The following is a 121,896-nucleotide window of genomic DNA, read 5'->3' on the forward strand; positions in this document are numbered from 1 at the left end:
ACATAGCTAACACTTGGTTCAAGAATCATGAAAGCAGGTTGTATGCATGGAAGAATCCTGGAGATAGTGGAAGGTTTCAGACAGATTATATAATTGTAGGACAGAGATTTAGGAACCAGGTTTTAAATTGTAAGATATTTCCAGCGGCAGATGTGGACTCTGAACACAATCTATTGGTTATGAACTGTAGATTAAAACTGAAGAAACTGCAAAAAGGTGGGAATTTAAGGAGATGGGACCTGGATAAACTGACTAAACCAGACGTTGTAGAGAGTATCAGAGAGAGCATTAGGGAACGATTGACAGGAATAGGGGAAAGAAATACAGGAGAAGAAGAATGGGTAGCTTTGAGGGATGAAATAGTGAAGGTAGCAGAGGATCAAGTAGGTAAAAAGACGAAACCTAGTAGAAATCCTTGGGTAACAGAAAATATATTGAATTTAACTGATGAAAGGAGAAAATATAAAAATGCAGTAAATGAAGCAGGCAAAAAGGAATACAAACGTCTCAAAAATGAGATCGACAGGAAGTGAAAAATGGCTAATCAGGGATGGCTAGAGGACAAATGTAAGGATGTAGAGGCATATCTCACTAGGGGTAAGATAGATACTGCCCACAGGAAAATTAAAGAGACCTTTAGAGAAAAGAGAACCACTCTTGTGAATATCAAGAGCTCAGATGGAAACACAGTTTTAAGCAAAGAAGGGAAAGCGGAAAGGTAGAAGGAGTATGTAGAGGGTCCATACAAGGGCGATGTTCTTGAGTACAATATTATGAAAATGGAAGAGGATGTAGATGAAGATGAAATGGGAGATATGATACTGTGTGAAGAGTTTGACAGAGCACTGAAAGACCTAAGTCGAAACAAGGCCCTGGGAATAGAAAACATTCCGTTAGAGCTACCGACAGCCTTGGGAGAGCCAGCCCTGACAAATCTCTACCATCTGGTAAGCAAGATGTACGAGATGGACGAAATACCCTCAGACTTCATGAAGAATATAATAATTCCAATCCCAAAGAAAGCAGGTGTTGACAGATGTGAAAATTACCGAACTATCAGTTTAATAAGTCACAGCTGCAAAATACTAACGCGAATTCTTTACAGACGAATGGAAAAACTGGTAGAAGCCGAACTCGGCGAAGATCAGTTTGGATTCTGTAGAAATGTTGGAACACTTGAGGCAATACTAACCCTACGACTTATCTTAGAAGACAGATTAAGGAAAGGCAAACCTATATTTCTATTACGGTATATTAATAATTTTTACTTATGGACCGTCTGACAGCAACTGAATAAAACACAATTTTAGTGCCATACGCGTTTTGCCTTTATTTTCTACAAGGCATCATCAGTGGCCTGGAATATGTACATATGTTAGCTATTTTATTTACATTTTTGTCATTGTGCCTATAGGTTATAAACAGTTCTGGTGGTTGGTATTTCCTATTAAGTAGTAATGTTTTGGACTGTACTTACAGGTTGCGTGGACAATTTCCTACATATTACACTCCTGTTGCATTTTTGGTGTTGTTCTTCTTATGAACGCCAATTTGCGGCTTTTTTCGCCATCCCACAACACTATGCACAGAACGCTTGTTTTAAAGCAATGTTTCGGTTTCTGTTGACGACTGTCAAATGTTTTTGCCAAAGTTTGAATTTTATTGCCAAACTTATGAGTGTAACTATTGAAGTATCTGTGGTCTGTTCATGTATGCATTTGTGTGTGCGTTTGTGTGCGTGCGTGTGTGTGTGTGTGTGTGTGTGTGTGTGTGTATGTGTGTGTGTGTTTTTTGGTGTGATATATATTTTTTTGTGCTGTGTGTGTGTGTATGTATAAGGTTTTCTTTTTTTTTTTAAATCCTGTGTGAGTGTGAGTGTGTGTGTGTGTGTGTGTGTGTGTGTGTGTGTGTCCCCAGATGATGTGGGGAAGAGTTCTCTTTCTTTTTTTGGTTTTTTATTTTTTTTGTTTTATTTTCTATTTTTTTTAATTATTTTTTGTTTTATGTTATCATTTCCTTTACTAAGTGTAGTAGTGAGCCTGTGCTGATGTGTGTTTGTTCATTTATCACATGTTTGTTTTCTGCTATGGCTTTCTGGATGTGGAAGTTTTCTTGCATTTGTATAAGATGTTTGTCATGGTTGCTTATTCTCATTATTTTCATTTCTTGTTCCATGTTTGTAGGATGATGGTTGTAGTGTTTTAAATGCTCTGCAAATGTGGAATGGTTTGTTTCATGCTTCCAACATCTGATATGTTCTTTGTATCTTGTTTGAAAATTCCTGCATGTCATGCCTATGTATACTGCATCACAACTTTGACATTCAAGTTTATATATTCCTGATTGTTGGAATTTGTCTCTCTTGGTAGCTGGCTGGCTTAGGTGTGATTGAAGGGTTTGCCCAGGCTTATATGCTATTTTGAAGCCCTGTCTCTTTAGGATGTTGGCAACTCTGTGTGTTAGTTTATGTGTGTAGGTCATGGTGTACCATCTGGTTCTTTTCTGTGTGGTGTTGTCATTGTGTGTGTTTGTTGAGTGTGTTTGTAAGTTTTCAGCTTGTGAGTTCTTTTGTATTGTGGAACTGTTGTGTTTGTTTTTTATTTGTGTTTTTATTTTTTGATTGAGCTTGTGTACCACATGTGTGTCATACCCGTTTTTCCTAGCTATTTGTATGATTGTACTCATTTCTTGTTCATAGTTTCTCTTGCTGAGTGGGATTCTGTTTAGTCTATGTAACATGTGTCTTAGTGCTGCAAGTTTCTGGCTGTGGGGGTGGTTGGATGTGGAATGTATTATTGTGTCTGTGGCTGTTGGTTTTCTAAAGATGTTAAATGTATGTTTACCATTTTCGTTTTTAATTGTAATGTCAAGAAAATTTAATTGATTTTCTTTTTCTTTTTCAAGTGTGAATTTTATGTTCTGATGAGCTTTGTTTATTTCTGAATGGAGTTCATCTATTTTTTCACTTGGGTCATCTACCAGACAAATAATGTCATCCACGTATCTGTACCAAGATGTCAATGCAGCTATATTTCTATCATTTGTAGACTTAGAGAAAGCTTTTGACAATGTTGACTGGAATACTTACTTTCAAATTCTGAAGGTGGCAGGGGTAAAATAAAGGGAGCGAAAGGCTAATTACAATTTGTACAGAAACCAGATTGCAGTTATAAGAGTTGAGGGGGTATGAAAGGGAAGCAGTGGTTGGGAAGGGAGTGAGGCAGAGTTATGGCCTATCCCCAATGTTATTCAATCTGTATATTGAACAAGCAATAAAGGAAACAGAAGAAAAATTCGGAGTAGGTATTAAAATCCATGGAGAAGAAATGAAAACTTTGAGGTTCGCCAATGACATTGTAATTCTGTCAGAGACAGCAAAGGACCTGGAAGAGCAGCTGAACGGAATGGACAGTGTCTTGAAAGGAGGATACAAGATGAACATCAACAAAAGCAAAACGAGAATAATGGAATGTAGTCGATTTAAGTCAGGTGATGCTGAGGGAAATATATTAGTGAAATGAGACATTTAAAGTAGTAAATGAGTTTTGCTATTTGGGGAGAAAAATAACTGATGATAGTCGAAGTAGAGAGGATATAAAATGTAGACTGGCAATGGCAAGGAAAGCGTTTCTGAAGAAGAGACATTTGTTAACATCGAGTATAGATTTAAGTGTCAGGAAGTCGTTTCTGAAAGTATTTGTATGGAGTGTAGCCATGTATGGAAGTGAAACATGGACTATAAATAGTTTAGACAAGAAGAGAATAGAAGCTTTCGAAATGTGGTGCTACAAAAGAATGCTGAAGATCAGATGGGTAGATTACATAACTAATGAGGAGGTATTGAATAGAATTGGGAAGAAGAGAAATTTGTGGCACAACTTGACCAGAAGAAGGGATGGGTTGGTAGGAAATGTTCTGAGGCATCAAGGGATCACAAATTTAGTATTGGAGGGCAGTGTGGATGGTAAAAATCGTAGAAGGAGACCAAGAGATGAATACAGTAAGCAGGTTCAGAAGGATGTAGGTTGCGGTAGGTACTGGGAGATGAAGAGGCTTGCACAGGATAGAGTAGCATGGAGAGCTGCATCAAACCAGTCTCTGGACTGAAGACCACAACAACAACAACAACAGAAAAGATCCAACAAAGAGCAGCGCGTTTGGTCACGAGACCGTTTAGCTGGCGAGAGAGCATTATGGAGATGCTAAACAAACTCCACTGGTAGACGTTACAAGGCGTTGTGCATCACAGAGAGATTTACTATTGAAATTTCGGGACAGCACTTTTCAGAAGGGTCGGACAACATATTACTTCCCCCCACATTGGCTACATCTCGTGTATTGAACATGAGGAGAAAATTCGAGAAATTAGAGCCAATACAGAGGCTTACCGACAATCATTTTTCCCACGCACTAGTGGAACAGGGTTGGAGGTATCAGATAGTGGTGAAAGTAGCCTATGCCACACACCATTAGTTGGCTTGTGGAATATGATATATATGTAGTTGTGTTCCTTCAAACAGCACTGCTGTTTGAAGGAGATGCCACAGGCGATTCTAAAAAGTACCATTCTCCATCTGAGACATTGCTGGAGGTTTCTGTAGTGGAGAACATATTGCTCCCCATTTGCAAGCACTGTTAACATCTTTGGGACGTAGCCATTTTGTGGGATGAGACACTTCAAGCGCAGGGGCAAGTCGCTGTGTGCGCCATGCAAATGGGTAGGATATGCCAGTTGTACATCAACAGTATATCGCCCACAGCCATCTGCAACCATATCATGAATCTTTTCCTCCAGTCTGGCGATTTTCCCTTTGGACATCTATTGGAAACTTCCAAATGGTAGACTTTGTTGCATGGCGAACCTGTAGGTTTGTTTAGATCCAAGTAAATGATTTATTCCATCTGTGGGTTATTCACCTTGGTGTACCTATGCACACACTGGCAAATTTGCTCATGAATACCATATTCGAAGAAGAGCAGCAGGTCAAAATTGGTCAGCTGACACATGTTCTTCTTAACATTGTGTCCCATGAAAGTCTTGGTGCTGTGAAATAGAAGGCAGGGTCCAAAGAGTATGTGTCCAGGCACACACTCCAGAATCCCTCGAAAATATCTGTGTACAGTGTACATTGTAGTCCATGCATAGCTTGCACATTCTCCTAAATCATAGGTGCTGAACTCCTGTCAAACATTCACTGCATGCTCATACTCCACATCTGTTATGGCACTGCCTGTTAGTTTACTGGGCAATGCAATCATTTCAGACAATCCAGGTATTCGTATGGAAAGACACATTTCTTCATCACAAGCTGAAACTTTGTGACATCAAGATATGTGGCTCTGGTGATATGCACATTATCCTTTGTCTCAACAAGTTTCTGAAGACATATGTGCATGAAATGCAGCAGGTCCAGTATGTGGAGATTTGTTCTTCATGAAATTCTCTCGGAAAAAGAAAAGTACTTTTCAACAGTGTCAGGAATGATACTGACTTTATTATCTTTCAAGCCGAAATAATTCAAATGCTCAACAAGGAAGTGAGCATCATACACTTTCAAGAAAACGTGACAGAAGATGGGGATGTGCCGTGGCAGTTGCTACTTCAGGTTGCATGCATTGTGCGATGTGCCACACAAATTCCACATTAGATGACAATGGTCTGTAAGTGGAATTTCCGCTTTTCTATCCTATGGCAGCCTACAGATATGACAATCAATTGTTTGCTTGTATAATGCATCATTCTCTCTTGTTGTTGCGATAAATCTCATCAATTTCTCATACAAGTTTTTCGAGCTCAGATGGCAACCATCTCACAGGATTGTTGTGAGTGGAGTTGAGAGAGAACAAGTTACTCTCTCACCTATTCTTGTCATACAGAAAATTATTAAAGACCTGATGCACCTTGTGTAAGACTCTAGAAAGTTAATGGCATGAGCAGACATTAATGAGGCCTGGTAGGGCGCTAAAAGCATGGAGTATTTTCATGATTCTTGGCTCATAGAAACGGCTTGGGAGTTGAAAGCAATTGGCAGCAAGCCCATCCCTTAGTAAATCTTTCTGGACAAGCCCACAGCCATACAGGGCAGACAGGGTAGCCCCTCATCGAGACATGGCTCCAGCAGAACAATGCTGTGATACCTCCTGCGGCATCAGCAGAAGCCTGAGCAGGGGTGACGGTCTGAAGGAATGCATCTATCCAGTGGAGTCGTAAACCGGGCATTGCGTACAGAGCCACATGTAATAAAAATTCATATGTTTTCGTGTTTGCTGATAGTGCAAGTAGGCCAGTTCACCACTTCCCTCGGCCGCCTCTGTTGTAGAAGAAAATTCCGGCATCTGAGAAACGTTTCGAGATAGAATCTTTATTACACCTCATAGCTAGGACTAACAAGCTCCAAGGCACAGGCAATTTAGATAAAGATCTTTGAGATTGTATCTGTTCACTTGTTGCCTTGGGAAGAGACACAACTTCGGAAAAAAAAACATCTCTTCCCCCTCTGCGAAAACTTAAAAAAGCCAGTAATTGGTGGTTTCTTATTTTTCAGAGATGCAGGTTTCTTAACTCTTGCCCTGGTTCAACATGAGTTTGTGATGTCGAGTGGGAAAGGAGATTTAATGCCTCTAGAGCCTTGTGATTGGCTCAAGGTGGGGTGAATGCTGTGTCGTTTGTGCACTTTGCGGGAAAACGCAATTTTTTTTTTTTTTTCCTGGAGAGGTGCGAAGCACTCAGGTGTGGGACTTTAATCTGGTAAGCACTTCTAGTCGAAGCTCTGGCATGTGTGGTTGGTTCTTGGGACCTGTCCTGAGACTGACTTTAGTTGCGAGTAGTTTAGACTGGGGAGCCTGTGGTTAAGTTCTTACTGTACTGACAGTGTCACTTCAAACGTCTTGGACTACCCATTTGCCGAGGGCACAATTATTCGTTTTTGGTTTACCAGTCTTGACGTTTGGTATCCTTGTGCGCTCTGTCGTATAAGTGAGCCAAATTGGTCCTTGGTACGACCAGCGAATGGGTGTGTCACACACTGAAATCTACTGTGATTTCAGAGCTCTGGTAGAGAGTAAATTACGATCTGTCTGCCTGATCGCTAGACCGTGAGATTTTTGCATTTATTTCGTGGCCGCGATCGATTCACAGGTGCCGCCTCAACGTCTCACCTCCTCCGCCGCACACATCGCGCCAGCTGCCAGTCACGTGACCGCACGATGTAAACAGGGTAATGTACTGCGGCATTGTCAGGGCGTACAGATCTCAATCGCCACTTGCTCTCACTTCAGTAGATTTGATGAATCAAAGCCTACTCAGCGTCAGATCAAGTCAGCTTGCATTATCAACATTTTAAGGGCCAGAGTACGTGACACACTGATCACCTAGTTAAACTGTCATTGCCAACCAGGATCCACCCAGTGAAGTAATGAAGCATCTGTTAGTTGTTTAGGGAATTCAATCTATAAATTGTTTAGGATAATTTATGTCTGGTTTAGAAAAATAAATGTTGTTAGTACACTAAAGTTTACCAGCATTCTCAATCAATTAAATAGTCCAAACAAGTTACCTTTCATTGTGGCATCCCATGCCAGGAGCTCGGATTGATGGCACCTTCTGTAACTGTCAGATCGCGTTGCCTAGCGTAGTCATTCAATTTGATGTCCCTTGCGCAGAATTTTGAATTTATGGCAGCTTCTGTGACCGTCAGATCATAGATAGTGTTGCCTAGTGAAGTTTCTGTTTCCCATGTTTAATGTGGTGTGCTGGGTAGAGTTGATTCGCGTTGCTGGCGCCTTATAATTAATTATCGTATGTGTGTCTTTTCATGTTGTGGTTGTGACTTGTGTGTCACTTGATTGTTTCTGACGGCGAACGGCGTTGTGCTGATTTGTTAGGATAGTTGAGATTTTCGTTTGTTAGCGTAGACAAGCGTGCTGTTATTTGAATTCGTTGTCAGGAACTAGGAATCGGTAGCTCACAGGAGCGTAATTTAGGGTAGAATCTGTGTGGCAAAGGAATGTGTGGGGTTTAAATTCGATTGGGTCAGAATTAGAGTGCATGCTTACAAGAAGCAAGGCACATTTGCTACAGAGTAGCGGAAGTAATTGTGTTTTGTTAACCATGGATCCACGTCAGATTATTAGCGGTGACCAGGAAGATATTACAAAGGATTCTCAGGTAAATGCAGTTGCAGACCGGGCGGAACTGTCGAACGTAGAACCTGCAGCCGAACGAAATGTACACGCTGCCGGAACGAGACGCACCATCACTGAGACTGGCAGACCAGAATCACGAACGAAACGTCACAGAATGATGGAATCTCGTTGATTTAGTCCGGGAGATGTTAGCGGTGGATCTCAGATTGAGGCTCTCATGCAATTCATGCAAGAGGCAGAAAGGAAGAGGCGAGAGGCAGAAAGGAAGAGACAAGAGGCAGAGAAAAAGAGACGGGAGGAAGAGGAGGAAAGCCACAAATTAGTCATAAGAACAGTCACAGAAGGTATAGATTGAGTCAAGAAAGAGATCGTAGGAATCCAAGAAGAGCTAGAGAATGTCAAGAAAACGACTGCAGAAACGCGTGAGGTCGCGGACCAGTCGAAGCGCGACGTTAAAACAGCGCGATTGGTACCGCAAGTAGCACGAAAGGACGGATCAGTGGCCAAAGAACAAGTTAAACTTGGCAAGAACTGAGGTGTGTAAGACAAAAAAGGCACTTGTTCAAGAAACGCAAGAAAAAATGAGTGAGGCTGCGAAGCGAATCGAACAGACAAAAATCAAACAGGACGAAATCTCGGAAGTGAAAGATCAGCAGAGCCGAGTCGCCGCCCAACAAAACGTGTTGGCTGAGGACGTTCGGCAGACACATAAGCGGGTCGCGCAATTGCAGACACAATCTCGTCAGGTAGGACGCCATCGAGAGCAACACAGAAGCGAAGAAAATGTTTTGCGACTCTCCGACCGCTATATGAGGACACACCCCCTGCACATGCCAAATGCAGCAAGAATATGCTTCTGCCGCGGCGAAACGGGTAGTAGAACACGCTCCGTCGGTAACATGCAGCATGTCAGAGGCCGAGCTGGAAAATAACTGTACACGTCTACGGAGGTCAGAAACGTTATTACGTGAATCTGACAACGCGAGGGGTACCATAATAGTGCACGAGGATCGTTCGGGCACGGATACATGGAGTCACGCGCTACAGACAAGAGGGAAATTCGTACGGCGGATACCTCGAACCTTTTCGCCACAAACTTTTCTTGACCATCCAGAATTTTCAACTCTACAAGGAGGCAAACACATTACGTCCAAAGGCCTGGATGGCACAGTACGATCACGTGCTGCCAGAATCTTGACCACTGAAGTACATGCTCCAGTTTATCTGTGGTTTCTTAAAAGGGTCGATAGCAGAACATATGCGCGGAGTTGCGGAGAGTTGTCGCTCCTACCAAGAATTTAAGGACGTATTCCTTAGCACATACTGGTCGCAAGACATGCAGGAAAGGATAAAACAGGAGATCATGTTAGGAAAGGACTTAGGAGCGTCAGGATTACGCAGTCCTGTCAAATTCTTCGAATCCCTGGTCAAGAAGAACCGATTCTTGCATCAACCGTACAGTCCCAAGGAAATTATAAGGCACTGCTACATTAAATTACCTTTACGTTACCGGCAACTGCTCATCAATAGATGCAGCGATTCAATCGAAGCTTTCAAGAGTGCGCTGAGCGAACTCGATTACGTCAATGAAATTCACAACTCGCGGGAAAGAAGTAGAAATAATGACCGTAACTGCCCAGATTCCCCAGAGAGGAATGACGATGGATGAATCGAAAACGAAATTCAAACTTCAATGGGAATAACCAGCCATCATGGGAAAATTGAAGAAGAGAAGGAAATCATAATCATAACAACAACAACAACAACGACCGACGAAACGGAAACTGGAGAGAGCAACAGAACTCTAACCATGGCCAACAGGATTCTAGGGGAAAAAAAAAGGATGTGTGTGAAATCTTATGAGACTTAACTGCTAAGGTCATCAGTCCCTAAGTTTACACACTACTTAACTTAAATTATCCTAAGGACAAACACACACAACCAAGCCCGAAGGAGGACTCGAACCTCTGCCGGGACCTAGGGACCAACAGCAAAGCAATAGACAGACATATGACGGTCAAGGTCAATGGAATGACCAATGTAGCGAATACGTGGAATTGAGGCCACCTAACCCTCACAGGTGTCACACAGAGAAAATTCAAACAGGAATTGATAAACAGCCGCTTCGGACTCGGCTCAAAGCAATGCCGCAGGAACTATAGGAATGAGCGATATTAACCTGTTAGAGTACGAAGATACAAGAGAACTGCTACGGGAAGAGAAGGTGCAGTATGTAAATAGTCTCCATGGATGAACTGTTTAACTTAATTTACTGTTGATACTGTGTTGCTTAGCATAATTTTACATTTGTTCTATTTCAGTGTTATTTTGTTTGGTTGTCATTTCCATTAGTTTTCTGGATGTGTCCTTGTTGAATGTGGTCAAATGAGTTGCATATTTGTGACATCTTCACTCCAAAATTCACTGGCAGGTGGCAGATTGAATTAAAGTTCCGTTGCAAGTTATATGTCATCAACAACTGGCGCTTTTTGTGGCATACCAAACCAGGCACGTTGCAATACTGAGTACTGCTATTATTTCTTTGGACCTCAAAACTGTTGTCCGATTCCGCTCCCAGGAGAGCAAGGAGATCTGTCGATATTTGACCGCAACTGAGCATCGTACTCTGTCATAGCATTCTCGTACAAGAGCCTTCACAAGTATCACCATGGCCAATGAAATAGTTTCTGTTTACTTTCCGTGGTTTCTTCACTGCCCAAGGGACGTGTGTACGTCACTTTATGTTTTTCGTGGTGTCAAGACGGTAAATCGTGCCACTGAGCAAGTGCGTCTCGATCTTCCTATGTGTTTCGTACGATGTTAGCAGTCCACGCTTTGGGCGCCTGTCGACGCTAAGACTCGGTGTGTCATGAGCCACCGCCTATCGTGCGGTTTAGCACGTCTCGTGGTGGAATTTTGCCAGCGCCATGTTAGCGCCGTCGGAGAAATATTGTGAATGGGGAATTAGCACAGACAACTGCAAGTCACTGGAGAGTGGCGAACCCCACACCCGAAAATAGGAAGCAAAAAATGTTCAAACGTGTGTGAAATCTTATGGGACTTAACTGCTAAGGTCATCAGTCCCTAAGCTTACACATTACTTAACCTAATTTATCCTAAGGACAAACACACACACACCCATGCCCGAGGGAGGGCTTGAATCTCCACCGGTATCAGCCACGCAGAATAGGAAGCAGAAACGAAATGATGGACCATGGATGAGACTTAGCAGCGATCCTGACAGAGGAGACAGGAGGCATCTTTGTACTATGTAAAATTACGTGTACACAATCATAAAATGCCGCTACAAAGATTTCAGGCAAATCACCAGCACCTGAATGACCACTTCAGCGTCAGCAGACAATACCGCCGGACATCGAAAAATAGAAGAGGAGTGCACAAGGAATAAAATGCATGAAATTTCACTTTGGTAGTATTAGCGAAGTCATACAGTAGTACAATAAGTTAGTATTCTGTATTGGGAGAAGTCTGCACGTTTGGTGGAGGTATAGAGGTAGCGCCAGCGTCAAATTAGGGTACATGACAGGAGTAGAACTAGCCAAAAACTAACAAAAGCATGTGCACACACAAACAAAGACACCTCACACAACATAATTTACGTCCATACAACATTAACAGGGCCCTGCAGTCATTAAATTTATTTTTGGATGGGTCGTCCTTAGTAATATTACAAAAAAATTAAGAAAAAATTTTTTTACTCTTCATTATTTTTTTCTGTAAATTGATTATATCGATGTAATGACAGTTGTGAGAGAATGTGGCACTTGACGACACTAGAGGACTGTGGAGACTCTGGAACCAACATGGCAGACTGGACGTCACGGCCCATGCCAGCAAGCGAAAGGCGAGTGAAGTGGGCAGCCATAATGAGTCAGCTGTAGCAGGCCAGGTACGGGGGACCACCCGCAATGACAGAACCAGCCGCTGCCAGCTGACGTGCATGTCACCAGCACAAACAGCGGGATGCCACCACGCGCCGGCAACAACAACCCCTAGCGGCCAATGACCCACCATGCCGCTAATCGAGAGTCAAGCGAGTCACAGGGCACCACAGTCTATGTGCGCGCCAAGCCTAACCGACTCAGCGGGGTGCCTAGAGTGACGTGTCCTGTTAACAAAAGGTGAGAAAATCCAATGTCCTGCGCCGGCAGGTGCGTGTTCTGATGCATAGATAAATGGGAAGAGTAGGGCTGTGCCGTGTCCCACTAATGCTTAATGGACTTCTATGGACGTCAAATGCAGTGCTGTCATGCCAGTCTCTGATTGCTGACTGCAGCCTGACGAGGATGAGGCCAAGGGTCCAGTTGCAGTCTGGAAGCTACAAAAAATGCCAGACACTGCCAAGACGCCATATGCTGCCAGAGACGAGAGGGAACGCCAGAGATGTCTGCTACCACTTCTGCCACATCATGCACTGAGTGAGAGGAGTAGTAGTAGTAGTAGTAGTAGTAGCAGCTTTATTCATCCGCAGATCTCTTTTTACAAGGATATAGGACACATCAAAGTATTTACAAATTTAGATCAATTTAAAATAAGTTAATTCGTATGCACATATATTTACAGACTTCTAGTTAGAGACAATCATTAGATTTACTCCTGGTATACAATACTTTTTTTTACAAATAACTTATTAAACAATATAATGCCACATTGTTCACTTTTATCTTACCATCAGTCAATGCACGCATTGTATTGTATTGTATTGTATTTTTATTGATCCAGGCAATCATAGTATTGTACAGCTGTACATATGATATCGTTTCATAATACTTCACTCACTACACACACACACACACACACACACACACACTGGTGATCTCTGGGCCATTTTCTGTACTGCAACTTCCCATTTGCTATCCTGAAAAGCTGTGTCAGCATCTCTCCATAATGAGTAAGATGCTGAGCTCAGAAAGCTTGGGGGGTAAGTATTTCTAGAAAGGAAAAAAAAAGGAAAAAAACATAAAGTGAAGGTGTTATGTGGAATGTTGGATATATAATAATCATTATTATTTTTAATTTGTTCAGCATTTTTTATCAAATCCCTACTCTGTTTTAGCTAAGTAATCCTTCAATGTATAAAATGTATTGCATAACAGGTACTTTTAGCTGCCTTTTTAAATAAGTGTATTTTTGCAACTTCTTTAATCTCTTTTGTTATTTTTTCTTGGTAAATGTAACTTGAGTCTATCTCTTGTTGCATGGTCATGGACAGAGTTGTTTGTGCAGTAATTACCAATGTTATTTTTGATGTGTATAACGGACTGGTAAATGTATTCACATGGAGCAGTTAAAATCCCCAGTGTTCTGAACAGATCTTTACAATGAGCTTGACTGGTATTTTTGGTTATTATTCTTATGGCTCTTTTCTGGAGTTTGAAAACTGTGTTCATATTTTGTGCATTTGTTCCCCAAAAAAGAATGCCATAGCTAAAAATTGAGTGTACACATGAATAATATGTAACTAAAAGACACTGCATGTTACACTAATGGCCTTTAAAATTGCTACACCACGAAAATGACCTGCTACAGACACGAAATTTAACCGACAGGAAGAAGATGCTGTGATATGCAACTGATTAGCTTTTCAGAGCATTCACACAAGGTTGGCACCAGTGGCGACACCTACAACATGCTGACATGAGGGAAGTTTCCAACCGATTTCTCATACACAAACAGCAGTTGACAGGCGTTGCCTGGTGAAACATTGTTGTGATGCCTTGTGTGAGGAGGAGAAATGCATACCATCACGTTTCCGACTTTGATAAAGGTCAGACTGTAGCCTATTGTGATTGTGGTTTATCGTATCGCAACATTGCTGCTCACGTTGGTCAAGATCAAATGACTGTCGGTGGGTTCAGGAGGGTAATACAGAACGCTGTGCTGGATCCCAACAGCCTCGTATCACTCGCAGTCGAAATGACAGGCATCTTATCTGCATGACTGTAACGGATAGTGCAGCCATGTATCGATCCCTGAGTCAACAGATGGGGACATTTACAAGACAACAACCATCTGCACGAACAGTTCGACGACATTTGCAGCAGCATGGACTATCAGCTTGGAGACCATGGCTCCGGTTACCCTTGACGCTGCATCACAGACAGGAGCGCCTGCGATGGTATACTCAACGACGAACCTGGGTGCACAAATGGCAAAATGTCATTTTTTCGGATGAATTCAGTTCTGTTTACAACATCCTGATGGTCGCATCTGTGTTTGGTGACATCACAGTGAACACACATTGGAAGCATGTATCCATCATTGTCATACTGGTGTATCATCTGGCGTGATGGTATGGGGTGCCATTGGTTACACGTCTCGGTCACCTCTAGTTTGCATTGACGGCACTTTGAATAGTGGACGTTACATCTCAGATGTGTTACAACCCGTGGCTCTACCTTTCATTCGATCCCTGTGAAACCCTACATTTCAGAAGGATAATGCAGGTCCTGTATGGGTCTTTCTGGATACAGTAAATGTTTGACTGATGCCTGGCGAGCACATTCTCCAGATCTCTCACCAATTGAAAATGGTCAATGGTGGCCGAACAACTGGCCTGTCACAATACGCCAGTCACTACTCATGATGAACTGTGGTATCGTGTTGAAGCTGCATGGGCAGCTGTACCTGTACACACCATCCAAGCTCTATTTAATTCAATGCCCAGGCGTACAAGGCTGTTATTACGGCCAGAGGTGGTTGTTCTGGGTACTGATTTCTCAGGATCTATGCACCCAAATTGTGTGAATATGTAATCACATATCAGTTCTAGTATAATATATTTGTCCAATGAATACCTGTTTATCATTTGCATTTCTTCTTGGTGTAGCAATTTTAATGGCCCGTAGTGTACACACTGATGATAGGATACTAAGGGCGTAACATGATGATGACATTCTGTTTGCAAGTACCTTTGTGTGTTCACACCACTTCAGCTGAGAATCAATATTTATTCCTAGAAATTTTGCATTTGTTAAACAGTCTATAGAGGTGCCATCTACATATAATTTAACATTTGTCATATAGTTTAACATTTGTCATTTTTCCTCTTCAAACTGAAATTCATGGCATTAGTTTTCTTTATGTTCAATGTCACTTTATTACTTATTGACCAATCATAAACTTCCTTGAGAGTTTCATTTGCTTTCTCAGCAGGGAGTTCTCTTGTTTTCTCAGTGACTATAATATTGCTATCATCAGTGAAGAGGATTTTTTCACCATGAGTAACACTACTGGGCCATTCCACTTTTGCACAAATTGTTACTCTTCAGTCCGGCCAGACACGGTTTGTGTGTGTATCTAAGTGCCATGTTCTCAATTCGTATGACATTTTCAACTGTAAAATTTGTCTCTTCAGGGACCCTTGTGGAGGAAATGATAGGATACCTTTCAGTAATATAATTAAGTATTTTTGTGTTTTTGTATGTATCAACTGAACTGTATTGATTGTGAGGTCCACGTTTTTTCTGCACATTTATTAGTGCTCTCAACACTGATTATGTGCCTGTATTTGTTTTCATGTTGTAGAAAATAATACACACATTTATGCAACTTAGGTAATAAGACAAATAGATTACACATGTTGTTTCCTTATTCTTTGAGAATCTGAGAATGTATGTGTTTGATGATTGAGACCAAATGAGTAAATCAATGAGCAGAGATCAGTTCATACTGCAGGATATTATAGATGATTAGGGACATTAGACATCTCTGACTTCAGGATATGGTGTGAATAGGTACATTTCTTTATCCAAGGCCTTTTAACCACATATTAAATGTTTAACGGAAGTCTGTGATGTAGCAATGACCCCTGGGTCTGACTTAATTCATACTACTCGCAGCACTGTTTACGTGTACTCTTGCTGACTTGCAGCTTCATGTGAGTGAATGACCCCTGGAATGAATGAGGTCAAGCTAGGATGTGTTTTAGTCATGGCTACTGCTGATTGGCAAAGTTACCTTTTTCACACATATATCGGTTATCAGGATGAGATTCTCCTACTATTTTCAATTATTTCCTCTGGTTCATGTCACACTAAACAATATTGAAGTGAGACACTACCTATGCGGAAATCAACAGCAGGTAGGGGGCAGTGGGAGAGGACAAGTTACTCTCTCACCTATTTTTGGCATACGGAAAATTATTAAAGATTTCATTACAACCTAACACGCCTTGAGCGAGACTCTAGGAAAGTTAATGGCTGTGCAGACATAAATGGAGCCTGGTAAGACACTAAAAGCATGAGGTATTTTTATTATTCTTAGCACGTAGAAACTGCTTGTTGGGAGTTGAAAGCAATTGGTGGCGAGCCCGTTGCTTAGTAAAACTTGCCGGACAGGCCCACAGCTGTACAGGACAGACCTCATTGAGACAGGGCTCCAGCAGAACAATGCTGTGATACCTGCCAGGGTACCAGCAAAAGCTTGGACTCAGGTGATGGTATAAAGGACTGTGTCTACCCAGTCGAGTCGTAAACCGGGCATTGTGTGCAGAGCCAGACGTAATAAAAATTCACATGTTTTTGTGTTCACTGATAGTGCAAGTAGGCCAGTTAACCACTTCCCTCAGCCACCTCTGTTGTAGAAGAAAACTCTGACATCTGAGAAACATTTAGAGATAGAATCTTTATTACATCTCATTTTTAGTTTCATGCTCGCTTGTTAGCTGTGGCAATCAATATTGTTCAAATATTTAAAAACTCCACTGAAGCTTTTATGTTTGGCAAACATTGCACAGTGTAACTTCTGTGTGTAAAATAAGAGTAATTTTCAGAGCATTTCAGAGACAAAAGTAGAGAAAGACATGTTTAATTTCGTAATCAGTTACAGTAATGATGCAGTGTTCCATTTCTAACAAGCCAGATCAGAATTATGAGAACATAGTCGTGCAAATTAAAGATAATACATTCACAGCAGGAAATCTTTTTAGTGTTGTGCGTATCCCCACATAATAGATCAGAGGGCACGAAGTTAAAATTTCCAACTACAGAAACCAGTAGTGAGAACCGCATTTTATCTTTTGTGTTCGCTACAATAATCAACATATAGTTTACTTGAAGTGCCAAGCAACATAAATGGTATATAAAATCAACGTGCACAGGGAGACGCAACAGTTAACAGAAGGAAAAACTTTCCAGTAAATTTGGGTCCTCGAATAAGCCGTTTGTGAGATAACTGCAAATTTGTAGTTACAAGCCACCTATGACTTCAGTATTAAATACTGTTAGTATAAATGTATTGGAAATGAAAACTTTTCAATTGTGACATCATATAACTGGACTCGAATTTCATCTGTTGCCCCAAAGTTGATGACTGTGGTACATGCATGATGGGGCACAGGAACATTTTGCTGCTGCTACCAGATGACATCTCATGTGCTAAGGTAGATAGCTCAAACACAGCCTGTACCTTGGCCTCCAAAGTCACCTGACCTCAGTCCTTTAGGTTTTTTTGTCTGGGGTTGTCTCAAAAATGAAATTTACAGCACTCCCACTGATAAAGTTGAAAACTGGAGTTGTGCATTGTACACTCGTCTTATTTTCACCAGTGTCAGTTTTCACCACTAATTATTTTTCAGTTGGTGAGGTGCCTCTCTGCCTCTTGTGCCTTAAACCAGACCTGTGCGTTACACAGACTATATTGGATAAATGTTAACCCTTAAATAGTCTCATGATGTTTTGATAGGCAAACTAGGAGTGTTTGACCTACAACTAAAACACAAGGAAGAACACATTACTCCATTATTCCAAGAGATAAATTATTTTTTGAAATAATTATTATTCAAAATATTTAAAAACTACTTAAGAATTTTTTATACCCTTTTACACATAGAGGAAATATTTCAGTGAAATTTTGATCATCTTTATTTCCAAATAACTGATTTTTGGACGTTAAATTTCAGTAACATTTTAAAACAGAGACATAATATTTTACATGTTATGTGCCATAAAATGTTCATCCTTGTAATCTTCGCAAGATATGCAGATTACCATAGTATGCTTTCTACATACATGTTTGGCACAAATCATATGTACTGTGGAATGCTTCATGTCATTTGTACTTAGTTGTATGTGACTCCTTCTTCTTGTGCTAAGCAGTGGTAAGCTGGTCCTGTTCCTCATATCCACACATGCTGGCACCATTTCTTTTATGTGCTAGATAAAACTTTACTTGCCATAGGTTCTGAGGCTGTTAATCCTTTGGACAACATAATCAATTAGAGTGTCCTTAGCCACATTATCCAGAAATTCACATCTTGTAACTTTGTTACCAGAGCTTAACTTGTAAATGGTACATGAATTTCACACCAGAACCCTCCCCCCTACTTTTTTTTAACTTGCTAATTGATAGTGGCCATCTTGTTTGACTTTTCCTGAGAGCTTAAAATTTCATGGAAATGGGTACAACATTATTGTGATTTGGTTGGAACATGTCAGCATTGTTACATCTTTTGTAAAACTGAACAGACTTAAGGCTAGAGTTTTTCATTTATTAGGTAAAAGATCACAGGGGAATATCTAGTTTGTTCTTTCATAATGTTCTGGCTAAATTAAATCTTTATTCAAATAGGTCCATCTGACTGTGCTGCATACAATTCAAAGTCCATAAGATAAAATGCTCTGGACTATCAAAGTAAAAACCTTTGTGGTTTATTTCTTTTTTTGACAGATATTGTCGCCAGAAACACCTCCTTGAAATGGAATGAGTTGCTTGGCAATTGACACATATTTTTCAGGAGTATACAATTTCAAATGTTTATCTTGCAGTGATATGATAAGCTCACACTCAGGAACTATCTGTACAGTCTCTTTCCACTTATTACTAGAGGTTTTTTTTTATCACTGAAGTGAATACAGCAAAATAAAAACAGGAATCTTCTACATGACATAGTAACTACAAATACAGGAGGCTCATCAGTTTACAGCAGTTCTTTGAAATGGACATGGGAAATTTTGTAAATTCATGCATACAACAAGAGACCCAGAAATGCATTCATCTCCATTCTGGATCTTTTGCATCCTGAGATTTGTTAAAGAGTTTGATTGTTTATCATGTGCATAATAATGTCACTCATCAATTTATCATGAAAATGAAAAGATTTTTTCTGGAGTCTTTGCTGCTGTAGCCAGCACTAAAGTGTTTTGCTTATGAGAAAAGATGTAATAGCTCTTGGATCTTTCTCTATGACTAACTGGCTTCATCTGCTATTTAGTTGGCACACATTTACCTATATAGTAATCTTTAGCAACAAATGAATTCGAAGATTCATCACTTGAAGGGACAGCCATGTCTGAATCTGTATAATGCTCACTTATTTCAACACTGCCCACCCCACATTCTGAGCTTTCCTCAGACAAAGACTGTTTTTTCATCAGCTCATAGTACATCTGACAACTTCCTAATCTGTGAGAAATGTGGACTTTTCTGAAACCACATGAGAAACAATGTTGGAACCTTGTATGTATACAATGAACCCTTCCTAAAATATGTAACTGGTCAGAAAAGTATTAATGGTGAATACATTTACAAGTTGAAGTGCATGAAAGACAGTGATAGTGATCACACATAAACTGTCACATTGGGATACTTTACTGAAACAAGGACTGACACAGTTAGTTGTGTTGGGTCAAAATACACAGTACAAGAAAACAAGGGGAGAGAAAATGATTTTAAACACAGCTCAAGGGACAGCCACTCAACAGATGAATTTGCATGTGAACAGTTACCTTCATTTCTCTGGGTATCAAAGCTCAGCAAGAGAAGAAAAAAATCTTGGGTTATATTGACCTGATGCTATCAGTTGAAGGTTAACAATAAAATATGCTGAGCAGTTAGATTCTGTTCACAGAAGACAACTATTGTATGACAGAGCTATAAAAAGTGACTTGATCAACACCTTTATGGAGAAAATGCATGAAGAAAACTGAGAAGAGACTTAGAAGGTGTGAATAGAAAATTTAGTTCTTCCTTAAACATCTTCCTGCATTTCTTTGAGTCTTGTTTCCCCTTAAAACAAAGTAGAGTAATATTTAATGGAACCGGGAACAAGAGATGGATAGCTCTTGGGACTAACCCATGACTTACTAATATTTTTCCCCACAGTCGACCCTATATTTAATATTTACCTTTATTAAAAATCAGCATATTTTGTCTTACATAATTTTCTACTTCCTTGCTTTGCACACTACACAATTTATGGAGGGTTTATTTATTTATTTTTTTTATTTTTTATTTTTTTTTTATGGGTGGGAGGGAGGGGGGGGGGAGATAAACCTAACAGTGTTATACACCACTAAACAGATCGATTTCTCAGCTTTCCAGTGGTATACAACATGTCATGCCATCTATTACCAAAGAAGAAGAAATATAGATTGCTCAGCCTGTTTTACTATAGGCAGTGTAATAATGGACTTGAAACCTGTGAGCTGGCTGTATAAAACATTGGGTTAATGTATCTTGTTCTTGGAAGAGAGCTCTACTTAGTACAGAGGACAAGCTTACCCAAAAACTGAAACTCCATTACCACTAGCACTGTAAAATCTTCTGGTATGGCATTAAAAAAACATTTAATTAAAACATACAAAAAATGAACACCCGGGAATAAAACAGTATGGAACATTATTAATCGAGAAACAAATAAAAATAGTGATGTGAGTGAAGTTAAGTGCTCAAAACATAACTGGCAAAAATGATCACACACTGAAATCACTGTCCACCAGAGTCAGTGATTACTTCCTCATTGTTGTCGCAAATCTCTCAGTTTGACTTTTGCAAAAGATTCTCAATAGAGAAAGTCATGCAAGAGCTCAGAAACCAAGTCCTAGCAGAAACAAACATGAAAAAATTACCATCTACATATATTCTGTGACCTGTAAATACCTTTTATTGTGAGAATCATTAAATCTACTAGACAAACTAAAATGTAATGGGATCCCTCTTGCATAAAAGTCTTACCTAACAGAAAGCAGAAGTTTATAGTGATAGATTATGTCACAGGAATAAAAGTAAACTCCAAATGGGGAACAAAACATATGATGACTACAAAGACTGGTACTGGGTCCGTTCTTGTTCTTAACCAATAGGCTACAAATGATCTTTAAACAATGGTTCCACAACTGCAATGTCTGCTGCTGGTACAAGTATGCTAACAAGGCCCCATAGTGAATCTTATCAGACATAAACCAAATGATAGTTGAACAGGCATATAACTGGTTCACTGAAGTCAATGTCATAATTTCATAAAGAGTCATATTATGCAATTTCAAAGAAGCAAAAAAGACCCAGTAGTACTAGAAATATCCATTGTTGACCGTACCCAAATTGGAACATAGCATGCATGCAAAGTTCCTTGGGATTCAGCTGGGTAACAAATTAAAATAGGGTGATGGGGAATGGTGCAAAAGACCTTTGAGAAGCTTTGCACCTAAAGTTGCTGATCTAAACCAAGTGTGTCAACTTGCTCATTTTACATACCTTCACTTTCTGTGGTCTTATGGAATTATGGAGAAATGCACCTAAAGTAAATAAATATTTATTGACCAAAAGCAGGCAATAATAATATTGTGTAAAAGAGATGATTGTACATCTTATGGAGACCTCTTAAACACGTTGACTGCCATGAGGCCATCACTGGTCAGAGCAGAGTGTTATGCTTGATTGCTGGCCTGATGGTGAAACATCCAGTGTTAAATGTGCAGCAGTCAATGTGTTAAGGGTCTTGGAGTTATTATGCTCACTTCCTTGAGCATTTACTTCTTAATGGTATCTGTTGCCGATCATAAAAATCAGTTTCTGCTGAATTATGAATTCCATAATCACACTACAAAACACAAAATAATTATTATGCAGACTCTGCCTCTGTATATGGGTTCAAATAGGAGTTCCATACTCTGTCACTAAGGTATTCAACAACCCCCCATCTAATATAAACCACGTAGTTGGGAATCCCTACAAACTCGAAAGAGAATTATAAATAAATCTCCATCAGCCACTACACCTAAAAATTACCGGATTGCCTAGATTCAGGAGTGAAAATTTCTAATTATGTAGCAAACAGCAATGTTTAGAATAAACTGCATCATAAGTAGTAGTGTAACACAAACAGACCTTTATTGTAACAGATATACATAACTATTTTCTTTGAAAAATACCATTTACGTATATATTAAGCTACCAGTTTCAAATGAACAGTAGCTATTTAATATAACTAGAAAGCATCAGCTTCCCATATATTTCATTCGAATACATTTAGCTGGTGTAGGCACAAATATTATTAATCATATATGCAATGTACTGCTATTCCAACATGAGTACAGAAGTACTGACATGTGGGCAGGAGATGAATTTGGCAATCATGTGCGAGGCAAATGCGGGAACATGAACTACGGAGACGTTATTACCAATTGCTTCCAAACAGGACCAATGTGCAATTGTTCTTTTGTTGACTGCTAGAGGGCATCTGTGATAGGCATCAGTTTGAGAATGAAGAATGCATATGGGACATCATATCTGTTGAAAACAAATGTGACAAAGGGTGCTGCTGCTTCATAACAACACATGTCCTCATATTGCAAATGTTATAATGCAGAAGTTACACCAACTCAAGTGCAACACTACTGAGCAACTGACCTATATCCATATCTCCCCATGTGATTATCATGCCTCTGATCCCTGCAAAAAGACCTTGAAGGGCTGAAGACTCTTGTCAGATGAGAATGTACAGGAGGAAGTTATGGATTTCTTCACTTAGAAGGATACAGTGTTTTACCAAATGAGTATCTTCAACATGGTGCATTGATGGGACAATTGCCTCAATGCTCATGGCAATTTTGCCTGATCGGCATACTGACTCTGGATGGAAACTTTTTGATCACCCTTTATAAGTAATTTTTGAACCAGGCAATGTTAATATATAGGAACTGAATTTCTCTTATTCCTTTATTTTTGAACCCTTGTAATTTTCTTAAGTAGGAACTGCTATGTGACTTTCTCTAGTGAAGCAATTTTAGAGAAGAAAATTCTGTGTTCTAGACTTAATTATCTGAACTTTAATTTTCCATCATGCAACATCCGGTAAAAATTTTTATGTACTGTATGCATAGAGAGAGATCTCTGGCCCTACTACTACATATAATATACTGTAAGGGGATCAAAAATTTACACACAACTTGTACATCAAATAAGATGCTGTGTACTACATACAATGTACTGTAAGGGGATCAAAACTTTACACACAACTTGTAAACCACATAAGATGCTGTGTACTGTATTTTAGTGGGTTTTATGTGTACTGTTTTCACTGTTGAAAGTCATATTGTGCTCAGTTGGTTTTTGTATGTTATTCTGTGCACGTCAGTAACCAATATGTACATCAAACATAAAAGTTTTCAACCCCTTTGGTCGCATGTATACTAGTATTTCATAGTATTGTTCTAATAATCTACAAATGTACATAAATGTAAATTTCCTGATGATCCAGTCTATTTCAGAGAAAGCAACTTTTTGGTACCAAATATAAAAAAGTACTATTACTGAAGTGGAAATACCACTGATGTAGAAACAGATGGAGAAGTATCATAACTCATCAAAATTTAACTTAAATTATGACAAATATAATCACGTGGCTAGCCAACAGGCAGAAATCCAACAGCAAAATATATTATTTATTCAATCACATAATTGTTCAAGTGTACAAAAATACCCCCTTTAAAAATAGACAAATATAAAATTTTATTTCACCACATATAAAAAATATATTCTTATTAAAAATATAGCTTTGTACAAATCTTTCTATTGACCACTTTCTTTTTCAGTAGTAAGAATTAAACATTCAAGTGGCAGATATTATCAATCTTATTTCTGACTTCAAAATGTATCTTCAGAGTAAATGAATCACAACCATATTGGTTGCTGTACTAAAACATGAATTCCTTCTGTCTCTTTTTATTCACATGTAAGCAGTTTCATACACCTCCCATTATACGTCTAACACTGGGACTGCAGAAAGTGAGAGCTACTTGTTTCTTAAGCTCCGCATGACACTGGGACACATTTTGAAGTGATACTAAAAGTGTCTCTCTCATATAATCTCCAGTTCAAGTAACTGATTTAAGTTTCTTTTTGTAAAAGAATGTTTGTGAAAGGTTTTCTATAAAAAATATGAATATGTAAGTCCCAGTTTTAAGCCAACTTAATGTTTTATAAATAGGCAGTAGGGATACTGTTCTTTGTGCATGAGGAAACTAATTTATATACATAATTCCAATCACCTGAGAGTGAATTATTTTGTATATGAACATCAAATATGAAATTCAAGCCATTTCATAGAAAATTCTTCAGAGTTTTGAGTGCTGCCAAAACACAACATCTTTCCACCAAGCTGGCCGTTCAAAGGTCTGTGGATTGCTGAAGAATGAAGCTTGCATATTACGATATACATGTCCATCAGACTGTCCCAACACAGATGACAAAAGCCTATCTGGAGGGGCCAGAACATCCACCAGACTAATAGCTTCAGATTTCAGTTGTTCACAGAGTTGTAAGAGGCCTTCTTGTATGAAATGTGCTGGCTCACGGTCACTCATGTAGCCACCTGTTAAAAATAATTACTAGTCATAAACAGCAGAAGTGAGATAAGATGTAAGTAATTCTCATAGTGTCTGAGCAAAGGTATTAACTATAACTTTCTCATTGCAAATTATTGTAGTTCCGCTACTCAGTTTCTATTATAAGGTATAGTTTTAGTAACTTATTCATCACATTTCATTATCTTGTATGTACCTTGGTAGAGGAAGGGCAGGTGCTTTTCAAGAGACCATACACCATACAGGGAACACAGTTTACGAAGAACAACCTTCACAGAATGATTGTTTGCACTGTTTGCTTTTTCCACAAATTTCTGCAAGATAAAGTGCTGAAACAGAAGATTAATATTATTGACAGTGGCTTTACTAGGTACTGAAAACAAAGTAATCTATGAATTTCTTGAATCACTTTATATTCAACAAGCACAAGTGCATATACAGACTTCTGAAATTGAGTTTTGCCTTCAAGGTTTTTAACCACAAGCCATAAACTTTTTTTTCACTCAAAATAGTTCTTCAATAACTGATCGAATAGTGCTTATTTCTTTTTCCTCTGGCAAAGTGGCAGTTTAAGCATGTTTATTTTTGTGTATTTTTAACTTAAAAATGAGCACTATATTTTTTCACATTTCTGCCAATTAAATGCAATACAGTTAAGTTTGAGGAAAAAGAGGCAGTTACCAAAACAATATTAGAAGTATAGCAGAGGGTGATAAGTGGAAAATTTATTGAAATCTAAATAGAAAAGTCACTTGGAAGTCAAAGGCATAACAATAGTACAGAATGAAGAGGGGCAGAACAGTAAAAATTACAGTTAAAAATAAATTAACACAATAATAAGAGATAAGTTAAAAAAAACAAGAGGGTCAGTAAAAAGCCTGAGATATATGGTAGATTAGTCAAAGATGGGGCATAGTTATCAAAAGACTCATACAAATTTTCAAGATGAGTGGGGTGGTTTGGAAAAAATATGAATTCTGAAAGAAATACAGTAAAAGCCGTTATATGTTAATTAATGGCATGCATATAATGGAAACCATTTGTGTGTTGATCTGCCAGTCCAACTGTAGTGATTTGAAACAGTAGTAGTGGGAGAAAGTGTCTAAACTATCTGCAAACATTATGTTAACTTTCACATTGTCACAGAATGTGTATTGCAGCTCCACTTTGTGTGACATATATACAGTGAGGTAGTTAAAACAGGCCACCACAACTACACTCACATCAATGTGTGGTTTTCAAGAAGTTATAGTGGAACATGTTGCTAATTTCCTGACAGGCATTAATAAAATATCATAGCTGCTGAATTATAACAGTGGCGTATTTTGAACTTTTGTTATTTTTTATGGAACTGTGTACTTTATTGTGTACAATTGGAAAGAGCATTCGAAGAGAGCTTTAGTGATATAAGTTGTGTAGCTTGATCAAACAGTAACAATGTAACAGTGACACAAACAATTGCCCTACTGTACCAAATGTATGCAAACATATAACTCACTATATAATATAACTCAGTATAGTTGGTATGTTTGCTTGTGTACTTGAAACCTATCAGTCTTTGCTTTGCTGCTGGAGTGATCAAGCTATTCAGACTTTCACAATGTGCAGACAAAAAGTGAAGTTTAAGATGAATGTCACCAAACTGTTAGGGCAGTGATGTAGCTGTATGCTGAAAGGTAAGAATAAAATATGTCAACAAAAATGTATAGGAATCGATTAGAGGAATATAACATCCATTTTAGCAGCAGTAATGCACAATCCACATGTCACTCTGAAGCAGTGTGATGTGTGACTGAGATCAGCCAAGGAAATGTCCTGTGAATATTACAACCCAACACCCTTAATCCTGAAACTTGTTGGCAGGCTAAAATTGTGTGCTTGACTGGGAGTTGTACCTGGGACCTTTGCCTTTTGTGAGCAAGTGCTCCAGCAACTAATCATCCAAGGATGACTCATGACCTGCCCTCACAGCTTATCCTTTTTTCCAGGCATTCTAGTCCCACAAGGTTGCAGGAGAATTTCTGTCAACTTTAGAAGATAAGAGATATGAGGTATTGGCAAAAGTAAAGCTGTGAGGTGGGTTGTTCATCATGCTAGGATAATTCAGTCACGAAAGGCAAAGATGTCAGGTTTGAGTCCTGGTCTGGCACACAGTTTTAATCCATCAGGAAGTTTCAGGTTAGTGCACACTCTGTTGCAGAGTAAAAATTAATTATATGCACTTGACCCTTTCCACATTTTTCTCCATCAACAGCTTCAAATGAATGACTTTCAAAATTTGTTACAGTTCTGTAAATGGTGTCTATGAAAACTACAAAGAGATCTTCTGTTTCTGTGCGAAATTTTGTTTACAGATGAAGAATCCTTTACGAACTTTGGACAAATCAATGTTTGCAAAACACACTACTGTTACACTGGCTGAGAGAAATGAATAAATAACAGCCAGTCGATTGGGGTAGCTGCACGATCTACGGCGCCTTGCCATGGTTCACACGTCTCCTCCCATTGGAGGTTCGAGTCCTTAGTGTAACTTAGTTTAAGTCAGATTAAGTAGTGTGTAAGCCTAGGGATTGATAACCTCAGCAGTTTGGTCCCACAGGAACTGACCACAAATTTCCAAAAATAACAGCCTTGGCCTATCAACAAGTGGTGGGCACTTCTCAAGAATCACATAATTGGTGACTGTTTTACTGATGGGACTCAATGAAAATGAGTATCTACCATGCCCAACAGAAAAGGCACAATTGTTGCAAGACATTTCACAGGACAAAAGGGAATCTATATGGTACCAACATGATTGATATCCCACCCATTCTACACAGATAATCACAGACCCTCTTAACAGAACGTTTGGAGATTGTTGGGCCAGTCCTTCAGGAAAAACAAAATGACCTATACAGCTCTGCACTTTCATTTATGTGGAAAATTAAAATGTCTACAAGCAAACAATGACAACTGCCAAAGATATGAATTGCCTTATAGCTGGGGCCTGTGCAGGGACAAGTCCAGATGAAATTCTATACGTATATTGTCCGCTGAAATTGTTTTACAGCATGCATCACTGCTCAAGGCTAGCATTTAGATAAAAAACAGATGAACGATATATTTGTGGGATCTCTTTTCTTAACAACCTGACAGTGTCTTGCAGCGCTATTATCTTGTTATGATTTGGTCACATTACATACTTTCTGTAATCCTCTTTCCAGTGCCACGTAAAAACTATATATCTATATTTTTAAAAAGTGTCAATAATTCAACAACAATAAACATTAAAAATTACTTCCATATGTCAAAAAATTCACTGCCCGTACCCTTTAACTTAGCGGAAACCACATGCCGATGTAATTATGTGCTTTAAATATATCTGCGGTTTCCTTTCTTAGCTTCCTACCTTGTATATTGTTTATCTGTGCTCAATATTTTGTACATATGACAGCCAACAATGTTAAGTTTTTATATGATGAAGTTTGCCCATGAGTGATATCCCTTTTGAAGAAACTGGACTTTTCGATGATACAGATGCAGTAGCTATGAATGAGAGAGATATTTTAACAGGAAGCACCAAGGTAAGGTCCAGACAGCAACCAAAGTTATACTGTAGCTCAAGAATGTTATGAGAACTGTATTAATTACTCTGGGATGACTGGGAAAATTTTAAAAGAACTGACCTGGTCTCAAGATTTATGGATTAAAAGTTAGTCCTCTAGATTCACAAAGGTGTCCACAGTGGAAAGAACACTGTTTCTCCATTCTTTGAATCCCCTGTTAGTAGTATCTTATTGAAAACTTGGAAAATAAATAAAAAGCAATATGGAAAATTATAAAGAAGGAAATAAGTACTGACAAAATAAATTATAACATTTATATCATAAAAAAACTTGGAATGGGCATGTCAGTCCATGCAACTCAATATGTCAGTTTTATAAAATGGTATATCCTTGAAACTACAGTCTTTCATACAAACTATTATAATTAATGTACTATGCAATTATTTATAATAACAGAGTCAAAGCTATTAACTGTGGAATATAATCTAAAAATAAAAGGTTAACAGCAATACATGAAGTATTAATTTGTATGCTGAAAGACAGTTTACACAGTCTTGTATCAAAAGGGAAACTCACTCCAGAAAACTATAAAATTACGAAACAGAATTTCTGGCTAGGGGGCGAAATTTTTAATACTGCTAGACAGGCTGACTTCCTACTTTCCAGTAACTGATAATTCCTTCCATGGATAGGAGAGAGGTATAGTTTGGTAAATGTTAAAAAGGGAAGGCAGGTCACTCAGAGGGAAGACAGAGACCCCTCTCCCTCCCTCTGTTTTGGGGAGGGGGAGGCACGTCTCTCCTTGAGGTGAAACGTGAGTCCCTTTCATTCTTGAGTCTGAATGACAATTTTAAATAATCTCTTATGCATATTGTATCTTGTATGTATGTGCTGAAATTGTTGGCAGAGATGTGTCATTTTAAATATTCACATCTAGGGACACATTAATCAGTTTATGTATTATGACTTATGCAGAGTAAACAATGGCATTGCTAATAACATACAAATGCAGAAATAATGTTTATGGTATGGGAAGTTCTGACAGAATCTAAAGAATTTACGAGTAAAGACACCAAGGTAACAACTTACCAGATAGTAGAAGTTTTGAGTTATCGACAGACATAAAAACACAACTGAAAAACAAACAAACAAACAAACACACACACACACACACACACACACACACACACACACACACACATACCTGTACAATGTGTCAGCTGAATGCACACTGCCAGGACTGAAGTTCTATAGATTGCCTAGAGTGAGAGGAGGAATTGTGTGGAGTGGGAGAGGGGAGACAGGAGGCAGGAAGCAGTGGGAAGGCTGGTTGGTGAGTTGATGATTCAGAGGGAGACGGCAGACGTACAGGATGGGACTGAGACACACAGACACCAACACTAGTGAGTTCATGCAGCACATGATGATTATGATGATGATGATGATGTGGGGGAATGGACTGGGGAGTGGGTGGCAGAAAAGAGGAAAGGGAAGATCGTATGCATGTCAGGATGAGTGAAATTAGGGTCCTTAGGTAGGAGGCATGTGAGGGGCAGGGAGCTATCATGAGATTGAGTCCAAAAGGATTACAGGAATGAAGGGTGTGTTGCATCCATGCACTTCAGAAAAGCTGGTGCTGGAGGAAAGGAAGGAAGATTAGGGTTTTAACATCCTGTTAACTTTCACAGAAAGCAGCTTGGAAAGTTTCACGGATGGATAAGGTAATTGGCCATGCCTTTTTACTTTAACCATCTTGGCATTTGCCTGCAGCAATTTAAGGAAACCACAGAAAACCTAAAACTGGATGGCTGGATGAGACTTTTGAAATTGAGCATGGTGTGCTCAGCAGCATGTTCCACTTCTCGGGGATCAACTCTGCTCTAGGTTTCAGTTTGGCAGTGACCATTCATTGGAGTGGACAGTTGTCTGGAAGCCATACCCCCATAACATGCTGTGCAGAAATTGCAGCAGAGCTGGTATATCACATTATTGCTTTTGCAGGTGGCCCTGTCTCTAATGGGATATGAAAAGCCTGGAACAGGATGCACTGGGCGGTGAAATGTGACAGGTCTCACATTGGGTCTTCCATCAGGATATGACCTATGTGGCTGGGGGATAGGAGTAGGCGACATGTAAGGATGGACTAGGACTTTGTGAATTGGGTAGACACCAGAATTTGACTTTAGGAGGGGTGGGAAGGATTTTGGGTCAGATGTTACTAATTTCTGGGCATGGTGAAAGGATGTTGAAATCCTGATGAAGGCTGTGGTTCATTTATTCCACTCCAGGACAATACTGGCTGTTAAGACATCATGAAGTGGAACGAGTGAGGGCGATTGATATAGTACATTCAGTTCACCTTTGCATTACAGCACATCGAGCAGTATGCGGTGAACATAGCAGTGAAATACATCACCCATATACATGGTAAGAATTATTGAACTATGAAATAAAATCATAGCCTGCATTAGGATTTTCAAACTGCACGGTTGGTCATGGGGCATGAAGGGAGTTAGTATGGTTTGGTTTAATGACAAACCCCACTTTCATTTGGATGGGTTCATCAATAAGCAAAATTGGCACATTTGGGGGACTGAGAATCCACATTTCGTGATCATGAAGTCTTTTCACTCTCAAGGGGTGACTGTGTGGTGTGCAATGTCCAGTCACGGAATAACCAGTGCGATATCCCTTGATGGCACAGTGACCAGCAAACTGTACGTGAAGTTTTTGGAAGATGATTTCATCCACATTATCTGAAGTGACTCTCATTTCAACAAGATGTGGCTCATGCAAGACAGGGTTCAACCCCATCAAAGGAGGAGAGTGTTTGATGTCCCGGAGGAGCACTGGCGACCGCATTCTGGTTCTGTGGTACCCAGAGGCCATTGGCATGGGCCTTGATTCGCCACCCTATTCTCCAGATCTGAACATATGCAACTTCTTTTTGTAGGACTGTATTAAAGACAAGGTGTAAAGCAGTAACACCAAAACCATTTCTGAGCTGAAAACAGCCATTCAGGTCATCGACAGCATCGATGTTTCGACACTTCATTGGGTTATGCAGAATTTTGCTATTTGTCTGTGCCACATCATTGTCAATGACAGCAGGCAGATCAAACATCTGAATATCTGCAGTGATGTTTACATGTTGAATTAAGTGTGCTCACGCAGTAGTTTCTAGCTAATTTATGGTTTTTTTTTCCCACATAGTTCAATAACTGTGACCATGCATAATTAGAATGTCACAAATCAATAGTGCATCTCATAGTAAATATTCAAGCTGCCCCAGGTAAACAAAGGAAATTATTAAGTAACTTAATCAAACAATAACAAATTTTTTTAAAAAATCTTAATTCGGATATTAAAGTTGGTAAAAAATTACTGTGTTAATGCAAAAATTATGCTAAATTGAATTAACTACGTGATATGAAACACTTAAAAATTGTAACACAATTGTTGTTATTCCACTGTTTCAATGAAAAAGTATTTTGATCACAATAATGGTGAAATAATATTTTCATTTTTGTCAACAAATTTTAATTTAGTATGAATACTCACATTTTCATGCTACTGCTAATTAAAACCATGTTTTTTACTAAAAAAATTAAGGTTCAGTATTTGTATTTGAGAGTTAAATTTGATAATAATTATAGAATTCAAGTAAAAATTAACAGGTACCTAATGAGAATTAAGTCACACATGATGCTGAGGAAACATATTTCTAACTTCGTTTCTGTTTCATTGTGTGGTGGTACTTGACAAGTGGTGCATTTGTAGCCTTGTTGTTTTACAGACACAAATGACAAAACCTCTCAGGAGATCTGTGATTATATTGGCATTAAATGCATTTTTTAAATAATTTCTTGACCAACTAGTTGATGATTTTGAATTAATAGCTCAAAATTGTGGACATTCTGTATGCAACTTAATGATGACCTATCTGCCACACTGAACTTCTGGCACGACAGCACTCTTGCGCATTCTAAAACAAGTACTTTTCCTAATAAATATGTCAAAATAGTACCGTTACCTGACCTCCAGCATCTTGAGTTTTGTTTACAGGATTGGAATAACACACAGGTGTATATGAAATGCTGTACTGTAACCTCCTAGTTGCAGTGGTATGTCAGTCCCCCCCACCCCATTTCGTTAAGTAGGTGAGACACCAAGGGCTGCAGAAGCCTCTGCTCTTTGTTCTAGTACGAGCTCATCACGAACAACATATATGTAATTATGAAAAAGTTGTTTTTTGTTGCCTCTGGATTGCTTCCTGCCGGCCGCGGTGGTCTAGCGGTTCTGGCACTGCAGTCCGGAACCGCGGGACTGCTACGGTCGCAGGTTCGAATCCTGCCTCGGGCATGGGTGTGTGTGATGTCCTTAGGTTAGTTAGGTTTAAGTAGTTCTAAGTTCTAGGGGACTTATGACCTAAGATGTTGAGTCCCATAGTGCTCAGAGCCATTTGAACCATTTTTGATTGCTTCCTGAAGTTCGAATGTTGAAGTCAATAACGTTCAAGGCATTTTTGTACAGTTGCTCTACTGAATATAATTACAAAAATGTCAGAATTCCTGTTAGCCAAACATAATCATTATGCTTGGTGGCACAAAAAAGTATCCAGTCTGACCACAAGGTGATAATGGTGCTGATTGTGAGGGGAGCAATCCACACTACAAACCAAAGTCACATCATTGGCTGTTGCAGGATGTTTTGATCTTTGTAATTAAGCTCCAAATAATAAAGTAAAAGAATGAAAAATCCAGGATGGAATGTAACAATACTATGAAAAGGAAAGTTGCCACTCACCATAAAGCGGAGATGCTGAGTCGCACATAGGCATAACAAAAAGACTGTCACAAATAAAGCTTTTGGCCCGTAAGTCTTCATTAAAAACAGGTGCCCTCCTGCCTCCCCCACCCCCCACACACACAAACATAAACACAACTCACACACATGTGACTGCAGTCTCAGGCAACTGTAGTGTGGCTGCAATTGTCCCACATCCCAGACATCTCATCCTGCAAATTCGATGTGTTTGGTTGCAAAAGGAAGTGCTTCATCTCAGATAACAAAATTAAGGACTCAGTGGAGGACTGGGCACATGAATTCTTGGAACAGGGAATCCTTTGGCTCATGAAACAGTGGGATAATTGTGCTTAAGCCTCCGGTGATTACTTTTGAATAAATACTTCAATTATACTTGCAGTGTTGCTTTGCAATTTTCTTTTGAACACCCCTAATAGTTTGTGCTGATCGGACTATATCGAGGTTTATTGGCAACCTGGCATCTATAGACTGACATGTACTGAACCATCTCCCTGTTCTACTACCATTGTTGTTATTAATAAATATGTGAGGCCATACAGTGTTTACAAAGGTTGTGCAAGCCAAGGCTTCTACTGTGGTAGAGGGGAAGACAATTGTAAAAAGGGTAATCTGAAAAAGATTTGGACTCCATGTCTGCTACACCATTGATGCCATGACCTATCTTGCAAAACTGCATGGCATACGGAAGATAGTTGCAATGTGACTGAATTTCACAAGAATGTAAGGTTCAAGTAGTGCAGATGCTATTTCCATAACAAAGATTCAATTAGTCATACTTTTCCTCTCTAATACTGTTCTATCTTGTCTTCTTGCATAGCTATAATGACCATTAAGCAATTGGCATCTTGAGTCAACTGCATTCTATTGGTTCTCACATTATCACGTTGAACTGTTGGACCCAGGGTGATAATGGCAGATTTATTTTTGTGTGCTGATACTCATCTATGATTTGTTCAACTCACGTGTCACAGTCTTGGCTGTTCAGTGAACTGCTAAGGTCATTAGCATAAAAGTGCACAACAGTTTTTGCACCAAAGATGCTAATTCCTGACAGTTCATCTCACAGGCACTTCAGCAGGGTTCTTAAAGGTCTGGGGCATAGTCAGGCTGACAAAGGACAGCCCCTTCAGAGTTGGATATGGGCTGTGAAGATGTCAAATGATTTTGGTTCTAGCAGTGAGCATACATTTGTTTACAGTGGTAAATGCTCTGTCAAAACCTGGTTTATATGTGACATGGAAATGGGAGTTCTATTTGAGTCTGTTGTACACTTTTTGAAGGTCTGAAAAAGTGACCACCAGGAGTGTGTGAGCTTCTCAAGATCTCAATATTCCGCTACAGCGTCAGTCATTTTGCGTCTCGGATTGGCTGTCTTTTGATACAGTTCTATCATTTCCTGCAACACCATTTTTGACTAGACATTTGCCATTCTGTAAATAATTTAATCTCAGCCACCGGCTGTCAGTTCCTGCAAACTCATTCTGTGGAGCCATTTTTGAGGACACAGAGCAATTCTTCTTTTGAAAAGGATCTCATGAATTCTATATTTTTGTGTCTCTGTAATTGTTCTCAGGTTACCTATCTTCTCCAGCCATTCCTCAAAAACAGTGCAGCCATTAAGTTCAGCGGAGGACTGCTTGATGAAATGTTGCTTCATGGTTCACTTGCTTGCATTAAATGAAATGCAAGGTACAAATCTGTCATTTTACTGATAGTTCTCTATTAGATTCCTACATATTATTTGCAGCTCCTGTCATGGTGACGTGTTCCCACATGCATGTGATGCCCCTTGATCTAATTCTGAATCCAGCTGTGTTTCCTGGTTATATTAATGATTTTGGCTTTAATCTGCCAAGTAAATCAGCAAGGTCACTGTATAAGTGATGTAATGCTAAGAAATAAAATTCTTGTGTGTGATTTTGCCACTGTAAAACTAAGGTACTGTGTGGCATGTAACTAGCATCCTGTTCCAATTCTGTACTATCAAAGATGTCAACTAAGGATCTTGCAAGATAATGCATTTAGTTTGCCATGCTCCTCTTCCCGTAAAAACACTCTGTTGGATGTGATATGCTGGGTGGTCACGGAAGGCAGTCAGCTAGAACTCCATCAGCTAGAGATTGTGAGGTATAAATTGTATCAATCCAGCTGTACTTATAACAAATGAATATGTTACACTATCAGGGTTCTTCAGTTCTCTATTATTGTCAATTCTTGCACTAATTCTGCCCTTGGATCATCAAATCTTCAAAGTCAATTTTTTAGTGTTTTTTGGAAGTGTGCCATACTGCTTTAATGAAACTGATATCTTGGCACTGACTTTAAATCCTTTAAGCATGAAGAAAATCAAAGAGATCCAACACAACAGTTAGAATGGTATCACTATCTTTTAGTAATAACACATATGCTATTACAAGACTTTACAGCTACACAACAAACTTACTTCGATATATGCTCTTGCCAGTGGTGCTGCACAGAACACTTCACATTCAGAAAGCTGACGGCCTTGTTTCCTTAGTTTCTCTTCTGTTGCCTGCAGCAGCCAACATACTAGCCAACGATATGTTTGCAGCAATTCTGTAATGGAGATACACGCTTAGCAATAACTTCAGAGAGCTGAAAAAATGAAATGTGCAGTGACAGCAACATGTTAACATAATCGATTGAGGTCCTGCAACTAGCAGGCAGTGATTCTCTGCTTTTCTAAAGGTTTGATGGACACTCCAGGTGAGGTGGCACAGTGGTAAGGCTCAGTTTCCTGTGGTTCTTCCAAAAGTTGCTGAAGGAAAATGTCAGGTTGTTTCCCTTGAAAAGGAAACGACCAATTTCCTTTATCATCCTTTATGAGATCCAAGTTTGTGCTCAGTCTCTAATGAACTTGTCAAAGGGTCATTAAACCCCTTCCTTTCTTCAGTGGACATAGGCATGGCAAGAATTGTGTGCAGAAAGCTTGTGTGTGCAACATTGTTACATTATAAACAATAGTGCTTGATTTTAAGTTTGTTACTGATTAAGTACCATTTGTGATTTGCTTCCAAAAACACTATTTATGGATGAATCCAGTTTACACAGAATAGAATTAATTATGTATAATAACCACCAGTGATCACAAAAAACCCACAAGATACAGAGGAAACATTTTTCCAACTTATATTCTCTGTCATCGTGTGGTGTGACAGGATCTGTGTTATATTTGTAGGTCTTGTTATTATGAAGGCACAAATGACAAAACATTTTTACCAAGGAAATTCACCAAAGAGCCATATGTTTCAAGAAGTTATTTCATTTAGACAACCAGTCTCAGCATCTCAGCAAGTTGTTGTCAAGTCTTGGAAGTAAACACTCCAAAAATGAATTCACAGAATCCAGATATTGATGGCTACAGTTATCCAAATGTCGATATATCTGGTTGTCTATACACAGAGTGCATAGGAGCCTGAAGATGACATAACTGAGATGCTGAAACTGGTAGTCTAAATAAAATAACTTGTCAAAACATATGGCTGTTTGGCGATTTTCCTTTGTAAATATTTGACAGGTCGCTGTCCCATATTCACAGTGGATCATCACAGAATGACAAAACAGACTTAATTGCATTTTTAATACAGCAAATGCATACGTAAACTTTTTTGCTGGATATGACACTCACGAATACTGGAGATGCCCTGATAACCAGTAGATAGCAGCTATCTGTACAATTAATCTATATTTTTTTTTTAAAATGAATGCATGAGAGGTATGATGTGATAATAGATATTCAAGGCAAAAATAAATAAACAAATAAATAAAATAAAACAAAAAAGGGTGCTGGTTATGAGTGGTTGCCCAGGCAGACAGAAGTGTAGAAAACAAGAGGTAAAAAGGTGTGTGTGTGTGTGGGGGGGGGGGGGGTTATTTATGGTGGCAATAAAAAAATAGAAGGGGTAGAGCAATGTAAGGGTGGGCAGTACCGAGTCAAGGAAGGAACACAATAGAAGAGAAAATGATAGATAGAGGGAGGACAGAATGAAGATAAGAGAGTTTAAAAGCTGAGAGTGGGAACTAGTGAAAGTTGAAAGTTTAGAATATGGAGACTATAATAATGGAGTATGTTTTGGAGGGTGTTCTCATCTGGACAGTTCACAGAAACTGGTATAGTACTGGTACTGGCAAGATGGGGCGGGGAGGGGGGGGGGGGGGGGGCAGATCCAATTTGGTGGTGTACACCTTTGGATGGTTGAGTAAGCAGTTAACCATAAAGTTGTTCAACAGTGGGTTAGTTATCACACCACATGGAGAATTGCACAATAATTGCAGTACAGATGGAAGGATGTACCTGATTACACATATGGCCCTACCTTTGATTAGCCCCCCTGCGGGTCCGAGGATTAGAATAGGCCCGAGGTATTCCTGCCTGTCGTAAGAGGTGACTAAAAGGAGTCCATCCCCCTCACGGGGGTAGTTAGCGCCTGCGTCTGGAGACGGACGGTTCCACGACCTATAATTGTGGTCTTTTTGGTTTTTCACTTCTCGTTTCTTCCTTCCTTTTGTTGGTTCCTTTCTTTGCTCTTCTCCACCTCACTGTCTTCCTTACTCTTTCCCTTGACTTCTCCTTGCCTTCTCATTGCCTTCTTCTCCTTGCCTTCTCATTGCCTTCTTCTCCTTGCCTTCTCATTGCCTTCTTCTCCTTGCCTTCTCATTGCCTTCTTCTCCTTGCCTTCTCTGGTCTCCGCCTCGGCATTTGAGACAGTCTGTCCTCTTTCTCCCTCTCTCTCTTCTTTTTACTCTTCTTCCTTCCTCCCTGTGCGTGCCCAAAGGCCGACCCACGCGTTCGCACGCGTAGCCGGTGACGGGGTAACGCGTAATTCCCCGCCCTGGGTAGACATGTAAGGCACGCGCGTACCCCCTGGTAAAGGCCAGGCCCGGGGAGGGGTGATTGCCTGAGCTGATACCCTCTGACCATGCCGATTGGTCCCTCCGTCTGTTTCTCGGGAGGTGTGACCTGAGGTGTAAACATTCACCTAAGGCGGGAGTGCCCTCTGAGAGGGTCCCCACAAGGAAGGAGCGCGCCATTGGAGATGCTGGCAATCATGGGGGATTCCTCCGCAATGGATTCTACTCCATCTCTTTCGACTTCTGCCCAAAAACGGAAACGTGACCAGCCACCAGTGACAAAAGTACTACCGCCAGCCCCACAGTTCCTTGTTGTTTCTCGATCTGAGGACGGAAAGGATTTTTCCTCTGTCAACCCTTTCGTTATCCAGAAGGGCGTAGATGCCATAGCCGGATCTGTCAAATCTTGTACCAGGTTGCGTAACGGTACCTTATTACTAGAAACTGAGAGTGCCTTTCAGGCACAAAAACTGCTTCGGGCCACACTCCTGTACACGTTCCCTGTCCGGGTGGAGGCCCACTGAACTTTGAATTCGTCTCGTGGTGTAGTCTATACTAGCTTCCTCGACGGATTGACTGACGAGGAGATTCAATCTTTCCTCGCTGAGCAGGGTGTGACGGCTGTCCATAGGGTCATGAAAAAGGTCAACAATGACCTTGTACCGACCCGGACACTTTTCTTGACCTTCGATAGTGTTAAGCTGCCATCGCGCATCAAGGCGGGCTACGAGGTTATTTCTGTTCGCCCCTATGTCCCGACACCTAAGCGCTGCTACCAGTGTCAGCGTTTCAATCACACTCGCCAGTCTTGTTCCAATGCGGCTAAATGTGTCACTTGTGGCAGGGATGCCCATGAGGGTGACTGTCCACCTCCGTCTCCTCATTGTGTGAACTGTCAGGGTGACCATGCCGCATCCTCCCGCGACTGTCCTGTCTATAAGGAAGAACGCTGTATCCAAGAAATTCGGGTCAAAGAGAAAGTGTCCACCTCGGCTGCTCGCAAGCTATTGGCTAGTAGGAAGCCCGCGCTGCTCCCAGCGGGGAAATACAGTACTGTCCTCGCCTCTCCTCGGACTACCAGGGAGGTAGCAACCCAGACATGCGATCTGACTTTCAGCACCACGGTCGTCCGTTCGGCCAGTGCTAAGATCGCGCGGTCGACGTCTCCTCTTCCTCCCATCACCCCACAGACACCAGCCCCTTCATCAGCTTCTGCTAAGACGAAGACCCCGAAGTCAGATGCACGGGCCTTCAAGAAGGAACCATCCCGTGCAGACTTCCTACGTACCTCGACCTCCCAGCCTTCGACCGGTACTTCCACCAAACGTCCTTCCAAAAAGGCTCATAGGAAGCACAGTTCTCCTTCTCCGCCACGGCGCATTTCTTCTCCTGCGCCACCCAGCGGTTGCCGCCCCAGGCCGTCATCCGTTTCGCCTGGCCACACCGCTGGTAGCCGTACATCTGGCCGTTCACCGGCGGAGGAAGCTCCCCCTCCCGGCCATCCTCCCGAGATGGCCGATGAACCTATAGACCCAATGGACGATGACTGTCCGCCTACTGATAGTGGCGGCAGTGCTCGCTCGAAGCCAGGCCCTCAGCGGCCTTCGAGGTGACCCCTTCTTTCATCTTCCTTTTCTTACGATGGCACTTATTCACTGGAATATTCGCAGCATTCGCTCCAACCGAGAGGACTTGAAGTTGCTGCTCCGCTTGCACCGTCCGCTCGTCGTAGCCCTCCAGGAAACGAAGCTACGCCCATGCGATCAAATTGCCTTGGCACACTACACCTCTGTGCGTTTTGACCTACCCCCTGTGGTGGGTATCCCAGCTCATGGAGGGGTTATGTTGCTGGTCCGGGATGATATTTACTACGATCCCACCACGTTGCACACCAGCCTGCAGGCAGTTGCCATCCGCATTACTCTCCCCACTTTTACGTTTTCCTTTTGTACCGTTTACACTCCATCGTCATCTGCCGTTACCAGGGCAGACATGATGCAACTTATTGCTCAGCTACCTGCACCATTTTTGTTAACTGGAGACTTCAATGCCCACCATCCCCTTTGGGGGTCTCCAGCATCATGCCCGAGGGGCTCCTTGTTAGCAGACCTTTTCAACCAGCTCAATCTTGTCTGCCTCAATACTGGCGCCCCTACTTTTCTTTCGGACACATCTCACACCTATTCCCATTTAGACCTCTCTATATGTACTCCCCAACTTGCACGCCGGTTTGAGTGGTATGCGCTTTCTGATACATATTCGAGCGACCACTTCCCATGTGTTATCCATCTCCTGCAGCATACCCCCTCTCCGTGCTCCTCTAGTTGGACCACCTCCAAGGCAGACTGGGGGCTCTTCTCTTCTAGGGCGACCTTTCAGGATCAAACCTTCACAAGCTGCGATCGTCAGGTCGCACACCTCACGGAAGTCATTCTTGCTGCTGCTGAATATTCCATCCCTCACCCTACTTCTTCTCCACGTCGCGTACCGGTCCCCTGGTGGACCGCAGCATGTAGAGACGCTTTACGTGCTCGTCGACGTGCTTTACGCACATTTAAACGCCACCCTACAGTGGCGAATTGTATCAATTATAAACGATTACGTGCTCAGTGTCGTCGTATTATCAAAGAAAGCAAGAAAGCCAGCTGGGCTGCTTTCACAAGCACCTTCAACAGTTTTACTCCTTCTTCTGTTGTCTGGGGTAGCCTGCGCCGGCTATCTGGCACTAAGGTCCACTCACCAGTTTCTGGCTTGAAGGTCGCGAATGACGTCCTTGTGGCCCCTGTGGCTGTCTCCAATGCCTTCGGCCGCTTTTTCGCAGAGGTTTCGAGCTCCGCTCATTACCACCTTGCCTTCCTCCCCCGCAAACAGGCAGAGGAGGCTAGGCCACCTAACTTCCGCTCCTCGAATTGTGAAAGTTATAATGCCCCATTCACCATGCGGGAACTCGAAAACGCACTTGGCCGATCACGGTCCTCCGCTCCAGGGCCTGATTCTATTCATATTCAGATGCTGAAGAACCTTTCTCCTGCGGGTAAAGGTTTTCTTCTTCGTACATACAATCGCATCTGGATTGAGGGACATGTTCCCGCATGCTGGCGCGAGTCTATTGTTGCCCCGATTCCTAAGCCGGGGAAGGACAAGCACTTGCCTTCCAGTTATCGACCTATCTCGCTTACCAGCTGTGTCTGTAAAGTGATGGAGCGAATGGTTAACTCTCGATTGGTTTGGCTGCTCGAGTCTCGATGCCTACTTACCAATGTACAATGTGGATTTCGTAGGCGCCGCTCTGCTGTTGACCATCTGGTTACCTTGTCGACCTTCATTATGAATAACTTCTTGCGGAAGCGCCCAACCGCGGCTGTGTTCTTTGATTTGGAGAAGGCTTACGACACCTGTTGGCAGGCGGGCATCCTCCGCACCATGCATACATGGGGCCTTCGCGGTCGCCTCCCTCTTTTTATTCGTTCCTTTTTAATGGATCGACAGTTCAGGGTACGTGTGGGTTCTGTCCTGTCAGACACCTTTCGCCAGGAGAATGGGGTGCCACAGGGCTCAGTTTTGAGTGTCGCTCTCTTCGCCATCGCGATCAATCCAATAATGGATTGCCTCCCAGCTGATGTATCAGGCTCCCTTTTCGTGGACGATTTTACCATCTATTGCAGCGCGCAGTGTACACGTGTCCTGGAGCGCTGTCTTCAGCGTTCTCTTGACCGTCTTTCCTCCTGGAGTGTCGCCAATGGCTTCCGTTTTTCTGCCGAGAAGACGGTCTGTATTAACTTCTGGCGCTACAAAGAGTTCCTCCCACCGTCCTTACAACTCGGTCCCATTGCTCTCCCAATCGTGGAGACAACCAAATTTTTAGGCCTTACATTTGACAGGAAACTTAGCTGGTCTCCACATGTGTCATATTTGGCCGCCCGTTGTACCCGTTCTTTAAATGTCCTCCGTGTTCTCAGTGGTATGTCGTGGGGAGGTGATCGAACCGTCCTACTTCGTCTATATCGGTTGATCGTCCGCTCCAAGCTGGATTATGGGAGCTTCGTATACTCCTCTGCACGGCCATCCATCTTACGCCGCCTCAACTCCATACAACATCGGGGTTTACGACTTGCGATCGGAGCATTTTATACTAGTCCCGTAGAGAGTCTTCATGCTGACGCTGGCGAATTGCCACTCACCTACCGGCGCGATATACTGCTTTGTCGGTATGCCTGTCGGCTACTGTCAATGCCCAACCATCCGTCTTATCGTTCCTTTTTTGACGACTCTCTCGACCGTCAATACGGGTTGTATGTCTCTGCCCTGCTACCCCCTGGAGTTCGCTTTCGTCGCCTCCAACACCTTAATTTTTCACTCCCTGCAACCTTTCGAGTGGGCGAGAGCCACACGCCACCTTGGCTTCAGGCTCAGGTCCGCGTTCACCTTGACCTCAGCTCGCTCCCAAAAGAGGTTACCCCCGGTTCGGTCTACCACTCCCGTTTTTTGGAACTTCGTTCGAAGTTCATCAACATGACTTTCATTTATACAGATGGCTCTAAGACCAATGACGGGGTCGGGTGTTCCTTTATTGTCGGGGCACAAAGTTTCAAATACCGGCTCCATGGCCATTGTTCGGTCTTCACAGCTGAGCTCTTTGCCCTCTACCAGGCTGTTCTTTACATCTGCCGCCACCGACATTCTGCTTATGTCATCTGCTCCGACTCCCTGAGCGCCATCCAGAGCCTCAGTGATCCATACCCGGTTCACCCTTTCGTACACCGGATCCAACGCTCTCTTCAGCAGCTGGTGGACGTCGGTTCTCCGGTTAGCTTTATGTGGGTTCCTGGCCATGTCGGTATCCCTGGAAACGAAGCTGCAGATGCCGCGGCCAAGGCTGCGGTCCTCCAGCCTCGGACGGCTTCTTGTTGTGTCCCTTCGTCCGATTTTAGCAGGGTCATTTGTCGGTGCATTTTATCGCTGTGGCATGCCGATTGGGCTGCACTTACAGACAACAAGCTTCGGGCCTTAAAACCTCTTCCCGTGGCTTGGACGTCCTCCTCACGCCCTTCTCGGCGGGAGGAGGTAGTTTTGGCCCGGTTAAGAATTGGACACTGCCGGTTCAGCCATCGCCATCTGCTGACGGCTGCGCCGGCGCCGTTCTGCCCATGTGGGCACTTGCTGACGGTTCCACACATTTTAATGTCCTGTCCAGATTTTAACACACTGCGTCTAGATCTTAACCTGCCAAGTACTTTCGATGCCATTTTAGCGGATGACCCACGAGCAGCTGCTCGTGTTCTTCATTTTATCAATTTGACAAACCTCTATAAGGACATTTGATGATGCTGTTTTTTAATCCTATGCCTGTCAGTCTGTCTTATATCGTGTTTTCCCTTTTAGTTGTTGTTTTAAACTTGTGCCTCGCGGTGCATTCTTAACGTAGTCAGGGCGCTAATGACCATTGAAGTTGTGCGCCCTAAAAAAAAAAAAAAAAAACTTTGATTAGGTTGAAAATTCCTGTCAGTGAATTGCAGTAGTGTATGGTGGGTTAGTGTATGAGGCTGTTTTTCATATGGGTTGTGCACACAGAATGATCTGAGGGAATCAGAATTGGGAGCAGCAACAGCACAAAGATGGGGTAGGATACTGCATAAGCTAAGAGGGTAACATAGCACTATTTGGGGGAGGGGAATTAGGGTTGGATTTTGAGTAGGATATTCTACACCTCAGTGCACAATTAGAGATAACTGAACCACTAGCAACAGGTGTGATTAAGTTTTTCAATGTGCAGGAACTGCCAGTTGGTTGCTTGTTTCAGAATTTGTGAAGAGTTTGTTAGTGTCGAGCATTAATGTACTCTGTCTCTGGCTGTGCAGAATATTGTTTACCAATAAAGATTCTCACAAGGTCTGTTTGGAGAACTCTTACTTCCAACTGCAAATACGGTTCTAACAGGTACCAAGGCCACTCATTATTCTACATCCTAAGGATGTGTGTTTTGCCTACACTCTTATTGTAAATGCAGTCACTTACCTTCTGGAACAATTGTGTCATTCACTGACTTAGCTCTGAAATGTTTAGTCATTAGGTCAGTGTGCTCCCTTATGAATGCTAGTGATCCAAGTGCAGAACTAGAGAAAGGTAGCCCACCTTTCTTGTTCTTTGACCATATTTCCAGCAACCACTCACTACACTGGCGCAGTACAGTACTACTACAGTGAGCAGATACATGCTCTCCATCATTATCATTTCTTATGTCACCTATGCCAGCAACTGAAAAGAGAAGCAATGATTGAATGACTCTAGCAGTTTACACCACTTATGAAAAGTGAAAGAAACACATTATGTACAAAAGACAAAACATATCTGTTGAATCAGGAATCTATTACACTGATGAATACAAACCTGTCTTCTTAAAGTAAGTATTATTTGGTGGATTTAATATGGGGAGATGATTTTGTGGAGCTTCCAGGACTGTGATGATCGTATCAAAGTTGGGCAGGTGCAACAGATTCTTTGGTAGATAACGGTACTTCCAGGTGGGAGCAGAAAACAGGTATAGATGAAGTAATGACAGCTGCTGTTGAGCAATTAAGCCCCCACTTTAGCCAGTTACCAGTTTTTGTGATATTGGCACTGCTATTCATAAAATTATATTAAGAATATGAAATAGGATAGATTGCTACTTTCCACATAGAGGAGGTCTTGAGTGGCGAACAGGCACATTGATAAAAGACTGCTGGATATTATCAGTTATCAGACTAAATCCTTCATCAGATGTAGGCAAAACAAACATGCATTCACACATGATCGTTAATTCCTGACTGCCCCTAGATGGGCATGGCCGTGTCCGTCCGTCCGTCCGTGTGTGTGTGTGTGTGTGTGTGTGTGTGTGTGTGTGTGTGTGCATTTTGTCTACATCTGATGATGGATTTCGGCAGATAGCTGATAATATTTAGCACGCTTCATTCAATGTGCCTATTTCCACTCAACACCTATCCTATCCTATTTCATACTCTAGTTATTCCATCTTGTACATTCCACTGATAATATTTCTGTTACATAAACTAAATTGTTACAGTATTAATTACAAAATGTTCCCCTGCTCTCCTATTGTATAGCATAAATCAGATTCCATGTTGAAAATTTGACCCTCAGGTAGAAATTCATGACGAATCAAGTCACTGCTATTGAAAAAGGCAATTTTTTTTACGTGAGAAAGATGATGAACACCAAGCAATTCACTGTTGCTTGGTCTCTGGATTGTATTGATAGCATCAGGTCTCATCTCCTGTAATGATGATTCCCAAAAACTGTGGATTCCTTATCTTAATATGAGGGAATATTTGATTCATTTGTTGGTCTGATGTTAACATAAGTTTTTTTTTAATAATCACTCACTCTGTTGATAGGGTGTCTTCTTGTGGCGTCTTCCGTTACAGTCATTGCCATGGTTCCTTAAATCTTGTTAACCACTGTTCATAAACTTGCAAAGAAGACTTAAAATGTGTCAATACAATCACCTCTATTGTGCAGCAGAAATGAGATGGTGGTCTAAACAAAGTGTGTTTTGATTTAATTATTGTCATGTTGATTCTGGTGTTATTTGTCACTTGCTATATTTTTTGCACGCTTTAGTGATGCATCTTTGATGTTGGTTGACTAAATATGTTAAAATAAGAAAGATTGTGACAATTTGATATTAATAATGACAGCACAAAAATTATTTTTATGATTTCTATTGGAACACAGATTACTACAAGGTGTACAACTTTGCTTCCGCCATTTTTTCCCAAACATTTGATGCTTTAATGAAACTAATTGGTTACACATGTATTATTCAAAGTATCTTCCATCACTGGCCACTATTTTCTCCCACCTTTCAGGCAGTGTATGAATCCCATCTCGAAAGAATTGTTCATCTTTTGAAGGGAACCACGAATCGATCCAATTTGTGACTTCCTCATTAGTTCGGAAGTGTTGGGTCAGCCATGCCATGTGCCATTGATCTAAACAGGTGATAATCAGAGTGAGCAATGTCTGGAGAATGTGGTAGTGGGGTTGGACTTCCCATTTTAATGTTTCCAAGTACATTTTGACTTCTTTTGCAACATGGGGTCGAGCGTTGTCGTGCTGCAAAATCACTTTATCGTGCCTCTCGCTGTATTGCAGCCATTTGTCCTTTAATGCTCTGCTCAAACACATTAAATGCATTTGATAATAAGCACTGTGATTGTTTCACTTGGTTTTAACACCTCATAGTACACGACACCCAGCTGGTCCCACCAAATGCAGAGCATGATCTTGGAGCTGTCAATCTACATCTACATCTACATGATTATTCTGCTATTCACAATAAAGTGCCTGGCGGAGGGTTCAATGGACCACCTTCAAGCTGTCTCTCTACAGTTCCACTCTTGAGCGGCATGCGGGAAAAATGAGCATTAAATTTTTCTGTGCGAGCCCTGATTTCTCTTATTTTATCGTGATGATCATTTCTCCCTATGTGGGTGGGTGCCAACAGAATGTTTTCACAATCAGAGGAGAAAATTGAATATTTGGTTTGGCCGTCGACGTGGAAGCATGGCCAGAATATCCCCACGATTTTTTGCATTTAGGGTTATCATAATGAACCCATTTTTCATCCCCAATCACAATGAGATGCAGAAATCCCTTCTGTTTTTGCCCCTGAAGCAACTGTTCACAAACACACAAACGCCGTTCAACATCTCTTGGTTTCAGCTCACACAGGAAGCTGTATGGAGTGTTGTGTTGTCATGCAGGAGAACAATGGCTTTGCTTAATTTTCCATGCCTCTCATTTTTTAAAAGTTTTGGCAACAAAAATTAAGCTTTCCTGTACACTTCAAATTCACAGAAAGTTTCCAGCTGCCACACCATTTCACTCACACACTGTGATACACATATTATTTGCATCACAGCAGAACTGTGTCCGCAGGAACACCTTGCCCTCTTGTGGCAAGGCACCACTCTTGTTGCACAGTTGTCTTAGCACAGTGTGACATGTAACTTACTTTACTAAAGTCCCTATGTAATAACTGCTATGCAGTGTTCTGTGTAATATGACTACTGGCAGATGTCTATCCAAAATGTGACTAACCACATACTAAATCATTTCATCAACATGGTGCACTCCAGAACTGCAGTGGCTCAACAGCTGCATCAGTGTCCATGATATCACCAGAGAACCAACTACTCTGGATTTACTGCTGCAGAACCAACTATTCTGGATCGTGCTCGTAAAAACTGCCCATTCAACACATCCTCCAATATCACACTCCTGTTCGACTAATCCTTCAGTAGCCTTGCCCTCTGCTGGCCTCTTTCAACTCTTTGTTTTTCTTCAGTTTCAGGACTGATTGTCTCGTACAGGAGCTTGTATATTGTTAACAGCTTATTTTGGCCATTCAGAATGGAATGTCAAGTAGAGAAAAATGAACACCTCCAACACATTTTACTCTTTGAGTTTAATTGAGGATTTAGCACTGCAGAAGCCACTAAAATAATACAGGTTGTAAATGGGAGGGACGCATTTTCTGAGAGGACAGAACAGAAATGGTTTTCTCATTTCTGAGAAGGAAAATCTGACTTGTGTGATGAACCACATTCTGCAAGACCATCTCTTTTTGATGAAAATTGTCTAAATCAAAGTTCATATGACTAATTAGAGAGTGTGATGTCTTTTGTCTCTGAAGCTCAAGCAGTTTGTCCCAAATTTGATAGGACACAGATTTACAATGGTGACTACCCTTTACCTAAATTAGTTTTTATTTTATTCCTTACTGGCGCAGAATTACAAATGTATTTAGCTCCGCATATTAGCATCCTTAAATGCTGGAATCTTTGTGTCTTCTCCAAACTGCCTACCTTTAAGGTAACCGTGGCCACCACAAGCTTCTCGGCATTCTTGAGTTCCATCAACCGTTACACTAGTTACCAGATATTTTCCCACTGATGCTATCTGTTGTAGCTCCTTTGCTGCAATGATATCCTATATGAAAATGGATACAAGACACAATAAGATATTCCACAGTATGAATAGTTACCTAATAATTCTTGATACTTATGTAATGAATCTGACAGTTCTACGTTGATTTCTAGTGTGTAGAGAAAAGAGTATTGCAGTAAAAATTTACCTTTGGGTGCTGGTTGTCAAGAGCCTGTCCAAGAAAGTCTGCAAAAATCTTGAAAGCAAAGCTCGATGCTAAGTAGGGGAAAAGTCTCCATTGCTGAAAATATATGCCATTCATGAAAACTACTGCAATGTAGAAAAAAAATTAAAAGACAAAAGGAGTGTGAGGACAAGAAAAAAGAAAGGAGGAGAAATGGAGACAATGTCTATAACTTCTTAAGTGTTAGATAATTAAAGTGAATTCTGTTTTAAATTACTGCCATACTGTTACAGATCAATTCAAAATCTCTGTATTCCAGATAATAATGGTGCTGAGTCACAGACTATCAACAAGTCACATTTTAAATGTGCCACGTGACAACTGCACCATTCCTTGAAACATTGTAAGGTACCTGCTTCACATACCACTCCAAATGGACATCAATAACCATGTGCTAGAAGTGGTGGTGTTTGGGGTGAAAGGTAGGTGGAGGATACACTCAAGTCTAAAAGAAGTCACTCCTGTTCCAAAACATGTCTGATTACATGAAGGCTGCATTAGATATGCCAAGCAAAGCCTACGTGTTATGTAAGGGGTCTCGTAATAGCAGCAATATTTCTTCAATACCTTCTGGATGGTAATGCTCACCAAATCTGTGGTATCTTTGATAAAGCTACATGTGCCTCCTGCATCATTCTAAATGGTAGGAACCTCATGGACCTTGGCCTTCTTTGGTTGGGAACAGGTTTGGCAACTCCAGGTTTTCTAAGCAAGGTCTGGTGAGCACTGCCAGCCAACTGCACTGTAAGCTCTGGGCATTCCTCAGCGACCACTGTGAGGCGTGACAGTGGAATGATGAGCCCAGACAGCAAGGATGTTACAAACCTGTACTTAAAACACTCATTCTCAAGGCCAGCTGTGTGCTGACAATATGGATAGCTGCTGAGGTGGAACAGTTGCTAGCAGGTAACCCTGTGGAATCTACTGCACCTTAGTTGTTTAAGACTTTACCCAGGTAAGTGGGGACTCTGTCTGTGTGGACACATGTTTTTCTAGCTGCTACACTCCTAGTGGTTCAGGTTCTTGATTGGGCAGTATTAACCCCAAAGGACCTCATCTGGCAAGTCCATATCAGACGCCTGCCAATACAAGAAAAAGCAGTGGTAGTAACAGTCTATATCCTGTGGTAGATAATCTTTTTGTTGTAATGAAACATGGGGAATATACTTCTGCAACATTGTAGCCTTCCTACATACGTACTGACAGCCTTTGAGAAACTCACCGCACAACTTTAATCCATCAAGAGTCTGTGTAACAGGACACTGGTTGAAACTATGAGGGCTAGCCGAGTAAATTTTTAAATGCCAAATCACTTGGTGAGTGTTCCATCATCAGTGAGTTGCACACTGGATTATATTTCTGTGAGTGCGTTACAACATGTGATATCGTGGATACATATGTCAAAGAACAGCAACAGGAATGAGAAAGTGAAGGTGTCATCACAGTTAGGAATTACATGAAAAGAGTAAATGGTGAGCTTCAGAAGATATGATCTTTTATTCTGACTTCCCATTTACTGAAATTGCAGCTGGAGTTATCCACTCTAGTGGTAGACCTAATGTGTAGCTTGACCATGACAACTTTATGATTTTACTGGTGCTGCTAGAAACAGAGAAAATCAGCTATGGATGAAAGATATTCGCTTTTCTCTGAGTGCTGCTAACATTAAGCTGCCTCTAAATTTGCCTGGAAGTGAAGTATTAGTATACACATGTTAAGAGTGGTGGTGCAAGAGCAGTTGATGCTGCCTTCACATCACTACTCCTCTCCCCTCAACAATCATAAGGTGGAGGCAAGGACACCTCCTGCTGTAACCGACAGCCACCATGTGACTGGTCGACTTATCGTGGACAAGCTGTACCTCATCCTACACTTTGCTTTAGGTGCCAATGTTTGGCGCATACCACCACCATTTTCAAAGGTTAAGCAAGGTGTGGAAGACGTGGTTCAGCCTAAGAACCAGGTACTCAATGTACTGCCCCATGCATGTGTGTCAATTGCTGCCAAAATTATACAGTTTGGAACAAAGATAAGAAAATTCAAGAATGAAAGTACTAAATGCATCTCATACGCTTAAAAACACGCACTCACTCACTTTCATGAACTCGTTCATCTCTGCATTTAAGCAGCCCTTAGATAAGACTGTATTGGCTCCCAGAAGTTGACAGCTGAACAGATCACAACAACCTGCACTTGTAAATGTACCTACAAACTTGCATCACCAATGGAACAATCAAGCTTTCCTACAAGTGAAATAATGGTGGCATCAGAACCAACTGTCAATAAGAATGACATACCAACATGGCAAACAGAAAAAAACAGTAAAAAATGTTTCTGTAAAACAGCCTTATCTCCTTTCCCGGAATTCAAGGTGAGGATGAAGAAAAACAATAGCCCAAAATATTCTGGCCCAGAACAAAACATTATTAACTCAGGGATGACCAATTTGTATGTCTCCACATTTTAAGCTATCTCACACCCCTGAGTTATGTATCCGCATCGCCCACAAAATTGACAAACTTGGCATAGAGAGAGCTAAAGGAGGGTGACTATTTTCATAAACAAAGTATACCACTCCTCTCTCTCCCTGCAACCCCCACCTTACAAGCAGTCACAGTACTGGCACATGTGCATCACAGGATGAAAATATGTTCCCTCTGCCAGTGCCCAAATGAAATGCTATACAAAGAAGCTCTACAGAACTCATAATGCGTCTCCTCCAACCATTCCTCCTATATGGGGATTTTAACACATGCAGTGTGCTTTGCAGTTCTGCAACCACTTGTCCCATGGGCAGAGCAATCAAGAGCCTCCTAATGTCATTCGATACATATCTGTTGAATATTTGGCAGAGCATGGACTTCAGCATTGCAACAGAGTTGTTCACTGCTATCGATCTCTTGGTATGCTTTCCATCACTCTCCACACATGGCTCAATCGCAAGTGGTCAATGACTCACACTCAAATGCAGGAAGTGTCCTGATTGGGATTCACCTGACAGACAGAATGGTGTTCAAAGGAAAGCTGCCACTATGTGTGCTCAGTAGGGCAGACTGGACACTGACAGCCACTTTGCTGTATTTGAGCACCATGACAGCATCCATGAATGGGTGGATCATATTACCACAATAATCCATCACACTGCTGAAGCATCCATTCCATAGTTTCCAGGCCAGCTAAAAAGGTAGCCTGTCTCTTGGTGGAATGACAAATGCCACTCTGCAATCAGAGCCATGCAGGCAGCTCTACATAAGTTCATGTACTCGCCAACAGCATAGAACCTCATGGCCTTTCATGTAACATGGGTGAAATGTTGCCAAATTGTTAGAGAGAGGAAGAAGAGATCATGGCAACTGTTCCTGAAAACCGATGCCATTCAACTAAAAGTAAAATCATATGAGAGACCATCAGAAGGCTAACTAGGAGAGGTGGCTGCTGTAATGGGGAACAAAAGTCTCCAGACCAACCTGTTAGAAACTGCCCAGACAGCGGTGAAATATTTCAACACAGTTACCACCAATGCCAGTCAGTATCCAGCTATTCAACACTACAGAGAGGCCACTGAGACGGACAGTTGGGACTTCCAAGCGGAACTGGATTCTGTGCTACCTGCAGCTAATGACATGTCAGATGGTCATGATTTGGTCCACTACACCATATTACATTTCACACAGTGATGTAAAAAATGTTTCTTGCTCTTTTTAACTGTATTAGGGCACCAAGACACATTTCCAACACCTGGAAAGAAGAAATTTTAATTCCACTTTTAAAACCCAGGAAGGACCATCATGCTCGTGTAGTTATTATAGTGTTTTCCTCATTAACTGCAGAGGGAAGAGCTTGGAAAAGATGGTCAGCCACCACCTGGTTGCATCTTAGCACACAGACAGCTCCTTAGTTGCTGTAAATGTCATTTCAGGAGATATCACTACACCTTTGAAACCTGGTTCTCCTGGAAATTTCTATACAACAAGCTTTTCTGCACAGAAACATTTTTTGACACTGAAAGGGCCTATAATAATACTAGGGGGCACAAATCCTTGAATAGCTCTACAAATGGGGATTTCGAGGACCCCTCTTTATACAGTCCTTCCTTTCGTCACATTATTTTAAATACTGAATTGGTGATGTCCTCTCCAAGAATGTCCTCAAGATAGTTTCTAAGTGTCAATGTCTTTGCCATTGCTATTAGTAGTATAACATTCTTAGTTGAAAGTCCTATCCAGTGTACTCTGTTTGTGGACGACTTCTCCTTCTTTTGTTCCCCTCCAGTCTTGCAACAAATCATCTTAGAAGAATGGATAAAGAAGACATGTTTCACTTTATCAACAAAAAGTCTATGTGACCTTTTTAACTGTTGATGTTCTGTTTTTAACTTTTGTGAGTTGAATATGAGGGACATAGTATTCAATTTTGAAGGTTTCTGGGCCTCACATTTGATTTTAAGTTTGCATGTTTACCACATCTTAGGGGTCTGAAAACCCTGTCCCTAAAAGCAATCAATATTTTAAAATTTCTTAGTCACAATTCATGGTAAAATGTAAATGTCATGTGACTAGGGCCTCCCGTCAGGTAGATCGTTCGCCGGGTGCAACTCTTCCTATTTGACGCCACTTGGTGACTTGCACATCAAACAAGTCATGGTGAACAGACCAAACCTGTCTGCTACAGTTTTACAGAATGTCAGTGCAATCTTGGCTTGACCATAAGTACATGGTGCAAGGCTCTGTATGACCCTCCTATTTAAAAACGTTGGACACGGTGCACCATAAAGAAATTAGGCTACCCACCAGTGCCTCTGCAAAGAGACTAGTTAGCTGTCATTTAATATCAGGTGGTGACTCCCCTTGGTGTGACAGCCTATAAAACATTTTTTCACAGACACTTGCTTACCATACCATTCCTCATCCACAAATGGAAAGACTTTTTAACCATTGACAATGACCAATGAGATCCTATAAGATTTGTGAAAAGGATTGCCTTTTAAAAATAAGTGTGGCTGATTTTAAAGTTTTATAAATTTACAAAAAGGTTGGAGCAGGTCTCTGTAAATCTCCACCTTGGCTCCTAAAGAGGCTCAGAATTATTCTAGACTAGTTGTACCCAGCCACACTTTGGTTTGACTCTGTCTGCTTAAATGGAAATGAAAGAAAAGAGAGAGCACACTTTTCTAATATGTATGGGTGTTAGATATACATCCTAATCTCCTCCTCTCCCCTATATTTCTCCATTGCCCCCTCTCTTTCCTTTGTCCATCTCCTCCTCATTGCCCCTCTCCCCCCCCCCCCCCCTCTCAGTCCATCATCTCCTCCCCCATTTCTCTGACCATCTTCTCCTCACCCACCCATCTACCCATCTCCTACTGCTCCCCCGCCCCCCTCGTACACATCCTCATTTCTGTTTCCTATGTCCATTTCCTCCTGCCCCTCTGTCCATCTCTCTCTCTCTCTCTCTCTCTCTCTCTCTCTCTCTCTCTCTGATCTTGAACCTTGTTTGTTGTTATTTCAAATTCAGATTCTGTAGTAATCTAATCATAAATCAATAAGCCATAAATACAACTTTCCTGTTTGCTACTAAAATTTCATGTGTCTAAACATTTATTACAGTAACATGAAAAAATCTGAAGTAAAAAGTAAATCGAAAAGGTACATTTTGAGATTTTCAGTAACAATTTTTTCCAAGAAATGTATTAGAATTCAACTCTGTGTCAAAATTTGAAAGAAATTGATCAAGAACTTTGGGAGATTACTGATTTTGAAAAAACCAACATTTACATTTTAATAATGTTCCCACTTTTATTACATACGTATCAGATGGCATTCCAGTACATATTTAAAAAATTCCAATGCAATTTTGTGTCCAAATTTGAAAGCAATCCACGAAGAACTTTTGGAGATTTGAGATTTTGAAGAAACTAATATTTACATTTGTCCTTATATAGAAACTGTAAATATTCCTACCACTTTTACTTGAATCTATGTCGTACTTTTTTTCCAGATTTTGTAATCCAAAACACCACCCGCAGCTTAGAATCGAGTGCAAAGTAAGCGGAAGTTCTGAAAAATGTTGGTTGGTGCTGGCAAAACTTACATCTGCCGTCGAATATATGTAGCACTACACAGGCATGCTTTGCAGGCACAAAGATAAATACAGGCACCAAAACCTCTGCGTCAGTAAATAACTACAAAGAAAGATAGAAGACAAGCTTTTTTTCCTTTGCTCCAAGTTTCGACCACTGCATTTTCATACATTATCCAATGCAGTAAATAGAAATTCTGTATTGTTCATCTTCAAATGTAGCAGCCTTTCAAATATTCGTAGCAACAAAAATAAATTTCTTTACACAGAAATACCAACAATGCACAAGGCTTTAGGAGTTGCATGAGTTGATACACTGGGGCTCATTAAGATTTCACGTAGTGGCACCTATTGCTTCGTGGAATTTTGTGAAGTGCTTGTTGGTGTTAGTGAACCATAATGAAGCGCTTTCATTATAGTGCCAAATTCAAGAGGATAGTTATTTCTTTTGTGGAACAAAGCTCTAATTGTGCTGCAGGTCTGCGATACGGGATTGATGAGAGTAACGTCAGGCGATGGCAACTGCAGAGAGACAAATTATTTGAATGTTCAAGTTGCAGGAAAGCATTTAGTGGGCCAAAGTGTGACCAATATCATGCACTAGAAGTGATTTTAAATGAATTTGTGAAGGGACAGCGTCAGAAACTCCTGCCTGTGAACACCGAAATTGAAAAATTAAGGCGCATGAAATTGCTAGAGAGCAAAAAATCGAAAATTTTAAGGTTAGTCGCAGCTGGATTGATCTGTTTATGAAGTGCTGGGGTTTTTCACTTTGGAGGTGACCTTCAGTTGCACAGAAGCTGCTGAAAAATTATGAAGAAATGTGGAATTTCAGCACTTCATATTAGGCAGTGCACAGAAAAGTAATACCTTCTTGGTCAGATAGGAAATGCTGACCAAACTCCCGTTTATTTTGACATGCCGTCAAATTATACGGTTGATGCCAAAGGAAAGAAAGACATAAGTGTTCTTACATCAGGAGGTGAAAAACAGTGGATGTCCGTCATGCTTGCTTACACAGCAGATGGGCATAAATTACCCCCATTCATAGTTTTCAAGTGAAAGACTTTACCGAAATCGGAAGTTTTTCCAAAAACTGTAATTGTATGAGCAGACGAAACTGGATGGTTTTTGGAGGAAATGGTGCTGGAATGGATTAGGCATGTGTGGAACCATTCTCTTGGTGCAATGCTTGGTTTACGCAGTCTGTTGGTATTAGATGCGTACACAGGCCATACAACACCTGCAGTAAAATGAAAATTAGACGAAAGCAAAACGGACATCAGTAATTCCAGGTGGGATGACGTCAATTTTGCAACCACTTGATGTCTGTTTGAATAAACTGTTTAAGGACAAGTTTAAACGCATGTACACAGACTGGCTTTCAAAAAGCGACAGACAATTGACACCAACAAGAGGTGTAAAACGCGCAAGTTTGTTGCAAGTGTGCCAATGGATTTATGATGCATGGAAGTGTGTTCCAAATCAGACTGTGCAACAAGCATTTATTTTATAAGTGTTGCTACTCTGCACAGCACAGGATAGAAAAGCATGGAAAGCTGCATCATAGACTGCTACGGACTGAACACAACAACAACACACTCTGCACTTGAAGTCATCACTAAAAATCTACTACGAAAATCTGACAGGCCAGACTGTTTGGGATGTATGTCAATATGGCCACCTCTACATTCTGAATTTTTTCCTACCTGTGACAAGAGATGGTTGCTAATAGGAACTTTTATGAATCGTGAATCACATGCAGTATTCTCTTAACCATAAGAATAATCCGAATGTAAACATTATGAAATGTATTCTTTTGTGTTTGCTGCCATCTCATTTAAATCCTGTCTGCCTAATAAAACTATGAAACTAGAGTCAGACAACAGCAAACACGGAAGAATATACATATCATGTCATGTTTACATTCATATTATTCTTATGCTGAATAGTGATACAGTCAGAAATGAAGCACGGCAACTGACTAGATTTTTGAATCTAAGATGACTCTAATTTCTGTGCAGAGTGTAATGTAGTAAAGAGGCATCTGCAAAGATTTTCAAATGGAGAAAAATGTTCGCTAAACTTTAGTTCAGAACATCTTCTATCATAAGCAGTCTATTATTTGGTTCTTGTTGATCATTATCAAAGAATGCAGCAGTGTAAGTAACAACAAACAGCAGTATCTTGCCATTGTTTTGCTAATGAGACAATTCCTCTCTTTTTTTATTGTAAGCGGTGGTAGTGCGCACAAAAGCAAGCCATGCCGCGAGCGGCGACAGGTCGTAAACACTCATTATCAGAATGTGACAAACAACGAACGACACAGTACAATAATGCATTTTCAGCTTAGAGTGACATAAACACCTATAACAAAGAGAACGGCACTTATCAGATCAAAGCAAAATAAGCAATCGATTCTAACCAGACGAAGAACGTCATAAAGGAAGGGTACCTGTATAAATACGGATGGAGCGCCTGGAGCATAGCAATGGCTACCTGGAAAAGCTTAACTGCTAAGCTTACAACTCGAACCAAACTACTGTAGCTGTATCTTCAACCATTCAACCTAAATTGTGTCTCATGTTACAATGGACTAACTTCGTTTTGATTTGGAGGTGTGGTCTAAAACTTTTCTCTCCCCTTGGATTTCGAGTCTCAAATTTCAGGTGCGGCTTAGATTTGGGAATTTTTTTTTTTCCCCTTGATTTCGAGTCTCATTTTTCAGGTGTGGCTTAGATTAAAGTTCGACTTAGATTCGAGTAAACACGGTAATTGCATGTCCCTGAAAGTTTTTGACTGAGTGCTTTGAAATTTTGACACAACTCTGCATTGGAATGTGTATGCATTTTTATATAACTGAATATATGCAGTATATTTTTTTTATAAATTCAATAACAGGGAAACATTATTATAAAAAAAATCTTAAAAAGTTACACATAAAAAAGTTTCTTATCTGCTCCGATTCCCTTAGTGCTTCACAAGCACTGCCACAAATGTGCCCAGCAGAGAAAATGACCCAGTCAACACAAGACAAACTTTCTTCCTTCAACAGCAAGGGAAGCAGATATCATGCTGCTGGGTATCAGAGCACACTGGAATCTGAGGTAACAAGTGTGGGGACCAGGTAGTGAAGGGGACCTACAGGGGGTATAGGCTGCCATCTCTCGGCTGAGGCAAAGAGCCATGCAGCTGGGGGGGATGGTGTAGCTGGCAATGAGGTACAACAATGTGATTGGTGAAACAAACTGTACAACCATACTGTTCCTCACACCACAGTCACCCCAACAGGATGAAGAAAGCTTGACCGTTCTCCAAATAGCACACTGTCCCCTAACATTTGGCTTCATATTGTAGCAAGGAGAACAATGCCTGTGGCATACAAATTATTATATGACACATTTTAACTGAATGCACCTTGTACTGTGATGAAAGGGCAAAGTCAAATTTAGGTGATGGTCTGCCCACTATTTCACGTGACGATAAGACGAGCATGGTAAAGCTTTTAAATTTTTGTATGGTGTCTATCCTATGCTTTTAGGCTCAAGTTTTTAGTGTGTTGCAGAGTAGCTGGCTGGCTCATCTGTTTTATTCCACTGATCAGCCAGCACAGTTATCTGCTCTTCTATTTTAACTCTTTCCTCTGAATTTCTCTTTTCATTCTGAACTTCAAAATGGACAAACTGCATGATTTGTGTGTGTGTGTGTGTGTGTGTGTTGTTTGTTTGTTTTAGTGCATTTTTATTAAGTTTTATTATTCTGTCACTTTCATCCAGAATTGTCTCACAGAATTTTAGTGTGGATACTAAAGATCTTTCTGCCATGTGCCCAGAATATATTATCATTATCATCATTTACATCTATGTGACTACTCTGCTATGCACAATAAAGTGCCTGGCAGAGGGTTCAGTGGACCACCTTCAAGCTGTCTCTCTACCATTCCATGCTCTAATGGCGCACGGGAAAAGCGAGCTCTTAAATTTTTCTGCGCGACCCCTGATTTCTCTTATTTTATCATGATGACCATTTCTCCCTATGTAGGTGGGTGCCCACACAATGTTTTCACAATTGGAGGTGAAAACTGGTCATTGAAATTTCATGAGAAGATCCCGCCGCAACGAAAAATGCCTTTGTTTTAATGATTGCCACTCCAAATCACGTATCATGTCTGTGATACTATCTCCCCTATTTCGTGATAATACAAAACGAGCTGCCCTTCTTTGTACTTTTTCGATGTCATCCGTCAGTCCCACCTGATGCGGATCCCACACCGCACAGCAATACTCCAGAATAGAGCAGACAAGTGTGGTGTAAGCAGTCTCTTTAGTGGACCTGTTGCACCTTCTAAGTGTTCTGCCAATGAATTGCAGTCTTTGGTTTGCTCTACCCACAATATTATCTATGTGATCATTCCAATTTAGGTTATTTGTCATTGTAATCCCTAAGTATTTAGTTGAATTTACAGCCTTCAGATTTGTGTGACTTAGGGCATAATTGAAATTTTGCGGATTTCTTTTAGTACTCATGTGAATAACTTCACACTTTTCTTTATTCAGGATCAATTGGCACTTTTCACACCATACAGATATCTCATCTAAATCATTTTGCCATTAATTTTGGACATTTGATGACTTAACAAGATGGTAAATGAAAGCATCATCTGCAAACAATCTAAGACGGTTTCTCAGATTGTCTCCTATGTCGTTAATATAGATCAGAAACAATATAGGGCCTATAACACTTCCTTGGGGAATGCCAGATATTAGTTCTATTTAACTCAATGACTTTCTGTCTGTTACTATGAACTGTGACCTCTCTGACAGGAAATCACAAATCCAGTCACACAACTGAGGCAATATTCCATAATCACGAAGTTTGATTAGAAGATGCTTGTGAGGAATGGTGCCGAAAGCCTTGTGGAAATCTAAAAACATGGAATCAATTTTGACTTCCCTTGTCGATAGCACTCATTACTTCATGAATATAAAGAGCTAGTTGTGTTTCACAAGAACAATATTTTCTGAATTCATGCCGACTATGTGTCAATCGACATTAGTGATATGGGCCTGTAATTCAGTGCATTACTCATACTTCCCTTTTTGGGTATTGGTATGACTTGAGCAACTTTCCAGTCTTTAGGTATGAGTCTTAATCTGAGCGAGCGGTCGTACATAATTGCTAAAAACTGAGCTATTGTATCAGCACACACTGAAAGGAACCTGACTGGTATACAATCTGGACCGGAGGCCTTGCCTTTACTAAGTGATTTAAGCTGCTTTGCTACACCAAGAATATCTACTTCTATGTTTCTCATCTTCACAGTTGTTCTTGATTAGAATTCAGGAATACTTACTTCATCTTCTTTGGTGAAGAAGTTTCAGAAAACTGTGTTTAATAACTCTGATTTAGTGGGACTGTAATCAGTGATGTCACTGTTGTTACTGCGCAGTGAAGGTATTGGCTGCATCTTGCCACTGGTGTGCTTTGTGTATAACCAGAATCTCTTTGGGTATTCTGCCAGATTCTGAGGCAGAGTTTCGTTGTGGAAATTATGAAAAGCGTCTTGCATTAAAGTATGCACTATATTTCAAACTTCTGCAAAACTTTGCCAATCATGGGGATTTTGTGTTCTTTTAAATTTGGCATGCTTTTTTCATTGCTTCTGCAACAGCGACCTGATGTGTTTTGTGTACCAGGGAGGATCAGCACCATCACTTATTAATTTATTTGGTATACATCCCTCAATTGGCATTGAGAACTATCCCTTTGAAATTATTTCACAACTTTTCTATGCATACATGATCATGTACGCTTACATCATCAACATCATCATCATCATCATCATCATTAATGACTTCCCATGATTATTCAGTATGAGCTAAAGAAGGAATGGTTGATGCTACCCAACAACTCATCTCTCCTACTCTCCTGTGGCTCACTACAAAGCAATTGCATTTTGTTTGATTTCTTACACATTTATCTTTACATCAGTATTGCACTATATTTCTTGTTTGGTGACAAACATGTTCTGTTAACTCACAGTACATACTGTTGACAACAGTTATGCCTGCTTTATTCTTCACCCTCAAGCTTGCATTCAGCAGTGCTCTGTTTGATCTCCGGTCTGTTTTTCTGGCATTGCTTGTGTTATGTTAATAGCGAATTCTAACAGTTTGGATGTGTTTACTGATAAAGAGTTTGCCGAAATGCACATTATGTATGTGTTCCCTGGAAGTAGGGGACAAGTGGCACAGTAACAGTATGCTGAACTGTACCAATAGCAACGCCATGCAAAGCACCATACTTCTGCATCTGCATTGTTGTAATACTGTGTGCTTTGTGTTGTATACTTTAGTAACTGAATATTACAAGCTTTATCACTGTTGTGAAGATATTTTCACACAAAGGTAACTTGGGTAATAAACTGAACTAATCATACTTACATTAATACTATGTAATAAGTCATTGGAGGCCACAGCTCTGTTACACCAAAATGCCCACAAAATATTCCAGATCAAACTCTGAAGTTCAAGTTCCCTTGTACATGCTTCATATCCATCAAATAACACTAAGAGATTTGGGAGGCTAATTATAAATGTATAGTATTATTAAATGTGTGCTCACACATGTTATATAGCATATTATATAACTGATTTCAATAGGATTTAGTAATCTATCTACAATTAAATACTGTTATGCACTGTACTGTGAATCACTTAATCTTCAACATTCATTGGTTTCCAGCAGAGCTCAGTGGTTTTCTTGTATGCCAATGGTATGGTCAGTGCTCGTAGTTGTAGGTTGCCAGCTGAATGAATGTACAGGGTGGAGCAACAGAAAACATGAAGTCAGTACAATCAGTCTTCTACTGAAGCTGGCATTGTTTCTACCTAGTTTTTGGGACACTTTGTTAAGTATTTATATGGTTTATATAAAAAAAATATTGAACCATTAATCATAGAACTAACTCATGAGAGTAACATTTTAGATTGCTTGGTTACAGCATTGGCCAAACATTTTGACTCAGTTATTGTAGAGTCACAATCAACTCAGTTACTAGCTCAGTCACTATTCTAGTTGGTGTTTGTCAGTTCATGTCACCAGCTATGACAGTGTAGCGTTTATAGTGGAACTTATACTTCACTAGCAGTGAGGTTAATGTGGACTATTACGGAAGAGCTTGTACCACAACACATGGACTTGCTTAAAGATAAGTAGCTTCCTGTTCTTGTGAATAAAGAACCCTGTTAATACATGTGTGCAGCTGTGGTAGGATACCGGCCACCAAACAACATCCTCTCCCTCGCTTACCCTGGTACAAGACTCTACAGTGGCTGACAACACAACAGTGGCAACAAGGATAATTAGTGCAGATTGAAGTTAGTCAACTTGGCCGATAATTTTCTTGCTTCTCTTGTGTTTTAGCTTGCAGGAGTGATCATTTTGCTAATTTTTTGTTGTGCTCCTGCATGCATTCCAGGAGTGGAGCCACAGAACTAATAAAATTTCTCTTTTCAAAGGCTTTGCTTGCTTTTTTGCTATAACTTATTTGTGTAAACCATGGCTACCCACCCTCCTCCATCCCCTACCTCAGCCACAGACAGCAATGTGATGGATCTATCACAAATTTTTCAGTTTCAGAACCAACAAATTTCTACCTTGCTGACGACAGTACAACAACTTCTGGCTGCACAAGCTGCATTGGCCACACAACTGCAACAGATCAACAAACCAGCCCAACAAGTACTGCTGACCGGCATACCAACCTTCCAGCAATTTAATGACACAAAAGAAGAATAGCTCGAATACCTGACTCAGTTCCAAGCATACTGTCAAGTTCATCACGTTCAAGGTACTGTAAAGATACAATAATTTCTTTCGATTGCATGGTCCCCAGTGTTCAGGTTGATACAAAAACTATTTCAAATGGCCTCTCCCAACAAACTCAACTATGGCCAAGTAATTGCTGCATTAACCAAGTACTATGATCAGCAAATCCAAGTAGCTGCAGCCAAATGGTTCAAATGGCTCTGAGCACTATGGGACTTAACTTCTGAGGTCATCAGTCCCCTAGAACTTAGAACTACTTAAACCTAACTAACCTAAGGACATCACACACATCCATGCCCGAGGCAGGATTCGAACCTGCGACCATAGCGGTCGCACGGTTCCAGACTGAAGCACCTAGAACCACTCGGCCACCCCGGCCAGCAGCTGCAGCCAGATATCAGTTCTTTCGCTTGCAGGAAAACCCAGAACAGACATACCATCAGTGGTACACGAAATTAACGGGCATGACTAGGACGGGTAAATTTAAGAGTACTTGTGGCAACTTTTACAGTGATTTAATGATAAGGGATGCAATAACATTCAGTGTTCCAGATAGTAGAATATGGGAACAGATCCTAAAGTACACCGATCCATCACTTCTCAAGTATTGCAAGTCTTTGAGCAATATGATTCGGGTGCTATAGCAGCCAATAAGTTTGTTCAGGCCCAAATTTGTCAGGTCGAGTCACCCCTTGCTCGTGACCACCCCAAGTAGCCACAACGATGAGCATGTACACAGCTGTGTGAACAGCCACATACACATGTAAACAAGCCTGTGAATTTAGTGAAGTCTTGCCCTAGATCTTTTGCTAGCCATAAAAGATGAGATTGCCCATCACATAACACAATGTATTACACATGTGGAAAAAAAGGCCATGTCCAAGCAACTTGTTTGCAACGACACAAAAACGCCAATTTTGCCCGCTCCCAGAAAAAACAGCTTGTGCACAGGCACTGCACTTTGTGTTTTCAAAACCTATGACAAGTTCTGACAAAAGTAAGATTAAGGTTGTGTCTTCTTCTCGCCCTAGTGCTGTGCAACAACGTTCTAACAAATTATTTGTCTCATTATGCATTGCTGGTCATCGTGTAAACTTTCAGTTAGGCACAGGTGCCTCAGTAACTTTGCTTAATCATGCCACATATGAACAGTTAGGCTCACCATGCCTTTCTAAATCTAGCAAGCACCTCACTGCTTACAACTGACAGGAAATTCCAGTGCTTAGACACTGAAGTTTGCCTACCACTTACAAATCTCACACCAGGACAGTGAATTTTACTGTGTTGAAATCACAATACAGTGAGAACATTTTTGGTTTATATGCCTTTGATCTGTTTGACTTAGCATCCACGAAAACGTGCTTTCCATATCAGCTTTCACACCAAAAGACAGTGTCACTAGCTTGCTTAACGAATTTCCTGAACCATTTTCAGAAGGAATGGGAGAAGGTAATAACTTTGTAGTGCATGTTACATTGAAAGACAATGCACAGCCTAAGTTTCTCCAGCCCCCCCCCCCCTTATCCAATTGTTTTAAGAGCTAAAATAACCACTGAAATGAAAGAATTGCAAGATAATGGTGTAATTTCTCCCATTCAAGCTAGTCAATGGGCAGGCCCTTTTGTTTTGTTACCTAAGCCTTCTGATCACATTCGCATCTGTGTTGACTTCAAGTCTACAGTCAACCCACAGACAGTAGTTGACACTTATCTGTTACCTCACCCTGAGGAACTCGTGGGCAGGCTTGGTGCAGGACATTACTTTTCTAAGATAGATTTGGGTGGTGCCTACTCGTAGATTCCATTGGATGAAGAATTACAGAAAGTGTCTGTTGTAAATACGCACTTAAGACTGTTCAAGTATTTGCATTTGGCCTTCGGCAGTGCTTTCACACCCGCCATTTTTCAACATTACTTGAAACAGCTGACTGCAAAAGGGCCATTTTGTTCAAACTACTTTGACAATATTGTTGTTTCAGGTTGTAAACCAGAAGAACACACTTCCAATTAGTGTAATTTTTTTTTTTTTCAAGTGTTGTCAGAAGCAGAACTCAAGTGTCATCTCAAAAAGTGTGACTTTTTTCAAACTGAACTACAGAACTTAAGTCATATGATAAACAGCCAGGTTGTGCATCCTTGCCAATATCATTTGCTTGCAATACATGACCTACCTGTTCCTCACAATGCGTCTGAACTGAAGTCAGAACTAGGCAAGATGACATACTACATTCGGTTTATACCGAATACCACTCAGATCACGGCTCCACTGCATCGCTTGTGTTGCAAAAATGTGCCTTTTGTGTGGACTACAGATTGTCAAGACGCGTTTCAGAAATTCAAAAATGCTCTGCTAAGTGAAAGATGTTTAGTACATTTTGACCCTGCCAAGCCAGTAGTTTTGCAAGCTGACACTTCTTTCTACGGAATCGGCACTGTGCTTGCACACAGAATTGGTGCACATGACAGACCTATTGCTTTTGTGTCAAAGTTGCTCACTGAAACTCAGTGCAATTATTCACAAATCGCTATTGTGTATGGCGTGACAAAATTCCATCACTATTTGTATGGTTGCAAGTTCTATTTAATGACATATTATAAGCATTGCAGTCCTTGTTTCATCTGTCTAATACGGTTCCTACATGCATTGCTCAAAAATGGCAATGTTCGGCTTTGTTACTTTTGCAGTATCAGTATGAAACTGTGTACAGATCTACAGCAAAGCACAGCAATGCAGACGCCCTATATCACCTTCTGATTGGCTCAGGCTTTGATTTTGATGTGTCTGCCGCATCTTGTTGCCAAATCGATGTGCAGGACTCTGAATTGCTGGAATCTTTTCCCTTGCACTAGCAAAAAATTACACAGTCCATGGAAACAGACCCATATCTCATTACACTTGCACGTCTTGTTGGCCTTATTCATTGAACAGTATCCAGAACTCAGTTGTGCACTGATATTTTGCATGTCGGCACAACCTTTCAGTACAACAGGGTTGTGATTCTAGTTCAAAATGACAGTGGACAATCGTGTGTACTTATTCCCAAAGTGTTGCAAAAGGATGCATTGCAATTGCTCCACCACACAAAGGACATTGGGGAATTGTTCACACTAAACAGTTAGCACGCCAGCACTGTGCTTGGCAGGGCACGGATGTCCACATTCAACAGATAACGTCACAGTGTCGCGCATGCATGGAAAACCAATCTGCTCTGCCACAGACATTCGAAGCTTGGCCTAAGACTCAATCGCCACGGCAACGAATGCACATTGGCTTTGCAGGACCATTCTGGAACACTCGTTGGCTCATAGTGGTAGACTCTTTTAGCAAGTTTCCATTTGCAGTGCCCATGGCTTCTACTGCATCATGTAACACCATTCCATTGTTGTCTTCCACATTTTGCACAGAAGGTTTCCCTGAAGTACTTGTCTAGGACAATGAACCACAGTTCACTTCACGTGATTTTGAACAGTTTTGTGAATGAAATAGCATTCGTCATCTAGCAAGTGCTCCATTTCACCCCCAGTCCAACGAAGAAGCAGAATGCTTCGTACGCACTTTTAAGCAAAAGATGGCCACGCTTCAAACCACCCACACTTGGGAACAGGTGTTGCAACTCTTTCTTGCCTCCTATTGCTCCCACCCACAAGATGGACCATCACTGGCGGAACTTCTGCTTAGCCACTGCCATCAGACGCTACTACACTTACTGCACCCACTGCAACATATGCCACCGCCAATGGTCTGCAAGTATCGCTGAGTGCTGCAAATTTTCTTCTTTTCAGGATTTATGGCAACTGCAGGCACTGGGAAAGAGGCATGATCCAGGAAGGCACTGACTCTTATATGTACTTGATTGCAGGTCCCGATGGTTTGCAGTGCCACGACCAGAACCAAATTCATGCATGTCATTTGCTCCATGGTTCTGCTGCTTTTCTTCACCCAGATTCGCGGCCTCGCGGAGCCATGCAGCCTTCGCAGCAGCCCAATGGTGCCACCAGGGCATCCCAGGAGGAGCAGATAGATGATGCACCCTCGCCCCCACTGCCCCCGCTCTCTGACCCAATGGACCTGAACCCACCATCACTGTCATCACCTGGAACATGCTCTTGGGCCTGGATGTGTGCCCTGGCAGCAGTTTTTCGGAGGATGTTCCTGTTGCCTTGCAGGCCAGATGGTGGGACACTGTCGAGAGTACGCTATCCTCCACAGTCACGGCTCCCAGCTTATATCTACGTCCAGCATTTTGCCTCCCTCCCCATTGTCATTTGCAGCCTCGCTACACAACAACGGTGCAGCATTTCGGAGGGGGTGGAGAGGGGGGGGGGTTATGTGCTGGCATAAGCTGTCCCAGCAATCTGGTCAGCAAAGAGGTTATGAGAAGATAGCTGCATCAAGCACGCCTATTAGGAGAGAGGCCAAAGACAGACTCGTAAGAAATGCGCTGCCAGCGCCCTCTCGATTGCAAGTATTTAGATCACTGCCGCTGACTGGAGGGGTCAGTCTCAGAGTCAGTCGCAGTCAGCTCAGTTACCAGCTCAGTCACTATTCTAGTCGGTGTTTATCAGTTCACGTCACCAGCAGGAGTGTAGTGTTTATAGCGGGATTTACACTTCACCAGCAGTGAGGCTAATACAGACTATTATGGAACAGCTTCTACCACAACACATTGACTTGCTTAAAGATAAGTAGCTTCCTATTCTTGTGAATAAAGAACCCTGTTAATACATGTGTGCAGTTGTGTTGTAGAAAGAGTATGCTGGCCACCAAACAACATCCACTCCCTTGCTTCCCCTGGTACAAGACTCTACAGTATCGACAAGGACACAAAAGAAGCCACATAAACAAACAGAAATTGAGCTAAGCCACAACTAACATAAAGTGAGCAATGTGTGAAACAACAAACAAATTCAGGAATACTATTGTATCTATTGAGATGATAGATCTTCAATCACTCAAAACATTTTTATAAGCAAAAACATACCATTCTACATCAACTGAGGTAACTGGGCAGTATTTGGATTTGGGTGCTATGTTGGCACTTATTGTTTCTGGTAAAAGTTCGCCTGTCCCATCAATAAAGCTATCAATTTGGCAAATCCAGATAATGCTGGCCTTGAGTTATTGCGTATTTCTTCCAGAGCATTTGTGTAAATTGTCGGTATTTAATTTTCATGAAATGCTGATTCATCTGATATATTTTGATTTAAGCAATATTTGTGCAGGAAGCCTTTGAGTGCTGGGTTTGTATGTTTGTGAAGAGGAGTATTGCTTGCAATGAATTCTTCACACAGATCCATGTTAAACCAACTTCTTTGGTTACCTTTGGGCAAATCCCTGCTACTGCAGCTTGCTGTTGTCAGCAGTTGTTGTCGTGCTCCTTTCTTCTGCATTCCTGTGATATGAAGACTTGTCTTGACATGCTGGTCTGTTTGAAACTTTTTTTTGCACGAAATGTTTTCTCGCAAACTCGACAATATAAACACTTACGTCATATGTAAATGTTTCAGGATGGTCAGCTATCCACGAAACGATGTTTCTTTTTTTGGGTGGCATGGCACACAGCACATTACACACTATACATTGTAGACACGTTCAACTGTGTACAAGTAAATAGAAAGCTACACTGAAACAATGGATGTGCAACTAAAAGCTTGCGCAACTTAATTTAATCGTTGCCAATGCGTACAGTATGACAGCAGAGGGGATTAACCAGGGGCGCGGGCGCAGGAGCATTGGCTCTGTCTGCCTGTTCCTGTTCCTCTTCTGTAATGACTTTGCTAGGCAGTGGTCTCTCAGTTAGCGATTGCACACAGTTCTAGGTCACGGTCAATCTGTGAGACATCAAAACTAGATCAAGCTAGAGACCGCCCATCTAAATTTTTAAAATATTGTAAACATAGAGCAAAAATATGCATCATCACTAGTTTTTAGTTAAAATATGCAGTAACCGGTGGGAAGGAGCCAAATCTGCAAATGCATACAATCCAGTTTCTACTCATAATATACATGTTAAATCATTGATCTAGTGTATAGGAGACACATCAGCTAAACCAGTAAATGTACCAAAGCTATCTGTCCGAACACTCAGTGCCCATAATAGAACTGATATGACGGATGACAGAGAGAAGGGCAAAATACTAAATTCTTTTTTCCAAAACTGTTTCACTGGGGAAAATGGTACTGAGTTTCTTCTTTTAAATCATCACATGAACAACAAAACTGCAGATACTGATACAAGTAATCACAGAATTGAAAATCAATTAAAATTGCTCAATAGAGCAACTATAGGCCAAAATAACTGATGTCAGTCCGTTGTAGTAGAGTTTATAACATGTTTTATGCTTTCATATTATGACCTTCCTGCAGACCAAAATTCTCCTCTGCAGGAATCAGTATGAACTGAAGAGCCCAGCTCACTTTGTTCATCCACGACATCCAGAAGGTAGTACACTCCAGCATCTAGGTTGATAGTGTGTTTCTTGACTTCTGGACAGTACCTGATACTGTACCACACTGTTGCCTAGTGAACAAAATAACAGTGTTGGGAATATGAGACCAGGCTTACCATTGGATTGAAGAGTTTCTAGAAAACAGATCACAGAATCTCAATTCTTCATGGACAGAAATTTTTTGTCATCAAAGAAACTTCGGGTGTTGACAAGTGAATGTTATAAGGCAATTGCTGTTCAGAACATATGTAAATGACCCAGTGAATAATGTAAGAAACTGTATGACACTGTTCCAAGATGACACTGTTGTATAAAGAGAAGTGAAATGCACGAAGACCAGTATAGAATGAATCCTCAGTGCAGGGATTAGCAGTTGACAATTAATATAAATAAATGTACATACATCACATAAACAGGATGAAAGACCTGTTATTGTCTCATCTCACAATTGTTGAAAGATTACTGGAAGCAGTCATAGCCATTAAATACCCATCAATGTGCATAAGGAGAAATTGAAAGTGGAACAACCACACAAAACTAGTCATATTAAAGGCAGATGCCAACTGAGATTCATTGGAAGAATCCTGAGTGGGTGTTGTCCACCTAAGATAAGTGTAGCTTACAAAACCTTTTTTCACCAGATGTTTGACTACTGTTCCTCTGTGTGAAATCCTTACCACATAGGAATGACAGACGAAATAGAGAATATACAAAGAAGAGCAGTAAGTTGCATCACAGGCTCATTTACTAAATGCAAAACCATCACAGAGAGGCTTATGCAATTTCAGTTGCAGATGCTAGGACGGAGGCATTGTACATCATGGTGAGGTTTGCTTCTAAAATTTTCAGAACATATGTTCCTAAAAGTCAACCAATATATTTCTCCCTCCTATGTACATCTAGCAAAAAGAACGTTAAGGTCAAATCAAAAAGATCTGAAATCACATGGTGGCTTACCAACAATTGTGCTTTCCATGCATAGTTTGTGACCAGAACAGGAAAGAGAAGAAGTGACAGTGACACACAAAATGCATAAGGTGGCTAGTGGAGTATAGATGTAGATGTAAATATTTTTCCCCTTGTACATTATTAATGCATGTCAGGCAGCTCATTACATAACATTCCTTTTTTCCCAGTGTATGTAATTCCAGTTTTTTCCCCATGACAGAAGTAGTGCTGACAGCTGCTAGACAGTATGCATGATGACAACCTGGATAAGATTAGTGCTAATTGCTCATGTGTTAACTTTTTGTAATGCTTTTTATTATGTGACATTACAACTGTGATTATAAAAAGCTAATTTTATTATATTCTCAGTCACATTTCTGATGATGAGCTGAACACAAGTTGAGTGATAAATAATTTGTACACAGCTTAAAACTGCATTTTGGAAAGTGTCATTTTATAAGCAACAGAGATCTGCAGATTAAGTATTTTGCTTGCTCTTTGCAAATTAGGAATTCTGCTCGCTCACACTCAAGCGTGCCAAGATTGGGCACCATTTTTTCAAATACAAATGCCTGGAGCAGGCTGCCTGTGGTCGAATTACACGATGTTGGTCAGAGACTGCCCGGCCTGGCAGGCTGACAACTCTTATGTTGTGGCTGTCAGTACAGCTCTGTTGTGTGCAGGCTGGTGTTGCTTCTGGTATATTCCTACCAGCTGATGGAACTATACTCATATCAATTTAGTTATGCTGTACATGTATATTCCTGCTTGTTAGCAGATGGTGCTTTAGACGACAAAGAACATTTGGAAATAGTTAAATGTCTCACAGACCACATCAATTCTCCTGTAAAAACCGCCATGTCAGCTCAGTACTGCATGCAATTATAGAAACATAAACTCAATTTTAACTATTTCTAAACTTTAGCAGGTGTGCATGCATTTTTTCCATGCAGTTTCTGTGTTTAAAAATAGTGCTCTGTCTAGTTTGGTTTTAAGATTAGGGTAATCTATTATTTTTCATCATTTTGTAATTAACCTAAAAATTACATTGGTTTAAGTTCAGTTTGTTATGTATGGTCCAAATTTGGGCTACAGCCACATTTTGGACCATTTTGCCAATATGATGAACCTGTGACTTTTTTGTTCTAGAATGCTGAACAAAAAGCTAAAATATATCTGGCGGGGGAAGGTAAAGACGGGGAAGGAAACCGATATGACCAAAGTGATTCATGCAGTCAAAAATAAAACTTTATGTACACTGAAGATTTCAACAATATTTAATGTGCCACAAATGATTTTGCAAGCATTTAGTAAGGCTGAAGTTTCTGCTTCAAAATTAATTTAATGGAAAATGGGAAGTAAACTTGTGTTAGATGCAGAGTTAGAAAAAGGAACTAGTGTCTTATCTACTTCACACAGAAGAGAAATTTTATGACTTCACAGTTAGTGACAAGGGATGATCCATTTGAAAAGGGAGAGGAGGAAGAACTTGGGTGTATCTATTTTTGCAACACAATAAGAAATGAATAAGAATTAATTGCTTTCGTTATATAATGTGTGGCCTCCTATAAGACCATAACAGATGATTCTTCAGTCTAATTGGTCATTGCTGAGTGAAAAATTTGTATATATTTGGCTTTTTCCAAACTTGGACTGTTGAAACCACATGAGGGTCTGATACTAGTACCTAATCACTAGTAACTTATTTTTCTTTCCTGCAGTGTCAGAGACTGTGCTGATCCCAAGTGAATTTTGTCAGCTTGCGAATGCGACATTGGCACCTTTTAATAACTTGCATTTACTTGTGAAGGAAGACAGATGACAGTGTCACTAAATTCTACTGTATTTTTAGCTGTACGGGGGTTGTTTGATACGTCTGACAAATAAGCAAGAAAAAATATTTGTTTCATAAACACTTCACCTTATTTCTTGACATAGCCTGCTTTGAGGGATGTACACTTGGTCCAACGATCATCCAGTTTTTTCTTCCCATTGGAAAAAATAGGTTTTATCAAACTCTGCAAAATTCTTATTGACTGCAACTACCAGTTTCTCATTTGATGAAAATTTCTTCCCAGCAAGCCAAAGTTTCAAGTCAGAGAACAGAAGGAAGTCACTTGGGGCTAAGTCTGGTGAAAAGAGAGGTTGAGGAACCAATGCAAAGCCCAATTCATGTACTTTTGCCTCTATTATCATTGATGTGTAGGACGGTGCATTATCCTGGTGAAAGAGCAGTTTTTTGCATACTAACCTTGGTCTCTTTTCAGCCAGCCAACAATGAAGCATAATACAGTCCAATTATGATCTTGCCTTTTCCAAGTAATTCTTTGGAATACCGAAAACAGTGACCATCACCTTGCCAGCTGACAAAATGGTCTTTGCCTTCTTCAGTGCACTTTCACCAGCCTTTGTCTATTGTTTTCACTGCTGTTTTGACTATGGTGTGTAATGATGGATCCAGGTTTCATCATCAGTCACCAATCAGGACAAAAAGTCTTGCGGAGTTTGGTTGAACACTGCCAGGTGTTGTGTTGAAATGCTGTGCCAGATGCACTTTTGGTCAACTATGAGCAATCATGGCACCTATCTCACACACAGCCTCTTCACAGCCAATTCTCCATGCAGGATATTATGCACTCACTCAGTTAAGATGCCTGCAGTCTCAGAATCTCAGAAATCTCACAAATTTTCATTTGGCAGCCTTGCATTACCATATCGTGGACCTTGTAAATTGTTTCCTTTAAAGTGGCATGAATTGGATGGCAGGAGCGCGCTTCATTTTTATGGTGCTTGTCCAGCCACATTCAAATTCATTAATCCAGAAGTAAATGGTCCTCTCTGATGCTGCAGAGTCTGCAAGAACTTCATCCAATACTGCTTTGATTTGTGCAGCAGTCAATACTTCAAATGAAAATGTCTAATAACAGCACAAAACTTTATTTTCTCCATTTTCAATCGCAGTTGACACAATGACCAATTCAGACAGCTGTCAACAATGAACTGTATGCTGTTGAAATTCTTTATATGATCCTTAGAATAATCAACCTTACCAACCATGAAGGCACAACTAAAATGTTCCCTTTTGTCATGGAATTTAACCTGACTTACCAAACCACCCTTGTCTTTAACTTACAGTAAAGTATTGTCTAAAATATAGGAAGTGGTAAATTGCACACCATCACACTTTTTCAGTACAAGATTTGTAAATCAAGTGAACATGGTTCACAAATAGCGTCCTCACTGTTACTAGTTATTAAAAGGTAAATGGTTTATTAAGAAGCTAAGATTTCATTCTACCATAAGTGAAAATAAAATCAGAGTTTTTAACTGCACACTTGTCAAAACAGATCGAGAAATGAGATGGAATTAAAAATCATGCAAAATGAAAATTAGAAGTTTTCTTTTTTCACAAGGTAAGTGAAGCACTTGATGAAAAATAAGTCCATAAAATGATGTGTAAAGAACGAGCGTGAGGGAAGTCACATGCAACTGTTTCCTGCGAGAAAAGTGACGACACTGGCATATGCTAGACTTTCACAGAACTATGTGCACTAAACACTTCAAGTGAGCATAAATGCCAGATGTGGAAGCTATGGAGTACCATGCATCCAAAACGCTTTTTTGACTTTTTTGATGACCAGCATACTAAAAATTAATCCACACAGACATAGCCTGGACAATATTTGAACCACTCTACATCCAGTTCACGGCAAATTATTAAAGACTTAATGTCTCAAAGTGTGGTGTCACCGCCAGACACCACACTTGCTAGGTGGTAGCTTTAAATTGGCCGCGGTCCATTAGTACATGTCGGACCCGTGTGTCGCCACTGTCAGTACTTGCCGACCTAGTGCCACCACATGGCAGGTCTAGAAAGGCGTACTAGCACTCGCCCCAGTTGTACGACGACTTTGCTAGCGACTACACTGCCGAAGCCTTTCTCTCAGTTGCCGAGAGACAGTTAGAATAGCCTTCAGCTAAGTCCATGACTACGACCAAGCAAGGCGCCATTAACCGTATCTGAAGATAGTCTAATTTGTATAGTCAAGAGCGATGTACCACAAGGATGCAATAAAGTTAAGTATCCGAGGAACTGCATATTTTTCTCTATAGCATTCATCAAGTATCCTGTTCCAGAACTCACGCCAGCCGGCGTGTGTGTACGCGTGCCTTTCGGCTACCTCCGAGTGGTGTGGCTGTCTTGCTACGCCACAACAGATTGGCGACGAGTCTCAAAAGAGGCTTTCGCGTTCGTATTGCTCTGATTTGATTTGTTTGTCATGGCTTCGCCACAATCTCCAGATGTACTGTCCGAATTTTATCGCTTGCAGAATCAGCAGACGCAGGCGTTATTGGATGCCCTTGGACAGCTCGTCCAGGGTCAACGTGCACTGCACACCGATGCGGCCACCGCCGCTTCATTGCTACCGCAGCCACAACATGCAGTTCCACCGCAGTTTCGCCAGTTTGACCAAACCCACGAGACCTGGACTGAGTGGTCACGCCAATTTGGATTCCATCTCGCCGCCTACAGAATTCAAGGTAATGAGCGGCAGCCGTTTTTGCTTTCGTGTGTCGGTGTGTCCACCTACCGTGTGATAGTGAAATTGTTTCCCCGACGCGACGTAGCAACTCTGTCCTACGAGGAAATTTTGTCTGCTCTAGATGCCTATTTCAAAGAAACAGTCAATGTAGTTGCAAAAAGGTATACGTTCTTCCGTACAAAACGTACGGCCGGTCAAACTAATCGGGAGTGGGTTGCAACTTTGCAAGGCCTTACTAGGGATTGCGCTTTTGAATGCGACTGTGGCCTTCCTTATTCAGATACAATGGTGCGTGATGCAATAGCACAAGAACGTTTCTGATGTTCGCATAAGGGAACAGATTTTGAAACTAGTCAATCCCTCCCTTCAACAAGTGATAGACATACTGGATAGGCAAGACACACTTGACTTTGCTCAGGAATCATTTGCCACTTCGCCAGCTGTGTGTCGCATTAACTGGCCCGCCGGGCGCGCTGCAAGGAACTGTAAACAGCCTTCGCGCACGTCCGCACAAACATGTGTCCCGCGAAAGCGAGCAAATGCAGTGCTGAAATCATGCCCGCGGTGTGCAACTCGACATTCGCGTGAGAATTGCCCGTCACGCCAAGCTATTTGCTTTTTCTGTAATAAGAAAGGACATGTTCAAAGTGTTTGCCAGAAAAAGCTTAGATCGGACACTACCACCCATTCCAGGCCCTTTGCTTCGCGCCGGAATCGAACCAAGGACACTCCGGCTCGGGAACCTTCGCCCATGGACATTCACGTAGTTAATGCCAATCCGCCCAGTGTTCCTCTCTCTAGTGACTGTGTTTGTCCCACAAAAAGTGTGCGTCGACGTCGACGGCAATCCCGTCACGTCGCAAGTGATTCTGTCCCAGTGTCTGTTCAAGTTGCACATAACAGTCGCTCTTGTCGTCAGCAGGACAATAAACTTTCTGTAGATTTGGACTTTGCCGGACAAGTGATACCGTTCCAGCTCGATACCGGAGCTGCAGTCTCATTGCTCAATCACGCCACATACAAATAACTGGGCACACCGCCGTTGCGTGCCGCAAAAGTTCAGCTCACTAGTTATTCAGGACAGCATATCTCTGTGTTAGGACAGTGCAGCCTTCTTGCAACATATAAGGGACAAACAAAACTTGTGTCATTTTACGTTCTTCGTTCTTCTGCTGCAGTGAACTTGTTTGGTTTAGATTTATTTCAATTGTTTAACTTGTCTATCGTAAATCAGGTCCTATCAGTGAAACAGACTGTGCCTTCCGCCAGTGTTTCTCGTCTATGTGAGGAATTTGCAGACATTTTTGCACCGGGCCTTGGTTGCGCTAAGAACTATGAAGCACATTTGGAACTCAAAGTCAACGCGCAACCGAAATTTTTCAGAGCGCGCAATGTTCCCCACGCATTGTGTGACGAGGTCGCAAGAACATTACACGATTTAGAATCACAAGATGTAATTGAACATGTGCAGGCTTCTCTCTGGGCCTCACCCTTAGTAATTTTGCAAAAACCTTCCGGAAAATTGAGACTTTGCGTGGACTTCAAGGCAACAGTGAATCCACAACTAGTGACTGCTACTTTTCTTTTGCCCCGCCCGGAAGATCTTCTTGACAAACTGTGTCCGGGAAAATATTTTTCAAAGTTGGACCTAGCAGATGCGTACTTGCAAATACCGGTGGACGAAGAATCCCAGCGCGTATTGGTGGTTAACACGCATCTTGGATTGTACAGATTCAAAAGACTGCCATTCGGGTGTGCATCTGCCCCTGCATTGTTTCAGCAATATTTACAAACTATTTGTGCGTCGGTCCCTACTGCAGCAAACTATCTGGACGATATAGTGATCTCCGGAAAGACAGAAGCAGAACATTTACAAAATCTCCGAACATTATTTCAGGTCTTGCGACAGAATGGTCTTCGCTTGAGGAAGGACAAATGTGTGTTTTTTGCTCGTGACTTGCCATATCTGGGACATGTCATTAATGCCCAAGGCATACATCCGAGTCCGAAGCACCTCCGTGCCATACAGGACTTGCCTTCACCGCAAACTTTGAAGCAGCTACAGAGTGTGTTGGGAAAAATAAATTACTACCATAACTTTATTCCGCATGCCTCTTCCATTTCAGCTCCGCTTCATCGCTTACGCCGTAAAGGTGTTCCGTTCGTCTGGTCGACGGAATGCGAACGCGCCTTTCACCAATTGAAATCGGCGTTGCTTTCAAATACTTGCCTTACGCCATTCGATCCCCAGAAACCCCTTTTGTTGATGGTAGATGCATCGGATTTCGGGATCGGTGCTGTGCTTGCGCACAAAGATGGTTCGCATGATCGCCCTACAGCCTTTGCGTCCAAATTGCTCTCGTCAGCGCAAAGAAATTATTCCCAGATAGAGAAGGAAGCTTTGGCTCTCGTGTTTGGTGTTACAAAGTTTCACGATTTCTTGTATGGTCGTCACTTTACCATCATCACAGACCACAAACCTTTGACATCGCTGTTTCATCCGAACAAGCCTGTACCTCCACGTACAGCGCAGAAATTCATTCGCTGGTCTATTTTCCTCTCGCAGTACCGCTACGATATCCTGTATCGGTCCACTGCTCAGCACGGAAACGCCGATGCGTTGTCCCGTTTGCCTGTTGCTGAGGATAAAGCATTCGATTCTTCCGAACTTGCTTGCATGTTCATTGATGCGGAAACTGATGACGTGGTCGAATCGTTTCCGATTGATTTTCGTCGTGTAGCTACAGCCACAGCTGCTGACCCTGTCCTTGCTACCGTTTTGCGTTTTGTTGCTACGCAATGGCCCTTGTCGAAGTCACGGATCGAGGATCCGTTGGTTCGCCGATTTTTTGCTCACAAGGAGAGACTTTTTGTACGACGTGGTGTTTTGTTGTTGCGTTCTGATAATGATCAGTCTAGGGTCGTGGTCCCACATTCATTACAGTCCTCTGTCTTAAAGCTTCTCCACCAAGGACATTGGGGTATAGTGCACACGAAACAACTTGCTCGTCAGCACTGTACTTGGTTCGGAATCGATGCTGCGATTACGAATATGTGCTCTTCTTGCATGGCGTGTGTGTTTTGTTGTTGCGTTCTGATAATGATCAGTCTAGGGTCGTGGTCCCACATTCGTTACAGTCCTCTGTCTTAAAGCTTCTCCACCAAGAACATTGGGGTATAGTGCGTACGAAACAACTTGTTCGTCAGCACTGTACTTGGTTCGGAATCGATGCTGCGATTACGAATATGTGCTCTTCTTGCATGGCGTGTGCTGAACAACAATCCGCACCGCCGCGGAAATTCTTTGCATGGCCGAAAGCCACTTCCCCTTGGCAACGCTTACACATCGATTTTGCTGGTCCATTCTGGAATGCTCGATGGTTGGTTGTTGTCGATTCCTTCAGTAATTTTCCTTTTGTTGTCCGGATGTCTTCCACGACGTCTTCTGCCACCATCCGAGCGTTGTCTGCTATCTTTTGCATTGAAGGTCTTCCACAGACTATTGTTTCCGACAATGGCCCACAATTCATGTCCGCAGAATTTCAGTCATTCTGCAAGACCAATGGTATTCAACATCTGACATCCGCGCCGTTTTCGCCTCAGTCAAACAGTGCCGCTGAACGATTGGTCTGGACTTTTAAGTCACAGATGTTGAAGTTGAAAGAGTCGCATTCTCGGGAGGACGCGTTGTTGCTCTTTTTGTCTTCGTATCGCTCTCAGCCCCGCGATGGTCGCTCGCCGGCTGAGTTGCTTCACGGTCGTCCTCATCGAACCTTGATGTCTTTGCTGCATCCGCCGCATCAGGTTCCTGTGCAGCGGCAGACTCCTGCTTTTGCTCCAGGCGACGTGGTATTCTATCGCAACTATCGCGGTTCACGGCGTTGGCTCGCAGGGCGCATCCTTCGCTGCCTCGGCCGCGCTATGTATCTGGTTTTGGGGGCCTCTGGTGAGGTGCGTCGGCATCTCAATCAGCTGCGCCTCAGTCGTCGCCTGGATTCTGCCACTCCCCGTCTGCTTTCAGCGACGGAGCCGTCCGGTCAGCGCCCTGGGGACCCATCTACTGGCTCGCCTCATCCCCAGGTGTTACCGACGATGCCTTCCATTTTGCCCCATGGCATCGCGCTGCCGCCGCCGCCGGCGCAGCCCGCAGAGGACGCTTCGCTGCAGCCGCCATCCGCCTCCCTGGGTCACGCGCCACCGATCGCTTCCCGTGACCAGCTGTCCTTCACTCCGGACCACATGGCGTCATCGCGCGTCGGATACCCCGACGCAATGGAGGTCGACCCTTCGGCCCCTCCTGTCTCTTTACGGGCGCATACGCCGCATGTTGACGTGCACCCTGGAGTAGGTTTCCAGGCGTTTCCTAGCTCCCCTCGGACCGAATGGCCGGGTGCGGGTGGCACAGCCTCGCCTGTTGTTAGGCTCCCCACCTCATCGCATACGTCAACATGGGGCTCTCCCCACGGCGGTCGGAAGCCTTATCACACGACCGTTCGGCGATTTGCGGGGGAGGAATGTGGTGTCACCGCCAGACACCACACTTGATAGGTGGTAGCTTTAAATTGGCCGCGGTCCATTAGTACATGTCGGACCCGTGTGTCGCCACTGTCAGTACTTGCCGACCTAGTGCCACCACATGGCAGGTCTAGAAAGGCGTACTAGCACTCGCCCCAGTTGTACGACGACTTTGCTAGCGACTACACTGCCGAAGCCTTTCTCTCAGTTGCCGAGAGACAGTTAGAATAGCCTTCAGCTAAGTCCATGACTATGACCTAGCAAGGCGCCATTAACCGTATCTGAAGATAGTCTAATTTGTATAGTCAAGAGCGATGTACCACAAGGATGCAATAAAGTTAAGTATCCGAGGAACTGCATATTTTTCTCTATAGCATTCATCAAGTATCCTGTTCCAGAACTCACGCCAGCCGGCGTGTGTGTACGCGTGCCTTTCGGCTACCTCCGAGTGGCGTGGCTGTCTTGCTATGCCACAACACAAAGATCTGTATTGCACCATTTAAACCAAAAAAATACCCACTAGTTCAACAAACTGACATTAATAGTCATGCACTAAATGAAATACTATATGCAAAATTCCTTAATGTTGAACAACAAGCTAAAACTAAGTCAGCACAGAGATCAAGTGCAAATCTGGAAGTTCACTGGCATGTTTTGTATTTATAAGTGTACTGATATGAAAACCACAATGCTAGCTTCTTTTGCATACTTGCACTCCCCTATTCTACAATGGAATTATCTCTTGGAGCAATGCACCAAAAGCAAAGAAAGTATTTATTCAGTAAATGTAGGCAATAAGGCTTTAAAGAAGAGGAATTTTCAAAGATCTATGAATTAATACTCTCATTTCACAGTGCATATACTCTTTAAGGATGTGTAATGTTAGTTTACACAAAAACTGGTTCCATGTAGACTGTCTCCTTGATTCAGTCAGAGTGTGGTTGTATAATCATGTATCAAGGTTTTCAGCAAGCTCTCATTGAACATACATGAGGAACTGGGAACCCTTATGAATTCAAAAGAAAATTAAAAGCATACCTTGTTAGCTAACCCAAAAAATTATCTAGCTATCTAGATCCAAGGATTTAAGATGCCAGATAGTCAGATGACAAGTAACAACACTCACTATAAATAGGATGCATGCATGTAAATGTCTGCAGTACAAGTACAGTTGTGTAGATGTTAGATTGACTGTAGGAGACATATAGCAGCAGTAGCTTCTTTCATAGCAGTAGCTTTCCTGTTCATTTTCTAATATTAAATTTCTCCTAAATGTGAAAAATAGTGCCTGACAGTTTAAGGATAGTTAATTATTATGGAAACTTAACAGCTGCTTCTCTTTATCAGTTTAAAGCCTGAAAGTGCTAAATCCCTGAGCTTGTCCTTCACATTAATACCTATGAACAAAAAGACAAAAATCTTACTGCTGTGAAGTGTTCTTCATACAAGGCTCAATCTTACAAGTATTGTCCGTGCTATGCTGACTGGGCAACAAAAACTACAGACATAAAAGTAAGTGCTCTAGACCACAAAGTTATTATTACTCATGGTGAAACTATATTTATCACAGTGTTTATAATTACTTGATATTTAAAAGCCTTACTTGAAGCTGATATTCAATAACAGGAAGTTCTTGGTTTGGTGTTGGACCAAACTGTTTCCGAACAGCTGAGTAACGAACTGCAATGGTTACAGCCTTTGACAGCAATGCAGCCGATAAATTAGCAGAAGTCACCAAATAGTGAAGTGCCAGTTGAGTTTGGACATCTGTAAGTACAAACGTTGGCTAGAAGGATGAGGATTTTAAAACATAATGATGAGGATTTTAAAACATAATATTATGAATCAAGCTAAATAACTTCCATATAGTTGAGTCAGCATAAGTTTATCCCTGACAGTTGCAGTGAATTCGGCATGGTAGCTTCATGTGCCTACTTCGACCAATAATATAATGCAGTTTTGTTAACATCTCTATGGCAACACCTTGTGTTGTCACAGCTGTTTAGATGGCTATTGTTTTTGCCTACATCTTTGCCTACACTTTGAAACTGAAAACTTGCATCAGTGTTGCAAGCTGTTGGGGGATCTTCCAATACCATCTCAACTACATAACAGTTAAATATTCATCATAGTTACACTAAGAAACAATAGCTTCTACCTTTTTCTCAGTTTTGTAATAAGTCAGAGATAGATTGTTTGTTAGAAGCCATACTTGGTAGAAGCATACATGGAGCAAAAACAAAGCTGAGGTCTTACATTTTCGAAAAAGTTATGATAATTATTGATTTGTTGCACAAATATTAAAAAAAGTTAATGCCACTGAGACATTACCTCACCTATGGCAAGGTAGGAGGGGATTTAAATAAACAATCATCAATGTTCTACTTTCAAGGCATTGCTTACAAATAAATCTGGCATGAAAACATAAGTGTGATTGTTTTACACTGAATGGCTCATGGGCCATCTACAGAAAAAATTACCAATCACCTAGACTCCTAAATTCCTCATCCAGTTCAAATTCACTGACGATTTCTTATTAAGTGGACCAATGGTGAGGCCATCCTTATTCTCATTTTCCAAGAATCTCATTATTGCTCCCATTCATATCACATGGTCCTCCTGAACTTAGTAAGCAAGTGTGCTTAGTCTCAACATCCACCTCACTGATGGCTATGTAAAAAAAAAATCTCTGTTCACTCTATGACTATTCACTGACTACTTCTGCAACCAGACATACACCGGTGACTGGCAGGTCTCCAGGCTTTGTCATCCAGCTTACAAGCTGGCAGGCCAGTACCAGCTGGTGTATGCACCACAAGTATGTAAACTTTCCAGACAAGCACCAAAATGCCAACACAGTACACTTCAACAACGATGGCACTGCAATCAAATCATGTATTACAAGCAGAAATCCATTTGCCTGTCTATCAAACCACCACCAAATGTCTAGCAGGCAGCATTCACTTATGCTCTGTCCCACCCAGCAGTCAATCCTTCAGAACACAGGCATTCTGTCAGCATCTACTCTGAGCACTGTGCTGATCAAGTCCAGTACCCCATTAGTTGGAGCTCATGCTCATCCTTTAAAAATAGTCTTCACTCGGTGTATGCTCTGGGGTTTACACCTTCCTATGTTAGTTGTCCCACACTGAACCAGACACTAACCAGGACTCCTGCATTTCAAAAGAGTTACTCACCAAGTGTTATTTCTTCTTGCAACACAGTCAAGAACTCTGCAGTTACTTACCAATTGTTCTCTCTTCCCGTAACTGACAACAGAACTCTGAAGTGTTCATTATGTTGTAACCAAGAAAATCTGTTCTTAGTCTACTTGAGAGATGATATGTCTTTATGCTCCACGTAGTGATCCCAAAAGAATGTTTGCCCTCCATGAAGGTCCACTTGCTGATTAGGAGTGGGGTTGTGTCACTGCTGTTGTGATTACTGGGTACATGGTTATTTGTAATAGAATTGTAGATGCTACACACTCTGTAACTCATTCACCATCAGAATGTCCCTCCCCCTCAGTCTGGCCACTCATGGACAATACACTTGCAGTAACATTTAGTCTTTCTTTCAGTACACTGAAGATCTTACAGAACCCTATGTAGACTAAAATTACCCTCTGCACTTTCTCCAATAACAGGTCTCTCTTTGCTTTACCCCATATACAGTCAACACCCTTCACATATCTACACATTCACAAGAAAGAAGCACCCTGAATATCCTCTCCACACTGGTCAAAATTGAATTTTGCTGCACAGCCAACCTGCACAGGATATTCTTATCTGTCCTATGCCACTTCTGTCCCAACTCTCTGTCCTCACAGATCATAGCCCACAGAATATGCACAAGCAACATCTATCTTTACAAGAATGTGAATTTAGAAGATGCAAAGGGTTAGCTGCTTTCCACTCCTTATTGACCTCTCTCTGTACACAACAAACTATGACACTGTGGATTACAGCTGCTATTATGTATGTATGCAACAGTGTGCATGTCAGTTTCATCAATGATCCAGAGACATCCGGAGGATAAGTTGATTACTTTAAAGGATTAAAAACCCTTCAGTTTTCTAGTGTATTCTATTCAATTAATAAACAGTTTTCAGGTGAACAATGTTCAGACATCCTTACAATTCTCCTCAGCTTTGTTTGTTATTAGCATTTACTAAGTTTCAACATTTAAAAAGTGCTAGCAACAGAAACTGCATGGCAATAATACAGCATGAAACCAAAGACTTATTTAAAAAAAAAAACACCACACACACACACACACACACACACACACACACACACACACACACACACACAGCAAGATAGCTATTATATTGTCTCATGGGAATCTGCAGTATTGAGTTCTTCAAATTATTATTTTTTTATCCCTATTTGTCATTGGACAAATATTTATTATTTTTAATAAATTGATGCTTTTGGTATTTAATTTTTCATTTCACAAAGAAATCATTTCTAGGCTGTTCACATCTTACGACAGTGACAGTTAGATGCTATACAAATATTTAACACAGTAAACTGTATTTAAATAACAATTACCATCAAAGGTCATGGCATTTGCTGTCCTTGTATACCTGCCAGAAGGTGACACATCCGCAAGGCTATTAAGCAAATTTTCTTGTGGTATACGGTATTTGTTGAACATCAGAAACCCAGTGTCAACTCCATTTTGCCCAGTCTTCTCACCCACATTACCAACAATAATTCCTGAGTATGACATAAGAGTCATAGGATCCCTAATTGGTACCAAGAAGTAGTGCACACCATGACTCACACTATCTCCAGTGATAAGATTTGCAGAAACCACAGCATGTGTACCACTAATTCCTGCAATAAAAACAAAAATTAAAGTCAATGAAAACTCCATTGTGTGCTTATGAAACAGTAAACATTATTTGAAATACAAAAAAAAGTGCAGTTTAGAACTAACACACACACACACACACACACACACACACACACACACACACCACTTCCAAAGGTCTCCAGGTACCATACTGAACAAGCTATGAGTTGTGTTAAGCTATGCAATCAAAGGTGCATACATCAAGGCACAATGACTCATCATCATCATATTTATATATTTATTTTTATTTTTCCTGCCATAATGAATCAACAGAAGAATTTACTGAGTTTGAATAGGGCATGATTTTAGGGACTCCAAAAGTTCAGACTTCCCATCAGAGAGATTTTACAGGAGTTATAATCACCCAAATTCACTGTTATCAATAACATTATCAGAAGGGAACATTAAAAAAGCATCAGAGTCAATCATCATTCAGCACTTTGGCAGTGCCACTGAAACTGATCAACATTGACCTCTAAAATATATTGTAGAAATGAATCATCATACATCCTTGCCAACTGCTGCAGATGACTCCCATTTTAGCTGAGGTTGAGAAATCAGTGGCAAACTGATCCTTCAAGGGGTTGTAAAACTCATTCTTTATGGTTGTGCTGCTTCTGAGAAGCCACTGACCATAAGAACAATTACACATTACTCAGAGTTATGCTAACAGTGTCATCACTGGTCTGTGGGCACTGGAAAAGTAGTTTATATAGTGATAATCACATTTTATGACATGCTCAGAAGGGAATGATGGACATGCATGAACCTGGCAGATACCTGGAAAATAGTATTCATCTACATGTGTTGTGGCAACAGGAGATGGTGTGATGGTGTGTGGCTGTTTCCATCAATTGGTGAGATTGCAATGTTCTTATTATCTATTTTCTCTATGTACAGTTTCTTAATCATATCAAACATCAGCAAAGATCAGTAAATAAAGTGCTATTTTCCACTGTCATGTGGTACTGTATGCTTAGTTATCACATGATAAGATATTCAGTTTTTTTCATAGAAAAAAATACAATGTAATCAGTTATGTTAAAATGTAAATATTTGTGTGAAATTGTGCCAAAATTAGTATTATCATTAAGTCACCACTTTCGTAAGTTTCCTTCAGTGTTTGCCTTGACTGGTCAAACAGCATAAATGTTAATTTCTCTTTACTGCCAGCGAACATCCCATTTTTCCCCAGTTGCTATCCAACCTCACAATTCCCTCCTATGCACTTCTCACTCTTATTTGCCAATTTTCATACACTGCCTGGCAGAAAATGTGAAGTACCTACAAGAAGGAAAGGAAACAAAATAGAACTTCCTGGGTTGAGGGAGCATGTAATTACAAAATCAAGTCAAATTTACAAAGTAAATGACAGTGTGAGCCCACTTATCAGTGTGACATTGCAAACACGCTGGCATAGATGCCTGTAGTGATTCTGGTTGTCAGGGTGTGATAAAGTCGTCATTTTGTCTTCTGAGGTAAGGTGGCCTGCAACTGTTGTAACAGGTCCTTCATGATATTCTGGATACTGCCACTGGTATGGAGCTGATGTCTGAACTGGTCTCACATATGTTTTACAGGGACAGATTTGTAAATATTGCTCGCCATGGGAGTAGTCCAACATGATGCAGATAGTTCATAGACAAACATGCTATGTTGAAAAACAGCACCACAATATTGTCACATGAGAGATAGCACATGAGGATGCAGGATGCCCCTGACATACTGTTGTGCTGTCAGATTTGCTCAGTGACTACCAGCAATGACCTGAAGTTATAACTGATGGCTCCCCACACAATGACGCCAGGAGTAACACTGCTGTGAGTCTCCAATACATTGGAATTTTTGCCACACTCACTCATAACGATGATCATCCAGGATAGTGCAGAACCATGATTCATTACTGACACCATTCATCAGCAGCGCATGCTTCCCAGTCATTGCACCATTCCAAATGCAGCCATTATGTTGTGTTAATATCAGACTGCACCTGGGACAGTATTTAACTTGTCTGTCTGTTGCTAGTCTCTGGCGATTGGTGTGGGATGACACAGAATGTTGCAGGGAATCTATTGTTTTTAGATGGCAGGTGCAGATGTGAAGGAGTTATGATGTGCTCAGTGTACAAATTGGCAATCCTCCCTTGTGGCGGTTAGACATGGTTGATACAAACCTTGACAACAAGTATGCATTCCCTCGTATTCTGATGCAGGCCAATGTTGAGACGCTGTCACATACAAATGCCCCAAAAAACTGGATACTTACACACTTCAACCAGCTATTGAAATGGAGACCCACAATGAGGGCCTCTCCAAACTCTTAGGTTGATGTGTGATGAAGCAAGCTGGGATCTTTTTACTCCCTCTCCTGTTTTGCCATCTGCCTCCTTAAATTCATTTTATTTTCATTTTTGCCTAATTACCATTAACATATGTCAGCATTTTCATAAAAGAGAAATGTTGGCACTCAGTTTTAAAGAATATAGCACCAGGTTTAATTATGGGCTTAGTTTTGTGTATGTGATTAACTGCTAATTTATTTTGGCTATTCCTAGTTAATATATTTTGTTGTAGGTTAAAATATATACGTGTACAAAGTTACATAGATACCTGACCACATCTTGTGGATGCTTCACATCTTTTGTCAGGCAGTGTATTTTTTTTAAAATCTGCATTTTATGATTTCTTTCAAGTTGAAACCATTTTTGTGCAATGTCTGTTGTCTGAACCTCACTTCTCAGTTTACAGTAACTTCTAATCCTTTCCAAGACCTTATGCCTCTATCCCATATTTACATGTGAGCCATATGGGCCTGGGGCAAGGATGGAAAATTTTTGATCAAAAACATTTAAGTGGGGAAAAAATAAACAAAAAATAGGCATTGATAGTTGCAGGAATTCTTATTAGTGGGAGGAAAATCATAGGTAGACGATAGACCAAAGGAGATGTGCACATAATTCAACTGGCAGCACTGCCTTTGTGATATTTTTACGTGGCTAGGCATGGACATATCAGATGTACAAACAGAAGCTTTGATGTAGCGGTATCAGTGTAGTGCTTTTATTCTTTGTTTGTTTGTTTGTGTGTGTGTGTGTGTGTGTGTGTGTGTGTGTGTGTGTGTGTGTGTGTGTGCATATTCCCCCTGTTTTATTAATATGGTGAAGTTCTGATACAAAGTAAACATCAATATGGATAGTAGGAAAAGTCTCAGTGGTGCAAGCTATGGAAAATTAGTTGAACAAAAGAGGAGGAGGGAAGATCAAACACATGGTTGTACATGGTTTTCATTAACAAAGGACTAGATCCTACAGCTTTAAACTCTTCCTCTTCTGAGGCCCTGAAACCTAAAAATCATTCACAGTGCAGCAGCAGTTATGGTGAAAGCTTGATGTTAGTGAATCTGAAATTGATAAACAACATACGAACAACTGCACAGCAAGTGAACCAGAGATTGGCCTAGGGAAAGTTTGCTCAGACTTTACAGTAGATGAAATCACTTCTTTTGGGAAATCAGTGAAAAAACACAAGGCTACATAGTACAAAATGGAATTAATCAGAATGGAAACTGTGATTTTGTAAAGTCAGAGTGAGCATATCTTTTATTTGAAAGGAAATTGTGGAATGGAGACATCATACAACACAATTACTTGATTTACTCTTCCTGTCAGGGGTAATTTTATTGCCCTCATGTAAACGGTTTGGGGATTCATCCCAGTTTGGCACAAGTGGCTTTAGAGTTTGGAAACACACTAAAGTAGTAAAACATTGGAGAAACATACAACAGAGGGTAGTGGCTATAGTGAAAAAACTTTGTTCAAGAGGACTGCCATTTCATGGAGATTAAGAACAGTTTGATACCTTAACAAATGGTAATTTTATATGTTTACAGCTGATAGGTGAATTTGATCGATTCTTAGCTGGCATATATAAAATTATTATGAGGAAGACTGTTGCAGAAGAGATAGTTGATGCAAATATTACTGTGTAATTGTGAATTCTATGCCTGATGTATCACACTGATCAGTTAAGTTTCACTATACAATATGTGAATAAAGATGGCATACCACAGGAGCAGTTTGTAAAGTTTTTTGAGAAATGCTGGGCATATCAAGAAAGAATGGACAAATACAGTATTTAAGTTTCCCGACTCCCAAGGATTAGACACAAGCAATTTCTATGGCCAAAGTGGTGACAGTGCTGCAGATATGGTGGGAATCTACTTTGGCCTGCAAGCCCAAATCAAGTCATTCAATCCCTTGGCATTTTTAATTCCTTGCTCCAATTATTCCCCAAATTTGGTATGATCACATGGAGGCACACACAGTGAAATGTGTACTACATTTTTTGACCTGCTACAAACTATTTAAAAAAATTTTTACAGCATCTATAGTCAGTTATTGAAGATGGAAACTCGAGTTTAAAGTCTCGCTGCATTACACGGTGGTTAGCTCGAAAAGATGGTTGCAAAAGCATAAATGCTAATTGGGATGCAGTCAATAAAGCTCTCAAGTGAACTTCCGAAGAGAAAAGTGAAAAAACTGTGATTACATCAGAAGCAACAAAAATATTGCAAAAGCTGAACTCCAAATATATTGCATTTATGGCTACAATGTGGAGGAGTATTTTGGAAAGTTTCAATGCAGTGAGTACAATGCTACGGTCAAAAGCAGTTGACATATCTGGAGTAGTGAAACTTTACACTTCACTTCTAACTTTCACAGACGAAATGTCTTTTGAAGTGTACAAAGAGTTGTGGGAAAGAAAATGGGATATTACAAAAAAAACAAACTTGTTCAAGTCAATGAAACTAAAGAAAACCATGATGCAATGCAAGAAGTTCTTTCAAGACTCCGACTCTGAGTCGGAAAATGAAACTTTGGTTTGAAAATCTGATAGTGACATACTGAAGACCAATTAATTAATTATATTAGAAAATTATCCACAGAGCTCAATAAGCATCTTGGTGCCAACAGAAAGTTTTCTGAAAAGTTCTCATTCTTATCCAGTTTGATGAAAATGGTGGCCCCGGTGAAGTGTAAAATGCTGGAAAACAGTGGCAAGAAAAAGCCACTGAACTACTAACATTCTTTGTTGCTATATTAATCGTTTTTGAGTTACCCTTTGTGTCTGTGTGTGTGTGTGTGTGTGTGTGTGTGTGTGGTTATACTAGTATATGTCTGTCATATCCAATCTTAATTTTGGACATGCTGCAACCAATCATTTTACTCCGAACTCAAGGTTAGGACCGTAATTCTGTACAATATTTTCTTTTTTCAAAGATTTCTTCTTTAAATAGTATATATCTATTTTAAATTCCCTCTATACAATTTCGCTGCCCCCCCCCCTTTTTATTTTAATTGCCTAAGTTAGTTGTTTCAGGGTGGGGGCAAAAAAACGATTATTGAGCTCATAGGCATTAACTTTACCTAAATAGAGGGTTGCCTCAGTTGTCTAGGAGTATAACAAAGGATCTGCCTAAAAGCTTCTGAAACTAACAATTAAATAGCTTTCTGTTTATCTGTTTGTGTGTAATTTCTGCACCAATAGCTCCTAGTTCAGCAGTAAAGAAACATTTCTTGTTGCTACACATCAAAACAGGTGCCTTTTAAATTAGTAAAAAAAAGACTAGGCATGTCTAAACTTCACTTCTAATTGCAAGAGGATTACTGGCTCTCCAAATGTCACATACCGAGTCTTGGCTGCCAACATTTTGCAGATTCAAAATCAGGAGACTGAAGCTCAAATTCTTGTGATGTTTGGTCATAAGTTGCCGTTGTCCTGCAAGAACCGCAGATCTCTTCAGTTGCCACACATCCAGAAATCTGTACAGAAAAATGTTTGGACAGTTATAATTATAGGCTTGATAATGGCAAATGTCTGATGAAGGTAGTTCAAAGTTTGTGTGACAGAGAAAGGGGGGGGGGGGGGGCAGAGAGAGAGAGAGAGAGAGAGAGAGAGAGAGAGAGAGAGAGAGAGAGAGAGAGAGGGTGGGGGTGACTTATAAAAACAAAGAAAACAAGACTGCCCATGTCACTAAGAAATTATTTGTCATGGCATAAAAGTGTTCAACTCTTTTAGGACATTAAACTGAAGCAGCATGCTTACAGCATATTTTAAGTTTCAACTTTATGTTATTCCTGGATGGAAATAAAAATCTGTTCACAAAAAATAACTTGCGTGAAGTTGTTTTATTCACACATTATGTCCCACAAATAGTAGTCACACATTATGTCCCACAAATAGTAGATGTAGGTGGACAGATGGATTTCAGGTTCCTAGATTTCTGAAGAAATAGTGTAAGGCACTACGGTTAGTAACTGTAAACCTCATACCATTGAGTCTAATCCATTTGTACAAGAAGCAGTTCACTATGTTTTTTGTTTCAAATACATAACTGTTGGTGATTTGATTGGTGGAGACTAGCTGTGAATGTATAACTAATGACTCCTTACTGAATGCTTCAGGGACAGTGACTTGTGTTGTCCAGTGTTTCTATTTGAAGACTAGCATAGGGAATTTCACTGAGTTATTCACAAAACATTACAAAACAGCTTCATAACATATTTGATAATAACAAAAAAGGCAGAAACTGAAGGCAATACCTGTCTCCATTTAGAAATTGTATTTCGTTTAACTATTATCTGCATATAAAAGTGGCATTAATATTGGGATATTATTTTAATGAGTGGATTTTTTTACGTGCACAAATTTATCTTGAGTCTTCTAATACAGTTCACAAAGATTGTTCCGAAACAAATACTTATACTTTGAATACTCTATCAGCTAACATATACTTTCCATTAATAAAATACTTTTTAGTTACAGTATGCTAATACTGGATTTTTAAAGGTTTTACATACTAAAATTTGTACTGTCTTGCGTTCCGCAAGAGAACAACATTTTTGATCAGTATTATTACCTAAACTATAAAATTTTGAAAGAAGGTAAAGTGATGGTTAGATTTAAGTAAAACAGGGATTTAAAATAAGGTATATAAATCCTGAATTAGGTACTTATTAGCAGTTTGAAAGTTTGTGTGCACTGTTCCTTAAATGTTGAATATTTCCTTTAGCAAGATGACTAAGTTACAGTTTAAATAATAAATAAATAAATGTGTGACTAGGGCCTTCCATTGGGTAGACCGTTCGCCAGATGCAAGTCTTTTGATCTGACACCACTTTGGTGATGGGGATGAAATGATTTTGATTAGGACAACACAACACCCAGTCCCTGAGCAGAGAAAATCTAGCTGGGAATCGAACCCGGGCCCTTAGGATTGACATTCTGTCGCACTGACCACTCAGCTACCTGGGGCGGATGACAGTTTAAATAATAAGGAATAGAAAAACACATCTCATTAAAGAATTCTGACATTTCATGTAAATACAGCTCACACATTAGGTACGAAAAAGAAAGAAAAAATAATATTTGTTATCACAAATACAACAGAGCAAGTGAAGCTATTCCTCATTGATGCGTTTCAATATGGTAGGCATTGTACCACATTGCTAATTAATAATGAAGATATAATCATAGAAAGTACCCTGACAGTTAATATGATGGGCTCAAAGATTTTTTTACTATGTTCTGAAATGTAATGAACACAATGAGTAATAAACTATTTGATACTATCTGCATTTTTCAAATTTAATGCATTGCCTTTCTGGGAATACGCCATGTGCTGGTTGGTAGAGAGTTAACATATTCGAATGCATATATGAAGTTATTTACTTTTAAGCAGTTGAGCCATGATCTTGCTCTTTCGGCTGTTAAGCCTGTGTAGTATAATAATTAAGTTGCATGAACATTGTCTTGGCACTGAAGCAACAACAACTTTATTCACTGGTTGAAAATAGACAATATTGTAAGGCTCTCTCAGTGCAGTGAATGTGAATAGATGTCCTTGTGAGAAATGCTCTCTTTGTGTGTGACTAGAATGATTGATAATTCTCTGCGTGTGGAGCGGACATAAAACATAAAATTATCAACAGGCCTAGGAATAAACAGAAACATAGAGAATATAACAGAAACACAATGTCCCTGGCAGCTGGTGGGAAAACTATTTTTCACAAGGAGAAGTTTTTAAACACATGCATCACAACACACACACACACACACCATGCAGCACTGATAGCTGCAGTTGCTACAACAGCCTCCTTGGCAGAAGCAGAGTGCCATCCAGGTAACACACCAGGAAATGGACATGTTGATCAGACGTCATGCTGTGCTGGTCCCTTGGTGATGATGTTGTGGCTGTTGCTGGTGTAGGAGCTGCTGTTTCTAGAGTGTGCTGGGTGAGGCTGTGTCCATGAAATATCAGCAGGGGAGAGCCCTGTTTCACTCAGTCAGTAGAGAATGTGGCATATGTCCTGTTGACTGACATGTCTAGTGTACAGTTTCCTCTCGAGGACTTGCTGCAGCCCAGGTGGCTGAAGGGCTGGTTTGAAGCCATCGGTATGCAGCATTGCATGTGAATATGGTACTCAGATTGCTATGGAAGAATGTGAAAGCTGTTCCATGTCTGGACAGTTGCAGAGGTCAGATCTTGACATGCGATCTCTCAGACATCTGACAAAGATGTCTGGATCAGGCGAAGTGGTCACATCTATGAATTTGCTAGGTAGTTGCACTGTCTCTCCACGTACCATTTCTAAGGAGGAGGCATCTACATTGATTTTGCAGGTGTTTTGCAATCCAAGCAAAACCATTAGAAGAGTATCTGTCCTCCTGGTTCTGTCGCACTTCAGTGCTGCTTTGAGCGACTGGTGCCAACACTCAGTTATCCAACTAATGACCAGATGGGAGCTTATTGTTATATGATGACTTGTACTGCAGTATGTTGGGAGCTTGGCAAATAGATCCAACTATATCTGTTTTCTCTACGATGTGGACTAGGCAACCAAATCCTGATGCTCAGCTGAGCACAAAGGAGTATGTCAATGTATCTGCCAAGATACTGTGTTGTGAAATGGTTGATCATAATTAGCAGATAGCATTAACTGTTTGAAGGAGGCAACAGTACCTCACAGTTTATGCATGAAGCAAATGGTAGTGTCTGGGAAGTCACCAACTGGTGCATGTAGGTGACAACAGACCTTGCTGCACTGGCTCTGGATGCAGTACCTTGGCCACACATGGCAATTTTTCGTAATTCCTCTCAACACAAAATGATCCAAGATCAGGCACATTGTTAGTTGTGCACCAGGGTGGCACAGGTTGTGGAAGGACTCAAACACACTTCTTCCAAAATAGCATGGTAGATAAGTATGAGGTACTGCCTTGGCCATGTTGCAATTATAGCTTGGCATTGGTTCCCGGAACATTAATTAATCATAGGTGCAACAAAGACGTCACTTTCTGCAACAGATCTTGTAGTTCTCAGCCCCTAAATTGCACTTCAGTGAGCTCAACATATATTTTTTTTATAATGGAACTGCTGCACAGGAGAGGCAGTTTACAACTACATTCTCAATTCCATATTTATGTCGAATACCTGCTGAGCTGTGCAATGTGCTATCAACTGGTTATGTTGTCTGAGTGAACAATTGATGATGTTCTGCCAGAAGGTGTACATTAACAGCTTGTGCTCCATACAGTTGCTAAATTCTCGGTGTTCCACTCAAGGACAGACTCACCTTGTATATCACTAGTAACTTGTGGTCATACAGACTCTATTTTTGTTGTAACGTCGAACAGTATGCATGAGAGAAATGGCCAGAGGTTGCCACATACTATTGTTTCATTATTGCAACACTGTGCCCTCTGCGTCTGGCTTGCATCCACTACCAACACTAATGTTGTGTTCAGTTCCAGGTGAGCTAGTAACACAGCATTTGCTTGATCTTATTCAATGTGGCCTTCATGCAGTTTGTCCATGAAATTGCTGTGTTTCCTTTACATTTAGGACCTGAAAGCACAGCATACAAGGATTCTTATATTTCCACCATATATGACAGGTGGCAGTGGTGAAAACTGAAGATTCTGAGAAAACACCATAATTCTTTGACTTTGGTCAGCCAAGAAATCTGGAGGATGGCTTCCACTTTGTGATGTAGCAGTAAAGAGCCTGATGGAGAGATGCGTTTTTCAAGGAAGTCCACTTGTGGTCAACAGAAGACAAATCTTGCTGTGTTTAGTACCGCACTGCATTCGTCTAGCCATCTGAATACCCCTACAAGGTTTTGCAGATGCTGTTCCGACAAGACTGAGAATACCAGTATGTCATCTAAGTAAGCAAAAGAGGAAAGGTCTTGCAACACAGAACTGATGAACCTCTGCCAAGTTCTGGAGCATTCCAGAAGCCAAACATTATGACCTTGCCCTCAAATAGGCCAAACAGGGTTATTATGGCTATCTTTGGGATGTCTTCTTCAGTGACTGTAGCCCATGGTGTAGTTGACTAGTCATGCCTTTGTTATGTCAGGTGGCAGGTTGTAGTATAAGAGGAAGTCTTTCATATAATCGGCCACAATGTCTGCAATTACAGCATTGACCAAAAACAAATCAAACCGCTGCATGCCATATGTTGCTATGAAGGAATTGTTGGTGGCAGTCAGGTAGACTATTGTTGACAGGCTATAGTGGTATATCATGGCTCATGGGTAGCCGCACAGATTGAAACCTATGTCCACTAAATATTTCCAAACTGTTCATTGGTCGCTCATGAATAGGCACTGTGACATAGAACGTCAGTCACAAGAGGCACCTATGTCTGCCACTGCAGGCCGCAGTGGCCGAGCGGTTCTAGGTGCTTAAGTCTGGAACCATGCGACCACTACGGTTGCAGGTTTGAATCCTGCCTTGGGCATGGATGTGTGTGATGTCCTTAGGTTAGTTAGGTTTAAGTAGTTCTAAGCTCTAGGGAACTGATGACCACAGATGTTAAGTCCAATAGTGCTCGGAGCCATTTGAGCCATGTCTGACTGCCACCAGTATTTGGGTATGTGTGGAGAACAGAACACTGACACACCTGTTTCCCAAATCTGCTGTGATACCAACAGATCCCCTGTTGTTGTTCTGCTTCGGAAACTTGGTCAGCCACAATCACTACTAGCATCACAGCAATGCAATAATTGACTGAATTGCTGGGTCAATAAGTCCACTTTAACTGACAGTGCATCATACATGGCATGCGCACAGTTGTCAACTTGCCCATGCACTGTGCATTTTCCATGCTGATGGGTGTAGGTAGCATCACATCTTGTACTTTATCCACAAAGTCTGCCACTGCATCCAAAGACATACCTGACTGGGATGCTATTATCACCTTGATGGGAGACGGTTAACAGCTACTCCATATAATCCATAGCAGTTTGTCCAGAATCATATCAGGGTTGATCTTACTCTGCAGGTGCAGCAAGTACTGTGATGGTCTGCAATCCCTAATGTCCTCTTGTGATAGAATCTGACAGAGACATTCTTCTTGTGAAGCCAATAACCTTCTGCTTTACTCTGCCTTCAGCCAGGTAGATGAATAGCTATCCGATGGCATGGCAATTACATCCTGCACCTCAGTAATGTACTGGTGGTTGAGCTGACTTACAACCAATGCAAGCTTCATTTCATCAGCAGTTATGTCCAAGTAGAACAAGCTGGCTTCAACTTGTGTGAACTTGGGGGCCAGATTGCCTGATTCTGAGGCCAGAAAAGTGGTAGTCATACTGCGAGTCTTGACACTGAAGTGTGTCACTGCTGGGCTTCCCATCATCTCACAAATCATACTCTATAGTATCACATTGAATTCGTGCATTACACAGACGTATCATGTCAGGGTCATCACTTTAGCCATTGAGTCATGATCTTGCTCGTCTGGCTGGTAATCCTGCGTGATGTTATAATTAAATTGCATGAATGACATCTTGGTTGTGTAGCAACAACAACATTGTTCACTGATCAACATTAAATAATACAGTGAGACTCTCTAAGCACAGCAAATGTGAACAGATGTCTTGGCGAGAAAAGAATGGAACTTCTCTGTTTATGTGTAGCTAGATGATACAGACTTTAACTGTCCTCCACAGCATGGAGCATACATAAAAAAAAAAAAAAATACAGGCCTAAGAATAAACAGAAACATAGAGAGTATATTAGAAAAACAATACCCCTGGCAGATGGCACAAAAACTGTTTTTCACAGCATGAAGTTTGTACACATATGCAACACAACACACACACACCACACTTCCCAGCTAGTGCTGACAGCAGCAGTTGCCACAACTTCATTTGCATTGGAAAATATAATTTTACAATTTATGTTTGTGCATTGCTAACACATTTACATTGTGTACTTCATTGTTTAGTGTAACACAAGTCTCTGAATTTCATACAAAAAATATTCTTTTTTAGCAAAACCATATTGTATGTGAACGAAACTTAATAAAAAATTATTGAATACGTGTGGACGAGGGTTGAATCCATTACAAGCAGAAAATTTTGCATAACAAATGTATGGCTAGTTCAATGTAGAAATTATGAACTTATGTCACAACAATGCAAAGTTCACAAAAGGCTATAATGTTACTGATCACTGGTGGAAATACTGAGCACATCATCATACGACAAAGTTTGTAAAATTGTTATTTTAAAACTGTTTTCGTACACATACATGCATTGTGATTTGTAATGATTTCATTTTACTGTTTAGAAAATATAAATATACATGTTGCAGAGGCTATGGGGTCTTTTGTTGCTCACTTTTTTGCCATGTTTAGTCACTATGCAACTAAGTGGGTTGTATTTGATCTTTCAAGTTATGTGGAAAAAGTGAAATTAAAAAGTTTTTAACTAAGTGCAACACCTTGGACCTCTTGATTATGTTAACAAGGGTAAGTATTGATTTAAACTTGCAGTTACAAGTATTTCACTTTCCTTTTTTGTCAACTGAATGTGGTGCCGTGATATAACTTTCAACGGAACATAAACCACCAGCAGTGTGGTTTGATGTTAGAATAACATGACACATATTCCAAAACTAAGGTGTTTGGTCATAAAAAATAAGCCCATGAGAAAAGGTTTCTATTGACAATAATATTTTACTGCATATCTACTTTACTTATGCCCGCAATCACCATTCACATCTATACACTTTCTGTAATAATGCACCAGCTCCTCTGCTTGAAGTCTTGACACCTGGAAATTGAACCAGCAGGTAATGCCAGTCTTGAGTTAATCATCATTTTGAAATTGTTGTCCACCCAATCACTTTTCAAATGCAAGAACAAGAAATAGTTACTTGGTGCAAGGTCATTACACTATAAAGGATGTTCAAAAAGTTACCAACGAAAAACTTGAAAATCTCCTTGGTTTTGGCAGTGGTGTGAGGCATGCATTGTCGTGAAGGACAAAACAGTTTCCCACGTTGTCAATTTTGGATCACATGTCTCTATGTGGTTAGCATTTCACAGTATACATCAAAGGGTGCCTTTTTCATCCTGAAAAAATGATGGCCATCATTTTTCAATTTGACAATGTGATTGCTTAAATTTTTGTGGTTTGGGTGAACTTGACGGGTGCCATTGCACTGACTGTTGCTGCTGTGTCAATTCTGTGCTGGCATACAATATCCACATCTCGTCACCCGAAACAATGTGGGGGGGTGGGGGAAGAACCACCACCGTCTTGTGTATGAGTATAATGCTCCAGAAACTATTATGCACTATGCATTCCCTGCTCTTTGTGCCGATCACTCAGCATTTTTGGAACTCACCTTGCACACAGTTTGTGATATCCATGCTGTTCAGTGACAGCCCTGTAAACTGAAGTTGGAGCAACATTTTGGAATTCATTAGCCTGACCACTAATTGTCAGTGCCTGATTACGCTGAAGTTTTTGATTCACTTGATCAACAATGTCACTGATCCGACTATTGGGCCTGCCACTCGACTGTTTGCCATGAACATTTGCGCAGCCAATCTGAAATTCTTGATACAATTTTCAGATCTGTTTGTCCCTCATTATTTCAAGTCCATGCATTAGGCACAGCTCATGATGGATTTCAGCACCTGAAGATTCTTTTGCCAGCAGTAATCTAATCATACCACACACTTCATGATTTGCATGCTCAACGATTGTCTTGGCCATTGTGCTGCTCTCACTGACTGGCAAACGTTTATTGAGTTAAACCAACACTGCAGTAGTTTCCTAAAAAGTCACTAGATAGCACTGCATGCATGAAACTTCATTCAAGCCTACCATCAGTTAAATATTGGTCACCAGGCTTTAGTTTTGGAATATGCCTAATACTTATTTTTTTATTATTTAACGTATGGGAATGGAGCAGTAAAGTAATGTTGGACAGGATATGTTAAACAAAAATAAAAGTAACATCAGATGGGCCAAAGAAAGTATAATAAGACCAGTAATGTTTTGAATATACAAAAACAATTTATCGTGTGGAGTCAGCAACCCTGTCAAATTAATCATTGACAATGCTATTATCTACAGGAAAGTATTTTAAGGACATTTAGAAAGATTTGAGTATAATTTCTTTTTCGCATAATGAATGGCAGCTCTAATTAAGTGCAAATAAATCCAAGCCACCATCAAAAAAGAAAAGAAGAAGAAAAAGAACGTAGTACGATTACAGAGGAAATATACCTTTCGTCCTGTCTGTGGTTGTTCACATGTGATGAGTGCTGCTTAGTTTGAAAAAAATAAATGTATTTTACAAGCCAAGAGAAATAAGATATGCTACTTCTTTACACAGAATACAGAAGGAATGCGAAGAGAACAAGTGAGTTGTACACACAAAAGTATCCTGACACATGGTGTTCAAACAATGACAATTCAACAAATGAGCAAAAAATTGTTATTGGAAGAGCACCAGAATATTACACAGAGGGTAAGATGCCCACTGGCAATGAGTGAAATGAACAAAATAGATGTTCTGGCAGCTGCTGCTTATTATCCACACGTTAGCTCCAGAGAAGTTGTGTCTCTGGAGCAAGTCAGCCCATTATTGTTAACATTTTGCACATAAATAGCTTCCATCCATATTATGTGTGACATCAGTGTGACTGCAGGAAACACATGGAATTCTATTGCATTTGTTCTGATGTAACATTAGGACAACAGGTTCTTTCTTTAAAATATTTTCTTAAAGCCATCTTTACAAATTATGGATGAATGTAAGCTGTAAATTACATTACATTACAATAGATGAAGATAAGCTTAGCCAAATGTGACTGTTTAATTTAATGGCATTTCACTCTTCAAAATATGAAAAATTACAACATTTAAAACTTAGGACTTATCTAATTGAAGGTCAGACTGATGACTGTCTTATGTAAAAGGTTGTCTGGTTACACAGAACTGTCAAATCAGACTGAATGGACACACTAACATGATGTGGCTAAGAGGGTCTAGTTAGAATAGTGGGGAAAAGTCTAATTTAAAGCAGATACCAATGACACTGAAAAATGTCTTAAACTTGTATCCATTTAAGATGTTCTCTGTGGTTTAAAAAAAATTTTCAGTTTATTTGACACACAGAACAGTAAGCATAAAGGAGCCTAATACTTTCCAAATTATTTATTTGGTATTTTTCTTTTAGGGAAATAAATATTAAGAAAAATATGACAGAGATTTCTATCTTACTAATCAATAGTAGTAAGTTAAGTTAGTGATATGAAAGTCCATCCTATACCAGAAATGGAGAAAAGCAGAAATACATAGCTCACTTTGTGTCAGTTGAAGAGAATTAGAAGCTGAGAAATTTTTTATTGTAAGCATGATTTGTGCTATACTTCCTCCCGCACTGACAGAATTCTTATGAAAATATAATACAATAACAAAATTTTGGGTGTTAACAATAAATAAGGTAATAATCATTAGCAGAAATGTGTATTTTAAATGGCATAACAGGGATAAGTTGTCTTAAAAAACCATATTCCGTGTTAACTAGTAATGAACATACCTTATTGTTCAAGCAGTCTTGTATATACTTCTTATGTCGCTGGGTACCAAAGTCATTAACTGCTCTCAGGAATGCTGTAAGTTCTCTTGGGTAAATTAAAGCAAGTGAAGCATCATACTGACCGAGTGTTGAAGTTAATGCATTTACCTGAAAACAGTATAAAATTTCATATCAATTAGTGTGCACAACAATGTGCTACAAAAGCTCACACAAATAACATATGATGGCTCAAGACAGCACCTTGTGTTATTCAGTACAGCAAGGGAACAATCAACATCCTAATACAATGAAGCAAAAAGTTGTAAAAATATCAAGATCACAAAATTTCAGTATCCATCTGCAGTAAAATTTATATGAGACAGTAGTATTTACAATTTAAGTAAAGAATAACCATGGCACCTCATTTTTTATTATTTTTTTTTTTTAATTTTTATTTATTTACTTATTTTTTTGTACTTTCAGTTACATAGTTTTCTTGCAAACTTAAATCTCTAAGGGAAATCTGGGCTGAATAGCAACACTATGAAAGGATAGACTGCTACTCCCGACATAGAGGAGACTTGAGTGATGACAGGCACAATGAGAAATGTTGCTAGATACTGTTCAGCTATCAGACTAAGTCCTTCATCAGACATAAACAACAAAACTCACATGCATTAAACAAAAGCACAACTCGCAAACACATGGCCACTGTCATCTCTGGGCATCCCCCCCGCCGGCACAGCCTCTCGATGCTGCACTGCACTCACTATCTTGTTTCTACACAAGTCCGTGCTCCCAGTCCTCACCCCACATCTCCTCTGCAACACCACTACCCACCCCAGCAAAGATTACTGCTCACATCAGATGCAGTCGCAGTGGGATGTTAGTGACCAGAGATAACAGTGGCCCTGTGTGTATTGAGTTGCGCTTGTGTGATGGTGTGACACTTTTGTCGTCTACACCTGATGAAAGACTTAGTCCGACTGCTAAACACACCCTTTATGTTGTCTTTTCATATTGTTGCTAAACTTAAATTTTTAATACTTTGACAGTTTTACCTAAATCATATATGTAGTGAATACAGACTTGTGAATGATAGTAACAGAGACCATTGCCACTTTAAAACATCATAAAGTGACAGAAGTATATTATCTACTCAAAAGTATCCAGACAGCTAGTAATGGACAACAATATAGATTGCGTTCATCCTTTACTTTCATTACAGCTTAAACTCTGCTGGGAACACTTTCATAAGGTAACTGAATGTCTGGGCAGGAATGGCAGCCCATTCTTCCTCAAGAGCGAAAACTAGAGTAGTTCATCCCAAAGGTATTCTAATGTGTTCAGATTGGAACTCTGTGCAGGCCAGTCCATTTCAAGAGTTTATTGTCCACACACCACTGTCTCATAAAGGTTGCTTTATCATTTTTAATTGTCCCTCTACTGTACTCAATACTGTGTTTTCTTAAGCTCAATAAGGGGATCACACCCTAAATATGAAAAACAGCTGCATACCGTAACACCACCATCTCAGCACTTTATTATTGGCACTACACATGATGGCAGATAACATTCTCCAGGCATTTGCTAAACCCAAATCCTCCAATCAGGTTTCCCCAGGGCACAGCATGTTTCATCACTCCAAATTACTCGTTTCCAGTCATCCCCTGTCTACTGGTGTTGCTCTTTACATCCCTTCAAGCTCCACTTAACACTGACTACAGAAATGTGTGGTTTATGAGAAGCTGCTAGACCACTCTTTTTAACTCCCTATGCGTAATCATTGTGCTAGGTGGACTGTTAATAGTACTTTGGAACTTATGACTGATTCCTTCTGCAGGTTTCATGTGATTTTTTCCAATTACCTACCACAATGCTTGACAGTCTTTCTCCCACACATATATTGCAAAATGGCCATGACAGTAAAACCAGAAAAAACTGAGCTCATACAGATGATTACAGATATTTTCCTAGCATACCACTTACTAACTGAACAGAAAGAAGTGACAGGGGTACCCAAAATACCTTCATCACATACCATAAGGTGGCTCATGGAGAGTAAATGCATTGCCACCAAATTTCACTCCACAGGAAATAAAATCTTTCAAGCAATGAATAATGTTTTAGTGTAGCAATGAATAATGTTTTTGTGTAGCTAAATTCCAAATCCATCCCACATTAATAAATTCAATTTTAATAGTACATCTGAGACTTTAGTGGCATGAGAATGACATAGTAATTGTATCAGTAAACATTATTGTCCAAAACCCAGTTCTTATTCCTTCTCTCTTTCTGACACACACGCACGCACGCGCACACACACACACACACACACACAGAGAGAGAGAGAGAGAGAAAAAGAGAGAGAGAGAGTGGGGAGGAGACTATATAAAATATGTCTTACCTTCACATTATTATGAAAATCCTTTGGTGAGATAAGGTTCTTGGCCTGCAGATACCTGATACGCTTCATAGTTAATCTATGTTGTTCGTCAGGACTTGGTGTTAGTGAGGGCTGAAGGAAGAGTGGATCTGACTCCATCACACTCCAAATTTTTGCCTGAAATTATAACAAGCACATTTTAGACTAAAATAGTAAAATAAAATATATGTTAGTGACAAAAATACATGCTCGATTTTCGTAAATACCTGGAAGAAAACGTGAACAACGCTGTCACAAATTAAAATTGACGACCACTAACTTTATTGAGCAGAATTTTCACTGGCTACATTAGAATATATCTGTAGTTTATGCAAAATATGTAATACTAAATACAGGGTGTTACAAAAAGGTACGGCCAAACTTTCAGGAAACATTCCTCACACACAAAGAAAGAAAATATGTTACGTGGACATGTGTCCGGAAACGCTTACTTTCCATGTTAGAGGTCATTTTATTACTTCTCTTCAAATCACATTAATCATGGAATGGAAACACACAGCAACAGAACGTACCAGCACGACTTCAAACACTTTGTTACAGGAAATGTTCAAAATGTCCTCCGTTAGCGAGGATACATGCATCCACCCTCCGTTGCATGGAATCGCTGATGTGCTGATGCAGCCCTGGAGAATGGCGTATTGTATCACAGCCGTCCACAATATGAGCACGAAGAGTCTCTACATTTGGTACCGGGATTGCATAGACAAGAGCTTTCAAATGCCCCCATAAATGAAAGTCAAGAGGGTTGACGTCTGGAGAGCGTGGAGGCCATGGAATTGGTCCGCCTCTACCAATCCATCAGTCACCAAATCTGTTGTTGAGAAGCGTACGACCACTTCGACTGAAATGTGCAGGAGCTCCATCGTGCATGAACCACATGTTGTGTCGTACTTGTAAAGGCACATGTTCTAGCAGCACAGGTAGAGTATCCTGCATGAAATCACAATAATGTGCTCCATTGAGCGTAGGTGGACGAAACTAAAATGAGCTCTAAGATGGAAATTAAGCGTTTCCGGACACATGTCCACATAACATCTTTTCTTTATTTGTGTGTGAGGAATGTTTCCTGAAAGTTTGGTCGTACCTTTTTGTAACACCCTGTATATTATACTCCGAAATATATAATACTAAATTCCATTTATAGAAAATACGCTTCAATGTCATTAGAATCATATTCCAAATGAACTGAAATACACACTTTCTGATTACACCACAGCAGTTACAGGCCTGAGAAACTCCTCCAAAACAGAGAACAGTTACTACAATGCAGAATCAAACATTGGAAAATCCACCATGAAATAACAACCATATAGACCAGGCGCGACCCCCCCCCCCCCCCCCCCCCCCCCCCCCACACACACACGCTGTCCTCTCGGGGCTATTAGGCTCGATGTGGTGAGAAGTGATCTCCGATGTGATAACATGGCAGGGCCATGGGAAGATGCTGTAATGCTGCCTGTGCAAGGGTACAAAGGCATGGTAGGATCAGAATCGGGTATTGTTAGGTGTAGCATTGTGAGTCTGCACTGGGGGGGGGGGGAGTAAGGAGAGAGGAGAAAAGGGGAAAGAACTATGTAGGTACATTCAGGGAATAGAACGTATGTGTGGGACTGGAGTGGGAGAAAGGAATGGGAAAGAGGCAGGTGGGGATAGAGAATAGTGAAGGTTGAGGCCAGGGGGCTATGTGAATGAAAGATAAGTTGCAGGAAGCGTTCCCCTCTGGTGGAATTCCGGAAAGCTTGAGTTAGTAGGAAAATTCCAGATGGTACAGGCTGTGAAGCAGTCAGTGAAGTCAAGCACACCACACTGGATGGCATTCTTAGTAAATGTGGAGCCCAGCTGCCTCTTGGCCACAGTTTCAAATAGGACTTTCATGCAGACAGACAGCTTATAACAAGTAGTAGTCATGGCCACAAAGAATGACACACTATGGTTGCAGTGAAGTTGGCATACATGGCTGCTCTCAGCAGTAGCCCTGCCTTTGATGAGGTAGGAAATGCCTGTGACAGGGCTGGAATAGGATATATGGACAGATATTGCAACTAGGTTTCTAGGGATATGAGCAAGGGGCTGAGAGGAAGGATTGAGTAGGGATGGACAAGGATATTGCATAGTTTTGGAGAGCAGAGGTATACCACCATGGGAGGGAAGGGGAGGATAGTAGGTAGGATATTCCTCATTTTATGGCATGGGCGAGAGGTAGTAGAAACCATGGCAGCGAAAGTGATTCATTTACGCCAGTCTTGAGCAGTTCTGAGACACAAAGGGGTACTTTTCTGTGAGTCAGTGGATATATGGAGTATGGTAGGTTACTGAGGAAACAGAGTGTGGGAGATCTGTTTCTGGACAATGCAGGGAGGCTATTTTTGGCTGTGAAAGCCTCACTGAGACCATCAGTATATTTGGAAAGTGACTGTCACTTCAAATGTGAAGTCAGGACGTATGGAAGGGACTTCTTGGTGTGGAGTAGATGACAGCTGTCAAATTGGAGATATTGTTAATGTTTGGTGAGTTTGACATAGATAGCGTTAATGGTGGAGCCGTCCATAAGGTGGCAGTTGACATAGAAAAAGGTGGCTTGTTGAGATGAGGAGGACCACATCAAGTGCATGGGGAGTGTGCCACAAAGAGCACAGATTCACCACGAGATGGGGAAATTCACAGGTATCTATTGTGCTGAATGATGCCTAACCGCTGTAGTGTGCGAGTGAGGCAGACAAGAACCTACGTCGTAGGGAAAACCCGTAGAAGCTGTTTGTGTCCAGGAGGACATTTATGAAAACTATTTAATTCTGTAGTAATTAAGGGAATGAAGCCACAGTAATTTTAATCTACCATCCTTCATGAATTTTCATGGTGATCCCAATAAAGCTTGAATATTGATCATATGCATATTAGGTTAGGATTTACTGTTAAAAAATCTAGAAAAAGCGTATGATACTGTTCCAAGAAAATTACTTTGGAGAGCACTACATATGGCAAACATAAACCCTTCCTTGATTAAAATAATACAACAGATGTATAAAGATAACATTTGCCAAGTGAAAGTTGGTAATAAACTTTCACAGAAATTTAGAACAAGCAAAGGCCTTTTACAGGGCTGTCCCATGTCACCATCATTATTTAAAATCTATATAGATATTAGCCTTAGAACATGGTCTCATAAATGTAATAGTATGGGATTAGAGATAAGAGATGGAGTTTACCTACATCATTTATTATTTGCTGTTGATCAAGTAGTCATAGCACAAGATGGGGAGGATGCTAACTATATGTGCAATCAACTAGCAGTAGCATACAAAACTTGGGGTTTGAAGATTAATTACCAAAAAACAGAATACTTGACTAACGATTCAGATGAGCTATACATTGAAGGAAAGAAAATCAAAAAGATAAACACTTTCTGTTATTTGGGATCCATTTTAGAAATCGAGGAAAAATCAGAGTCAGAAATCAATAAAAGAATTAGTAGCGGACGGAGGGTCATTGGGATGCTTAACTCAGTCTTATGGAGCAGGAATGTAATGAGCAGAACTAAAAAATTAATATACAAATCCATATTAGAGAGTGTGGTTCTGTATGGAACGGAGACCTGGACAATTAATATGAAGCACGTTAAAAAAATTACAAGCTCTAGAGATGGACTTTTGGAGAAGATCAGCAAGAATCTCCAGGAAAGAAAAGATAAGGAACACCGAAGTAATAAGGAGAATGGAAATAAAAGAAAGAATATATGACATAATGGATAGGAAGAAATTACAGTGGTACGGGCATGTACGACGAATGGAGGAAGCCAGAATACCAAAATTGATACTGGAGTGGGAACTGGAAGGGAGAAGAAGAAGAGGACGACTTGTGACCCACTGGCTCCAAAATGTATAGCACACAATGAGGAGAATGGGCACAGAGGAAGAGGACACGCAAGATCGAAACACCTGGAGAAATATTTTGAGAGTATAGTTTAAGAACGTTTATTGTTTGTATTGTAATTTCCAAGTAAATTATTATGTTGGAGATAAGCCTCTGTAATGAGGAAAAGCTCAAAAATAAATAAAAATTTACTCTTAAAGTGAAAGTAACAAGTTTTATAACAAAGACCTGAATGCTAAAATTGAACTCTCTGGTCGATCTTAATGATCAACATTTCATATAGAAGCATATCATTAAAATGACAAATGTTGTAACTATCAATCCTCTAACTTTATTTGTTTAAACAATCTAGTAAATTTAAATTATCAGTATTTTCAGTTAAGCATCAGATCATCATTTCCTCCACACAAAACACACTGAACGTTGACAGCATGACACCTTATTGAATCATTAGGTAATAGGAAATTTGTTGTAAAGTTTAGTGCATAATAGTTACTTTTGTTCTTTATTTATTTATGAGAAAGCACAGTGGTGCAAGGCTACCAGTCATGACATTGAAAGCTAAGAGAAATTGTATTGGTTTTATGTAAAAGAACTTAATGTTTATTATGTAATGGGTATTATTGTTACTTTATTTAGAATGTGAAAGTGGTCAAGCTTTGATTATTTAAATATGTTAAAATGTAAAATAATGTAGAATAAGCTGTAGCCAATCAGATGGACAGCTTCAGGAAAGGGAACTGCCCAAACCAGTGGAGCGTGGAGGTTCGTCGCGCAGGAAATGCAGCCGGGGATGGGTAAAGGGACAGTGCTGGTGGAGAAGTGAAAGTGGATGGTCAGTCTTTAGGTAGCTAGGAAGTGAAACGATTTAGAAAATTTCGTGTTGTGTGATATCACGAGAGCGGTGAGCAGCCGCATGCCTGGTGTGAACTTTTTGTGTAGTTAACGAGGTTGAGTTTTGGACTTGTAATTCTTGATGAGAATGTGAATGAATGAACTGTATCAAATACACTCCTGGAAATTGAAATAAGAACACCGTGAATTCATTGTCCCAGGAAGGGGAAACTTTATTGACACATTCCTGGGGTCAGATACATCACATGATCACACTGACAGAACCACAGGCACATAGACACAGGCAACAGAGCATGCACAATGTCGGCACTAGTACAGTGTATATCCATCTTTCGCAGCAATGCAGGCTGCTATTCTCCCATGGAGACGATCGTAGAGATGCTGGATGTAGTCCTGTGGAACGGCTTGCCATGCCATTTCCACCTGGCGCCTCAGTTGGACCAGCGTTCGTGCTGGACGTGCAGACCGCGTGAGACGACGCTTCATCCAGTCCCAAACATGCTCAATGGGGGACAGATCCGGAGATCTTGCTGGCCAGGGTAGTTGACTTACACCTTCTAGAGCACGTTGGGTGGCACGGGATACATGCGGACGTGCATTGTCCTGTTGGAACAGCAAGTTCCCTTTCCGGTCTAGGAATGGTAGAACGATGGGTTCGATGACGGTTTGGATGTACCGTGCACTATTCAGTGTCCCCTCGACGATCACCAGTGGTGTACGGCCAGTGTAGGAGATCGCTCCCCACACCATGATGCCGGGTGTTGGCCCTGTGTGCCTCGGTCGTATGCAGTCCTGATTGTAGCGCTCACCTGCACGGCGCCAAACACGCATACGACCATTATTGGCACCAAGGCAGAAGCGACTCTCATCGCTGAAGACGACACGTCTCCATTCGTCCCTCCATTCACGCCTGTCGCGACCCCACTGGAGGAGGGCTGCACGATGTTGGGGCGTGAGCAGAAGACGGCCTAACGGTGTGCGGGACCGTAGCCCAGCTTCATGGAGACGGTTGCGAATGGTCCTTGCCGATACCCCAGGAGCAACAGTGTCCCTAATTTGCTGGGAAGTGGCGGTGCGGTCCCCTACGGCACTGCGTAGGATCCTACGGTCTTGGCGTGCATCCGTGCGTCGCTGCGGTCCGGTCCCAGGTCGACGGGCACGTGCACCTTCCGCCGACCACTGGCGACAACATCGATGTACTGTGGAGACCTCACGCCCCACGTGTTGAGCAATTCGGCGGTACGTCCACCCGGCCTCCCGCATGCCCACTATACGCCCTCGCTCAAAGTCCGTCAACTGCACATACGGTTCACGTCCACGCTGTCGCGGCATGCTACCAGTGTTAAAGACTGCGGTGGAGCTCCGTATGCCACGGCAAACTGGCTGACACTGACGGCGGCGGTGCACAAATGCTGCGCAGCTAGCGCCATTTGACGGCCAACACCGCGGTTCCCGGTGTGTCCGCTGTGCCGTGCGTGTGATCATTGCTTGTACAGCCCTCTCGCAGTGTCCAGAACAAGTATGGTGGGTCTGACACACCGGTGTCAATGTGTTCTTTTTTCCATTTCCAGGAGTGTAGATATGTGGTTGAGTGTAATAGTAATTCTAAAAAAGACCACTTTCGCTATTAGTTTGCTTTCTGAATAAACATTATTCTAACCAGATCACAACAGTGTGGCCTACATCATTTATAGGTCATTAATTTATCTCCCGATAGTATTATTACTGTTGTAATATGTTATATTAATGTTGTGTGTTTCATATAATTTTGCAAATTTGTCATCAGCCAGATAATTTAACCAAAGGGTCACAAATGTATAATTTAGGGCGTGTAATGTGACACGAGCAGTTCAACCCCTACACGAAGTTGAGCCAAGCCATTTCGACAAAGAGGAACCGCATGTGAGCCCAAACATCTTTGGGATGTTAGCTCGCAGTAGGAAGGCAGAGAGGAATGTGTGGAAGATGACCTCACCCTCAGTCAAGATTACAAAGATGTCATCAATGAATCTGAACCAGATAAGGGATTTGCGATTCTGGGTGACTAGAAAGGATTCCTCTAGATGTCTCACAAAAAGGTTGGCGTGGAACATGCTGTTATAGAACACCACCCTTCCCATTGTCCAACTGACTCCAAATCTACAACCACTTTCATGGTCACCTGCACTCTCATTCACAATTAGTTCTGTTTTGAAGGCATCATCTACAAACAAATCCATAGTACAGCTAAGAGCACCAACATTGTGCCATACTATGATAACCTATTCACAGGCCATCTACAGAAATCCCTCCTAACCATGCAGAAAACCAAACTCCTCATTCGGTTCAGACTTATGGATGACACCTTCATGATATGGAGCGAGGGTGAGATCACCCTACAGATATTCCTCAACTAAGAACAAACCTTTGGAAAATGCAGACTCAGGCAGGACTTCTTGTGTCATTGTTTCCAACTTCACTGTAATGAAAGATTACAGGCTGTCGCCAAGAAATCTTTAACCCTTACGCCAGTTAAGTTGATTTGGGACCCAACATAAAAAAACATTGTGAATATTCACTATAGTCCATTTGATGTGAATTAGGGAAGAGGAACACACCACACCCTGGCTGCAGAAAAAAAGAGGCGCCTAGTTAATGAAGCTCATGGAAACTCTCCAGGCATTAGGTCATACATCGCTAACAGCTAAGATGATGTCTCCTAGGCATGGCCATCTATCTGGACAGACTGAAAAAGAATATAAATCCATGGACCAGTTAAAACATAAATAATATAATTGTTCTTTTGAACACTCATCATTACAGGTGCAGATAATATGTTAAAATACAGCTAACAGTTCACAAAATCAGAAGCTCCTTATTTAATAATATTCCACAATATAGAGTGTACAATAAAATTTAAAAAGAGTTGTTATGTGTATTTTACTCTGTCTTAGTTTGCCAAAAGTGAAAATATTAATAACACGCAAAATCACAGATTAAGAGAGGAGACCACTAGAAAGCTCATCCACAATACTTGTCTGAACTCCAGACTTAGTGACATTCTCAGTTTTTAGCAGGTTTATCAGTTTGTTCCCTACTCACATTAACTCAATAGAAGCCACAAAAAGAAAGATCATATAAAGAATCATTTAGGGTCGGTAATCTTGATACACATATTTTTAAAGAAATATGAAAAGCATAATGGCAGATGACCTTAACAGTTCATTATCATAAAGAAAGTAAATACTGAAACATAATTTACCTTCAGTTTAAGAATTTCTTCATTATCCAGGGAAAATCTCAGTTTGTCCCAGTCAAAACTGGCTTTCTTTCGGTACTCATTGAGAGGTCCCGAGACGCTGAATGGCTTCTTATCAGACATCTTGATGCCGTTCTGTCAAAACAAACATAATATTCAATCAGTAATGCAGAGATGACATAAAAAGGAGAAAGAGATTATTTAATACTGAATTACTCATTAAATGTTGGATTTCGGTATAAAATGTGTAATTTTACATCTGTGTTGCTGCGAACTTTCATTTGCTAAATTTCATTGTTAATTTCCCATTATTTTACTCACTTCAGATGAACATAACCAAAAACAAACAATTAAATATTGATCGAAAAGACAGTTCACCAAGTACTTTGAAGGTAAGGTTTTATGTAGCAAACAGAAACATAAAAAGAAGAAGTGAATACAGCTGACCTATCGTACTTTTGTTCTACTTTAAAAGAAGAAATATTGGAGTTTAATGTCCCACCTAAAACAAAATAATTACAGATTGTGTTCGAAATTACAACAGCAGCAAACTGTTTCTAAACTTTCCTGTGCTCCTTGGGAGAGTGAAATTTCAATAACTGCTCAACGATCAGTTCTTAACAGTAATTGATGGCCTGTCTTCTTGATCATTACTTCTATTAAAGCTAAACCTTTTTTACATAATGAAAAATAATGTTATACATAGATTTTATTAGGCTAATGAACTGCATGAGATCACTGAAAGCCAAAATAACCTTCCCACATTGTCATTATTTAAATCTGACAGTCTTGCCAAATTGAAAATGTAATCAGTAACAGTCAAAGACAATTTCATACTTGGAGTGTCAGTTTCAAATTCAACTGGTGTGCCATGGTAGACCTGAAATGGTTATGCAGAACAGCACTTTTACAACCTGTCACAAACAATACTTTTCACTTTACAAATATAATAGACTGATATGCCCATACACTAAAAGGGATTCCAGAAAAGAACTAATTATATACTACTGTATGTGCTATCAATAATCTACAAGGACTGGACAAAAACAGGGAACCATCATGAGAAATGCAAGCTTAAACATAAATGATGATGCTAGCCAAGCCTGCAGCTGGTTCTGTTGTATTTGACCATGAATGGCACTTGTATGATGTCCACAATATGTTGCAAGTATCAGTAATGATCAGAACAGAGTTCTGTGTGGTGTGAGGGAATTAGGTTGGAGCTAAGTGAATTTGAACCTGGGCAATTTGTTGGTGTTCATATGGTGGGTGCTTCTGTAACCAAAGTAGCTGAAGTGTTTGGTGTTTCAAGAGGCATCATATTGAAGATTTATACTGCAGACATGTAAAGTGGAAAAACATCATTCACTAAGTTACAATGTGGACAAAAGAGTGTGCTGAGTGAATGTGACACACGCTCACTGAAGACTGTGACTAAAAACAAGAGGACGACAGCAGCAAAAGTCATTGGAGAGCTCAATGTCTTATGTGTGAACCCTCACAGTGCCGCAACAAGAAGGGAGCTCCATAATCTGGGAATTGCAGGATGAGCTGGAATTCAAAACAACTCATCAATGAATCAAATGTCTCTCATAGGAAAATGTGGCACTGAAGCCATAAAACATGGACTGTGGAGCAATGGAAGAAAGGCAAATGTTGGATAAGTCTTGTTTTAAACTGTTTTCAACTTCTGGCTGACTTTAGATCTGGCATAGGTCATCCCAAGCCTACAACATAGACTGCTTGTTGCCAAGATTGAAACATGGTGGTGGTTCAGTGACAGTTTTGGCTGCCATATTATGGTATCCATGGGCTCCATGGTTACTCTGCAAGGGTGCATTAGTGTCAGGATTATGTGACCGTTTTCACAGAGCAGGTCCATCCCATGGCACAATACTTCAATATTTGTTCTTCAACAGTTATGCTATGTTCCAAGACAATAGGCCCTCCCGTGCACATAGCTGGACTGTTTTTGTAAGCACAGAGATGAACTGTCACATTCCCCCTGGCCAGCACGGTCAGCAGATCTCAATATAATTGTGCCTTTATAGTCTGCTTTGGAGAGAAGGCTGTGCGATTGCTATACATGTCTATCATTGTTACCTGAACTTGCCACTATTTTGCAAAGAATGATATACGATTCCCTCAAAGACCATAATGGAGTTGTATTTATTCAATCTGAGATGACTGGAAGCTGTTTTGAATACCAACCATCTTTCTACACCCCATTAGGCAAATCACATTTAAATGCCTGGCAGAGGGTTCATCGAACCACCTTCACAATTCTCTATTATTCCAATCTCTTATAGCGCACGGAAAGAATGAACACCTATATCTTTCCCTACGAGCTTTGATTTCCCGTATTTTATCATGATGATCATTCCTCCCTATGTAGGTCGGTGTCAACAAAATATTTTCGCATTTGGAGGAGAAAGCTGGTGATTGGAATTTCGTGAGAAGATTCCGTCGCAATGAAAAACACCTTTCTTTTAATGATTTCCAGCCCAAATATTGTATCATTTCTGTGACACTCTCTCCCATATTTCGCAGTAATACAAAATGTGCTGCCTTTCTCTGAACTTTTTCGATGTACTCCGTCAGTCCTATTTGGTAAGGATCCCACACCACGCAGCAGTATTCTAAAAGAGGACGGACAAGCATAGTGTAGGCAGTCTCCTTAGTAGGTCTGTTAAATTTTCTAAGTGACCTGCCAATAAAACACAGTCTTTGGTTAGCCTTCCCCACAACATTTTCTGTGTTCCTTCCAATTTAAGTTGTTCATAATTGTAATACCTAGGTATTTAGTTGAATTTACAGCTTTTAAATTAGACTGATTTATCATGTAACCGAAGTTTAATGAGTTCCTTTTAGCACTCATGCGGATGACCTCACACTTTTGTTATTTAGGGTCAACTGCCACTTTTCGCACCATTTTGATATTTCTTCTAAATAGTTTTGGAGTTTGTTTTGATCTTCTGATGACTTTATTACTCAATAAACGATAGCATTACCTGCAAACAACCGTAGATGCCTGCTCAGATTGTCTCCCAAATCTTTTATATGGATAAGGAACAGCAAAGGGCCTATAACACAACCTTGGGGAACACCAGAAATCACTTCTGTTTTACTCAATGAACTGTGACCTCTCTGACAAGAAATCACAAATCCAGTCACATAACAGATGATATTCCATAAGCATGCAATTTCACTATGAGCCACTTGTGTGGTACAGTGCCAAAAGCCTTCTGGAAATCCAGAATCAATCTGAAATCCCTTGTCAGTAGCACGAAACAATTCATGTGAGTAAAGAGCTTTTGCGTTAATCATCTATCAATTGCTCATAATGTATCCGACTGAAAACTCTGTGCCTTTCTTGCCATCAAATTTTCAAATTTCACTGTTTGATTTGTTTTGTTAGGCTGAAGAAGGAAGAGGTATCAATGGTTCTTTAAAACAAAGCTTTAAAAGAAAGAAAGAGAGAGACCATCATGTTTTGTTTTTATTTCTTCTGTCTGCAAGCAAATCCACCAAAAGTGTTCACCAGTATATAAGGAAATTTGTGTAAATGCACAGAAAAGGTAAAGAGATAGTGTGGCAATAATCCAGGACAATACAGATTATGGATGTTCATTTGCATCCTGTAGTTAACATGACACTGAACAAATCTATGTAACAATTCTGATAATTCAGTGCATGTCCATGAAGCTACATAAAATGGGTCATGGTTCTGTACATGGAATTATCAGCAACAAGCTTCATCCTCATTACTGTACATGAACCATGTGAGTGCCAAAATTAGTTCTGGAAACTTAAATGTGATTATTCATAATTTGATTAGTTTCGCACAATATCTGTGCAACTGGATCCCAAAAGAGTCACTGACTAGAATAACAGAGACATGATCACTTGCCAATACTGTTTACTGGGCCCATTTTCTGATGTAGGTGAAGCTGTTTCTGTAAAGAATACTCACTAGGTATGAATTTCACTCATTTCAGTTCTCTTATTTCATTAATCCCATCATGGTGGAGCTCCTTTGAGGATGTGGGATGAGTCACATTATACTATAAATTATTCTCAGCCTTCTTGTTGCATCAGATCTGAGTGAAACATCAAGCATTCAAAGATCATTTCCATTGCATTTATCAGTAGCAAATTATCATTGTGGCTTCTGATGTAGTGGCCTTTTGTAGCCCATGTATGGTTTTGTGATTAGTCAGTGAATGTTGTCATTATGTCATGCAACAACGGATTGTGTAAACATTTGCACTGGCGGTGTGACTTCTCCTGTAGAAACATGAACAGTTCAGTAAATTTCTTTATATCTACTCAGTACCTAGAGCTGGCTTCCAAGAGCCATGAAGATTATAGCTGCTGTCTCATATGAAGTTGTTCTTGAATATTCTAATTACAAGTTGCACATCGAAAGGCAGGTGCAACCACTGCAGGCTGTTTATAGAAACTACATTAATAACAAACTACGACTAACACTAATTGACTCCCACTGACAATATGAGTATCATGTCTCCATTGCTTTCTATGTATGTATCAAAGAAAAATTAAATTGAGAAAACTAATAAACTGTGAGACAGAATTGCTGGCCAGGGATTTATCTTCAGGAGGGGATATGAGTGGTGATGCTAACATGCATATATAAAAGCAGGAATTACACACTATCCTCCCCACAGAAGGAACTACTAGTTACAAAAGTTTAGACAGTGCATCACTATCCTAGTCTTTGGAACTTGGGGAGGATAGTGTGTCACCTATACTTCTGTATATCTTTTGGCAGCATTATACATTTTGCTTCATGGGGGTAAGTACTAGTTAGCAATTCTATCGCACAATTTATTACTTTATATACGAACATGTATGTTAGGAGAAAACCATCTACTTTGAAAAAAATCCATTGCTGGGTCATTCCATGTCAAATCACCACACCTATTTTACCTCACCATTTTAGATTTTGCTAAAATTTAGTATACTTATAATGGGTGCTGAGAGTAAGAAAAATCCCAAATTTCAATTTTTTATCTCAAACCCTTCCTGAAAAATCGCTATGTAAACTTTTAAAAAACCAGCCAAAAATGTGTGAACGGACTTTTTTTAAATTGCCCTAGGAGCTGCTCTAATTGAGCTAGAGAGCTGGGAAAGGTGTCATTTTGCAGTATTTTGCATGCTCTTTCCAGGGATATACAACAAAACATAGCTTCTAATTAATAACTTTTTCATAATGCTAATTGATATCTTTATTTAATTGTTTTACAAAAAGTACATAATTGAAAATTTTCACAATATTTCCACAACTACTTCATACTGTTGTAAATCACATGGCAAAATATAAATGTGGGATGATGATGGGAGTTGTGATCCATGATGTTCGGAATGAAACTATTAAAAATATTAAATACATAATGCTTGTTTTTGAGTAACAGGTGCTTATACATACCTAAATTTAACACATTAGGTACTAACAGTAATTTTGAAACAACTTTCTATAAAGTATACATTAACACTAACCTGAGAGAAAAACTAAGTTTTGAGTTGAAAGCAGTTTCCCAATAAATTATCTTGGAACTTCACAGATTACATTTTAATTAAGCCGACTGGGTTTGCTTTACAGCACTTTCATTAAGAATATTTGTATGTTCTCCCTGTTGGAGTAAATGGATTTACTTTTGTGAGGACATCCACAACTGACACCCATAGGACATCTGCATGTGCAGGATAGGAGAATGACTTAGCTGGTCCACAGGGATGAAGAAAAGTTATTTTCACTTCATCAAGTTCTTTTTTTTTTTCCTCCAAAAAAAAAAAAAAAAAAAAAAAAAAAAAATTACCTAAGCCACTAGTTTCTGCCCTATACAGTGGTGACATAGCCTGATACATCTTGTAACTTCAGTTTGTCTGGTGATGTAGTTACTTCCCTCTCCCAACTCTGCATCTCACCTGAAAGTATTTGACTGTTAATTTTGATGTAGTGTTGGGAATGAAAGTGTGAAATTGCTGTGTCCCTTTGATTGTCAATGCCTCTTGAAGCCACGTTTTTAATAATATTTCTGAAGTAGCATACTCTTCTTGAGTGGAATGTGCAAAATCAACATTTGTGATATTATCTGCCCACTCAAATAGATCTCGTGGGGTTTGGATCTGATTTTGGTATGGCCTTTGCAAACTTGCACAAGCTGCCAGTCTCTTAACTGAACCCCCTACTCCATCACAAGGCCCTTTCCCATGTGCTGTGGCTGAAAAGTGCCATTCAGCTATTATGTTGAAGTCTTCCTTATGAATGCAAAGGTTCAGGAAGTTTTTCTTATTTTTGTGCTGAGCAGCAGAACCATCAGAATAATTGTATATCTTTTTTGGAAGCTTTTGAAATTTATTTGTTAGATAAGAAATAAGCTTCTTTTGAAAGGTGTAAACCACAACTGTATTGTGCTACAGGCAATCAGAAACAATGACAAAGCTCATATGCTCAATTTTGTCTTCCTGTTTGTAATATATAACAAAAGGAGGAATGGTAATCTGTTGTCTTGTCCGGTGGTAACTCTGAGCTTCATCCTGCAGAACTATGCTAGCCTATAATTTTCCGTAAAATCATATATGACAACAAATTCATATTCCACAAGGTTTTCTCTTGTGGAGTTAAGGAATGCTCATTGTTGCTTGGCAATGAAGTTACACTGAATCGAAGTAGACATCTTACTACAAAATAAATCTATGAATTCTTCAGAAGTTTTCTGAACACTTTCCAGATTACAGTAGCCGACTGACATCCGCTGTCGGAACTGAACTCATTCAATTAAGTTTTTGTCAGAAGAGTTTTGTAAAATATATCTAAAAACAAAGATGATGAGACTTACCAAACAAAAGCGCTGGCAGGTCGATAGACACACAAACGAACACAAACATACATACAAAGCATCGACCTGCCAGCGCTTTTGTTTGGTAAGTCTCATCATCTTTGTTTTTAGATATATTTTTCCCACCTGGAATGTTTCCCTCTATTATATTCATATCATAAGTTTTGTAAAATTTTACATATGACAGTTTCTCCTGGGCAATATTCACAGTTTCCCATGTTGCAATCAACGGATAATTGATTGCAAAGCATGTTTGCAGTCCACTGCTTATAACTGTTTAAGCTGCTGTTTGTTACTGTATTTAGTCTGGCACTTTCTATCAATAATTTTATGTTTTGGTGAGTTGTGCAGACACAGACAGTGTGTGTGCCACTCCAGCCAGCAAATACACAATGTTTCAGTCTCAACTCAGCAAATTTAGAGAAACCTATTTTTATGTTAGGAAACTTGTCTTTAAAATGTTTGTAAACTTCTTCAAGGTTACACAAAATAAGTCTTTTTGATATTTTTGTTTTACTTCCACTTGTTTCCATAATTGTCACACAATTTTTACTACCTGGCATTGCCCAGCTAACTTCACCATTTTCATAAAATGAATGTACAGTTTTGACAGTTTCTGTTGGTAAACACTTCCCTGGTTTTGGGTTTGGACCTACGATGAATCCTTTCCCTTTCAAAATTTTTTGGACTGATGAACAATGTAATTAGGAGCATTAAATTTCCCCATTTTCCTGACACTCCACTTTTCAGGTAAACTTGTAAGAATCATTAGTCTTATTGCTCTGCTTATAGAATTATTAAAGTTTGTTTTGAGATTTTGAAGCATGGATCATCAGTATCAGTATCTGACGAAGTTTTAGCCGCTACAAAAAGTTTACGTGTCACTGATGATGAGTTTTTAATTTTTTGTAATTTTTTGATTTGGCGAAACACATAGATGTTGCTTTTTTCTTATCAATTGGGGACTCGCCTAGTTTTTGAAGTGATGTGTTAAGTGTTTGAACAACCACTGAAGTTGTAGTGAAGTCAGGGTCTTGGTCTGGGATGATTATCTCTGATCCAGAAGAATCTTCTTCAACACTTTTATCACTGATGGGCTCTGGTGTATTTTTCAGTGTGGTTACATCTTTCTTACATTTATCACAAATCCTGCCACTACTAGGTATTTGTGGAAATAATTTGGGCATCCATACTGTGACATTTCTCAGTTTTTTCTGTCTCTAATAAAATGATTTGACTTCTTCAATGGATTACAACACAGCACTCTTACAGCACTGCACTTTTTACTTGGTTCTATATTGATACAAAAACCACTTATAAACTCTCCTTCAATTTATAGATTTACTTGTAAATGAACTATTAAATATACCAGATACAAACTCCATTAAAACCACAGTGCTCAATAATGCTGTAGGCACACTAAGCTTTAGAAGGTAACATTCTTATATCCTCTCAACAATGGCTCCAGTCTTACATAGACATTTACTCAGCCTTTGTACAGTGGCTAAAGTCTGTGCTAATGAAATATGTATTTTTGGACCAGAAGTATTACATCTGTAGTCTCCTTACAAGTTTTTCACACCTTATATAAATCTTAGCTATAGGTCCTCAACATTTCGTTTTGCCAGTTAACAGACTATTAGTTTAAACTGTAAGAAACTAAAAAAAATAAGCAATCAATTATAGAAAATGATGTTTAGTGTTGTTTCAAGAAGGTAATGTTTTAATATTTCTGGTACTTTTTACTTAACTTTCAGTATATTTTAATGAAATTCCTGTTTGTTAAAGGTCAGTTTGGTCAAACTATGGCTCTTAGTGAAAAACAAGAGTCCGGAACAATTTTTTTACCAATGAACCCATCATCATCCCACATTTATATTTTGCCATGTGATTTACAACAGTATGAAGTAGTTGTGGAAATATTTTGAAAATTTTCAATTATGTACCTTTTGTAAAAAAATTAAATAAAATATCAATTAGTATTTTGAAAAAGGTTATTAATTGGAAGCTATGTTTTGTTGTATATCACTGGAAAGAGCATGGAAAATGCTGCAAAATGACTCCTTTCCCAGCTCTCTAGCTCAATTAGGGCAGCTTCTAAGGCAATTTAAGAAAAGTCCATTCACACATTTTTGGCCAGTTTTTGAAAAGTTTACATGACCATATTTCAGGAAGGATTTGAGGTAATAAATTGAAATTTGGTATTTTTCTTAGTTTCAGCACCCACTACAAGTATACCAACTTTCAGCAAAATCTAACAGGGTGAGGTCAAATTTTTATTTAAAGTGTGTTGATTTGATATGGAATGACCCTGTTCTTCAGCACTTAGCTGCTGTTTTTATCTACTGATTTACAGTAATCCTATATGTAACTTCACTGTTTTCAGATCATGCTTTCAGCTGTCTATGTACTGGAAAAATTAAGACTTGCAATTAATGCTAACTAGAATCAATATCAAATACGTTAACAAATTATACAAGGAGCAGCTAATAAAGCATGGCACTCTGATTTTTAATATTTGAATTCCCAATTTCTGATGAGCATGAGAGTACACAATGCCATACTACGTCCTAGACAGGGACAAACTGTCTATAAGGAAATTATTTTTACTTCTCGTATTGTGGTTGTATATTTTACAGTTCAACCTAAGTTCACTGTCACTATCAATCACAAAGACCATTGGAGAGAAAATATATTGGTATGAATCTAAAAGTCCTCGAAAGGGTTTTTGCAAAAGTTTTAGTTAGCAACTTTACATAATATTATTACTGCACACTTCTGAAAAGATACATTTATGACCTCAGCTGCTTCCCCAGAACATTATGTCATAGTACAGTGTTGAGCAAAAGCATGGAAGCAATCCCATCTGCATGGCAATATATGAGAGGAGCTTTTAAAAGCAAAGCAAGCATAAATGAGTTTTTTCTATATAGTTATCAAGATATAGTCATCAGTATGACTAACTGTAATTTGCTGTTAGCACAGGAAATAGCCTGACTTGTCCCAGATCCCTAAAGCCACCCATTGATGGTTAGAGCTTCACAATGTATATGAATGAATGAACATAATATACATTTGCAGGTATGGAAAAATCACTTAACAATACAAACTTTCTGTCATTTACAATACACTATGACAGTCTAATGCATGCTAATGAAAGCAATATTCTCAGCACCTAAGCCTGGTTTCCAGACTAAAAGATGGAAAACCGTGATGATGTAGTGGAAAGGCATACATATAGTTATGGTCCCAATCTCAGCAAAATTACTGGGTGTGTATGTAGAGTGTGTAATGACACTAACCAGAAGTGTAACATTAGTTTTAGCCTTATCAATTAATTTGTTTGCCAGTACCTACAGACGACAGATATTGTACAGGACATTTAAATATTTGTGAGACTGATCACATACCATAAGTATGTCCTAGTATTCATTAATTAGGTACCGTAAACTATTGTTATGTTTTACCTTTACATTAATCTAACCCATCTTTCAAATAATAACAATTATCTATGCTTGAATAAACTGACTAACAAAAGCCTATACTTATTGTGCATCTAATTGTGGTTCAGAGTGGAAATGGAATGCTTTTTAAGTTTACACCGACACTTCCAATAACGTTTATCGAAGTTAAGGATGAATGTTCCCGATTAGTTAGTGTAATTCTGCTATTTACCATGGAAACTGGCATTAAATTTTGTTGTGGCTGCTTAATGCAAATGACCCATAGCGCAAAATATTTTCGGCAGGTCGCTGCATTTCTGAAGACAGGTCGTAATATCTTTAACAAATTGCTGCTAATTTGATCAACTAATGTTTTTTTACTGTAATGACACTATCATCACACACTTTTAAAACGCTGTATCATTTGTCTCCACTCATTATATATAAATGATTAAGTCTACTACAATCTACAACACACCTTGAGCGCCAGTCCGTTCGAACTTTCCGCCTATCACTGTTGGTGTAGATTTAGTGCAAGACGCTTTTCTCTAATTTCTGTTGTAGTTAGGCTTTATCAGAAGATAATGGTACAGAATAGCGATAAGCACGGAGGTCGTTTGATCGTTCATGCATTAATGTACTCCTGAATGACTTCGCATATTACGCTAAAGACGTTAGTGCGTGCTCACCACTTGAACTGACTCTCCAATCATTAAAAAACCCTCTGGTTTCGCTACATTTTCGCAGTGACCTATACAAACCTAAAAAAGAAAAGCAGTAACTATTCACAGAAAAAAATCACAATTTGCTGAAATCAACCTGAAAATATCGCTAGACTTATAGATGTTAATCGAATTACTTATACAGGAACAATCCGTATGTCAGTTCTCAGCGTATTTAAACTGTGAGAGGAAAGTCATGACTCCTTTACAGCAGTTACAGTCATCACTACTTTGCACGAATACTTTTCAAAAGAAATTTAAAAAAAACTGTAAGTAGCGGCAGTGACACCAAAACAATGGTGTGAAAGTTACCGTCCTCTTGGGAAACTACGATTTAGAGAAACTGAAAATGGAACGTAAGACGTTACTATCTCGCAATAATTTCACCGAATCAAGCAATGTTCTATGCAATTGGCCATATGTACTATGCGGTTTCTACAAACAAGGATTATTTCTATAAACAAGGATTACAGCGCATGAAGATAACACTGTGTTCCCAGCAAGATTCCGTTGTATGTTGAGAAATACATATTATTTTCTTTAGTACGGAGAGTCTAGCAATGTGTGTTACATAAGCATATGAATCGTGTCCCACATTACTCGTTACTAAAAAAAACCTTTTCGTCTGCTACACGCTGACATTTGCTTTACGGTTTACGCTGTGCGTCGTTCATTTGTTTTCGCAACAGGTCTACAGTAGTAAAATGCATGGAGATTGGAGTGAAAATAGAGATGCTAGACTCACCTCGGTGACACTTCTCAATGACGTTACCACAGTGTGACGTTAGATTGGATTAGATTAGGTTCAATTTGCGTTCCATAAACCCAAAAAGTGAGATGATTCTCGTGGGTGTGGAATATGTCAGAAAGTATAACATAAAACATTTGAATATAATACTTTCTATCCTGATCATTTATCAGGGGACTGTCGAAATAGGTGAATACAATGCAGTAAACTGGAACAGCTAATATTTACAGAATTAACACGCTGTCAGAATGAAACATTGTTATGCACTATTAATAAATTTATCATACATAAAATATCTAATATTGACTGTTGTGACCAAGTGCTATCATAACGGAAATCTAACAGACATTTTTACTTAAGCTGGCTTAATAGTCTCTGTTACTATGACGTGTACATGCCTAGTTAGTTTCGACCAGTCTATAGCCTA

At 40.3% G+C, this 121,896-nt stretch overlaps 1 protein-coding gene across 10 annotated transcripts; it reads right to left on the bottom strand.

Moving 5' to 3' along the window:
* Positions 1–23,807: 23,807 nt before the first annotated feature.
* Positions 23,808–121,362, bottom strand: LOC126170411 (peroxisomal acyl-coenzyme A oxidase 3-like). Of its 10 annotated transcripts, none has more exons than XM_049920725.1 (14): positions 121,339–121,362; positions 120,689–120,760; positions 109,697–109,828; positions 101,692–101,847; positions 99,306–99,452; positions 89,083–89,215; positions 83,088–83,375; positions 80,138–80,301; positions 48,135–48,227; positions 47,866–47,989; positions 44,012–44,251; positions 35,568–35,701; positions 24,946–25,078; positions 23,808–24,757 (listed from the first exon to the last, which is right to left on the bottom strand). In XM_049920725.1, the coding sequence occupies exons 2-14, from the start codon at positions 120,710–120,712 to the stop codon at positions 24,501–24,503; spliced, it is 2,025 nt and encodes a 674-aa protein (XP_049776682.1). In that variant the 5' UTR covers positions 120,713–120,760; positions 121,339–121,362; the 3' UTR covers positions 23,808–24,500. The 10 variants fall into 10 exon arrangements, with proteins under 10 accessions (XP_049776682.1, XP_049776681.1, XP_049776686.1 ...); XM_049920724.1 differs by lacking the exon at positions 121,339–121,362 and adding an exon at positions 121,193–121,313; XM_049920729.1 differs by lacking the exon at positions 121,339–121,362 and adding an exon at positions 121,193–121,248 and having other exon boundaries at positions 120,478–120,760.
* Between the last annotated feature and the right edge of the window lie 534 nt (positions 121,363–121,896).

Source organism: Schistocerca cancellata, chromosome 1, assembly GCF_023864275.1.
Source record: "Schistocerca cancellata isolate TAMUIC-IGC-003103 chromosome 1, iqSchCanc2.1, whole genome shotgun sequence".
Taxonomy (NCBI): Eukaryota; Metazoa; Arthropoda; class Insecta; order Orthoptera; family Acrididae; genus Schistocerca; species Schistocerca cancellata.

What these genes read in the sequence shown, in the direction of transcription:
- LOC126170411 (XM_049920725.1), bottom strand. Translation starts at nt 120,712, where the DNA reads ATGATTGGAGAGTCAGTTCAAGTG. An exon ending in AAGAAATTCTTAAACTGAAG is followed by an intron (nt 101,848 to 109,696) that starts GTAAATTATGTT and finishes TTATAATTTCAG; the next exon opens with GCAAAAATTTGGAGTGTGAT. An exon ending in AAATGCCATGACCTTTGATG is followed by an intron (nt 80,302 to 83,087) that starts GTAATTGTTATT and finishes TTGTACTTACAG; the next exon opens with ATGTCCAAACTCAACTGGCA.